At 54.2% G+C, this 121,896-nt stretch overlaps 1 protein-coding gene across 13 annotated transcripts; it reads right to left on the reverse strand.

Annotated features, from left to right (window-relative positions):
• Nucleotides 1-57,247: 57,247 nt before the first annotated feature.
• On the reverse strand, nt 57,248-119,380 carry AGPAT5 (1-acylglycerol-3-phosphate O-acyltransferase 5). 13 transcript variants are annotated; one of them, XM_081082580.1, is made up of 14 exons: nt 119,118-119,380; nt 111,526-111,595; nt 104,670-104,785; nt 101,927-102,016; nt 95,657-95,747; nt 89,425-89,586; nt 85,865-85,988; nt 83,999-84,206; nt 63,468-63,665; nt 62,106-62,240; nt 61,429-61,622; nt 59,872-60,165; nt 58,492-58,559; nt 57,306-57,671 (listed from the first exon to the last, which is right to left on the reverse strand). In XM_081082580.1, the coding sequence occupies exons 1-9, from the start codon at nt 119,334-119,336 to the stop codon at nt 63,522-63,524; spliced, it is 1,224 nt and encodes a 407-aa protein (XP_080938706.1). In that variant the 5' UTR covers nt 119,337-119,380; the 3' UTR covers nt 57,306-57,671; nt 58,492-58,559; nt 59,872-60,165; nt 61,429-61,622; nt 62,106-62,240; nt 63,468-63,521. The 13 variants fall into 13 exon arrangements, with proteins under 13 accessions (XP_080938710.1, XP_080938703.1, XP_080938706.1 ...); XM_081082584.1 differs by lacking the exons at nt 58,492-58,559; nt 62,106-62,240 and adding an exon at nt 60,542-60,761 and having other exon boundaries at nt 57,248-57,671; nt 63,591-63,665; XM_081082581.1 differs by lacking the exon at nt 58,492-58,559 and having other exon boundaries at nt 59,998-60,165.
• Nucleotides 119,381-121,896: the final 2,516 nt, after the last annotated feature.

Genomic DNA, 121,896 nt, shown 5'->3' on the forward strand with positions numbered 1-121,896 from the left:
ATTTTCTCTTTAGTTTCCAATGCCCTAGGAGCAGTATCAGTGAAGAAATTGCTTCAGCATATGTCTGAGATTTTGTTGCCTTTCGATTCCTCTAGTATTTTTATGGTTTCCTATTTATATTTAACTCCTTTATCCATTTAGAGTTTATTTTTGTGTATGGTGTAAGTTGGTGGTCTAGTTTCATTTTTTGCATGTATCTGTCCAATTTTCCCAACACCATTTATTGAAGAGACTGTTGTGACTCCATTGTATAGTCTTGCCTCCTTTGTCAAATATTAATTGAGCATATCGGTTCGGGTCGATTTCTGGGTTCTCTTTTCTATTCTATTGATCTATATGTCTTTTCTTGTGCCAGTACCAGGCAGTTTTGAGAACAGTGGCTTTGTAATACAGCTTGATATCTGGTATTGAGATCGCACCTACTTTGTTCTTCTTTCTAAGGATCGCTGCAGCTATTCGGGGTCCTTTTTTATTCCAGATGAATTTTTGGAACGTTCGTTCTAGATCTGTGAAATATGCCGTTGGTATTTTAATTGGAAGTGTGTCGAATTTATAGATTGCTTTGGGTAGTATGGACATTTTGATGATGTTGATTCTACCAATCCATGAACATGGTATGTTCTTCCATACGTTTATGTCTTCCTCTAACTCTTTTTTCAATGTTCTGTAGTTTATGTCTTCCTCTATCTCTTTTTTCAACATCCTGTAGTTCTCTGAGTAGAGGTCTTTTACCTCTTTAGCTATGTTTATTCCTAAGTATCTTCATTTTTTTTTGGTGTGATGGTAAATTGGATTGTTTTTTTAGTCTCTCTTACTGTGAGTTCACTATTGGTGTATAGAAATGCCAGAGATTTCTTGGCATTAATTTTGTATCTTGCTACATTGCCAAATTCATTTATCAAGTCCAATACTTTTTTGATGGATTCCTTAGGATTTTTTATGTACAATATCCTGTGATCTCGGAATAAGGACAGTTTTACTTCTTCTTTTCCAATTTGGATGCCTTTTATTTCTTCTTCTTGTCTAATTGCAGTGTCTAGTAATTCCAGTACTATAACGAACAGGAGTGGTGAGAGTGGGCATCCCTGTCTTGTTCCTGTTCTTAAGGGAAATGATTTCAGTTTTTGCCCATTGAGTATGATGTTGGCTGTGGGTTTGTCATAAATGGCTTTTATTATGTTGAGGGATGTCCTTCTATTCCCACCTTGCTGAGAGTTTTTATCAGAAATGGGTGTTGGATTTTGTCAAATGCTTTTTCTGCATCAATTGATATGACCATGTGATTTTTCTCTCTCAATTTGTTTATGTGATGTATCATGTTTATTGATTTGCAGATATTGTACCATCCTTGCATCCCTGGGATGAATCCTACTTCATCATGGTGTATGATCTTTCTGATGTACTGCTGGATCCAATTTGTGATGATTTTGTTGAGAATTTTGGCATCTATGTTCATGAGAGATATTGGCCTGTAATTCTCTTTCATTGTGTTGTCTTTATCTGGTTTTAGTATGAGGGTGATGCTGGCTTCATAGAATGAGCTTGGAAGTGTTCCTTCCTCTTGGATTTTTTGGAATGGTCTGAGGAGGATAGGTTTTAGTTCTTCCTTGAATGTTTGGTAAAACTCCCCTGTGAAGCTGTCTGGCCCTGGGCTTTTGTTTGCTGGAAGCTTTTTGATGACTGCTTCAATTTCGTCCATAGTTATTGTCCTATTAAGATTTTTAGATTCTTCCTTATTGAGTGTTGGAAGGTTGTATTTTTCTAGGAATATGTCCATTTCCTCCAGGTTGTCGTTTGTTGGAGTAGAGTTGTCCATAGTATTTTTTTAATCATCATTTGTATTTCTGTGAGGTCTGTTGTTATTTCACCTCTGTCATTTCTGATTTTTTATTTGGGTCCTCTCTCTTTGCTTCTTGGTGAGCCTGGCTAGAGGTGTATCAATCTTGTTTATCCTTTCAAAGAACCAGCTCTTGGTTTCATTGATCTTATGTATTGTTTTTTTGGTCTCTGTGTCATTTATTTCTGCTCTGATCTTTATTATCTCCTTCCTTCTGCTCACTCTGGCATTTTCTTGTTGCTCTCTTTCTAATTCTTTGAGTTGTAGAGTTAGATGATTTACTACCATTTTTTCTTGTTTGTTGAGGTAGGCCTATAGAGCTATAAACTTCCCTCTCAGGACTGCTTTCATTGTGTCCCATAGGTTTTGGATTGTTGTGTTTTCATTGTCATTAGTTTCCAGGATGTTTTTAATTTCTTCTTTGATCTCATTGGTAACCCAACCAATATTTAATAACATGCTATTCAGCTTTCAAGTGTTTGAGTGTTTTGGATTGTTTTTATTGTAGTTTATTTCTAATATTATGCCACTGTGGCCTGAGAAGATGCTTGGTATGATTTCAATCTTCGTGAATTTTGGGAGACTTTGTTTGTGACCCAATATGTGGTCTATTTTTGAAAATGTCCCATGTGCACTTGAGAAGAACGTATATTCTGCGGCTTTGGTGTGAAATGTTGTGCAGACGTCAATTAAGTCCATCTGATCTAGTGAGTCATGTAGGATTGCTGTTTCTTTGCTGACTTTTTGTCTAGAGGATTTATCCAGTGATGTCAGTGCTGTATTAAAATCTCCTACTATGATTGCATTGTTATTGATCTCTCCCTTGCTATTTTCCAGGAGTTTATGTATTTGGGTGCTCCTACATTGAGTGCATATATGTTTATCAGGGTTATATCCTCTTGTTGTATTGATCCCTTTAGTATTATGAAGAGGACTCCTTTACCTCTTGTTATGGCCTTTACTTTGAGGTCTATTTTGTCCAATATAAGTATTGCTACCCCAGCTTTTTTTCTGTTTCCATTTGCCTGAAAGATATTTTTCCATCCCTTCACTTTCTGTCTGTGTGAGTCCCTTCTTCTGAGATGGGTGTCTTGTAGACAGAAAATGTATGGGTCATGTTTTTTTATCCATTCAGCCACTCGATGTCTTTTGATTGGAGCATTTAGTCCATTTACGTTTAAAGTTATTATTGAAAGGTACTTGTTTGTAGCCATTTTTATTTTTGTGCCTGTTTTCTTTCTTAGCTTTTTACACCAGTACCTTTAGCATTTCTTGCATTGCTGGCTTGGTGGTAATAAACTCCCTTAGCCCTTTTTTTGTCTGTGAAGCTTCTTATTTCCCCTTCAATTTTGTAGGGTAGCCTTGTTGGATAGAGTATTCTTGGATTCAATCCCTTGCTTTGCATCACTTTGTAAATTTCCGTCCATTCTTTTCTGGCCTGATGTGTTTCTGTTGAGAAATCATTTGATAAACTAATGGGAGATCCCTTGTATGTAGCTTTCTGTCTCTCTCTTGCAGCCTTTAAGATTCTCTTTGTCCTGAACATTTCCCATGGTAATTATGATGTATCTTGGTGTGGGTCTTTTCAGGTTCATCTTGCTTGGGACTCTCTGTGCTTGTGTGACATTTTTCTTCCCCACCCCAGGGAAGCTTTCTGACATTATTTCTTCAAATAGGTTTTCTAATCCCTGTTCCTCTTCCTGTTGTTCTGGCACCCCTATTACTCGTATGTTGCTCCGTTTCCTGTTGTCCCATAGCTCCCTTAGGCTCTTCTCCTGTCTTTTATTTTTTTTCTCCAATTGCAGTTCAGTTTGGGTGTGTTTTGCTTCTCTGTCTTCTAATTTGCTAATTCGGTCCTCCACTTCTCCTAGCCTACTTTTGAAACTTTCCATGATGTTTTTTATTGCAGCTATATCACTCTTAATTTCTTGTAGATTCTTACATAAGTTATTGAATTTTCTATCCATTTCTTCTTGAATCTTACATACGTTGTTGATTTTTTTTCCTCCAATCGGTTTATGCACTCTAGGACCCTTAGTCTGAATTCTTTTTCTGACATATTGCATGCCTCTGTTTCACTTAGCCAGTTTTCTGGCGAGTCCTCATTTTCTTCCTTTGGGGGTTTCTTTGTCTACCCGTTTTTGGTCTCACCCACTGATCCAGATGTCAACTTGTTCAGGGGCTGCTCCTTGGGTGGCAGTGGCTCCTCATTCTGAAGTTCCTCATGTGGTCGCAGTAGTGGCTGCTTCTCAGTTGGCAGCGGCTGCTCTGCTGGGTGCTGTTCTCAGCAGTGGTGTCTCCTCTGGTTGGAAAGTGAGGCTGCTCGCACAGCTGCTGTTCCTTGGACAGGGGTGGGCTGATCACAAGGCTGTTGCTCTTCAGGTTGAGTGGGCTGAGCACGGCTGCTGCTCCTTGGACAGGAGCGGGCTGTTCACATGGCTTCTGCTCCTCGGATGGGCTCAGACTGCTCACGTGGCTGCTGCTCCTTGGATTGGGGATGGCTGCACACTGCTGCTGTTCCTCTCATGGCGTGGGCTGATCATTTGGCTGCCACTCTTTGTACAGTGGCAGGGTGCTCACAGGGCTACTGCTCCTTGTATGGTTCCAGGCTGCTCACACAGCTGTTGCTCCTCAGATGGGTGGGTGGCAGGCTGCTTGCATGGCTGCTGCTCCTTGGGTGGGGGTGAGCTGCACGTGTGGCTGCTGCTCCTCAGATGGGGGAGGGATGCTCACCCAGCTGCTGCTCGTTGGACAGATGCAGACTGCACTTGGCTGCTGCTCCTAGGATTAGTGTGGGCTGTGCAAGGCTGCTGCTCCTCAGATGTGGTCGGTCTGTCTGTTCGTGTGGCTGCTACTCATCTGACGGGGATGAGTTGCTTGGGCAGCTGCTGCTCCTTGGACCAGATTCAGCTGCACGTGTAGCTACTGCACTCATATGGGGGCTGTATGCTCATGTGGCTGCTGCTTCTTGGACAAGAGATGGGCTGCTTGCATGGATGCTTCTCTTCAGGCGGGAGCGAGCTTTACATGTGTTTGCTGCTCGTGGGATGGGGACAGGCCACTTACCCAGCTGCTGCTCGTCAGACAGGTGCAGGCTGCGTGTGTCTGCTGCTCCTCGGACCAGCTGTGCACCCAGGGATGGGAGACCAAGGTAGCCCCACTGGAGCTGAGGCAGGTCCTAGCAGCACTAGGGGACATCCTTGGCCAGGGCTGGCTCCCGGCTCCACCTGCTTCACAGCAAACCAGCCACAAGGGAGTCCTGAGGAGTTGGCAGATGTTGTCCTCAGCACCTGACTATTAACCGATGGGGTGGACGTGAGCCTGGGGGACAAGCCTCTTCTGCCACCAAGAAGCACCTCAGGGACCTTGAGTCACCGCTAGTGTTTGGTTTCTGGGAAGCCCTGGTCTCCCAGAATGTGTCCCTCTTCCCAAGAAGGGACTGCCTGCAGGAGGATTTGATATGTGAGTGCCATGCTGAGCACCAAGCACAAGTTGGTCCTGGCCTCCGTTTTGTTTTTTCGTTTTATTTTTGGTGCCCGGCTCAGCACTGATAGAAAGTCTTCCAAGTATATTGGCAGGAGCGGGGACATTGGCAGGAGAAGGGCCACTGGCAGGAGAGGAGAGGCCTGGACGCTGACCTCAGCTGTGAGGACTGACCGTGTGTCCGGGACCGGCTGTGGCAGCCCACCTGCAGAGGCCTCACCTGTAAGATGGCTCTTCTCCAGCAAGATCGTTCTGGGATGCAGGTGTGTCCGCATTGCAACGATGTCCCTGCCAGAGAAGGTTGTTGTGATCCCTTGGACAACAAGAAGCATCTCCAAGCCCTGAACCCACAGCGCCATAATCACATTCATTCACAAAACCGCTCTGCACTCTGGGTCCTGCTCCCCGCATTTAATCGAGGATGGGGCCTCGATGGCCTGGTGGTGACGTGCTCACGTGGGAGAGAGCCTGCACCCGGGAGCCTGGAGCTGTGTTTGGACAAGGAATCGTGAATTGATTTTATTTTTTAAATTTTATTATTTTTAAAAATTATTTTTATTGATTTAAGAGATGTAGAGAGAAAGAGAGAGTGAGAGAACATCAACGATGAGAGAGAATCATTGATTAGCTGCTTCCTGCATGTCCCCCACTGGCGATTGAGCTCGGCACCCTGGGCAGCTGCCCTGACAGGAATAGAACAGTGACCTCCTGATTCATAGGTCAAAGCTCAACCACTGAGCCACACGAACCAGGCTTACCAGACTTTTCTTCTCACTCTGTTTTCCCTTTTCTCTGCCTCAAATGAGATTTGCTCATCTTTTTATTACCTTCTTACTAGAACAGTTAGTCCTTGAGATTAGATGAACCCTTGAGCATAGTCGGGACATCATGGAAACCAGTGGCTGCTTCTTTATTTGAAATGCGTCCTCCTCCCCTGATACCGGTTTACTCATGGAGCTGTAGGGTCGGTCTGTGCCAGGGCTCCTGCTGGGTTTAGGGTTACTAAAATGAATAATTTGTTCCGACTCTGGCTGGAAGGAAGACATCCCATTATGTCTCCGCCCATTACTTCTGGACGCCCCCTAACATTCCTCAGCCATTCCTTCTCTCATTGACCATCCCCTGAGCCTGTGGAGTGAGGCTGGTAGCTCCATCATCCCCAGGACCACACTTTTCAGATGAGGACGCTGAGGTGCAACAATGGGAGGCTGCCTGTGTGTGGGCAGGGCTGGATGGGGCTGAGGCCTCTGTGTCCTGTTCCAGCGACTGTCCCCTGATGCTGGAGGCAGATGGAGGACAGGTGGGGATGAAACAGAGCAGGTCTGGGCACAACAAGTGGGGAGGAGGTGCAGGGACAACAGGGAGGGAAGGAAGAATGGAAGGGTTAGGGGGTGACCTTTGTGTGGGACACGTGGGTTCTGGAGGTCCCACCAGGTTGACAGTGAAGGAGGAGTTCACCCTCAAGTCACAGGTGGCTTCTGGGTAGTGAGTCCCTCAGTGCTGGGCACCAGGACCAGGTGGGGTCAGGTCGCCCTCTTCTGCCCCCATTGACCCTCTCCCACTCCTCCCCTTCCCAGCGCTATTGTGTGTCCATGGCTATGCACATCTGTATATATAAAACCCTTACATGCAAATAGACCAAGAGGTGGAATAACCGAACAACCAGTTGCTATTTCATGTTCTGATCAACAGAGCATGCAAGAAGAACCTGGTGGGTGTTGGCTATGACAGGATGGTGGAGCAGGTGACTGGGGCCCCAACCAAGGTGGGGCACCAGTCGCTGTCATCAGGTTGAGCCTCTGGTGGATACAGAAAATTATCTGCTCCCGCTTGCCATGGTCCTGCCCTGCACTCACACCTGCTGTGAGCACCTTCCCTGCTCTCACCTGCTGATAGCTGGAGCTGCCACTCGCACCTGCTGCCAGCACCCAGTGTTGGCCCTGATCTCATCGGCCATCAATGGGTGCAAGAGGTGGCAACCGGCCCCTATTGCCCATCAGGGCTTCTCCACCTCCCCCTGCTCCTGAGGGTCTATCTGTTCAGCAGCCACGAGTGGCACCCACTGACGGCACCAGCCCCGCTCCCACCGAATGCCGGCGCCAGGACCTATCGTTCCCACCATCAGCAGGTATGAGTGGGGTCCAGTCATCAGCTTGGGGGAGTCTGTGGTGGCGAAGTTGAATCAACTTGTCTGACTCCCATTTGAATGGCTTTGGGGAACAGGGTATATTCAGTTCTCAGTGACCCTGGGCCCAAGGAAGGGAGAAGACTGGAGCACTGGTTTGGAGACTCACAGCCAGATTGAGAGAATTGGGGGAATGAGAGGATGTCAGGGTGCAGTCCAGTCAAAGCAGAAACCAACCCTCAATTGGCACCTCACAGTCTGCGGGGCCCTGGTTGTGCTATGGGCTTGCCCTTATCAGAGAGACTCCCCGGGAGCCTAATGCTCTCAGATTTGCTCCTCTGACTCACTCAGCAACGTCCCAGAGCCCAGTGTGGGCAGGGCTGCACTGTGCTGGGTGGTCTGCTCTGAGAGCCAAAACCTGCAGGTGGCTGGGAGGTAACAAGGCCTGGCCCCCAGGGGAGATGGGGCCAGGAGGTGCTGCACAGGGTTCCCTCTGCTGCTGAGTGAGGTCAACAACCAGGTGTCACCAACCAACCCACCAGGTCACACAGAGTGAGACAGCGGAGCTGCCGGACACGGGCCAGAGGGCGTTCACGGGGAGCTTCTCTGTCCTAACGAACATGCCTCACGTTGCTCTTAAACAGCCAGACACACCTTTGAAAGCGTATTTTTAAGGTGCCAGTGCCTTGGGATCCTCTGAGTATCGCCGGCTCCTCCTTCATTGGCCACTTCATCCCAAGATGCCCATTGATTTTGTAGAGACCCTTCCTCTGGGGAACAGGTGAGCAGGAGGGTAGGGATTGGCTGTCCGTCGCCCCCTCACCACATGTCTGTGCCTTCACGTGTGGGTCTGTGGGGAGCCCGTGTGCAGTTGGGGAGGTGGTAGTCATGTGGAGGCCATATCTCAGGGGAGATGAGAGGCCTCTCTGCCTCCATGTGAGCCTCCAGGTCTCCCCACCATCAGGGACCTGGCTGTCTTCTCGGCTGAGCCAGGTGGGGGACATGCCTCCCTGCCTCCCTATTGCCACCACCTGGGCCCCAGTGAATTCCACAAATGTTAGTGTCTGTGTCTTTCTGATTCACCTCAGACAAATTGGAGGGCCCCTTACCTCCTAGAATGTAAGTGCCATTGGCGAGATTGACCTCGTAGGAGAGACAGACAACAATCCCACCTACTCTACAGGTGTCTGTGTGACATGCAGGCAAGAAGGAGCATGTGGTCCAGCCGGTGTGGCTCAGTGGTTGAGCGTCGACCCAAGAACCAGGAGGTTGAGATTTAATTCCCAGGCAGTGCACATGCCTGGGTTGCAGGCTCAATACCCCATGTGGAGTGTCCAGGAGGCAGCTCATCAATGATTCTCTCTCATCATGGATGTTTCTATCTCTCTCCCCCTCTCCCTTCCTCTCTCCTAAATCAATAAAAAATATTTTGAAAACAAGAAAAAAAAGAAAGAAAGGCTGGTGTTGGCCATTGGAGAGAAAGTTCCTTGCAGAAGCAATGGTGGGAGAGCAGCCTTACTGGTGAAACTGTTTCCCCAGATTCCATGAAATAGCTGCTTGGCTGTTCCTGGGAGGAGGGGACTCAGAGTCCGGCTTTCTGGCACCTGGCTTGCTGGTCACTATTGCCCAAGGCCCCTTGTCACGACCCTCTGTTCCATTCCCACCCAGGGGCCTGGGCATGAGCCCCTTCTCCAGAACTTCTCCAGAACCCCATCAGAACTTCCAGCCTGGCAGGGATTGGGGGCATAGAGCAGCTCAGGTGCCACCTCAGGGTCTCAGACCAGAGCTCACCCCCCTCAGCTGAACCATGAGTATGTCCACCTGATGCACAGAGGCAGGTGATCCACGGGAGGGGCTGTTTGTGAGAATTTCCCTGATTTTGACACGCTCCGCAGATCAGTCCCTGAGGTTGTATAACCCTCTCCCCTATAAATAGGGAGGCGCTGTGGCCTCTGGAATCTGTGGCTGGGCCTGCAAGCCTCCTCCTCCTCCTGCCCTCGCCGAGCCTGGCAACCAGCATGAGGCTCCTCCACATCCTGCTGCTGCCTCTCTGCCTGCTCTTCGCCCAGGTGGGCCCAGGTGAGCTGGGGACCCTCGGGCACTGTGCCCAGGGCCGGGGACCAGGTGAAGGGAGCTGTGAGGACAGCTGCAGACACTGTGCCCTGTCCAGGCCCTCATTTTCTCAGACAGATATGACGGCTTTACTCCATTTATGCCTCAGGGTGCCCATCTGGAAAGTGGGTAGGAAAGTTTCCTCATCCGGAGGTTTTAATATTTGTGGATGGAACCTGCTCAGTTTGGATTATTTCTTAAACAGACAAGAGTATTCGTGGAACAGAGCACATGTGTTCTGGTGACTGTGTGAAGCAGAGGAACCTCATTTGGGGACAAACTGGGTGCTCTGCACAGCTCTCTGGGCAGAAGGAAACCCCACTTAGAGCCCTGCTGCTCATTGTCACCTTTGGTTGGCCTCTGTAGGCACCAACTTCAGATGAAGGGCACAGTCCTCAGATGGAGGGCACAGACCTTTGCATGAGCAGCCCCAGAGGCCAATGGGGGTGAAATTCCTGGGAGGGCACCGTCTCTGCAGTGCCCTGGGAAGGGCTGTGTGTCCTGCAGTTACATTAGCTGTGAGCCAGGAGCCTGACATGTTTTCATTGCATCCTCACAGGTGCTGGCCTCCTCGCGAATCTGATCCCTAGGAGTCCCAAGTGCTCCCACGAGGGGGGAATCTGCTATCTCTACGCTTGCCCAGATGACACTGAGGAGATTGCAATGTGCTACAGAGCAAATGCCAGGTGCTGCATTTGAGCTGTAGCCTCGGCGGAGACAACGCCACAGGAAGCTCTTGTAACACTTGTTTTCCTAGAAGAAAACCTTTTTTTAAAGCACGGCTCCTGTGGACCCACATGAACCCTGTGTCTCCTTTCTGAGGAGGTTAGGAAAGTCAGGTTAGAAGCCAGACAGGCCAGGCTGCTCAGCCTGCAAGCTCGGGACAAGGGTGGTGAGCAGGGCTTGGGACACATCACCCACTTTCGTGTCATTACCAAAAGAACATGCTCATAAGTAGTTCCTGTGGCTTCAACCCATGAACCAGGAAGTCACTGTTTGATTCCTGGTCAGGGCACATGCCCGGTTTGTGGGCTAGATCCCCAGCAGAAGTCCTGCAGGAGGCAGCCGATCAATGATTCTCTCTCATCATTGATGTTTCTATCTCTCCCTCTCCCTTCCTCTCTTATATAAACAAAAACATATTTTAAAAAAAGAATGACCTGCAAATTCACATGTAGCCGCAGATAAACAGCCTGCTGGCTTCAAGCAATGATTTTCAACTGGTGTGGCTGCAGGAATTCCTAACACATGCAATGCTGACTCTGTAGCCAGGGGCACTGAACTCATTTCCCTTCGATTGTCCAGTAAAACAATCACAACAACCAACACAGAAATAGCTGCCTGCTGTGCATGAATCAAAACTGCCGGGAGCCGGTCCATGCTTGCTGTTTCAAGGGACCTGGCATATATGGCATACTGTTCTTAATATGTTTGCTCACCTTCTTGGCACTATGTGTTTTAACCAAGGTCTCTGAGAAAGGTTGTTTCCCCAGGTAGGGATTTTCCCCTGAAGTTAGGGAGGGAATAAAACCTCTTAACTAAGTGCCAGGCGGGTAATTAATCACTTTAACTACGAACAATCATGCTTAAGCTACATAATCTTTACTCCCTGGGATGGAGATAAGAAACGCCCTAACCTTTGTAATAGAGATTGATAGGATTGAATCAACTGGTATAAATACAGATGTAACAAGACAGCAGGAGACAGAACTAGAGAGACAGAACCTAGGCACAGAACCTACACAGAACGTTCTCTAGAGACAGAAGAACTTCGCTGGAGAGAACATGGCAAAAGATCCTGGACTGAACCTGACTACAGAAATTGGCAAGAGAACCTGACTAGAACCTGGTGACTGAACCTGGCTGGAGAACCTGGACAGAACCTGGCTGGAGAACCTGGAGAACCTAGCAAGAGAACATGGACACAGAACCTGGCTGGAGATCCTAAGCAGAACCTCTCTGGAGATCGAGACCAGAACTTGGCTGGAGATCCTGGCTAGGCTGCTGATCAACTGAACGCTGTCTCCGTGTCATTCCTTCTTCGCCGACTCCGTCCACGCCTTTGGGAACCCCTGGACCCGCTGGGGCTGGACCCCGGCAAAAACGATGCGTACTTTTTGTCAGATTGGGCAAATATATATGTCTTGGTGTGCTGCAGAGGTTGAGTGGTGAGTGTGTGTGCCGTGAGATGGAAAAGGTTGAAAATCACTGGCCTAAAGGACTGCAGGAGCCAACCTCAAAAGAAGCCCACTCCAGCCTGCAGGCGTTTTGGCTCCAGGGGATTTGATCACCTTGGAGGAAAGCCAGAGCCTCCTGGACCAGGTCCCAGGTGGTTACCAGAGCAGACAGTGCTGACTGGAACCCAGCCCCCTCTGCTTCCCCTGGTCTGCCTTCCTCTTCCCGCTATTACACCCCTGCTGTCCTCATATGTTAGGATGGTCCTTGGTCCCTGGCTAGTGGCTCAGCTGCTTGGAGCCTGGTCCTGTTGACCTAAGATTGTGGTTGATTCCCAGGCAGGGCACATACCTGGGTGGCAGTTCCCATCCCTGGTTGGGTGCATATGGAAGGTGGCTGATTGAAGTTTCTTTCTTTTTCCCCCCTAGAATCAATGCAAACATGTCCTGGGGTGAGGATTGAAAAACAAAGAAGTAAAGATGATCTCTGGGGTGAGAGTCCCCCATCTTCTCAAGCTGCTGGCTCTTGAATAAAACTGCTTTCCTCCATCACACCCTGTCCCTTGAGTACTGGCTTTCGAGCGGCAGGCAGCTGAACCTGGGTTGGTGTCCCCAGGACATTGTTCTGTCGAATGTTAAGTATCTGTGCCTGGAGGTGTGTTCACAAAGGGATATATTCTTCACATTGGGATGTCTTTCCATGTCTTTGGCTCAATGTCAGTTGCCATCAGATAGAGGTAATGGAATCTACTGGTTTAACCACCTTTAAATGTGCAGCACAGTGGCATTGAGGGCATTCACATTATTGCAGCCTTCATCACTGTCCCTCTGCAGAACACTACATCTTCCAAAGAGCAGCTCTGTTCTTATTAAACACTCACTCCCCCATCAACCCTGGGCCCTGGCCACCATCGTTCCACTTTCTGTCTCTGACTTTGATGACTCCAGGAACGTCACCTATGTGGAATCCTACGGCATTTGTGCTTCTGTGCCTGGTTTATTTCACTCTTCATGACTTCTCTTTGTTGATCCGTGTTGCAGCATGGGTCAGAACTTCCCTCTTTCCAAGGCAGAATAGTATTTCTAGGTGGATAGGGGAGGCATGGACACACGGGACCCTGGAGCTCAGTCACAGATCACTTACCTGACACGACAGCAGGTCCTTTCACATGTCAACACTCCAATGCACAGCTTCCACAATGGGGTCACTTCTCCTCCAGCACCTGTCCCATCGAGTCACCCTGACAGAATCCCTCCTGCGCCCTGGCTGCTACCCAGGGCACATTAACCCCTTCTGACTGGCTCAGAAACTGCTGTTGGCAAGGGGACTTTTCAGCACAGGGTCCATGCACCAGGCCCGCGGGTTTGCATGGTCTCTCTCTTTCTTCTGTGACTAGCTCTTTTTGTTCCATGGTGCTGTGAGATGGCCGGGAGACCAGGTCACCTATCCCAAAGAATGCCTACTGTTCTGGTGATGACTGATTGCATCCCTGAGCTATAGTTTTACTGTTTTTCTAACTTCTGTATTTCCTGTAAGGTGTTAGACCTAGAGACTCGATGAGTTTCAGGTTCATCCAGACTTTTGGCCAGACTCTTTCCTGGGTGGTCCTCGTTGCATCGCACTGCATCCCACAGGGATTCACCCCGAGTGGGGACAAGCCTGGTCTCAGAGCTGGACTGGGACCAGCAACTACCCTCTATTTTCCATTCCCCCTCACCCCTCCTGGGGCTCTTCACCTAAGGGAGTTTTGTTTTGTTTTTGTTAATCCTCACCAGAGGCTATTAACATCTAATATTAGTCTGTATTTTTGTTAGGTGTACAGGATAGTGATTAGACAACCCTTCCTTTACACTGTGTCCCCGATATTTGCAGCCCCTGCCTGGCACTGTCCATAGGACTCCGGAGCTTTCCCAGGGCAGGGAGAGGCCATGGAGACCTCATGGGGTAGCTCAGTCACTGAGACTGCCTATTGATTTTCTTTAGAAAGAGTGGAAAGGAGGGAGAGAGAGAGAGAGAGAGAGAGAGAGAGAGAGAGAGAGAGAGAGAGAAGGAGGAGTGACCGATGTGAGAGAGACACATCAATTGGTTGCCTCCCCCACCCACCCAGACCTGGGCCAGCTAACCCAGGAACATACTTGTGCTTGGCTGGTAATCAAACCCATGAGCCTTTGATGTGAGGGCTGATGCTCACCAAGGGCTTTAAAGCACCCACTGAGCACTGTTTGGGGTTCGTGATGTCACTCAGGGGTGTTCTCATCCCACCTCCCTTGCTTCCTCCATCAGATGGGAGGTTCAATAAGGAAGGTGTGTCCTTCATGCAGCTATTGTTTACTGGGGTGAGGGCATCTAGAGGTTGATAGCATGCCTGCCGTTTCCTCACAAGACAGAGTGGCCCCAGGATTGCTTAGCTTTTTAAAATTTTTCCCAATTAAAAATTATTTTATTAAAATTGTTTTCAATTACAGTTTACATCCAATATTATTCTGTATTTGTGTCAGGTGTACAGCATAGGGGTTAGACAACCCTTCCTTTACACCGTGTCCCCGATATCTGCAGCCCCCGCCTGGCACTGTCCATAGGACTCGGGGCTTTCTCAGGGCAGGGAGACGCCGTGGAGACCTCATGGGGTAGCTCAGTCACTGTGGCTGCCCGAGGGCAGGTGAGCTGCCAACACCTGAACTGGGATTGCCTCTCTGTCTCCTGCCCCAACAGGGGGTGCTGTGTCTAAACTGACCAGGAGGGCTGGGTTAGGGCAAACATCTGTATGACATGGAAGTTCATTCATGCTTATGACCTAGTGACGCAGAGGGGGTGATGGGGACTGTGATGGGCCGTCAGCAGTACCCCCTCTATTTGATGCACATCTATTCTGGGCTCCTGGGGACCTGAACCAAGAGGAGGCCAGCACCTGTGAGGAGGCAAAGAAGAAACATGAGGCTTCTGGCTGGCAGCCAACGTGACTGCAAGACACTTGATGACACAGCCCTTCTCAGAGCATTGCATAGACGGTGCCTCCCAGGACCTTCGCCCCACTGACCTCTGGGCTGCTCATGCAAAGGCCTGTCCCCTCAATATGAGCTCTGTGACTTCTGCCTCAGGTCTGTGCCCTCTATCTGAGGTCTGTGCCCTCCATCTGAGATCTGTACCCTCCATCTGAGGTCTGTGCCCTCCATCTGAGGTCTGTGCCCTCCATCTGAGGTCTGTGCCCACTTCCTGAGGTCTGTCTCCTCCGTATGAGGTCTGTGCTCTCTGCCTAAGGTTGATGCCCACTGAGGCCATACCAGAGCTGAGGATGAGCAGCAGGGCTGTGAGTGAGGTTTCCTTGTGCCCAGAGAGCTGTGCAGAGCACCCAGTTTGTCCCCAAATAAGGTTCCTCTGCTTCACACTGTCACCAGAACACACGTGCTCTGTTTCACAAATACTCACGTCTGTTTAAGAAACAATCTGCACCCATCAGGTTTCAACCATAAACATTAAAACCTCTGCATTGGAAACTTTCTTACCCACTTTCCAGATGGGCACCTTGAGGTGTAACTGGAAGTCGTCATATCTGTCTGACAGAATGAGGGTGTGGACAGGGCACAGTGTCTCTGGCTGCCATCCGCCCCTCACCCAGTCTGGCCAGGCAAGCCAGGGGGAACCCCAACCCTGAAGGGGGTGTGGCCAGCCTAAAAATGGCCCTCAGTTCCTCACCCAGGCTGCCCAGGCACCCCATCGGGACCACCATCCTGATCCGGGACACCTTTCAGGGCAAACCAGCTGGGCCCCACCCATGCACCAGGCCTCCATCCTATATAATAAAAGGGTAACATGCAAATTGACCCTAACAGCAGAACGATTGGGAATGACTGGTCACTCTCATACACACTGACCACCAGGGTGCAGACCCTCAATGCAGAAGTTTCCCGCTGGTGGTCAGTGAGGTTCCACAGGGGGAGCTCTGCTCAGCCACAAGCCAGGCTGATGGCCGCCAGCACAGCGGTGGTGGTGGGAGCCTCTCCTGCCTCCTCAGCAGCGCTAAGGATGTCTGACTGCAGCTTAGGCCTGCTCCCAACTGGCAAGTGGACATCCCCCAAGGGCTTCTTGGCTGCCAGAGGAATTTCTGAATGCCAGCTTAGGCCCGATCCAAACGGGGATCAAGCCTAAGCCAGCAGGTGGACATTTCCTAAGGGGTCCCATACTGCGAGAGGGCACCAGCCGGGCTGAGATACCCCCCACCCCCCGAGTGCACAAATTTTTGTTTCCTGGGCCTCTAGTCTATCTATATAAAATCCCATTGACCAGGCCTCTAGTCTATATATATAAAAGCCAGCAGAAAGACCTGAATGACTGGTCAACCAATAACTATGACATGAACTGACCACCAGGGGGCAGACACTCAACACAGGAAATGCCCCCTAGTGGTCAGTGCACTCCCACAGCAGGAGCAGCCACTCAGAGGGTGGGTCCACAGCTGCTCAGATGACCGGGATCAGCAGTGCTCCCACAGTAGTCTGATCCCTGTAGGCCACACCCACTCAGCACTGCAGGAATCTGTGCACTGGGCCTCTAGTTATACAACAGTGATGGTGATAATTAGAGTGGTCACCCCACCCCCTTTCCCCCAAAAGTGGATAAAGAATGGTGACTCTTGCATTGGGTGGTATCTTAATTTTTTAATTTACTTTTTATTCCCAATCTACTAGATGCTTTATTATTATTTTTTTATTGTTTAAAGTATTACATATGTCTCCTTTTCCCCCAATCCCCTCTTCCCTGGCCACTCCCACCCCGGTGGGTCAGCCCCCACCACCCCAGTATCTGTATCCATTGGTTGTGCTAATATGCATGCATACAAGTTTTTTGATTGTCTCTAACCTTCCTGCCCAAACCCCCTCCCACCCCTTTGTTCTCCTGCCATTTGTCTCTGGATCTATTTTTGTTCATCATTTTATGGTGATCATTATATCCAACATATGAGTGAGATCATGTGATATTTATCTTTCTCCGACTGACTTATTTCGCTTAGCATAATGTTCTCCAGCTCCATCCATGCTATTGAAAATGGCAAAAGTCCTTTTTTTATATATGTATATAGCACCATTGTATTCCATTGTGTAGATATAACACAGTTTTCTAATCCACTCATCTGCTGATGGGCACTTAGGCTGTTTCCAAATCTCTGCTATTGATAATTGTGCTGCTATGAACATAGGGGTGCATATATCCTTTCTGATTGGTGTTTCTGGTTTCTTGGGATATAGTCCTAGAAGTGGGATCACTAGGTCAAATGAGTGTTTATTTTCAGTTTTTAGAGGAAACTCCATACTGTTCTCCACAGTGGCTGCACCAGTCTGCATTCCCACCAGCAGTGCATGAGGGTTCCTTTTTCTCCACATCCTCAAAAGCACTTGTCATTTGTGGATTTGTTGATGATAGCCATCTCACAGGTGTGAGATGGTATCTCATTGTTGTTTTGATTTGCATCTCTCTGGTGATTAGTGACTTTCATATGTCTCTCAGCTTTCTGTATGTTCTCTTTCAAAAAGTGTCGACTTAGGTCCTTTGCCCATTTTTTTGATGGATTGTTTATCTTCCTTTTGTTAAGTTCTATGAGTTCCTTGTAAATTTTGGAGATTAAACCCTTATCTGAAATAGCATTGGCAAATGTGTTCTCCCATGCAGTGGGTTTTCTTGTTGCGCTGTTGATGGATTTTTTTTTTTTTTTTTGCTGTGAAGAAGCTTTTTATTCATTTGTTTATTTTCTCTTTAGTTTCCATTTCCCTAGGAGCTGGTAAAGATATTGTTATGACATATGTCTGATATTTTGCTACCTATGGAGTCTTCTAAGATTTTTATGGTTTTCCATCTTACATTAAAGACCTTTAGCCATTTTGAGTTTATATTTGTGTATGGTATAAGTTGGTGATCTAGTTTCATTTGTTTTCCATGTATCTGACCAAATATCCCAGCACCATTTATTGAAGAGACTGTCTTGACTCCTTGTATGTTCTTGTCTCCTTTCTCAAATATGAATAGAGCATAATGGCTTGTGTTAATTTCTGAGTTCTCTGTTCTGTTCCATTGGTGTATATGTCTGTTCTTGTGCCAGTTCCAGGCAGTTTTGAGAATCGTGGCTTTGTAATATAGCTTGATATCTGGTATTGTGATCCCTCCAACTTTCTTCTTCTTTCTCAGGATTGCTGTGGCTATTCAGCATCTTTTTTTGTTCCAGATAAACTTTTGGAGAGTTTATTCTAGGTCTTTGAAATATGCCATTGTTATTTTAATGGGGATTTCATTGAATCTGTAGATTGCTTTTGGTAGTATGAACATTTTAATGATGTTGATGCCACCAATCCATGAACATGGTATGTTCTTCCATTTGTTTATGTCTTCCTCTATCTCTTTTTTCAATGCCCTGTAGATTTCTGAGTACAGGTCTTTGACCTCCTTAGTTAAGTTTATTCCTAGGTATTTTAATTATTTTGGTGCGATGGTAAATGGGATTGTTTTTTTAGTTTATCTTTCTGTGAGTTCATTATTGTTGTGTAAAAAGGCCATAGCTTTCTGCGTGTTAATTTGTATCCTCCTACATTGCCAAATTCATTTAAGTCTAGTAGTTTTTTTATGGCGTCTTGGGGTTTTCTATGTACAGTATCATGGCATCTGTGAATAAGGACAGTTTTACTTCTTCTTTTCCAATTTGGATGCCTTTTATTTTTTCTTGTCTGATCGCTATGGCTAGAACTTTCACTACTATGTTGAACAGAGTGGTGAAAGTGGGCACCCTTGTCTTGTTCCTGTTCTTAGGGGAAATGGATGTCATTTTTTCCCATTGAGTAGGATATTGGCTGTAGGTTTGTCATATAAGTCTTTTATTATGTTGAGGTATGATCCTTCTATCCCACTTTGCTGAGAGTTTTTATTAAGAAAGGGTGTTGAATTTTGTCAATTGCTTTTTCTGCATTGATTGATTATGTGATTTTTGTCTCTCTGTTTGTTTATGTGTTGTATCACATTTATTGATCTACGGATACTGTAGCATCCTTGCATTTCAGGGATAAATCCTCTTCGGTCATGGTGTATGATCATTCTAATATAATGCTGGATCTTACTTGCTAGAATTTTGTTGCGGATTTTAGCATCTATGTTCATTGAGGACATTGGGCTGTAGTTCTCTTTTTTTGTGGTGTCTTTACCTGGGTTTGGAATTAGGGTGATGGTGGCTTCATAGAAAGAGCTTGGAAGTGTGTCTTCCTCTTGAATGTTTTTGGAATAGTCTGAGGAGGGTAGGTTTTAGTTCTTCTTTGAATGTTTGGTAGAACTCCCCTCTAAAACCATCCAGACCAGAGCTTTTGTTTGCTGCAAGATTTTTGATTACTGCTTTAATTTCTTCTGTAGTTATTGGCATATGCAGGTTTTTTTATTCTTCCTGATTGAGTTTGGAAAGCTTGTATTTTTCTAAGAACATGTCCATGTCATCATAATTATCCAGTTTGCTGGAATAGAGTTGTTTGAAGTATTTTTTCATAATCACTTGTATTCCTGTGGGATCAGGTGATTCTTCACCACTATCATTTCTGATTTTGTTTATTTGGGGACTCTCTCTTTGATTCTTGGTGAGTCTGTCTAGAGGTTCATCAATCTTTTTTAACCTTTCAAAGAACCAGCTCTTGGTTTTGTTGACCTTTTGTATACTTATTATTTTTTGGTCTCTATTTCATTTATAGGGTTGGAACAATTATTACCATTTTTTTCTTTTTTTTGAGGTACGCCTGTAGAGCTATTTGGGTGTTCCTATATTGGGTGCATATATGCTTACCAGAGTTATATCTTCTTGTTGAATTGCTCCCTTTAGTATTATGAAGTGGCCTTCCTTATCTCTTGTTATGGCCTTCACTTTGAGGTCTAATTATTCAAATATAAGTATTGATACCCTAGCTCTCTTTTCATTTCCATTTGCCTAAAAAAAATTTTTCTATCCCTTCACTATCAGTCTGAGTGAGTCCTTTGTTCTGAGGTGTGTCTCCTCTAGACAGCAGATATGTGGGTCATGTTTTCTTATACATTCAGCTACCCTATGTCTTTTGATTGGGGCATTTAATCCATGTACCTTTAAAGTTATTATTTATAGGTACTTGTTTGTCGCCATTTTATTCTTCATGCCTGTTTTCCTTCTTCCCATCCTATTTCTTCTTTTTATAGCAGTTCTTTAGCATTTCTTGCAGTGCTGGTTTGGTAGTAATAAACTCCCTTAGTCCTTTTTTGTGCATGAAGCTCCTGATTTCACCTTCAATTTGGAATGATAGCCTTGCTGGGTAAAGTATTCTTGGTTTCAGACCCTTCCTTTGCAGGACTTTGTATATTTCATTCCATTCCCTTCTGGCCTGATGTGTTTCTGTTGAGAAATCCGTCGATCAGTTGATAATCTGATGGGAGATCCTATGTAGGTAACTTTCTGTCTCTCTCTGGCAGCCTTTAAGATTCCTGCTTTGTCATTGGTGTTTGACAATTTAATTATAATGTGCCTTGGCGTCGGTCTTTTGGGATTCATCTTATTTGGGACTCTGTGAGCTTCTTGGACTTGTGTGAGTTTTTTCCTCCCAATATCAGAGAAGTTTTCTGTCATTATTTCTTCAAACAGGTTTTCTATTCCTTGCTCAGTTTCCTCTCCTTCTGGGACCCCTATTATGCGTATGTTTTTTCGTTTCGTGTTGTCCCAAAGTTCCTTTAGCCTCTCCTCTTGCATTTTAAGTTTTTTTTTTTCTAGATGCTGCTCTGCTTGGGTATTTTTTTTCTACCTTATCTTCTAGCTCACTGATGAGGACCTCAGCTTCTTCTAGTCTACAGTTGATGCTTTCTATTGTGTTCTTTATTGCAGCAATGCCATTTGTCATTTTTCTTGGATCTTCTTCATTTCCTCTTGGCTCTTACACATGTTGTTGAATTTGTCTATCATCCTTTTCAGCGTCCTTATGACCATTGCTCTGAATTCTTTCTCAGACAAATTGCTTGCCTCCATGTCTTTTAATTTCTTTTCCAGTGATTCCTCCTTTTCTTTCATATGGGGGCTGTTCTTTTGTCTCTCCATTTTCACTGCTCTCAAAGTGTCTGGTTATGTGGCTCACTCTCTACCATGTTGACTTAAAAGCACAAAATGCAATACAACAAGACTCAACACAGAGGGTACCAAACACAAATGTATTCACAATCCTAATAACCCCAAATAAAGGTGACCACCAGAGAAAAGAGAACTAGGGGAGAGAAACCGCAAAATTATATTGAGATAAGAAAAAAGGTAAGAGAGAAAAGAAAAAAAAGAAGAAAGAAAGGGAAAATACACGCATATGGGGAGAAAATTCCCCCAAAAAATCAGCTACTGATACCAAAAATGCAAACAACAAACAGCAAAAAAAAAAAAAAAAAAAAAAAAAAAAAAAAGGAGGGAAGCTGAAGAGGCCGAGCTTATTTCCAGAAGGTAAGGTCAAGAAATTGAATGAATGGGGGAATGGCCCTGATTCAGTATAGAGGAGGTAGAAAGAGAAGGAGTGTATAAAAACACAAGTAAAAAACAAAATACTCAAAAAATAGTAGAAAATAATAATTGAGAAAATAGTAATTGAAAAAAATAATGAAACAATATATATTAAAAATATATATGTAAAAGAAAATTTCTATATATATAAATTTTCTCTTTCTTTAATCTATCTATGTATTCATCTACTTTTGGACATGGTGACTGGAGAGCAGTTAGGCATGACTTGGTGATTGAAACTAATTAAGCTATTAGTGGAAGAAGAGAACAAGTGAGGAGAGGAAAAACAAATGTATAAAATAAAAAACAAAAAGCAAATTAACAAGCACTCAAACAAACAACACAAGAAGAAAGAAAAAAATAATTTGGCTAGCAAGAAAGAGAAAAGAGAAGTGTGCATGGACTTGGAGTAGGGGAGCAGAAATTAGATATAAGATTATGTCAACAGAGACTACTTTAATAGTAATGCATCAAGAAGGCAGATGAAGAAGATCAACTTTTAACAAAGAGTAAAAAGAAAGGATAGAGAAAACCCACAGCAGGAACAGGAGAAGAGAAACAAGATGAGAAAGGGAAAAGTGAGGAAGTAAGTGTTGGCATAAAGGAACAAAATTGAGATTGAGTAAAATAATGATAAAAAATAAAAATAGAATGTAGGACACTAATCCAACAAAATTAAAAATTTAAAAAAAGAAAGGTAAAAATAATAAGTAAAAATAAAAAAATGAAATAAAGCGAAAAAAATTTAGTTTCTTAAAAAATATATATATAAAAGTGAAGCAGTGAAGTTTGTTCATTTCAGCAGAGCTTCAGTGACCCATGGGGGCTGGTTTAAGACCCCTCTACTGTTCTGCCTGCCGCGTCTCAGTTTCCTGTCAGGTAGTCAGCAAAGTGTTGAAGTTTCCAGGGACCCACCTCTCCTCTGTGTCAGAGGCCACAACCTTGGTTTCAAGCAGGCGGGATGGATCTGCAGGCTGTGTTTTCCTGCCTGCCTTCAGTGGTATTTACACAAGCGTCTATTTCTGACAACGCCCCTGAGTGGTGGTGCTTCTTTTAGTTTCCCTGAACAAATGAACCCTCAACCCAGTCCCCCAGGGCTCCTGGGGGTATTTAGAATCTTCCTTTCCCTGCCATGCTCAAGGCTGGGTGCAGCTGCACTACTAAGAGGGGTCTCATCTTCCGGAGGAAAATTTAGGATCAGGATTGGTGAGATGGACTGTCCCAGAGCTGGATTCCTGCTCATCTCTCCCTATTCTCCTCGCCAGTTTCCACAATAAACAGCTTCCCCTGCAGTCTTGTCGAGTGTTTTTATTGAAAGGTCCTATGCACTGGGTTTAGCAAGTAAAAGCATGGAAATTATAAAGACAGTAACTGCGCTGCCTTGCGTCTTTCTCCCCCTGGCACTGCGTGGCCGCTGTAGACCTTCAGGCGGGCTGTCTGGGCACAGCCTCCCACAGCTGTGGGCTTAGACCTAGAGTCCCCTCTGCTAGCAGCCCCGTGGACCCCCTTCCATATTCAAGGGCTACACTGACCCCAAGGGCCCCAGATTTGGTGCAGCACATTCTCCCTCTCAGACTCTAGTCCCTGCTGCGCGCATTTCTCCCTCCAGCCCAGAGCCCAGATCTCACATTTCTCTAGGCTATTAATCTCTGACCTTTCCATCCACAGATTGCCTTATCAGCTGTGTTTAATTCGCCATTTTCTGGTGGATGTTATTTGATTTAGTTGTTCCTTCTATCTGCTCTGAGAGAAAATGCAGGACCTAAGCACGTATTCAGCCGCCACCTTGTTACCCCCTGGACAAATATTTTTGGTGCCTGCAGTCAGGTAGGCTGGGGTCTTGGTGTCCATGGGTTCCCAACTGAGGCAGCTGGTCCCTAGGCGTTGTTGTTGTAGGTTCCCAGGAGGTATCTGAGGTTTCCCGGTTGAAGGTAGGGCTGGGTTGCCGATCACAGCCGCTCTCCCATTCAAGATGGCGTGGTCTCTGAGGCAGAGCTGCCTACCCCAGGAGAGAGTTCAGGGATAGTAGAGGCTGCCTAGCCAGGGGAGCCTGGAGCACCATTGCCTAGAATTCTGTGGAATATAACTGTCCCTCACTCACACATTCAGACACTCCCTGCTCATCCAGGCACTCCCCTTTCACTCAATCGCCCTCTTTTCCTCACTGCCGGTCCGTTGGTTGCCATCTTGGAACTCTCAATGTACTTTTTTAACCCTTACATGAGGATATTTTTTCCATTGACCTTCAGAAAGAGAGTGTGGAAGGAAGAGAAAGAGAGAGAAAGAGATCTCACTGGAGGGATGGGACCAATCCAGTGTTCCATTTACAGGATGGACAGAGTGCATTATAGCTCAGGCTGTGGGATGGGGGGTGCTGGAGACAGATGGGCATCACAGGTAAGAAGAGCTCTGTCTCTATGCTCCGGGACCCTGTGTAGAATTTGGAACCTTATTCCAGGGACAATGGGAAAGCATTGAAAGTCCTTTAAAAAACACACACATATTGTACGAAAGTATAGATAACACAGATTCACCATGTTGACCAATGATGCATAGCAGATCATCCCAGCTATGCACCCAGGGGCGGGAGGCGGAGGTAGCTCCACTGGAACTGAGGCAGGTCCCAGCAGCACCAGGGGATGTCCTTGGCCTGGGCTGGCTCCCAGCTACCCCTGCTCCACAGTAAGCCAGCCACAAAGGAGTGCTGAGGAGTTGGCATATGTTGGCCTCAGCACCAGGGTGTTAAGCAATGGGATGGACGTGAGTCTGGGGGACCAGCATCTTCAGCCATCAAGAAGTACCCCAGGGTCCTTGAGTCACCTCTCGTGTTTAGTTTCTGGGAAGCCCTTGTCTCCCAGAGTGTGTCCCTCTTCCCGACAAGGGACCGCCTGCAGGAGGATTTGATATGTGCCTGCCATGCTGAGCACCAAGCACAAGTCGGTTCTGGGTTCCGTCTTGTTTGTTCGTTTTATTTTTGGTGCCAGGCTCAGCACTGATAGGAAGCCGTCCAAGTACATTGGCAGGAGAGGGGACATTGGCAGGAGAGGAGAGGCCTGGAAGCTGACCTCAGCTGTGAGGACTGACAGTGTGCCCGGGGCTGGCTGTGGCTGCCCACCTGCGGAGGCCTCACCTGTGGGATGGCTCTTCTCCAGCAAGATCCTTCTGGGATGCAGGTGTGTCCGCATTGCAAGGACGTCCCTGCCAGAGAAGGTTGTTGTGATCCCTTGGACAAGAAGATGCATCTCCAAGCCCTGAACCCACAGTGCCATCATCACATTCATTCAAAAACAGCTCTGCACTCTGGGTCCTGCTCCCCCCCCCCCATTTAATAGAGGATGGGGCCTCAGTGGCAGGGTGGTGACGTGCTCCAGTGGGAGAGAGCCAGCACCAGGGAATCGGGAGCTGTGTTTGGGCAAAGAATCTTTAATCGATTTTATTTTTCAAAATTTATTATTTAAAAAATACTTTTATTGATTTAAGAGAAAAAGGTAGAGAGAGAGAGTGAGAGAACATCAAGGATGAGAGAGAATCATTGATCAGCTGCCTCCTGAATGTCCACTTATGGGGATTGAGCCTGGCACCCTGGGCAGCTGGCCTGACAGGGAATAAAACCGCGAATTCCTGGTTCATAGGTCACAGCACAATCACTGGTCCACAAAGACCAGGCTTACCGGCCTTTTCTTCTCTCTCCTTTTTCCTGTTTCTCTGCCTCAAATGAGAGTTGCTCATCTTTTTATCTCCTTCATAATAGAAGGGTTAGTCCTTGAGATTAGACAAGCCCTTCATCATAGTTGGGACATCATGGAAACCAGTTGCTACTTGTTTATGTGAAATGTGTCCTCTTCCCCTGGCACCGGTTTACTCATGGATCTGAAGGGTCAGTCTGTGCCAGTGCTCCACTGGGTGTAGTGTTACAACAATGAATAAGTAGTTCGGACTCTGGCTGAAAGGAAGACATCTCATTAAGTTGCCGCCCATTACTTCTGGACGCTCCCTAAGAGCCCTCAGCCATCCCACATCTCATTGACCATCCCCTGAGCTTGTGGAGTGAGGCTGGTAGCCCCATGATCCCCAAGACCACACGTTCCACATGAGGACACAAAGATGCAACAATGGGAGGCTGCCTGTGTGTGGGTTGGGCAGGATGGGGCTGAGGACTCTGTGTCCTGGTCCAGGGAGCGTTCCCTGAGTTCAGGGGGCAGATGGAGGACAGGTGGGGATGAAACAGAGCAGGTCTGGGCACAACAAGTGGGGGGGGGAGGTGCAGGGACAACATGGAGGGAAGGAAGAATGGAAGGGTTAGAGGGGTGACCTTTGTATGGGACAGGTGGGTTCTGGAGGTCCCGCCAGGTTGACAGTGAAGGACGAGTTCACCCTCAAGAAACAGGTGGCTTCTGGGTAGTGAGGTCCTCAGTGCTGGGCACCAGGAGCAGGTCAGGGCAGGTCGACCTCTTCTGCCCCCATTGACCATCTCCCACTCCTCCCCTTTCCAGCACTATTGTGTGTCATGGCTATGCACATCTGTATATATAAAACCCTTACATGCAAATAGACCAAAGGGTGGAACAACTGAACAACCAGTTGCTATGACATGTGCTGATCAACAGTGCAAGAAGAACCTAGCGGGTGTAGGCTGCGATGGGATGGTGGAGCAGGTGAGTGCAGCCCCAATGAAGGTGGGGCACTGGTCACTGTCATCAGGTGAGCCTCTGGTGGATACTGAAAATTCTCTGTACCTGCTCGCCGTGGTTCTGCCCTGCACTCACACCTGCTGCCGGCACAGGCCCTGCTCCAACCTATTGATAGCTGAAGCTGCCACGCCCACCTGCTGCCAGTGCCCAGCACTGGCCCTGATCACATCAGCCGTCAATGGGTGCAAGAGGCGGCAGCTGGCACCTATTGCCCATCAGGGCTTCTCCACCTCCCCCTGCTCCTGAGGGGCTATCTGGGCAGCAGCCACCACTGGCACTCGCTGACTGCACCAGCCTCGCTCCCACCGACTGCATGGGGCTGGGCCCTATCAGTCCCGCCATCAGCAGGTGTGAGTGGGGTCTAGTCATCAGCTTGTGGGAGTGGGAGTGGTGGAAGCTGGGCTGCCAGCCGAAAGGGGCCAGAAGCTCCTGTGGGAGGTGTGGGGTAAGGACATAGAGGATCGTCCAAGACGGCCCCTGTGCCCACCACAGCCTTGAGGCTCACAGTTCCCTTCAAGGTTTACAAATTTCATGCACTGGGTCCCTAGTATGCATATAAGTTCTTTGGTTAAACTCTTACTACAGACAATTTTCAGTCTAAATGAAGAAAAAGATCAGCAGGGCTTGGAGACTCCCACCATAGTAGGAGGCAACCTAGGCCATTTTTTCCTGATTAAGGGGAGCTTACTTGGCAGTGCCTTCCTCCAGGCAGCCCTCCAGCTTCATTTTAGCTCTCAGAGTCTCTGCTTCCAGAAAAAAATAGACAGACTGGTTGCACCCCCTTCCTGTGTCACCCCCTCCTACACCTGGTCTCGCCACTCCAGCCAAGACAAGCCCACCTTCCTGGCCAGCACACACCTTTGTAGGTTCATCAGCTGAGGGGATTGATGTGTCCAGATGCGGGTTTTAGGACTGATGGGGAGACTTAGCACCGTTTTCTCTGAAGCAGGGATTCCGTCCTCAGCACTTTTCACATCTGGGACTGTGAAGCGACCCTGAGAGGAGTTCAAGTGAGGGGGGCAGGGCTGGAACCTGGGTGCCAGGAGGTCTGGTCGTGCTCGATGGCCTGCATAATGAGTGGCAGGCGGTCTGGAAAGGGGAGTCCTTCGGGGGTAATCAGGGGGCCATCTGGAGATAAGGTGAAGCTTCGGGAACTGATGAGAATCAGGCACTGACTCAGGGCTGGAAAGTTCAAGCCTCCACGCTCCCAGGCTGGTTACAAGAAGCGCAAAACCATGGCCTCCTGCCAGGACCTTCATCGAGTCCATAAGTTTAGTAGCTTGTTCCTATGTCGTATTGTACATTCTCTATCTTCACTCCTTCCTCATCGCCCCCTTTGACCAGGAAGTTTTTTTCAGAAACTTTACAGAATAAATCAAACATTTTAAAGTCCCGGTTGGCAGAGTGGCAATGCCTTACCTGGGCCCATGATGTTCCTCCGAGGGGAGACATGGGCTAGAGACATTCTTGCTCTCCATGAGTCCTGTAACCAGCTGAATATTTTAGGAGCCTTTAGGACAGGGCCAGCTGAGGCGTGATCGTTCTGTGTCCATGTCAGGAGCAGCCTCACTCCTGTCCAGTTAGATGTCAGCTCTCAGTTCGGGAGTTGGTGACGCAGGTGCTGCCAGGTGAGGCCTGGGAGCAAGCAGGCGGGCATTCAATGAGAGGCGTTGCTATGGAAACAAAAGAGAATGATGAGTGGACATTGGATGATCCTGTAACCCCAGGGTCTAGTGGAGGAGGTTTCTGGATGTTGGCGGGGGCGCCTCAAGAGCGGGTGGAGTTAGTCAGTGACCCCATGCTCTCTCCTGGTCTGCAGAGGGCATCTCTGGTTACTCTGCCTCCTGAAGAAGGTCCATGAATGGGCTGTGGTGACATCTCTGAGGTTGAATCAAATTGTCTGACTTCCCTTTGCCTGGCTTTGGGCAACAAGGCAGATTCAGTTCTCTGTGACCCCAGGCCCAAGGAAGGCAGAAAGACTGGAGCACTGGTTTGGAGACTCACAGCCAGATATTGGGGGAATGAGAGGAAGTCAGGGTGCAGTCCAGTCCAGGCAGAAACCAACCCTCAATAGGCACCTCTCTATTGGCGGGTCCCGGGGTGTGGTGTGGACTTGCCCTTATCAGAGAGACTCCCCGGGAGCCTAATGCTCTCGGATTTGTTCCTCTGTCTCACTCAGCACACGTCCCAGAGCCCAGTGTGGGCCGGGAAGCGCTGTGAGGGGCGGTCAGCCCTGAGAGCCAAAACCTGCAGGTGGCTGGGAGGTAACAAGGCCTGGCCCCCAGGGGAGATGGGGCCAGGAGGTGCTGCACAGGGTTCCTCTGCTGCTGAGTGAGGTCAAAAACCAGGTGTCACCAACCAACCCGCCAGGTCACACAGAGTGAGACAGCGGAGCTGCCGGACACGGGGCAGAGGGCGTTCACGGGGAGCTTCTCTGTTGTAACGAACATGCCTCACGTTGCTCTTAAACAGCCAGACACAGTTTGAGTTGCTGGACAGCGTATTCTTTAAGGTGCCAGTGCCTTGGGATCCTCTGAATATCACTAGCTCCTCCTTCATTGGCCACTTCATCCCAAGATGCCCATTGGATGTATAGAGACCCTCCTTGTGGGGATCTGGTGAGCAGGAGGGGAGGGGTGGCTGTCCGTGGCCCCCTCACCACAGGCCTGTGCCTTCTCGTGTGGGTCTGTGGGGAGCCCATGTGTGGTTGGGGAGGTGGTAGTCATGTGGAGGTCATATCTCAGGGGAGATGAGAAGCCTCTCTGCCTCCATGTGGCCTCCAGGTCTCCCATCATCAGGGACCTGGCTGTCGTCTGGGCTGAGCCAGGAAGGGGACATGCCTCCCTGCCGCAATATTGCCACCACCTGGGCCCCAGTGAATTCCACATATACTAGTGGTTGTGTCTTTCTGATTCACCTCGGACAAATCAAAGGGTCCCTTACCTCCTAGAACATAAGTGCCATTGGATGAGATTGACCTCACAGGGACAGAGAGACCAGAATCCCACCTAGTCTACACGTGTCTGTGTGACATGCAGGCAACAAGCAGCAGGTGTCCCCAGCCGGTGTGGTTCAGTGGTTGAGCATTGACCTATAAACCAGGAGGTTGAGGTTAAATTCCCGGTCAGTGCACGTGCCTCTGTGGCAGGCTCAATACCCCATGGGGAGGTTGCAGGAGGCAGCTCATCAATGATTCTCATCATGGATGTTTCTATCTCTGTCCCCCTCTCCCTTCCTCTCTGAAATCAGTATCAACATATTTTTAAAACAAAAAAAAAAAAAAAGAAAGAAAGAAAGGCTGGTGTTGGCCAATGAAGGAGCAAGTTCCCTGCAGAAGCGAGGGTGAGAGAGCAGCCTTCCTGGTGAAACTGCTTCCACGGGTTCCATGAAACAGCCGCTCGGCTGTTCCCGGGAGGAGGGGACTCCAAGGCTGGCTTGCTGGAACCTGGCTTGCTGGTCGCTGCTGCCCAAGGCCCCTCGTCATGACCCTCTAAGCCATTCCCACCCAGGGGCCTGGGCATGAGCCCCTTCTCCAGAACTTCTCCAGGACCTCATCAGAACTCCCAGCCTGGCACGGATTGGGGGCATAGAGAAGCGGAGGAGCCACCTCAGGGTCCCATGTCCGAGCCCACCCCCCTCAGCTGGACGATGAGTGTGTCCACCTGATGCACAGAGGCAGGTGAACCACGGGAGGGGCTGTTTGTGAGAATTTCCCTGATTGAGACACGCCCCGCAGATCAGTCCCTGAGGTTGTGCAACTCTCTCCCCTATAAAGAGGGAGGCGCTGTGGCCTCTGGAATCTGTGGCTGGGCCTGCAAGCCGCCGCCTCCTCCTGCCCTCGCCCAGCCTGGCAACCAGCATGAGGCTCCTCCACATCCTGCTGCTGCCTCTCTGCCTGCTCTTCGCCCAGGTGGGCCCAGGTGAGCTGGGGACCCTCGGGCACTGTGCCCAGGGCCGGAGACCAGGTGAAGGGAGCTGTGTGGACAGCTGCAGACACTGTGCCCTGTCCAGGCCCTCATTTTGTCAGACAGATATGACGGCTTTACTCCAGTTATGCCTCAGGGTGCCCATCTGGAAAGTGGGTAGGAAAGTTTCCTCATTCAGAGGTTTGAATGTTTGAGGTTGGAACCTACTTGCTGCGGATTATTTCTTAAACAGACACGAGTATTTGCGTAACAGAGCACGTGTGTTCTGGTGACTGTGTGAAGCAGAGGAACCTTATTTGGGGACAAACTGGGTGCTCTGCACAGTTCTCTGGGCAGAAGGAAACCCCACTTAGAGCCCTGCTGCTCATCGTCACCTTTGGTTTGGCGTCTGTGGGCACCAACCTCAGATGGAGGGCACAGGCCTCAGATGGAGGACACACGCCTTTGCATGAGCAGCCCCAGAGATCAGTGGGGGTGAGGTTCCTGGGAGGGCACCCTATCTGCAATGCCCTGGGAAGGGCTGTGTTTCCTGCATTCATGTTAGCTGTGAGCCAGGAGCTTGACGTGTCTTCGTTGCATCCTCACAGGTGCTGGCCTCCTTGCGGGTATGACTGCTAGGGGTCCCAAGTGCCTCCGAGAGGGGGGGAGCTGCTATATCTCTTGCCCAGAACACACTAAGGAGATTGCAACGTGCTACAGAGGAGAGGCCAAGTGCTGCGGTTGAGCTGGAGCCTCGGGGGAGACAAAGCCACAGGAACCTCTTGTAAGCGCTGTTTTTGTAGAAGAAAACCTTTTTTTAAAGCACAGCTCCTTCGGACCCACATGAGCCCTGTGTCTCCTTTCTGAGGAGGTTAGGAAAGCGAGGTTAGCAGGGACATAGGCCAGGCTGCTCAGCCTGCAAGCTCAGGACGAGGGTGGTGAGCATGGCTGGGGACACATCACCACCTCCTCACTTTATTACCAAACAAACATGCTTACAACTAGTTCCTGTGGCTTCAACCCATGAACCAGGAAGTCACTGTTTGATTCCTGGTCAGGGCACATGCCCGGTTTGTGGGCTAGATCCCTAGTAGGGCCCTGCAGGAGGCAGCCAATGATTCTCTCTCATCATTGATGTTTCTATATATCCTTCTCTGATATAAACAAAAATATACTTTAAAAAAGTATGACTTGCTAAGTAACATGTAGCTGTGGATAAACAGCCTGTTGGCTTCAAGCAATGATTTCAACCTGTGTGGCTGCACGAATTCCTAACACATGCAATACTGACTCTTTAGACAGGGGCACTGACCTCATTTCCCTTCGATTGTCCAGTAAAACAATCACAACAACCAACACAGCAATAGCTGCCTGCTGTGCATGACTCAAAACTATGCCTACTTTTTGTCAGATTGGGCAAATATATATGTCTTGGTGTGCTGCAAAGGTTGAGTGGTGAGTGTGTGTGCCGTGAGATGGAAAAGGTTGCAAATCACTGGCCTAAAGGGCTGCAGGAGCCACCCTCAAAGGAAGCCGACTCCAGCCTGCAGGCGTTTTGGGTCCAGGGGATTTGATCACCTTGGAGGAAAGCCAGAGCCTCCTGGACCCGGTCCCAGGTGGCTACCAGAGCAGACGGTGCTGACTGGCACCCCGCACCCTCTGCATCCCCTGGTCTGCCTTCCTCTTCCTGCTCATACACCCCTGCTGTCCTCATATGTTAGGATGGTCCCTTTGCCCTGGCCGGTGGCTCAGCTGCTTGGAGCCTGGTCCTGTACACCTAAGGTTGTGGTCTGATTTCCAGGCAGGGCACATGCCTGGGTGGCAGTTCCCATTCCTGGTTGGATGCATATGGAAGGTGGCTGATTGAAGTTTCTCTCTTTTTTTCTCTAGAATCAATGGAAACATGTCCTGGGGTGAGGATTGAAAAACAAAAATGTAAAGATGACCTCTGGGGTGAGAGTCCCCCATCTTCTCAAGCTGCTGGGTCTTGAATAAAACTGCTTGCTCCATCACACCCTGTCCCTTGAGTACTGGCTTTCGAGCGGCAGGCAGCTGAACCTGGGTTGGTGTCCCCAGGACATTGTTCTGTCGAATGTGAAGCCTCTGTGCCTGGAGGTGTTCACAAGGGACGTCTCCTTCCCATTGGGATGTCATTGGCTCAGTGTCAGTTGTGGTCAGATAGACATAATATAATCCGCTGATTTAACCGTCTTTAAATGTGCAGCACAGTGGCATTGAGGGCATTCATATTATTACAGCCTTCATCACTGTCCATCTCCAGAACTTTCCATCTTTCATAGAGCAACTCTGTGCTTATTTAAACCCTCACGCCCCCTCGTCCGGTCCCTGGCAACCACCGTTCCACTTTCTGTCTCTGACTTTGATGACTCCAGGAACATCATCTGTGTGGAATCCTACATCATTTGTGCTTCCGTGCCTGGCTTATTTAACTCTTCATGATTTCTCTTCATTGGTCCGTGCTGTAGCATGGGTCAGAACTTCCCTCTTTCTAAGGCTGAATAGTATTTCTAGGCGGATAGGGGAGGCATGGTCCCACGGGAGCCTGGAGCTCAGTCACAGATCACTTAGCTGACAAGACAGCAGGTCCTTTCAAGTGTCAACACTCCAATGCACAGCTTCCATGATGGGGTCACTTTTCCTCCAGCACCTGCCCCATCGAGTCACCCTGCACCCTGGCTGCTGCCCTGGCCACATTAACCGTTTTTGACTGGCTCAGAAACTGCTCTTTGTAAGGGGCCTTTTCAGCACAGTGTCTGCACGAGGCCTGCGAGGTTGCTTGGTGTCTGAGTAAAGTATATGGGGTGTTATCCAAGGTGTCCCTTCATATAAACTTAACCGTGCAGGTGATTGGACATTAAGTAGTTGCTAGTGAATAGACTACTGTAGACAAGCTAGGCAACATCATCTGACCTTATATTAATATAACTACTTGCCCAGGGCACGAAATTTGTGCACATTAAAAGGGAACTAATTAGAGGAAATATTTTAATATTGCTATTTGCCCTTTCTGTATAATAGAAATGTCAGAGATAAAAGAGAATTAGTGAAGTGTGTATGAAAATTTTCCTCCTGTCAGAGTCTGGGGTGCACCCTGGGACCCAGAGTCAAGTCCCCACCCACCGTCGTGGGCTTTGAAATTGTGCGAGGCCCTAGCTGGTTTAGCTCAGTGGAAAGAGCATCAGCCTGCAGACTGAAGGGTCCCAGGTTCAGTTCTGGTCAAGGGAATATGCCTGTGTTGCGGGCTTGATCTCCAGTAGGAGACATGCAAAAGCAGCCAATCAATGATTCTGTCTTATCATTGATGTTTGTATCTCTTTTCCCCTCTCCCTTCCTCTCTGAAATCAATAAAGATATATATTTTTATTTTTTATTTTTTTAAATAAATCTTTATTGTTCAGATTTTTGCAGTTGTTCCCCTTTTTCCCCCCATAGGTCCCCTCCACCCAGTTTCCACCCCACCCTCTGCCCTTACCCCCGCCCCCCACTGTCCTCATCCATAGGTATACGCTTTTTGTTGCCTGGTCAAAGGTCATACACATGGAAAATGTAGGTATTTCCATCTGCAACGTGTCTCTGTGTTCAGAAAGGTCTCTCACGACTTGTTCACACTCTACTCAGAAAGGGTATGGAGCCACGAAATGGCTTTTTAAAATAGTGTATCCTCTTATTTTTAAAATGGGGATTTCACTACCTGTTGAGTGTGTTTCCTTCCGCGTCCTGCGTGGTTCAGGGTTCGGGGTCTGGAAGAGGAGCCAACCACAAATGAAAGAGAAAAGACACGAGATAATTTGGAAATATTGGGGGACCAGGCGGGCAAGTCCAACTCAAGAAGAGGGACTTCCACTGGTGCTCAGGCTGCACTAACCTTTTATTGATCTGGGATACACCCATAGCATAGCCCTTAGGCAGGCAAGTTCCAGTAACACACAGACTAGCTCATCAGCAGACAATTTCCAGTAATAGGCAGAATATCTAATCAACAATAATCAACAAGGATTTACATGAGTATCTAAGGAATTAAGTAAATTAAGGTGGGGAGGATGCTTCAGCTACCATTATCTAGATTAACTGGGTGGTTCACAGCTCCGACCTTTGGTAGGGCTTCAAAGGTCACCAGCTTTTGGGGTCTCTACTCTTCTCTGCTAGTGAAGATGATAGGTGGTCTCTGACAGCTACTAAAAGTGAGGAGAAAGCAACACTACACCTGCTCTCGCCCCTCTCGCCCTTCTGGTGATAGTTGTACATGGGGCTGTGAGCTGGTTCACGGGCTGTCGATGAAGCCATCTGGGAGGCTCGCGCAGTTCCGCCAGCTTCCCAAGGGCCATTGCAGCCATGCAGGGGATGTCGGAGCCTCACAGAGTCCATCGCACCCTCGCAGGGGCTGTCGCAGCTTCACAGTGGATGTCGCAGCCTCAGGCAGCCTCACAAGGGCCGTCACAGCCTCACAGGGGCCATCGCAGCCTCGCAGGGGCCGTCACAGCTTTGCAGGGGCTGTTGCAACCTCACACAGCCTCACAAGGGCCGTCGCAGCCTTGCAGGGGACGTCGGAGCCTCACAGGGTCTTTTGCAGCTTCGCAGGAGTTGTCGCAGCCTCACAGGGGACATTGCAGCCTCGCAGGGGTTGTTGCAGCCTCACACAGCCTCCCAAGGGCCATCGCAGCCTCCCAGGGGCCATCACTGCCTTGCAGGGGACGTCGGAGCCTTGCAGGGTCCATCGTACCCTCACAGGGGCTGTCGCAGCTTCACAGTGGATGTCGCAGCCTCACGCAGCCTCACAGGGGCCATCACAGCCTTGCAGGGGCCGTTGCAGCCTCACAGGGGCCGTTGCAGCCTCACAGGGGCCATCACGGCCTTGCAGGGGCCATCACAGCCTCACAGGGGTCGTTGCAGCCTCTCAGGGGCTGTTTCAGCCTCACAGGGGCCAGCGCAGCCTCACAGGGGCCGTCACAGCCCAGCAGGGGCCGTCACAGCCCAGCAGGGGCCGTCACAGCCTTACAGGGGCCGTCGGAGCCTCGCAGGGTCCATCTCAGCCTCACGCAGCCTCGCAGGGGGTGCCGCATCCCACGTTGGGGGTGAAGGTGTGAGACAGAAGCTCCTCCCACTGTCTCTCCTGCTGCTCCCTTGCATATTGCCGATGCTCTAAGTTTCTGAGAGCAGTCTGCAGGTGCTGGACATCATACTTTAACTGGTCAACATGAAGTTTGGCATTCTGTCTTTTGTTGGGAGGCTTCTTGCTGGACAAAATCTCCAGGTGTTTTAGCTGTCTAAATATCTGGTATGCTTGCTTCGATTTTGTTTTCCACCAAGTGCACAGGCTGCTTGTCTGCCGTCTCCCGGCATCCCATGTGAGACTGGATCTGCTTGTGCATTTGCTGGTACAGTGGTTCCATGTCGCCAGCCCAGCTGGGTCCAGCTCCGGCTTCCTCTGATCCTGATTCTGCTTCTTGAGTGTGTCCTTTATGGATGTGAGGAGTTAAAATCTGCAGTTTGTTAAGTTAAACTGCAAAAGCGCAGGTGGTTCCTTTTGTGCCACTGGCACAGGTTGGGTGGGGATGTAAAGTGAGTAGGGCAGGGTCTCAGAGAATCACCAGGTCGGAGCAAACAGCAATGGTTGTCATCAGGGTCTCTGCGACTCCACGCCTGTCCATGACTCCGCGTCTCAGCATCACTGAGTGCCGGTGAGCAGCTCCGCGAGAAAGACACCCTTGCTCTCCGACCCGCTGCAAGGCCATCCTGTCTCTCTCCGTAAGGGTCTGGGACCTCAGAATCCCACCCCAAACACACAAAGTGGATTTGAGAACTTGTATCCCCTTCCGATTGAAAGAAACTACACATCCAGTTGCAGCCCGCCTGGTGCGCGAGTCCGTACCTCTGTTCTTGGCCCATCTGCACCTCCTACTCAGTATCAATGCGCTTCTTTCTTTCCTTCCAGTTGTAGAACTTCCACTGGGCCAGCTTTCTCATGGTTCTGGATGATAGCTGTTTTGTCTTATAGTTGGTAGTTTCAATGTTGTTGTGGGATGCAGCACACACAGGTCTATACCTTATGCCGCCATCATGGTTCTCCAAGGTATATACATATTTGTGTGTGTGTGTGTGTGTGTGTGTGTGTGTGTGTGTTTTGAATATATTTTATTGATTTTTTTTTTTTTTTTTACAGAGAGGAAGGGAGAGGGACAGAGAGCTAGAAACATTGATCAGCTGCCTCCTGCACACTCCCCACTGGGGATATGCCGGCAACCAAGGTACATGCCCATGACCGGAATCGAACCTGGGACCCTTGAGTTCGCAGGCCGATGCTCTATCTGCTGAGCCAACCGGTTAGGGCTAAGATATATATTTTTAAAAAAAGAAAGAAAGAAATTGCACGAGACCCAGACCAGGCCAGCCCCACGCCCATTGGGAAAGGTCCAGACCCAGCTGGCCCCACACCTGTCAAGCCCTCCTGGGCAAGGGGCACAGCCTCAGGTCCCCTGTCATGCCCTACTGGGCAGGGAGGGCAGCCTCAGGGCCCCCATCAAGCCCTGCCAGGTGGGAAACACAGCCTGAGGTCCCCCGGCACACCCTCAGGTGACCTGGTCTCCTGGCCATCCCACAGCACCAGGGAACAGAAGGAGCAAGTCACAGAGAAGGAGAGAGACCAAGTGTCATAATAGAAAAATATTTGTGTGAAACTTAGTATGATGAACACCTGTGTGATGTTTTGAACATTTTTAGAAAAACAAGTTTGTAAAGTAACTCAGAAGCGTGTACCCCATAGATAAGGACTTGTCTTGAACTTACTTTGGTGGAAAACATGTTTTTTAGTGCATACCTGTGGCATGTTGATCAAAACTTGTTTTGCGCCCTAATTGGTAAGCACCTGGACTGCCGTGGGTAAACAACCTGGCTATATAATGGGACCCAAACCGGGACAATGAATCTCCTCCAGAAGAAGCCCAGATTAATTGGCAATCTGCCTGCTCCACACCAAACACGAAAAGGCAGAAGACAGCTAATACCCCGGATCAAGCTGCAATTCAACTCCCTGACCTGTTGGAGATGGAGATGAGGTCGAGTCAGGAAAGAGTCTTCGCAAGATCTCAGGTGGCAGAAGCCATGGAAACCCGTTCCTGACCTGATTTTTCCAGCCACTAGATGGCACCGCAACTGGATCCAGAGGAAGCCACGTTTTGGGGATCCCATTAAGCCTATACCCATGGCACTAGGAATTTGTGTGAGCAATAAAGTGCCGTGTGATTTGTAACTGCTTGTATTTGTGGCGTAATTCATCAGGCAGTCTTAATCCTCCGTAATAAAGAGGGAATATGCAAATTGACCATCACACTGTCACAAAAGATGGCAGTGCCCACAGCAGAGGCGGGGTTTCTGTAACACAAGATGGCTACACCCACAGCAGAAGCCAAGTTCCCTTAACAACCTTAATGAGCAATCAGCAGGGACCTGTGGCTGTGCTGCCCACCCCGTGGGGCTTGACAGGGGACCTCAGCCTGTGCCCCCCACCATGGCACCAGGCCGGGGACCTGAGGGTGTGCCAGGGGACCTGAGGCTGCAAACCCCACCCAGGAGGGCTTGAAAGGGGTGGAGCCAGCCAAGTCTGGATCTTGCCCAATGGGGATGGGGCTGTCCTGGTTAGGGTCTTGTGCAATTTGCTTCTTTCTTTTTAAAAAAATATATATCTTTATTGATTTCAGAGAGGAAGGGAGAGGGGAAAAGAGATACAAACATCAATGATAAGACAGAATCATTGATTGGCTGCCTTTTGCATGTCTCCTACTGGAGATCAAGCCCACAACACAGGCATATTCCCTTGACCAGAATTGAACCTGGGACCCTTCAGTCTGCAGGCTGATGCTCTTGCCACTGAGCTAAACCAGCTAGGGTCTCGCACAATTTCAAGACCCATGAGGGTGGGCGGGGACTTGACTCTGGGTCCCAGGGTGCACCCCAGACTCTGACAGGAGGAAGATTTTCATATACACTTTACTAACTTTCTTGTTATCTCTGACATTTCTATTATAGAGAAATGGCAAATAGCAATATTAAAATATTTCCTCTAGCCCTGACTGGTTTGGCTCAGTGGAAAGAGCATCAGCCTTCAGACTGAAGGGTCCTGGGTTCGATTCCGGTCAAGGGCATGTACCTTGGTTGGGGGTACATCCCCAAGAGGGGGGTGTGCAGGAGGCAGCTGATTGATGTTTCTTCTCATTGATGTTTCTAACTCTCTATCCCTCTCCCTTCCTCTCTGTAAAAAAATCAATATAATATATTTTTTAAAAACATTTCCTCTAATTAATTCCCTTTTAATGTGCACAAATTTCGGGCCCTGGGTTACTAGTTATATTAATATAAGGTCAGATGATGTTGCCTAGCTTGCCTACAGTAGTCTCTTCACTAACAACTACTTAATGGCTGAACACCTGCAAGGTTAAGTTTATATGAAGGGACACCTTGGATAACACCCCATATACTTTACTCAGACACCAAGCAACTGCGCAGGCCTCTTGCAGGCACTGTGCTGAAAAGACCCCTTACCTACAGAAGTTTCTGAGCCAGTCAGAAGGGGTTAATGTGGCCAGGGCAGCAGCCAGGGAGCAGGAGGGATTCTGTCAGGGTGACTCGATGGGGGCAGGTGCTGGAGGAGAAGTGACCCCATCATGGAAGCTGTGCATTGGAGTGTTGACACTTGAAAGGACCTGCTGTCTTGTCAGCTAAGTGATCTGTGACTGAGTTCCAGGCTCCCGTGGGACCATGCCTCCCCTATCTGCCTAGAAATACTATTCAGCCTTGGAAAGAGGGGAGTTCTGAGCCATGCTACAATATGGATCAACCAAGAGGAATCATGCAGAGTTAAATAAGCCAGGCACAGAAGCAAAAATGCCGTAGGATTCCACATAGATGACATTCCTGGAGTAATCAAAGTCAGAGGCAGAAAGTGGAACGATGGTGGCTAGGGCCCTGGCGAGGGGGAGTGAGTGTTTAAATAAGCACAGAGTTGCTCTATGAAAGATGGAAAGTTCTGGAGATGGACAGTGATGAAGGCTGCAACAATGTGAATGCCCTCAATGCCACTGTGCTGCACAATTAAAGACAGTTAAATCATCGGATTCCATTATGAATATCTGACCGCAACTCCCACTGAGCCAATGACATGGAAAGACATCCCAATGCGAAGGAGATGTCCCTTGTGAACACACCTCCAGGCACAGAGGCCTCACATTTGACAGAACAATGTCCTGGGGACACCAACCCAGGTTCAGCTGCCTGCTGCTCGAAAGCCAGTACTCAAGGGACAGGGTGTGATGGAGGAAAGCAGGTTTATTCAAGAGCCAGCAGCTTGAGGAGATGGGGGACTCTCACCACAAAGATCATCTTTACTTTTTTGTTTTTCAATCTTCAACCCAGGACATGTTTGCATTGATTCTAGAGGGGAAAAAAGAGAAACATCAATCAGCCACCGCCCATGTGTGCCCCAGCCAGGGATGGGAACTGCCACCCAGGTATGTGCCCTGCCCTGGAATCAGAACACAACCTTAGATACACATGATCAGGCTCCAAGAAGCTGAGCCACCAAGAATGTACATTGGCACAATCTGACAAAAAGTAGGCATAGTTTTGAGTCATGCACAGTGGCAGCTATTGCTGTGTTTGTTGTGATTGTTTTACGGGGCAATCGAAGGGAAATAAGGTCAGTGCCCCTGGCTAAAGAGTCAGCATTGCATGTTTTAGGAATTTTTGCAGTCACACCAGTTGAAAATCATTGCTTGAAGCCAGCAGGCTGCTTATCCACAGCTACATGTGAATTTGCAGGTAATACTTTTTTTAAAATATGTTTTTATTTATATTAGAGAGGAAGGGAGAGGGAGATAGAAACATCAATGATGAGAGAGAATCATTGATCGGCTGCCTCCTGCGTGGCCCATACTGGGGATCTAGCTCACAAACCAGCATGTGTCCTGACTGAAATCAAACAATGACTTCCTGGTTCATGGGACGAAGCCATAGGAACTACTTGTTAGCATGCTAGTTTAGAAATGAAAGGGGGTGGGGGGCTGACATGGCCTCATCCCTACTCACCTCTCTCATCCTGAGCTTGAAGGCTGAAGCTTGAAGACTGCTCTCATCTTGAGCAGTCTGGCCTATCTGGATTCAAACCTGACTTTCCTAACCGCCTCAGAAAGAGACAGAGGATTCATGTGGGTTCAAAGGAGCTGTGCTTTACAAAAGGTGTTCTTTTAGGAAAACAACGCTTACAAGTAGTTCCTATCTTTTATGTCAGCCCTCAGGTCATTGGTGGCGGCAGCAGTAGGCCTTCTTTCGGTAGCAGTAGCCAACGTGCTTACTGGGATACCAGCACTGGCCGTGGTCGCAGTAGCCCCCCTGTCTGACGCATTCGTCATTGCTCTCCCAGGTGATAAAAGACGAGAAAATGCCAGCACCTGTGAGAAAACAAAAAAGACAGGTCTAGTTTGCAGCCGATGTGACTGCAGGAGACTTGGTGACACAGGACAAAAGGCCCTTAGCAAAGCACTGCAGAGCCGGTGCCTCCCAGGAACGTCACCCCCACTGACCTCTGGGGCTGCTCATGCAACGGCCTGTGCCCTCCGTCTTAGGTCTATGCCAGCTGCCAGAGGTGTGTGTCCTCTATCTGAGGTCTATGCCTTCTGTATGAGGTCTGCGCCCTCTATCTGGGGTCTGTCTCCTCCGTATGAGGTCTGTGCCCTCTGCCTGAGGTTGTTGCCCACTGAGGAAAAACCAGAGCTGAGGATGAGCAGCAGGGCTGTGAGTGGGGTTTCCTTGTGCCCAGAGAGCTGTGCAGAGCATCCATTTTTCCCCAAATAAGGTTCCTCCGCTTCACACTGTCACCAGAACACACGTGCTCTGTTCCACAAATACTCACGTCTGTTTAAGAAATAATCCACACTGAGCTCTGCCCTGGAGCCCTGAGCTGGCGCCTCCACTGCTCTATCCCCGCAACCCCCACCCCTGAGGTTGGAAGATGGTAAGTTCTGGAGATGGACAGTGATGAAGGCTGCAACAATGTGAATGCCCTCAATGCCACTGTGCTGCACATTTAAAGACGGTTAAATCAGCGGATTCCATTACGTCTATCTGACCGCTACTGACTCTGAGTCAATGACATGGAAAGACATCCCAATGCGAAGAAGACATCCCTTGTGAACACACCTCTAGACACAGATGCTTCAACATTCGATAGAACAATGTCCTGGGGACACCAACCCAGGTTCAGCAGCCTGCTGCTCCAAAGCCAGTACTCAAGGGACAGGGTGTGATGGAGCAAAGCAGGGTTATTCAAGAGCCATCAGCTTGAGAAGATGGGGGACTCTCACCCCAAAGATCATCTTTACTTCTTTGTTTTTCAATCCTCACCCCAGGACATGTTTCCATTAGAGAGAGAGAGAAAGTGAGAGAGAGAGAGAGAGAAACATGCATCAGCCATCTCCCATATGCACCCCAACCAGGGATGGGAACTGCACCCAGGTATGTGCCCTGCCTGGGAATCAGAGCACAACCTTAGGTACACAGGGCCAGGACACAAGGACCATCATAACAGGTGAGGGCAGCAGGGGTGTGCGAGCGGGAAGAGGAAGGCAGACCAGGAGAAGCAGAGGGTGCTGGGTGGCAGTCAGCACGCTCTGCTTTGGTAACCACCTAGAACCCAGTCCAGGAGGCTCTGGCTTTCCTCTCCCTGCCCTTGGAAAACTACGGACTCCTATGGACAGTGCCATATATATTTGCCCAATTTGACAAAAAATAGGCATCGTTTTGATTCATGCGCAGCAGGCAGCTATTGCTGTGTTGGTTGTTGTGATTGTTTTACTGGACAATCAAAGGGAAATGAGGTCAGTGCTCCTGGCTAAAGAGTCAGCATTGCATATTTTAGGAATTCGTGCAGCCACACCAGTTGAAAATCATTGCTTGAAGCCAGCAGGCTATTTATCCACAGCTACATGTGAATTTGCAGGTCATTCTTTTTTAAAAAATATATTTTTATTTATATCAGAGAGGAAGGGAGAGGGAGAGATAGAAACATCAATGATGAGAAAGAATCATTGATCGGCTGCCTCCTGCAGGGCTGCTCCTGGGGATCGAGCCCACCAACCGGGCATGTGCCCTGACCCGGAATCAAACAGTGACTTCCTGTTTTATGGGTTGAAGCCACAGGAGCTACTTATAAGCATGATTCTTTGGTAATGAAATGAGGAGGTGGTGATGTGTCCCAAGCCCTGCTCACCACCCTCGTCCTGAGCTTGCAGGCTGAGTAGCCTGGCCTGTGTCCCTTCTAACCTGGCTTTCCTGACCTCCTCAGAATGGGGACACAGGGTTCATGTGAGTCCGAAGGAGCCTCCTTTAAAAAAGGGTTTTCTTCTAGGAAAAACACGCTTACAAGAGCTTCCAATGGCATTGTCTCCCCTGAGGCTCCAGGTCAAATGCAGCACCTGACATTCTCCCTATAGCATCTTGCAATCTCCTGAGTGTGTTATGGCACCAGGAGAGGTAGCTACCCACCGCCCACACACACCCGGCTAACTGTTGGCGCACCAGCAGGGCTCTAAGTGGGGTTTCCTTCTGCCCAGAGAGCTGTACAGAGCACCCAGTTTGTCCCCAAATAAGGTTCCTCTGCTTCACACAGTCACCAGAACACACGTGCTCTGTTCCACAAATACTCGTGTCTGTTTAAGAAATAATCCACACTGAGCAGGTTCCAACCTCAAACATTAAAACCTCTGAATGAGGAAACTGTCCTACCCACTTTCCAGATGGGCACCCTGAGGCATAACTGGAGTAAAGCCGTCATATCTGTCTGACAAAATGAGGGCCTGGACAGGGCACAGTGTCTGCAGCTGTCCTCACAGCTCCCTTCACCTGGTCCCCGGCCCTGGGCACAGTGCCCGAGGGTCCCCAGCTCACCTGGGCCCACCTGGGCGAAGAGCAGGCAGAGAGGCAGCAGCAGGATGTGGAGGAGCCTCATGCTGGCTGCCAGGCTGGGCGAGGGCAGGAGGAGGAGGCGGCTTGCAGGCCCAGCCACAGGCTGCCAGAGGCCACAGCGCCTCCCTCTTTATAGGGGAGAGAGTTGCACAACCTCAGGGACTGATCTGCGGGGCGTGTCTCAATCAGGGAAATTCTCACAAACAGCCCCTCCCGTGGTTCACCTGCCTCTGTGCATCAGGTGGACACACTCATCGTCCAGCTGAGGGGGGTGGGCTCGGACATGGGACCCTGAGGTGGCTCCTCCGCTTCTCTATGCCCCCAATCCGTGCCAGGCTGGGAGTTCTGATGAGGTCCTGGAGAAGTTCTGGAGAAGGGGCTCATGCCCAGGCCCCTGGGTGGGAATGGCTCAGAGGGTCGTGACAAGGGGCCTTGGGCAGCAGCGACCAGCAAGCCAGGTGCCAGCAAGCCGGCCTCGGATCCCCTCCTCCCGGGAACAGGCGCCCGGCTGTTTCATGGAACCCGTGGAAGCAGTTTCACCAGGAAAGCTGCTCTCTCACCCTCGCTTCTGCCAGGAACTTTCTTCTCCATTGACCAACACCAGCCTTTCTTTCTTTCTTCCTTTCTTTTTAAACAATATGTTCTTGTTGATTTCAGAGAGGAAGGAAGAGGAAAGAGATAGAAACATCCATGATGAAAGTGAATCCTTGATGAGCTGCCTCCTGCACACTCCACACGGGGTACTGAGCCTGAAATTCAGGCATGTGCACTGCCCGGGAATTAAACCTCAACGTCCTGGTTCATGGGTCATCGCTCAACCACTGAGCCACACCGGCTGGCCCACATGCAGCTTGTTGCCTGCATGTCACACAGACACCTGTAGAGTAGGTGGAATTGTTGTGTGTCTGTCCCCATGAGGTCAATCTCACCAATGGCACTTACATTCTAGGAGGCAAGGGGCCCTCCGATTTGTCTGAGGTGAATCAGGAAGACACAGACACTAACATCTGTGGAATTCACTGGGGCCCAGGTGGTGGCAATATTGCGGCAGGGAGGCATGTCCCCTTCCTGGCTCAGCCCAGACGACAGCCAGGTCCCTGATGGTGGGAGACCTGGAGGCCACATGGAGGCAGAGAGGCTTCTCATTTCCTCAGAGATATGGCCTCCACATGACTACCACCTCCCCAACCCCACATGGGCTCCCCACAAATGCACACGTGAAGGCACAGGCCTGTGGTGAGGGGGCCACGGACAGCCACCCCCTCCCCTCCTGCTCACCAGATCCCCACAGGGAGGGTCTCTACACACTCAATGGGCATCTTGGGATGAAGGGGCCAATGAAGGAGGAGCCAGCAATTCTCAGAGGATCCCAAGGCACTGGCACCTTAAAGAATATGCTTTCCAGCAACTCAAACTGTGTCTGGCTGTTTAAGAGCAACGTGGGCATGTTGGTTACAACAGAGAAGCTCCCCGTGAACGCCCTCTGCCCCGTGTCCGGCAGCTCCGCTGTCTCACTCTGTGTGACCTGGCGGGTTGATTGGTGACACCTGGTTGTTGACCTCACTCAACAGTAGAGGGAACCCTGTGCCGCACCTCCTGGCCCCATCTCCCCTGGGGACCAGGCCTTGTTACCTCCCAGCCACCTGCAGGTTTTGGCTCTCAGGGCTGACCGCCCCGCCCAGCGCAGCCCAGCCCACACTGGGCTCTGGGACGTGTGCTGAGTGAGTCAGAGGAGCAAATCTAAGAGCATTAGGCTCTCGGGGAGTCTCTCTGATAAGGGCAAGTCCACACCACACGCAGGGACCCACCAATAGAGAGGTGCCTATTGAGGGTTGGTTTCTGCCTGGACTGGACTGCACCCTGACTTCCCCACATTCCCCCAATGTCTGGCTGTGAGTCTCCAAACCAGTGCTCCAGTCTTTCTCCCTTCCTTGGGCCCGGGGTCACTGAGAAGTGAATCTGCCCTGGTCCCCAAAGCCATGCAAATGGAAGTCAGACAAGTTGATTCCACTTCAGAGATGTCACCCACAGCCCATTCATGGACCTTCTTCAGGGGGCAGAGTAACCGGAGACGCCCTCTGCAGACCAGGAGAGAGCATGGGGTCACTGCCTAACTCCACCCGCTCTGGGGGCGCCCCCGCCAGCATCCAGAAACCTCCTCCACTAGACCCTGGGGTTACAGGGTCCTCCAATCACCACTCATCATTCTCTTTTGTTTCCATAGCAACGCGTCTCACTGAATGCCCGCCTGCTTTCTCCCAGGCCTCACCTGGCAGCACCTGTGTCACCAACTCCCGAACTGTGAGCTGACATCTAACTGGACAGGAGTGAGGCTGCTTCTGACATGGAAACAGAGCAATCACGCCTCAGCTGGCCCTGTCCTAAGACGACTGCCCAAAGGCTCCCAAAATGTTGAGCTGCTTACAGGACCCATGGAGAGATAGCATATCTCTACCAGTGATGGCAAACCTTTTGAGCTTGGCATGTCAGCATTTTGAAAAACCCTAACTAGGTGCCGTGTCACATATAGAAATTTTTTGATATTTGCAACCATAGTAAAATAAAGATTTATATTTTGGATATTAATTTTATATATTTAAATGTCATTTAACAAAGAAAAATCAACCCAAAAAATGAGTTCTCGTGTCACCTCTGACACGCATGTCAAAGGTTCCCCATCACTGTTCTAGCCCATGTCTCCCCTCAGAGGAACACGATGGGCCCAGATAAGGTGTTGCCACTCCGCCAGCCAGGGACTTTAAAATGTTTGATTTGTTCTGTGAAGTTTTTGAAAGAAACTTCCTGGTCAAAGGGGGCGATGAGGAAGGAGTGAAGATAGAGAATGTACAATAGGACATAGGAACAAGCTACTAAACTTATGGACGCGATGAAGGTCCTGGCAGGAGGCCATGGTTCTGCGCTTCCTGTAACCTTCCTGGGAGCATGGAGGCTTGAACTTTCCATCCCTGAGTCAGTGCCTGATTCTCATCAGTTCCAGCAGCTGCACCTTATCTCCAGATGGCCCCCTGATTGCCCCCGAAGGACTCCCCTCTCCAGACCGCCTGCCACTAATTATGCAGGTTATCAAGCACGACCAGACCTCCTGGCATCCAGCTTCCAGCCCTGCCCCCCTCACCTGGACTCCTCTCAGGGTCGCTTCACAGTCCCCGATGTGAAAAGTGCTGAGGGTGGAATCTCAATCCCCTCAACTGATGAACCTACACAGGTGTGGGCTGTCCGGGAAGGTGGGCTTGGCTTGGCTGGAGGTAGCCAGACCAGGTGTAGGAGGGCTGACACAGGAAGGGGGTGCAACCAGTCTGTCTAGCTTTTTCTGGAAGCAGAGACTCTGAGAGCTAAAATAAAGCTGGAGGGCTGCCTGGAGGAAGGTGCGGCCAACTCAGCTCCCCTTAATCAGGGACAATGGCCTAGACTGGCTCCTCGTGTGGGTGGGAGTCCCTCCAGGCCCTGATGATCATTTTCTTCATTTAGACTAGAGGTTGTCTGCAGTAAGAGATTAACCAAAGAACTTATATGAATACTAGGGCCCATGTACAAAATTCGTCACTGGAAGGTGGGTGCCAGTAGGTCCGGTTTTGCTCGATGACCTTGAAAGGAACTGTGAGGGACAAGGCTGTATTGGTTCAGGGGCGGGTCTCGGCCCATTCTTCATGCCTCAGCTCTGCACCTCCCACAGGGTCCTCTGGTCCCCTCTCTGCTGGAACCCCAGCTCCTGCCGCCAGCACTCCCACAAGCTGATGACCGGACCCCACTCCCAACCACTGATGGCGGGGGAGCGATAGGGGCTGGCGCCATCAGCATGCGATGTTGGCTGCTGCCCAGATAGCCCCTCAGGAGCTGGGGGAGGTGGAGAAGCCCTGGTGGGCAATAGGGGCCGGATGCCGCCTCTTGCACCCATTGATGGCCGATGTGATCACGGCCAAGGCTGGGCACTGGCAGCAGGTGGGCATGGCAGCTCCAGCTATCAATAGGTGGGAGCAGGGCCTGTGCTGGCAGCAGGTGTGAGTGCAGGACGGGACCACGGCGAGCAGGTGCAGAGAATTTTCAGTATCCACCAGAAGCTCACCCCGATGACAGCGACTGGTGCCCCACCTGGGTAGGGGCCCCACTCACCTGCTCCACCATCCTGTCACAGCCAACACCCACCAGGTTCTTCTCACACGCTCTGTTGATCAGCACATGTCATAGCAACTGGTTGTTCGGTTGTTCCACTACTTGGTCTATTTGCATGTAACGGTTTTATGTATAGAGATGTGCATATCCCATGGACACACAATAGTGCAGGGAAAGTTGGGAAGGGGAGGAGTGGGAGTGAGTCAATGGGGACAGAAGTGTCGACCTGACCCCACCTTGTCTTGGTGCCCAGCACTGAGGACCTCGCTACCCAGAAGCCACCTGTGACTTGAGGGTGAACTCCTCCTTCACTGTTAACCTGGCGGGACCTCCAGAACCCACGTGTCCCACACAAAGGTCACCCCTTTAACCCTTCTATTCTTCCTTTCCTCCCTGTTGTTCCTGGCACCTCCCCACCCCCCACTTGTTGTGCCCAGACCTGCTCTGCTTGGTCCCCACCTGTCCTCCATCTGCCTCCTGCATCAGGGGACAGTCCCTGGACCAGGACACAGAGGCCTCAGCCCCATCCAGCCCGGCCCACACACAGGCAGCCTCCCATTGTTGCACCTCAGCGTCCTCATCTGGAAAGTGTGGTCCTGGAGATGATGGGGCTACCAGCCTCACTCCATAGGCTCAGGGTACGGTCAATGAGACATAGGATGGCTGAGGGCTGTTAGGGGGCATCCAAAAGTAATGGGCGGAGACATAACTGGATGTCTTCCTTCCCTCCAGAGTCCTAACAACTTATTCATTGTTGTAACCTTACACCCAGCAAAAGCCCTGGGACAGACCAACCATTCAGCTCCATGAGAAAACCGGTACCAGGGGAGGAGGACGCATTTCAAATAAAGGAGACACTGGTTTCCATGATGTCACGACTATGATCACGGACTCGTCTGAACTCAAGGACTAACCGTTCTAATAAGAAGGTAATAAAAAGATGAGCAAATCTCATTTGAGGCAGAGAAATGGGAGGATCACTAGAGAAGAAAAGTCCAGTAAAGCCTGGTTTGTGTGGCCCAGTGGTTGTGCTGTGACCTATGAACAAGGAGGTCATGGTTCTATCCCCGGTCAGGGCACATGCCCAGGGTTCAAGCTCAATCCCCAGTGGGGGACATTAGGGAAGCTGCTGATCAAAGATTCGCTCTCATCATTAATGTTTCTCTCTGTACCTTCTTCTCTTAAATCAATAAAGTATTTTTTTAATAATAATAAAATTTAAAAAATAGATTAAAAATGGCGGCAGAGTAGGAGGATGCTGCATGGCCATGATTCCAGGAACAAGCTGTAATTACAACTGAAATACGAGAAGGCTTCCTGAATAATCAACGGAAAACTCACATGAGAGAACCCTGATACCCAAGGACCGAAGGTGGAGCCGGCATAGAGACTGGTAGGAGGGCCAGAGATGTGACCCACAGAGGGCAACTGAAGTCCCAGAGAGATATCTCAGCCGGTGGTGGAGAGGGGGGAGGGCCACTGAGAATTCTGGGATCTAATCCCGGAGCTCCCCAGGAGAGCGGCCAAGCTGAGGAGGGTATCCACATAGCATCAAGCTGTGGAAAGCAGTGGGGTGCTGTCTGCCAGGGAGTGGCAGCTGGGAGTTCAGGCACCCTCGTGAAGGGCCAAGGCACAAACATTCCCTGTGGAGCCACCCACCTTGTACTCTGGCAGAGGGAGGGCGAAGAGGTCTGGAGCTGTGAGAACAGAGGCCAGCACAAGGGACTCGAGGGACAGAGCTCATAAGGCAGACACCCCAAGTTTCCTCAGCTCAGTCATTCCCTCATACAGCCACGTAGACATCTGCCTTGCCTGGGGGGATAGACATCTGCCTTGCCTGGCGGGGATAGACATCTGCCTTGCCTGGGGAGATAGACATCTGCCTTGCCTGTGGGGATAGACATCTGCCTTGCCTGGAGGGATAGACATCTGCCTTGCCTGGGGGGATAGACATCTGCCTTGCCTGGAGGGATAGACATCTGCCTTGCCTGGGGGGATAGACATCTGCCTTGCCTGGGGGGATAGACATCTGCCTTGCCTGGAGGGATAGACATCTGCCTTGCCTGTGGGGATAGACATCTGCCTTGCCTGGAGGGATAGACATCTGCCTTGCCTGGGGAGATAGACATCTGCCTTGCCTGGGAGGATAGACATCTGCCTTGCCTGGAGGGATAGACATCTGCCTTGCCTGTGGGGATAGACATCTGCCTTGCCTGGAGGGATAGACATCTGCCTTGCCTGGGGAGATAGACATCTGCCTTGCCTGGGAGGATAGACATCTGCCTTGCCTGTGGGGATAGACATCTGCCTTGCCTGGAGGGATAGACATCTGCCTTGCCTGGGGAGATAGACATCTGCCTTGCCTGTGGGGATAGACATCTGCCTTGCCTGGGGAGATAGACATCTGCCTTGCCTGTGGGGATAGACATCTGCCTTGCCTGGGGGGACAGACATCTGCCTTGCCTGGGGGGAAAATAGTTGATGCACCCTATTGGAAAACACCTTGCCCTGAGGCCGCTTAAGAGATTAAAAGTAACAATTCCAAGGAGTAACAGCTGCTTCTGTAGCCGGCCCCCATCCAAGGAACAGCAGCCTCCTGATCACCACACCCTCTGTCTGAGGAACAGCAGCTGTGTGTGAAGCCTCCTGCCACCAGCCAGAGGAGCCACCACAGCTGTGAACAGCGCCCACCACAGGAGCTGCTGCCAACTGAGGAGCAGCTGCTACCACAACTGCCCGAGGAGCAACCAATTGGCCGACCAGTCATTCTGATCTTTCTGCTGGCTTTTATATATATACACTAGAGGCCCGGTCCATTGGCTTTTATATAGATAGACTAGAGGCCCAGTGACAAAAATTTGTGCACTCGTGGGGGGGGGTCCCCTCAGCCCAGCCTGTGCCCTCTCGCAGTCTGGGACCCCTCAGAGGATGTCCACCTGCTGGCTTAGGCCTCCTCCCCGTTTGGATCGGGCCTAAGCTGGCAATCAGACATCCCTCTGGCAGCCTAGGAGCCCTCGGGGGAGGTCCACTTGCCAGTGGGGAGCAGGCTTAAGATGCAGTCGGACATCCTTAGCACTGCTGAGCAGGTGAAAGAGGCGCCCACCACCACTGCTGTGCTGGCAGCCATCAGCCTGGCTTGTGGCTGAGCAGAGCTCCCCCTGTGGGAGTGCACGGACCACCAGGAGGCAGCTCCTGCATTGAACGTCTGCCCCCTAGTGGTCAGTGTGTGTCATAGTGACCGGTCATTCCCAGTCGTTCTGCTGTTAGGGTCAGTTTGCATATTACCCTTTTATTATATAGGATGGAGGCCTGGTGCACGGGTGGGGGCCGACTGGTTTGCCTTGAAGGGTGTCCCGGATCAGGGTGCGGGTCCTGCTGGGCTGCCTGGAGAGCCTGGGTGAGAGACTGAGGGCCGTTTTTAGGCTGGCCACACCCCCTTCAGGGTTGGGGTTGCCCTAGGTGTGCGTGGCCAGCCTAGGTGAGGGGCTGTGCCCTGTCCACACCCTCATTCTGTCAGACAGATATGACGACTTCCAGTTACATCTCAAGGTGCCCATCAGGAAAGTGGGTAAGAAAGTTTCTAATGCAGAGGTTTTAATGTTTATGGTTGAAACCTGATGGGTGCAGATTATTTCTTAAACAGACATGAGTATTTGTGAAACAGAGCATGTGTGTTCTGGTGACAGTGTGAAGCAGAGGAACCTTATTTGGGGACAAACTGGGTGCTCTGCACAGCTCTCTGGGCACAAGGAAACCTCACTCACAGCCCTGCTGCTCATCCTCAGCTCTGGTATGGCCTCAGTGGGCACCAACTTTAGGCAGAGGGCACAGACCTCATACGGAGGAGACAGACTTCAGATAGAGAACACAGACCTCAGATGGAGGGCACAGACCTCAGATGGAGGGCACAGACCTCAGATGGAGGGCACAGAGCTCAGATGGAGGGGACAGGCCTTTGCATGAGCAGCCCAGAGGATAGTGGGGCAAAGGTCCTGGGAGGCACCGTCTATGCAATCCTCTTAGAAGGGCTGTGTGTCCTGTGTCATCAAGTCTTGTGCAGTCACGTTGGCTGCCAGCCAGGAGCCTGACGTGTCTTCTTTGCCTCTTCACAGGTGCTGGCTTCCTCTTGGTTCAGGTCCCCAGGAGCCCAGAATACATGTGCATCAAATAGAGGGGGTACTGCTGATGGCCCATCACGGATCCCCATCACCCCCTCTGCGTCGCTAGGTCATAAGCACGAATGAACTTCCATGTTGTACAGATGTTTGCCCTCACCCCACCTTCCTGGTCAGTTTAGACACAGCACCCCCTGTTGGGGCAGGAGACAGAGAGGAAATCCCAGTTCAGGTGTTGGCAACTCACCTGCCCTCGGGCAGCCACAGTGACTGAGCTACCCCATGAGGTCTCCACGGCCTCTCCCTGCCCTGGGAAAGCTCCGGAGTCCTATGGACAGTGCCAGGCAGGGGCTGAAAATATTGGGCACATGGGGAAAAGGAAGGGTTGTCTAACCACTATGCTGTACACCTGACACAAATACAGAATAATATTGGATGTAAACTGCCATTGAAAAGAATTTTAATAAAATAATTTCTAATTGGGAAAAAAGTTAAAAAGCTAAGCAATCCTGGGACCACTCTGTCTTGTGAGGAAACGGCAGGCATGCTATCAACCTCTAGATGCCCTCACCCCAGTAAACAATAGCTGCATGAAGGACACACCTTCCTTATAGAACCTCCCAGCTGATGGGGGAAGCAGGGGAGGTGGGATGAGAACACCCCTGAGTGACATCACGAACCCCAAACAGTGCTCTGGTTGCTTTAAAACCCTGGTGAGCACCGGCCCTCACACCAAAGGTTACGGGTTTGATTACCAGCCAAGGACAAGTACGTTCCAGGGTTAGCTGGCCCAGGTCTGGGTGGGTGGGGGAGGCAACCAATTGATGTGTCTCTCTCACATCTGTTTCTTCTCTTTCTCTTTCTCTCTCTCTCTCTCTCTCTCTCTCTCTCTCTCTCTCTCTCTCTCTCTCCCTCCCTCCCTCTTTTCCACTCTTTCTAAAGAAAATCAATGGCAAAATAGCCTCTGGTGAGGATTAACAAAAACAAAGCAAAACTCCCTTAGGTGAGGAGCCCCAGGAGGGATGAGGAGGATTGGAAAATAGAGGGTAGTTGCTGGTCCCAGTCCAGCTCTGAGACCAGGCTTGTCCCCACTCGGGGTGCATCCCTGTGGGAAGTAGTGGGATGCACCCAGGACCACCCAGGAAAGTCTGGCCCAAAGTCTGGCTGAACTTGAAACTCATCAAGTCTCTAGGTCTAACACCTTACAGGAAATACAGACGTTAGAGGAACAAGTAAAACTACAGCTCAGAGACGAAATGGGTCAACCCTAGAACGGGAGGCATTCTCCGGGACAGGTGACCTGGTCTCCCGGCCATCCCACAGCCCCAGGGAAGAGAAAGAGCAAGTCACAGAGAAGGAGAGAGGCCAAGCAACTCCGCAGGCCTGTTGCTCGGACCCTGTGCTGAAAAGGCCCCTTACCAACAGCAGTTTCTGAGCCAGTCAAACAGGGTAACCAGGAGTGTGGAGCCCAAGGGAGAGCCTGAGGGGCAAGGAGGAGCCCTGCCCAGCAGGGAGGATGGTTAGGGTGTGTTGGCCTCCCTGTGATCTGGCCCTTTTGATTCTGTGCCCTGACCGGTGTAGGCATGGGGACCGGCACCTGTGTGTGGGCACAGCACTGCGGCCGCTGGGAGAGGAGACCCTGGGCCGCTGTGGCTCTATCTGCCAGGCCCCCTGCAGCTGAACTCTATGGGGTGGCAGGGGCCCCTGAGGCAGGGCTGAGGCTGAAAAAGCCCCAGAATAATTATCGTATTTTTCTGTGTATAAGACGCTATTTTTTTCTAAAATCATTAGTCTGAAGATTGAGGAGCATCATATACACAGAAGTCAGCTGAGGAGGGAGCCCTGCGGGTGCGTAGCTGCCCATACCTTGTCAAGCAGGCTTCCTCCAATCACGAGCCTGATTGTTACTGACGGCAGCTGATGCCGTAATTGGAGGTGGAGGTGGAGAGTGCGCAGCAGCAACAGGGACCGGAGCGTTCTGAGCCCATAAAGGTCAAACAATAAAAAGATAAACACCGGTAAGCGAAGGTCTTACTCGGCAAAATTCAAACTGAATGCCATCCGCTGTGCAGAGAGCATGGACACAGCTGCAGAGAGACAATCTGACCTCCTCCCACCGAGGGTGTGAGCAGACAGGGAGAGAACAGGAAGAACAGCTCCTGAAGATGCCAACAAAGAAGCAGCCTTCGGAGGAGAACGGCAGAATGGGCAAACGTGGAGCAGAGGCTTGAGGCTTGGACTGTGGAGCAGCGCCAAGTGGCTTGTGTGTGTCAGCCACGCTTATTCAGTGTCAGGCCAGGATGTTGGCCAGAGAAATGGACGTGGCTGACTTTACAGGAAAGGCAAATGGTGCATCCATTTCATGAGGGGAGAAGGGTTGGCCATGAGAACATGGAGTTAGCTCAGCACACGCCACCAGTGGGTGAGGAGGATCTCACGTATACAGACAGTGACTCAGAACACAGCAGGGACACACAGTGTTGGAGAGAGTGATGCGTCTGGAACTAACAGTGATGAAGCAGAGAGCAGGATGCAGCAGAGGCTGGCTAAGGACATGCCGCATAATATCATAGCCCTGGACCTACACATGACCTGCGGTGATCACGAAATAAAATGTGTTCTGTTTTATGTTTAAAATACTGAATTCTTAATTTGGGGGTTGGAAAAGTGGGGGACATCTTATATGTTGGGGGCATCTTATACACGGAAAAGTATGGCATCTGCTTTGGGAGTTACAGACCCCAAGTTCACAGGCATCGCCTCGCCACGCTGATGCAAAATCTCTTACCTTACACTACACACGCACATAGAGCCACACACCTAACACACACGTATGTGTGCACGTGAACCCGCGGGAGAGGCTGCTGCCTGTGCAGGTATCCTCGCCTGTGGGACCCTGGGGAACCTCCAGCCCATCTAGAGATGGGGCTGGGTTTGAGGTGCCAGCAGAGGGGGGCCGGTGAGCTCCTGGAGGACTTCGGAGAGGCCCGCTCAGGGCTCCTCATCCCTCACGGCTCTCCGGCCGCTCCGCCACCTGTCGCCCTGCCGCGGCCCCAGGTCACCAGGCGCTTCTCCCAGGTGGGAGACGTTGGCAGCGCTCCTGCCCTCCCGCCGGAGGGCGCGGACCCCTCCCTGCAGGAGCCAGAGGCAGCGCGGCCGCCCGGCCCCCCGCAGGCAACTCGGGAGAACCCGGGCCCCGCGAGGCTCCGAAAGGCTCGGCCACGGCGCCGCGCTCAGCCGAATGCCAGGCGCGCGGGGAGGGAACGGCATTTTGCTGCATCCCCTTGAATTATGTCCAGTTAAATTATTTTAAGAAATGTGAGCTTATATTTGAAAATTGGAAAGCGAAGCCAACAAGCTGCTGGGAGGGAGGGACAAAGCCTTTGTACCCGCTGCCACCCGCGGTCACCCGGAGGCTCTGGGTTCTGCTGCGAGCGCCAACGCCCCTGCTGCCCCCTGGTGGCCGCAGGCCATATTGACCTTCAAGGAGGCAACTGCTTCGAAAGGAAGTTCTGAAGTTCGCTCTGAAAGCTGGCGACTCTGGCCCATTGGAACGGACCGGGCAGAGCTAACACATGCACACAGCTGACACGAGCGCGCGCAACACACACCGCGGGCGACAAAGGCCGCCGCGGCCCCGCCCGCCCCCCTGCAGGAGCCACGCCGGCCCGTGGGCCGGTCCGCCCGCTTCCGGGGGTCGGGGTGCTGCAGAGATTGCCACGAGCTGCACTGAAGACAGGGACACGCCCCGCTGCAGGGGAGCCCTCGGGCCCTGGCCCCGTTGTTTCCGGGGGGGGGGGGGGGGTGGGGGCTGGGTCCACCGGAGCCCCACCGGCACCAAGCCTCCCACGCGGAAGGAAGCCTGCAGGACGGCGAGGCCACTGCTCCTGACGCCGCGGTGTCCGGCCTCCGCGAGGTCCTGGTCCTGGTCCTGGTCCTGGTCCTGGAGAACAGCGTCCGCTGCTGCTGGCCACCGCTCCCTGCAGGGGCACCGAGGGCCCGCCTGCGGACCTGGCAATGGCTCACAGTGAGAGAGAGAGAGAGAGGGCCCTAGCCGGTTCGCTCAGTGGACAGACTGAAGGGTCCCAGGTTCGATTCCGGTCAGGGGCACATGCCAGGTTAGGGGCTTGATCCCCAATCCCCAGCAGGGGGCGTGCAGGAGGCAGCCAATCAATGATTCTCTCTCATCATTGATGTTTCTATCTCTCTCCCTCTCCCTTCCTCTCTGAAATCAATAAAAACACATTTCAAAAAAAAAGAGAGAGAGAGAGGCGGGGGATGGGGAAGGGGGAGGGAGAAAAGGATATGAAGAGATTGTCCAGGTGCCCAGGTGCCCAGCTGTGCGCCTTCCTGTGGCTCATGGGTGGAGTGCACCTGGGGGTTGGGTGCTCCTGGGGGGTTGGGAGCACCTGGGGGTTGGGTGCACCTGGGGGGTTGGGTGCTCCTGGGGGTTGGGTGCACCTGGGGGTTGGGTGCTCCTGGGGGTTGGGTGCACCTGGGGGTTGGGTGCACCTGGGGGTTGGGTGCACGTGGAGCAGTCCTTCCCGGGGGGCGGGGCCTGGAAGCCTGGGCACTCGGTGGACTGCCTGGGTCTCGGGAGGCCTCGCTGAGTCTATGAGCACGGCCGGGGGGGGGGGGGGAGGGGAGGGAAACGTCCTCCCCTTTGTTCCCCATCTTTGCTCGCTCCGATTCAGAAACATATGCCCAACACCCTCTGAAAGGTGGCCTCCGCCCAGCTTCCCGCCCGTTTCCATCCAGTGAGATTGTCTCCTGGGCATGTTGGCCAAGGGGTGGGGAGCAGGAGCCGGCCGAGGCTCAGCACCAGCCTAGACGGCTGGAGGGGCTCAAAGCCCCCTGACGCCCTTCCCTCGCCCTGGAGCTGCTGCACCCCGGCCCCCACAGGCCAGGGCTTGTCCTCGGGGAGATGGGCGTGGACTATGGTCACAGGCACATCCGCAGCCTGCCTCTCGTCGCGAGCTCCCTGACAAACGTTTATTGAGTGCCTACTGCATGCCAGCTGGGGCCGCCACCGAGACCCCATGGAGGGCGCGGCCTGGGGGACTGGGCCCCCGAATCTGCATTAGGCTGAGTGATCAGGGCCTTCGTCCTTCCTTGGCCCTGGGTGCTCATTGTCAAAGGGTGACAGCGTCTCCCTCTGCGGCTGAGGTCGGGTTTCAGAACAAGGTGTAGGGCGGTGAGATCGTGCCCGCTGCACAGCCAGCCCTGTCATGTAGGATCGGCTTCCCACCCTCATCCCGGCCCAGTTCTGGGAGAGAAGCCTTAGGGGTCTGGCTGTCCCTCCTCCCCCCCTCCTGGCCCCTTCTGGCCCCTCCCCAACCCTCCTGGCCCCTCCTGGCTCCCCGAGCATTTCAGGTTTCATGCTGTTTACAACGAGTGCCCTGAACCCCGCACTCGGCCAGTCCGGCAGGAAACTGGAAACAGCGTGGGTGGCTGCTGGACCGGCTGGGAGAGGAGTTACTGCACCGTCAACACTCTGATCAAAACACTTTACCCGACAACAACGTGATTAAGATGTTTGTGCACAAAGGAAGTGCTGCCCACGGGAACTCCTGGGCCGGGGGTTCGATGGCTGTCTGACCTCTGCTTGTTGACATTATCCTTCCCTCCCCACCCAGCCTGGGACCCGTCCACCCTGCCGACAGCTGGGCTCTGAGGATTTGGTCCAGATATGTAAAGGTAAAGTTAGCATTCCTACCAAACATTCCCACACATTCCCCCACACAACATGCACACACACGCGTGCACACATGCATGCACACACATACGTGCACACAAGTGCACACACACATCTAGAGTACTCAGTTGAGCCACCATCCAAAAGTTAGGACCTAAACAATCAAGCTGGTCCCTGGGTGTCAGGAGAGGAGAGATCCCCTTCTGACACCTGCATCTTGGGAGCACGGTCCCCCTCGGCCCCGCTGAAAAACGAGGGAGCCGGGCAGCGTGTTTCAAGTCCGCTGCGGGCGCCGCGAGACACTAAGGCAGCGCGGGGGGAGGAGGCTCCCTCCAGGCGGCCTGCTCCCTGCTGTGAACTGCAGGTCCCTGCGTCTTCTAGGAAGCCCCAGGTGACACAGAGTCCTGGGTTCTTCTGGGTTCTTGTGACAGTTCGCTGCCCCTGGCAGAGCGATTATGCTTTGCTCCTTATAAGAAAGTATCCTTTCGTTTTAAATATGTTTTTATTGATTTTTAGAGAGAGAGGGAGGGGGAGGGATAAAGGGAGAGGAACATCAGTTGGCTGCCTCCCGCACACCCCGTACTGGGCATTGAGTCCTGACCGGGAATCAACCCGTGACCTCCTGGTTCATAGGTTGACACTCAACCCTGAGCCACGCCGGCCGGGCTGAAAAAGTGTCCAAACTGCATTCCTTTATGAGGATCGAGGTGAGATCATCCCCTTCCTGGAAGAGGATGAGAAAGGTACGCTGATCATCAACCACCTGAAGAGGCAGCTGTCACTCGGAGACTCCCCCGAGGCCACTCTTCAGCTCCACGCACAGCCGCCTCCCGTGGCCAGACAGCAGGTCCCGGCCAGGCTGCTCCTGCGGCCTCTGCACCTTCCCTTCATCTCCCCGCGTGGCTTTTGCTCCCTGTGACGGGAGATACCGTGATGTAAGCTCATTCAACAAGGAGTTAAGGCCCCCCTCCCCTCCTGCTCCCTGTCTTCCTAGCTCTTCCCTGGAGTGTGGGTCAGTCTTTTCCTCGTTTCTGCAAGTCCTTCCTTGAGGACGTCCCATCAGGACCCGCCAAGTGGAAGACAGTCCACACACACACACACACACACACACACACACAGACACACACACAGAGACACACACACAAACACACACACAAACACACACACACAGACACACACACAAACACACACACAAACACACACACACAAACACACACACACAAACACACACACACAAACACACACAAACACACACACAAACACACACACAAACGCACACACACACACAAACACACACACAGAGAGACACACACACACACAAACACACACACAAACACACACACAAACACACACACAAACACACACACAGAGACACACACACAAACACACACACAAACACACACACAAACACACACACACAAACACACACACACAAACACACACACACACACACAAACACACACACACACACAAACACACACAAACACACACACACACACGGGGGAGGGGCTGGGGACCCTTTTGACCTTTTCCAAACCCCTCTGTGTTAGGGACGATACCCAGGCCCCCACGGGATTGTGCAGAGTAACGTGCCCAGCTCACACCGGCTACGAGCAGGTGCAAATGCATATCACCAGCTAATTGTGTTATGTGTTGTGCCGGGAGCCGGTCCATGCTTGCTGTTTCAAGGGACCTGGCATATATGGCATACTGTTCTTAATATGTTTGCTCACCTTCTTGGCACTGTGTGTTTTAACCAAGGTCTCCGAGAAAGGTTGAATCCCCAGGTAGGGATTTTCTCCTGAAGTTAGGGAGGGAATAAAACTCCTTAACTAAGTGCCAGGCGGGTAATTAATCACTTTAACTACCAACAATCATGCTTAAGCTACATAATCTTTACTCCCTGGAATGGAGATAAGAAACGCCCTAACCTTTGGAATAGAGATTGATAGGATTGGAATCAACTGGTATAAATACAGATGTAACAACAGGACACAGAACCTAGACACAGAACCTACACAGAAACTAGAGAGAGAACATGGCAAAAGATCCTGGACAAAAACTGGCCACAGAACCTAGAGACAGAACCTAGCAAGAGAACCTGGCTGAAGAACCTAGAGACAGAACCTGGCTACAGAACCTGGATAGAACATGGCAAGAGAACCTCACTAGAACCTGGTGACTGAACCTGGCTGGAGAACCTGGAGAACCTGGCTGGAGAACCTAGCGAGAGAACATGGACACAGAACCTGGCTGGAGATCCTGACCAGAACTTGGCTAGAGATCCTGGCTAGGCTGCTGATCAACTGAACGCTGTCTCTGTGTCATTCCTTCTTCACCGACTCCGTCCACACCTTTGGGGACCCCTGGACCTGCTGGGGCAGGACCCCAGCAGTGTTGCATTGTGTTGCGTTGTGTGTTGTGTTGTATTGTGTTGTGTTGTGTTGCGTTGCGTTGCGTTGCCAACCACATAGCCAGTTGACAGCGTTGGCTAGGAGCCTTTGCACAACAGGCCGATGGGAAGGAAGGAGGGTTTGCCGACAGAACAAAATCCATCCTGAGCGAGTTGCACTGAGCTGTGTGGGACAGCGGTTCCTCCCACCCTCCTCCCCAGGCAGGAAGCTGGCCCTCTCTCGGACTCGGATTCCCACAGACCCTACGCCCCCTTTCGTCCTCCAAAGCTCAACTCCACCACCACCTGTGGGGGCCTTCCTCGACTCCCCCCCCACCCCATGCCCCCAGCCCAGGCTGGTACCCCACAGCTCTTTGCCCTCTTCCTAAACAAAGGCGAGTGAAGGGCTGCAAATCTTTTTTTCTATCTTTATTGTTGAAAGTATTACAGATGCCCCCTTTTTCCCCTATTGACCCCTCCCAGCCCGCCCCACCCCAGGCCTTCACTGCCCTATTTATTGTCTGTGACCATGGCTGAACGGTCACCCTCCCCGCCTTCCCTCTGAGATCCCGCACTCTGTTCCCTGCTTCCAAGTCTCTGGATCTAGTTTGTTCATCCGTTTTAATTTGTCACTTAGATTCCCCCCATGAGTGAGATCCTGTGGCACTTGTCTTCGCTGACTGGCTCATCCCACTCAGCACCATGTAAAAAGCTGTGGTACCTTTACACCAGGTTTGAACATCTAGCTGAGCCCCGTACAGGGCCTGGCGCAAAGCTTTCATCATGAATGTGGGTGTTGTCACCAAAGACCACAGATGGGGGTGAAACAGCGGCGCTTGTTTCTCACGGCTCTGAGGCTGGAGGCCAGGATCGAGGTCCCAGAGGTTCGGCTCCTGGGGGCTCCTTTCTGGCCCGCAGAGGCCCCCTTCTCCTGTGTCCTCATGGGGTGGAGACAGGAACGGAGCTCTCTGATGTCTCTCTTGTTTTCCTCGGTTCTCACCCGAGGATATGCTCACTGATTTGAGAGAGAGGAAGGGAGAGAGAGAAACGTCGATTGGCTGCCAACTGGGGACCGAACCTGCAACCCAGATATGTGCCCTGACTGGGAATCAGACCCATAACCCTTTGCTGTACAGGATGAAGCTCCTACCAACTGAGCCACAGCGGCCAGGCCTGGGGTCTCACCTTATAAGGGCACTAATCCCCCCCCCCCCGAGAGCCACACTCGTGACCTCAGCTAAATCGAACCACTTCCCAGAGCCCCCTCCAAACACCATCACATCAGGGGCGAGGGCTGCACCATGGAGTCCAGGGACAATCCATCCCTGGCAGGGCCGCCCCGATGCAAGGGGGTGGAGAGGGGCGATGGGGGCTGCTGGCTCTTGTCGCACCTGCCAGCCCTGGAACAGGCCAGGGCCAGCAGCCATGCCCTCATTTCAGAAGCAGGTGCAGCGTCCTCAGCAGGCGCTAAACGGAGAGAGACCGAGGCAGGGCCTTGCTGTGAAGGGGCCCGTAGACCAGCCTGGGCTTCTAAACGGCTCCTCGGGCCCTGGCCGGGCGGCTCAGTGGGTTAGAGCGTCGTCCCCACACCACAAGCCTGCAGGTCCACCCCTGCTCCGGGCACACAAGAGGCACAGTGACGCATAGACCAGGAGAGAGCAGATCGCGGCTTCTCCCCCGCGCTGTCTCCAAAATCAACAAAGGCAAAGAAGTAAATGGCCTCTTCTGCCTCCCGCCCTGTCAGCAGCTGTCACTGGACTTCACCACGCGTGTCGCTCCCGGTAGCTGTTCCCGGGCATTTGCCTGTGTCTGCGTCAAGCCCGCCCGGCTGCGTTTCTGGGTTTGATTGAGGTTCCTCCCTCCCAGCTCCTCCCTCCGGCTACACAGGACGCAGGGAAGGGGCTCTGAGGGCCCTGACCACCCGGGGCCCTCCCCCTGCGGGGGATCTGCAGTTCCAACCGCAGGGGCTGGGCTTGGGCCCCGCCCGTGTCCCCACAGCCAGGGCACCTCCCTGGCGAGGCCTGGCCTCAGGGTGGCGCCTCCCAGCAGCACTGGCCTGAGGGGAGGTCCAGACAGGGAGCCCCTCAAGCAGGGCGCCACGTGGGGGCCGGAGGGGGACCCCAACTCCCCGAGTCAGCCTCCTGGTCCCTTCTCGCCTGCACCCTCTCCTCTGCTGGCAGAGCAGAGAGGGGCGTCGACAGAGCCGCCCGGGGCCTGGGGAACAGGCTTGGAGGGGACCCTGGGCAGCAGCCTCTGGAGGCACCAAGGCCACACATGCCTGTCTGCTCAGGCTGCCCAAGCCCAGGGGCCGCGGAGCCTGCCGCGCGGGGCGTGGTCTTGGTTCCGCGCGGGGCCAGGCGGGAGGATGTCGCATTCCTCCCGCGTCCCGGGTCCCGTCTCCACTGAATGTGAGGACACGAGGTCTTTCGGCGCCAAGCGAGGATTCTCCTTTGAGCCTTAGCCGGTTCCTGTCTTTAAAATAGAGAGACAAATATCGCACGATCTCACTCAGGTGTGGAATCTAATGAACCAAATACACTGCCGAACAAGAGGACCCGAGGTATGGATGCAGGGAAGACTGACATGGGGGGGGGGGGTTACCAGAGAACATATATGCACATATGCATGGCCCACGGACACAGACAGCGATGTGGTGAAGGCGGAGGGGGGCGGGGCTGGGGAGAGGGAGGGCAGGAGGGAAAGGGGGGACATCTGTAACAGTCTCCACAAAAAATCACAAAATCTACTGGATTCAACTTCCCACAGCATCTCGAGCGGCGACGGCCCTGTGTCCCCAGCGCCGGGAGGGATGCTGGACGTGAGGAGTCAGGGCCCCAACCAGGGCCCCAGGCCCCACAGGGTGGCTGTCCCCCGAGACCTGTGAGCGGCACTCACTCCCTCCCTCACGCAGCCGCCCAGCCAGCGAGCAGAGGGGATGCTGTCGTGGTTACAAACCTGGGAGACAGCGGGGGCTCCGGAGCCAGCCCCACCCCACCCACCGGGCTGTCAGAAGTCAGTCTGACGGACGTCCCCGCGGGTCCTGGCCGCCAACGTCACAGACCCTCAGCTCGAAGGCCCCAGCAGGCAACGCTGCAACGCAGGCTTAAATGACCTCTGGGGAGGAGGCCCCCTGGAAAACGACGACGGAAAAACCCATGACCGGCCACAGAGAATCATGCCTGTGGCAGGAGGGCGATCACCGCCTGGCCTGTCAGGGTTTCCATTATAAATGGGTCTGAACTCGTGGAACACGATCCTTCCGGCTGGAGTTCGCTGTGGGCAGGTTTCCAGCCCACGGGGGGCGGACGGGGGGAGGGGGAAGGGGGAGCAGACGAGGGGGGGGGACGTGGGGGGGCGGGGGAAGGGGGAGCAGACGGGGGGGGGGGGAGCGGACGGGAGAGCAGGAGCAGAATGAGCAACACGGCTTTTGTTCTTCGGGTGCCCACGCAGCTGCAGCTAGGAGAACACAGCGCCAACACCCCAACACCGCGGCCAGGATAAGGGAGGTTGTCACGGCGACCGCACGTGCTGGCGATGGTTTGTCTCTAACTTATGTTAAAAGAGGGAGCGTTTCAGCCCCGCTGGCGTGACTCAGGGGTTGAGCCTCGACCTATGAGCCAGCAGGTCCCGGGTTCGATTCCCGGTCAGGGCACATGGCCGGGTTGTGGGCTTGATTCCCAGTGAGGGGTGCAGGAGGCAGCCGAACAATGATTCTCTCTCATCACTGTTTCTCTCTCTCCCTCCCTCCCTCTTCCTCTTTCTCTCTAAAAATCAATGAAAACATATTCAAAATAAAAGGAATTTAGGGGTCGATACTTTTGCCAGGAAGCGGGGGACTGAACTGAACCACGGAGCCCGGAGGACGAAGTCCAGGCTGAACTGGGGGGGGGGGGGGGGGGGGGCGGCACAGCAGCCTCGGGATTCCGGCCTTTATTTCCAACAACCGCGCCCAGAGCTTCACCGGCTTCCCTTCGACTTGGGTTTGAAGTGCATGGCCTGTTCCTTCTCCCACTTCATCCACGACTCCCAGCTGCGAACAGCGGGTTCGGGGAAGAGACCCACGTCGCCCTGACAGCAACGCACCGGGGGCCACGGCCATGCTGCTCTCAGGGTGGCCGCCCTCGCTCTGGCGGGGCTCTGCGCTGACGGGGTGCCTGGAGGCAGGCCTTGCGCTTTCAGACAGAGGCCAACACAGTCTCCCCGAGCCCCTCCGCATCCGTATCAAAGCCGGGGCTCCCTGCCCGGGCGCCCGCAGGTGGCGCTCTCGCCCCGCGTCAGCCAGACGGCCCAGCCTCCCATTGGAGGCTCCGTCCTCACCCTCTTCAGCATCAGCCTGGGGGGCAGGCAGGGTGCTCAGGTGGCGGCTCTGGGTCACCCACATGCGCACCCACGTGGGCCGGACCGCGGGACGCACCAAAGGCCTGGCAGGGCGTATGGCACCTCCTGCATTTTCCCGGCAAATAGCCGACTGCCCTGGCTGACGTCTGTCGGGAGCAGCTGGCATAGAACTTTCTCCTAAAAAAAAGCAAGAAGAGGTGACAGTTACTTTTCTGGCTCAGGCTTCTGGCGTGCCTCTCCGTGTTTTCCTTCGTTCTCGGGAGGCCTGCCCACAGTCAGTGGACCGTGATGCATTTACTGAGAAAATTTTAATAAATAAACCACAGCGTGACCCCGTGTGCCCTGGCGAGCCCGCCGGTTCCCACGGGGAGCGCGGGGCTGTGTGGAGAACACTGCGTTCTCGTGAGAATTGTGCTGGAGCCGGAGATCCGGGCGCACCCGGCAGATTTACGGGGGACACGGGAGCCATCCTTGCGCCTGTCCCTCGGGCGAATTCACTTCTTCAGCGTCTGCGGCCTCCCTTAGCCGGCAGCCGGCACATCCTGCTGAACGTCTCAGCAGAGTTGAGCAGCTGACTCCTTGAATGTTTCACTTTCCGTTTTTATCCTCAAAAAAAGATGGGCAATGACCGCTCGCCTCCCGAAGAAAGCCCCGGGTCCCTGGGAAACATTCAGGACTGGTCGGAAACGGTGCCAGGGCTCCCCGGTGCCAGGGCTCCCCCGTGCCAAGCGTAAACAGCGGCAGAGAGCGTTTCCACGGCCCCTGCGCGTCTCTCGCTCCACTTAATCGTTTCTCCAAACCATCTTCTTTAAAGTGTTTTGCGAAGGGCCCGGTTAAAACTTCACTCACCCAAAACAACTTGTTTACCGTCATGTAACCCAACTTGGAGAGCAGCCCAAACTCAGAATAGCTGTTTGTGCCGGTGAAGTGGGCAGGAAGCGCGCTAAACAAGGTCTCGCTGGGCCCGGTCCAGGCCGGTCATTGTCTGCGTGAGGGGTGAGGAAGGAGGCCGGGCCGGGCCGGGACCGCGGCTTCCACTCTGACCCCGCGCCGCGGACCAGCGTGACTCCTGGGTGAGGGCCCCACGTGCGGTCGCTTCTCTGCGGTGACTGTGTTTCCAGCCAGACGCTCGCGGTGGGAGGTGGAGTGTATCGGCGGCCACCGTGGTGGGGTCCGTTTCTTTTCACTTTCCTTTTCGTTTCGCTCCCAAACTCCCAGGCACCCATTTCAGAAAAAAACACTCCTCCCAAAGCAAGCAGGGAGGCGCCCTGGTGCGTGGGCAGCCCCTCTCAGGGGCCCTGTCCGGCCCAGCTCTTCTCTGGGACACGGGGTCGGGCCTTCCCCACGCCGCACATGGAGTCACCCATCAATAATCATCGCCACAGCTCATCTCCTCCGCGCGTGCCCCACGTGCCGGACTGTGCGGCATATGCCAGCACATGGTGCAGACAGGGTGTGCTGGCACATGTGCTGCTCGGGAACCCTCTCGAAAGGAGGCCCTATCCTTTCTCCCACTTCACAGACGAGGAGCTCAGGGCTCGTCCCCTGCTGTGCCAGGCTCCTCAGGCCAACCTCCCACCCAGGCGGGAGCAGACAGGAGCCCGGGCTGGGCCCTCAGGAAGCTGAGGGCTGGGGCTGGGGGTGAGGCCAGGTCTGGGTGCTGCAGGGACGCTGTCCTCGCAGGGGAAGGAGATGCCTTCGAGGCAAAGACTTGTGAGAAGACACTGTGCATCCTGTGCCCTCGGGGAAACGCAAACCAAGCAGCCGCGGTAGCACCGCGCACCTGTCAGGACCCCCGAACCGGGAACATGGCAGCACCCAGCGCTGGCGAGGACGGGGGACAGCGGGAGTCCCACTCACCACCGGGGGGGCGCAGCCACCTTGGGAGACAGCAGGGCCGACTCTGACAAGTTAAACCTACCCTTACCCTGCAACCCAGGAACCCAGCATCAGTATTTATCCAAGGAGTGGAAAAGCCGTGTCCACACAAAAACCTGCACATGGCCCCGCCGGCGTGGCCCCGTGGCTGAGCGATGACCTATGAACCAGGAGGTCAGGGCACGTGCCCCGGTTGTGGGCTCCATCCCCAGTGGGGGGCACGCAGGAGGCAGCTGATGAGTGGTTCTCTCTCATCATTGATGTTTCTCTCCCTCTCCCTTCCTCTCCCTTCCTCTCTGAAGTCAATAAAAATATATTTAAAAAAAAAAACTAAACCCCTGCCCCTGGATGTTTGTAGCAGCTTCCCCGTCCCCCCCCCCCCCCCCCCCCCCCCCGTCCCCGATGACAGAACTTGCAACAACCAGACCCCCTTCAGCAGGGCGCCGCCACCCGGCCCTGGGACGCCACTCTGCTCGGGAAGGTAGTTCTTGCCGCGAGGAACCCGAATGCCTGTGACCAAGGGACAGAGGCCAATCCGAAAAGGCCAGACCCCGCGTGACGTCCTGGGACAGACAGACCTTGGGGACGGGACAGGGACAGGCAGGGGTGGCCATGGGGGGAGGGGCGAGCTCGCGGAGCCCCGAGGGTGTGGGGAGGGAAACCGCTCCCTGTGGCCTGTGATGGCGGCTGTGGACGTGGGAAGCCTCTGCTCCTTCCTCTCCGTGTTGCTGTGAACCTAAAACTCAGAAAATAAAGTCAATTAGAGAAACGAGCAGAGAGGCCCTGGATCACCCCAGCGGCTCAGATGGGCCCTTTGAAATAAGCAGATAAACAAACCTAACCGACCAATCGGCTGGTGGCTGGGGCCCCACAGGGGGCTGGGGAGGAGGCCTGGGGAGGAAGCCTGGGGGACAGGGAGGAGGCCTGGGGGGCAGGGGTCCAGGGAGGAGGCCTGGGGGCCGGGGAGGAGGCCTGGGGGGCCGGGGAGGAGGCCTGGGGGCCGGGGAGGAGGCCTGGGGGACAGGGAGGAGGCCTGGGGGGCCGGGGAGGAGCCCTGGGGGGCCGGGGAGGAGGCCTGGGGGGCAGGGGTCCAGGGAGGAGGCCTGGGGGCCGGGGAGGAGGCCTGGGGGGCCGGGGAGGAGGCCTGGGGCCGGGGAGGAGGCCTGGGGGACAGGGAGGAGGCCTGGGGGGCCGGGGAGGAGGCCTGGGGGGCCGGGGAGGAGGCCTGGGGGACAGGGAGGAGGCCTGGGGGCCGGGGAGGAGGCCTGGGGGACAGGGAGGAGGCCTGGGGGACGGGGAGGAGGCCTGGGGGCCAGGGAGGAGGCCTGGGGGCCAGGGAGGAGGCCTGGGGGACAGGTAGGAGGCCTGGGGGGCCAGGGAGGAGGCCTGGGGGGCCGGGGAGGAGCCCTGGGGGGCCGGGGAGGAGGCCTGGGGGGCAGGGGTCCAGGGAGGAGGCCTGGGGGCCGGGGAGGAGGCCTGGGGGGCCGGGGAGGAGGCCTGGGGGCCGGGGAGGAGGCCTGGGGGACAGGGAGGAGGCCTGGGGGGCCGGGGAGGAGCCCTGGGGGGCCGGGGAGGAGGCCTGGGGGGCAGGGGTCCAGGGAGGAGGCCTGGGGGCCGGGGAGGAGGCCTGGGGGGCCGGGGAGGAGGCCTGGGGGCCGGGGAGGAGGCCTGGGGGACAGGGAGGAGGCCTGGGGGGCCGGGGAGGAGGCCTGGGGGGCCGGGGAGGAGGCCTGGGGGACAGGGAGGAGGCCTGGGGGCCGGGGAGGAGGCCTGGGGGACAGGGAGGAGGCCTGGGGGCCAGGGAGGAGGCCTGGGGGCCAGGGAGGAGGCCTGGGGGACAGGTAGGAGGCCTGGGGGGCCAGGGAGGAGGCCTGGGGGGCAGGGGTGCAGGGAGGAGGCCTGGGGGGCCGGGGAGGAGGCCTGGGGGGCAGGGGAGGAGGCCTGGGGGCCGGGGGGACGGGGAGGAGGCCTGGGGGGCCGGGGTCCAGGGAGGAGGCCTGGGGGCCGGGGAGGAGGCCTGGGGGCCAGGGAGGAGGCCTGGGGGCCGGGGGGACGGGGAGGAGGCCTGGGGGGCCGGGGAGGAGGCCTGGGGGCCGGGGAGGAGGCCTGGGGGGCCGGGGAGGAGGCCTGGGGGCCGGGGAGGAGGCCTGGGGGACCGGGGAGGAGGCCTGGGGGGCCGGGGAGGAGGCCTGGGGGCCGGGGAGGAGGCCTGGGGGGCAAGGGTCCAGGGAGGAGGCCTGGGGTCAGGGGGTGGGGAGGAGGCCTGGGGGGCAGGGGGACAAGCATGGGGACCAGGAGGCGTGGGGGGCCTGGACCAGGCCTACCTCTCAGAGGCCTTGCCCTGGGGTTTTGCTTGAGGCCCCCTCCCCTTTTCTCTGAGAATTGCTAACAGCTTCACTCCCTCCCCCTCCAGGGGAGCTGAGCGTGTGTTGGTGCCCGGCCAAGGAAAATACCCAAGGTCGTGCCCAGGAAAGTGCTGGGGAAACGTTGTCTTTAGCGAGAATCCGCAGGCGGCCTCTCCCGTCCTCCCGGAGGCTGAGGGCTCGAAGGACGATGTCCCTCCAGGACCACACTGCCCATCTCTGCGGCCGGCGGGGCGGGGGCGGGAGGGAAGGACAGACGGCCTGCAGGCCTCCTTTCGCTCAGCTGGGCGGTGCCAGCTGCCACCCACGGAGCAGAGCCTCCAAGCCTGGGAGAGAGCTCAGCCTGCCCTGGGGACGCCCTGCGGCCAGCCCGCCCTCCGAGGGCCACCCAGGGCGGGGACGCGGGTCAGAGGGAAACCTGGCTGCCCTCCTGTCTCTGACCGGCTCCCGCCTCCTCCACATCCAGCTGCAGCCGGGCCAGCGACCAAGGGGACACAGGCCGTCGGAGGTCCGAGCTCGGGGACCCCTGCCGGACAGACGGACGTGAGCTTCGCCCACCCCCAGAGGACAGCGCCCTTGCTTCACCCTCCTCCACGTCCTCTACACCCACTGCCTCACCCGCTCAAACGCCCAGCCTAGGCCTCCGCCCTCCCCGGGTCAGGGAAGGCCCCGTCTGGTGGGGTTCAGCCCCCCCCCTCGTCGCCGGCTGATGTCCCCCACGACCTGTGTGCCGGGCTCTGACCCACCGGGCTCACTCCCACAGGTGGGGTGGCTGTCAGGGCCGACTGCCTCACCGTGTCCGGGTTTAAAGGCCCCCGGGGCCTGCGACCACAGGTCCACAGTCCACAGTCCGCAGCCACGGCCCGAGGACCCCTCCCACAGCCCAGCCCCCGAGGCCGGCGTCTGCGGGAGCTGCCCTGGCTGGGCGGGCACGCTGGCAGTTAGGAAGATGGGCATCTGGGGAACTGGGAACGGGGCTGGCGTGCGCCCGTGCTGAGCAGTGAAGGGGGCACGGGCGGGGCAGCGGGCACAGCGCTGGGGCAGGTGAGGCTCAGAGACCTCCCGGCCCCTCCGTGTGCCCCCGTGTCCCCAGCAAAGCCGGTGGGGGCTGCTGACTTCGCAAAGCGTTTGGAGCTCAGTCAGGTCGTGGTGCCTGGAAAACGGACAGGAGTGGAGACCATCGCATGGGGCCGGGCAGGGGCGGGGGTGGGGGGGGAGGGCGGGCACGGGGTGGGGGGTGGGCATGGAGGGGGGGGCCGGGCACAGAGGGGGGGGCCGGGCACGGAGTGGGGGGGGCCTGGGGTGAACGCAGTGAAGAGCAGAGGGCAGCCAGCACCTCTGGTGGCGGGGCTTCCTCGGGACACGTGCGTGCCCGTCGCGCCCTCACCGCCACTCACACTGGTTGGGTGGACGCCGCGCTGCGTGTGCTTTATCGCGATAAAACACTTTTAAAGAAATCTCCGCCGTCAGAGAAGGCCTGTGATGCTCTTCGACTGCTGTTCTTTCCAAGGAAGAAGAGGTGCCTATCGCCAGGCACTTCTGTGTCACTGTTACTATCACATATTTGTCTTTTAAAATATATTTGTTCTGATTAGAGAGAGAGAGAGACATCAATGATGAGAGAGAACCACTGATCGGCTGCCTCCTGCACGCCCCCTACAGGGGACGGAGCCCACAACCCGGGCCTGTGCCCTGACCGGGAATCGAACCCTGACCTCCTGGTTCATAGGTCGATGCTCAGCCACTGGGCCGGACCAGCCTTGGTGTTTTGGGGGGAATTCTATTGCAGGTGTTGCCCCATCCACCTCGGTCCTCCGGCCGGACCTGCCTGGTTACCCTCCCCGCCCTGTCCTTGCCCAGGGCCTGTGATGAGGGGACTGTGTCCCCGTGCCCGCGCCTCCACGGGGACTGGGGGACCTGGCGGGAGGGGACCCAGAGGCAGGCGCGTGGTCTCGGCAGCCTTGCCCCCTCCACTCTCCCCTTGCCACCCCCCTTCCTCTCTGAAATCAATAAAAATATATTTTAAAAACACACACCACACAGTCTGTGCTGAACAGTGTGTCCCGGCTGCTGGTGCGTGTGCCCCGCTCACCCAGGTGAGGACGCCCCTCCCTCTGCATCGGCCTCCCGCTCCGGTCCAGGGGGACGCGTCCCCCCGATGTCCCTGCGGATGTCACCAAGCGGGACCAGCTCACAAACACTGGAGGAGTAAACAGCAGGAGGGGGTGCTGCAGCCTGGCACGCGGACACCGAGTGGGGGCGACGGGAGGCCATTAAGGAAGAGGAAGCGTGGGCGCCTCGCGGAGCAAGCTTCCTGCCGGCCGGGCCCTGGGACACGCAGGGCTCGCTCCCCCCCACCCCCCACCCCCCCACCCCCACCCCACCAGGCCTGGGGCCCAGGCTGCCACCTGGCTGAGTGGACACGGGCTGCCCCCCACCCCCTCCCAGGCCCTGAACACGCAGGGCTCGCTCGCCCGACCCCACCAGGCTCTGGCTGCCTCCCCCTCTCCACCCCAAAGTGGCCCAGCAGCCAGGAGCCCGGGGGCGGGGGGGGGGGGGCAAGTCCAAGATCACAGGAGGAGAGGAAGGGGCTGAGGGTCCAGGGCCAGCCGGCGTGCAGCGTGGAGTTGACCTGTGCATCCAGAGCCCAGACAGGAGTGGGGGGTGACCCCCAGACCCGGCCTGCGGGGTCCTGGGGGCTCAGCCAGGGCAGGACAGGAAGAGGAGGGAGAGTCCGCACAGCCCCTCCTCCCCCTGCCTGCCTGCGGGGAGCCTGGGCGGAGGGGGGGGGGGCTTTTACCTCCTGAGGAAGAAAGCAGGCCACTTCCTGACGCACAGCAGGTGAACCTCAGCCAGGCCAGCGCGAGGCGCCATCTGCCCTCACCAGGCCACGCTGGCACTACTGGCTGAGGTGCCCGTCATAGAGCAGGGACAGACCCAGGGACCCCTCCGCCGGCCACCCTCACCCTGGGCGGCGTGCCCTCCCCCGACCCTCCGCCCGAGAGAAATCCGCTCACGGATGCTGTGTTTATCGCCCCTCGCTTTGTCCTGGCTTTAGGTCCATGAGCTAACGTAGTTTTTAGGAAAGAAAGCATTGTTTCTCAATTGCACCTTCAGTCACGAGCTCGCCATGACGGCGATGAAAAGGACGCATGCCCGGGAGAGGCCTGGCGGTGAGCAGGCAGCGAGGCTCCGTGATCGAATGTCGACCTAGGAACCAGGAGGTCACGGTTCCATTCCCGTCAGGGCACAGGCCCGGGTTGCGGGCTCGATCCCCAGTGGGGGGCGTGCAGGAGGCAGCCGACCCATGATTCTCCCTCATCATTGATGTTTCTATCTCTCGCCCTCTCCCTTCCTCTCTGGAATCAACAAAAATATATTTAAAGAAGAAAGACACACAACAGCCCAGGTGTGGGAGCCACACAGGGGCCACCCACGGAGGAGGGGCGAGCAGGGGTGGGCCGGCCACGCGCGGACCCAGCGGGAGCCTGAGACAGGAAGGGACTTCACAACACACGGCGCCCTGCGGACACTGCGGAGTGAGGTCAGCAGTCACAGGAGGACACACTGGGCGATTCCTCTTCTGGGGACTGACAGCCGCCGGACAGGAAGTAGGATGGTGGGTGCAGGGCTGGGGGGCGGGAGGGAGGGTTTCATGGGACAGAGTTTCCGTCTGGGAAGATGAGAAAGTTCCAGAGCAGGTGGTGGGGACGACAACACCGTGAACGAAATTAAGGCCCCTGAAGTTTCACATAAAAAGTTATTACGACCCTGGCCGGTGTGGCTCAGTAGATAGAGCATCCGCCTGCGGACTGAAGGGTCCCAGGTTCGATTCCCAGGCAGGGCACATGCCCGGGTTGCCAGCTCGCTCCCCGTAGGGGGCATGCCGGGGTCAGCTGATCCAAGATTCTCTCTCATCATTAATGTTCCTATCTCTCTCCCTCTCCCTCTCCCTTCCTCTCTCTGAAATCAATAAACATGTATTTAAATGAATAAATAATAAAACGGTGGTTAAGCGGGTGACGCACACTTAGGCTTGTATTTTACGTGTCGTTTCATGCAGTTAGAACCCCCTCAGCAGCCTTCAGTCACCACCCCTGGGGGCCCAGCTCACCCCCAGGCAGTGTTCCCTCCATCGCACAGAAACAGCTTTCAACGTGCAAGAGCTAGATCAGCCGTGGGCAAACTACGGCCCGCGGGCCGCATCCAGCCCGTTCGGCTGTTCTATCCGGCCCGCGGAGCCGAAAAAGCGGAGGGTTCTCTTGCTCTCCCCTCCGCTCCTTCACCAGCAGCAGTGTTAACATGTATTAGTTCACACAAACACTCCTTCCACGCTTTTGTTCCGGCCCTCCGGTCCAGTTTAAGAACCCACTGTGGCCCTCGAGTCAAACAGTTTGCCCACCCCTGGGCTAGATCGACTTTTCTGCAGGTTTTGCACCTGAAGCCTCTAGAGCAGCGGTTCTCAACCTGGGGGCCGAACGACCCTTTCACAGGGGTCGCCTAAGACCATTGGAAAACACATATATAATTACATATTGTTTCTGTGATTAATCGCTATGCTTTAATTATGTTCAATGTGTAACAATGAAAATACATCCTGCACATCAGATATTTACATGACGATTCGTAACAGCAGCAACATTACGGTTATGAAGTAGCCACGAAACTAACTTTATGGTTGGGGGTCACCACCGCATGAGGAGCTGTATGAAAGGGCCGGGCATTAGGAAGGTGGAGAACCACTGCTCTAGAAGCTTCCGTCCTACAGCCTCTGACCCCACAGCTTCGGGCCCCTAGTCCCGCCCACAGGGGCTCCCTGCTTTGCAACTTCCCAGCCAGGAGGTGGAGCTAGAGACAAAGGCGGGGGGGGGGGGGGTTGGGGGGGGTGGGGAGGGGGGTGACTTGGCCAGCACGCGGCCCCATCCTACACGGAAACACTGGCCTTCCGGCCACTTGCTCTCAGCCCTCGCCGCCCCTCCCCCGCTGCACACGGTGCTCCTGTCCACGGTCCCTCCCACTCTGCTGGGCACTGACCACCATGTACAGGACCTGGAACAAGAATGTTTGACCTGAGTCGTTTTTAAAAATGTGTGTTTACTGATGTCAGAGAGGAAGGGAGAGGGAGAGAAACATCCATGATAAGAGAGAATCATGAGCCGAAACCGGTGTGGCTCAGTGGATAGAGCGTCGGCCTGCGGACTGAAAGGTCCCAGGTTTGATTCCGGTCAAGGGCATGGACCTGGGTTGCGGGCACATCCCCAGTAGGAGATGTGCAGGAGGCAGCTGATCGATGTTTCTCTCTCATCAATGTTTCTAACTCTCTATCCCTCTCCCTTCCTCTCTGTAAAAAACCAATGAAATATATTTTTTAAAAAAGAGAGAGAGAGAATCATGGACCGGCTGCCTCCTGCACGCCCCACACTGGGGATGGCACCCGCGGCCCAGGCCTGTGCCCTGACCTGGAATCGAGCCTGACCTCCTGGTTCCTGGTCGATGCTCAGTCCCTGAGCCTTGCGGCCGGGCTCCCCACTTCACGAGTGAGCTCACACTCGGCTGAGACAGAGGGTCCCGCCCGGTGGCGCCGCGTGTGCGGAGCCCAGGATGCAGGACACACTCTGACCGGGGCCCGTCCATCCCGAGCCCCAGCCCCGGCCGCGTGAGCAGCCCCCGTGATACCAGAGCCCCCCCACGCCCGGAGCCCTGGCTGCCAGGAAACCCTCGTTCTGTTCGTTGCACTTTCCCGGGTCGGCGGGGTCACACCTGCTGGAGGCCGCCCCCCGGGGCACGACTAGGAAATGCCCATCACGGGGCACGAGGCTTCCACGCTGTGGTTTTCCATGTCGGTGGGAACCCCGCTCGGGGCTGTGGCCGCCATGGAGAGACCGGAACACGCCTGTGACCTGGCCGGGTGGGGGGCGTCCTCGATGGGCTGAGGGCGTGGGCTCCCGACCGCCCCTGTCCCCGGGGAGGCCGAGGGGGACACCACGCCCCACAGCTGTAAATTTCCTTTCGTCCATTTGCTTGTTTACATTTGGGGAAACATTTTTTGTGGTGTTTTTTTTTTAATGACAAAAATCAAGCCAAAAAGAAAATGGCTCCTTTTTTTAGCCTGAAGATGAGAGTTTCCCATTCACAGAAAAGTTTACATCGATGTCCCCAGACGTCTGAACGAGGGACACTGACTTCAGGTGATCGCAAGCTTTATCCAGCTGGGGTCAGGGGCCAGGGGTCAGGGGCCAGGGGTCGGGGCCGTTTTCTCCAGGTCTCAGGGTCTGGCAGCCCGAAGGCGGGTGCTGGGAGGCCCCAAAACGGCCCCTCGCCCCTCGACGCTCACCACTGAGCCACCCGGCCGGGCCGCTCTGCTGGCCGTCATGTGTAAACCAGGCCTGACACTTGGCCGCTGCAGGTTTACTGTCCCAGGCGCCGTGCGGCCCCGGCGGCCTCAGCGAACCGCCCGTCTGCTGCCTGTTGGACGGTGCACCGGCCTGCGACCCCCAACCCTGGAGAGGAGCCGTGTGCCCGCGGGCTGGGGAGGCTCAGAAGAGACAGGACGAGAGAGGCTGGGTCGGGTGGAGACGCTCAGGAGGAGGCAAAGAGCCACACACAGGCCTGCCGGGGCGGGCGGGGAGTGTGGAGCCAGAGTTTGTGTCCCAGGAGCCGGGCGCCTGCCCGAGAACCGTCGCCAGGCCCCCCGAGGGTGAAAGTGGGCGACATGAGGCACCCCAACCAGAGCCGCTAAAACTTGGGAAGAGCTCAGGCCACTGACGCCCGAAGGCCAGGTGCGCCCGGCTCCCCACGCCCTTCCCTCCACGCGGGCGCTCTCTCCCCGGGGGGCAGGGAGGGGGTCTGCACCTGCTGGAAGCCGGGCTTCCACCCCCGCCCCCCGGGACACCTGCTGCCCCCCAGGAGGGGCCTCCCACCGGACATGCTGGGCCAGTGCGGACGAGGCCAGTCGTAAATCTGTTGGTGCCACGGCGGCTCATCTGCTGGCAGACAGCTGGCCCCTCTGTCCCGGCCCCTCGCCCCGTGGACACTCTTTCCGGGCTCGCTGCCCTGGCTCCCGGTGCGTCGGGCTGAGCCCGAGCTGGCCAGGCTGTGACTCCCACATCCTCTGCCGTCACCCTGGGAGCCGCAGGAAGCGAGTCCCAGGAAAACAGGAAGCCTGGAGGCCTGGCAGACTGGACGCCTGGGATGGTCTCGCCCAGCAGGAGGCGCTGCCTCCGCCCTCAGAGACCTCACCTGCTCTCCTCGGTTCTGCGCAAAAGACACTAAATTTCAACGGCAAACCCTTCGCATGGCCTGGTGTCTTGGCAGCTCGTGAGGTCACCTGCTCCAGAGCCTTCTGGCCCAGCCCTGCCGGGGCGGCCCACCCTGGGGACACACCGCTTCCTTCGCAGGCACAGCTCGCGCGGCTCTGGCAACTCCATGGCCGGCCTGAGGACCATTGTGGGACCTGAGGCTGGAAGTCGGAGATGAGGCATCGGCAGGCCCTGGGCTGTGGGCCCTCCTGGTTCACAGACGCCCTCCCCCCGGCCTCACTGGGAACAGAGGTAGCACCGGTCCCTTCTCTCTTTTATTTTTTAGAAATATTTGTATTGATTTCAGAGAGGAAGGGAGAGGGAGAGAGACATCCATGATGAGAGAGCATGCCCCCCACTGGGGATCGAGCCCACAACCCGGGCACATGCCCGACCCGGAACTGAACCGTGACCTCCTGTGCATAGGAGTTTCTGGGTCCCTCTCAGACCCACTGACTCAGTCTCTGCAAGGGGGGCTGGGAGATTTAACACCCAGAGGTGGGGGCCCACAAACCCCCTTCTCTCCCTTGCCAGCTGGGCCTTCCCCTTCTCGGCGGGAGCGAACCCCCATCCCACAGCCCTGTACTCACAGCCTCCCCCGACTCCCCTCCCCCCCAACACCATCTCAGTGGGGTTAGGGTTGCACCACATGGACCTGGGGGCGCAGGGTTCACACCACAACCCCAGGATTCCGGGGCCAGGCTCAGGCACTGGATGCTGGGGGGGGGGGGGGGAGGGGCCCATGTCCATTCTCTCGACCAAAGACCTCTGCTGCCCCTGGACCATGGGGCGCGGGGCAGAGGGCCTCAGTCAGCAGTGGGTGTGCATGACCCGGGGCCAGCAGACCCTCCGAGAACAGAGGCTGAGGTGAGGCTGGGCTGGCTGGGCACCAGGCGGGTTCGGGGTCACGGAGGAGACCCTCAGGGCTCCCCTGGCCTTCACTGCCTCAAGCCCCAGCTGTGCCCCAGCTCCTCCTCACGACCTACAGACAGGCCTGGGCCGGAGAGAGCGGGGCGCTCGCCCACGCGAGACAGCGCTTCGCCGGGGTGTCACCTGCGGCAAACGGAGCCAGCTGCTCGCTCACTCTGTTCCTCACACACGCAAACCCACCCCGGCAGGAGCTGGCCCGGGAGGGCACCCCGCGCCAGGGAGGCCGCAGTCAAGGCGCACTGAGGAACGCGATGCTGCGGCCTGGCCCCTCAGGGCGCCGGGCTGGGCTGGACGAGGAGCCCGGCTGTCCCAGCCACCGTCCCCGTAAGGACACTGGGTGACCAGGAGCGACAGGAGGAAGCAGGGTCTGCACCAGGAGCCTGCAGAGGGGGCGTGGCCCTGCTCTTGCACCTGCCACAGGTGGTCACGCCCAGCCACCTGCCCTGCAAGCAGAGTCCACAGATTCCCAGCTCAGTGGGGGCTGCTTTTCTGTTTGTTCGTTTTTAAGTAATTTATACTCTCTTTAAAAAATATGTTTTTAATATATTTTTATTGATTTCAGAAAGAGGCAGGGAGAGGAGAAACATCCATGATGAGAGAGAATCGTTGACAGGCTGCCTCCTGCACACCCCACCCTGGGGATGGAGCCTGCAACCTGGGCACGTGCCCCGGCAGGAATCGAACCGTGACCTCCTAGTTCCTAGGTCCAGGCAATGCGTGGCAGCATCTCCTTCTGGGACAGCTCTGCGGCCCTGGCGCACCTTCTCCAGGTCAGAGACTCAGTGGTCCCAGCTGTAGAGTGGGAGCAGCGACCCTACTTTACAAAGTTGTGTGGATGAAATGAACCTGAGATGTCTGCTGCTGCTATCACTAAAGTGCAGCTCAAGGAAAGCCCAGTTTCTCCCTGAAATTAGGAGCCGTGGCCTGTCCCCACCTGGGGTGTGGGCTGCAGGTGTCACCTGGGCAGACGTGGCCCCATGGGTGGCAGAGCTCTGGGAATGTGAGGAAGTGGCCGCTGGGGTCACAGCCAGTCCGAGGGCTGCTCCACAGCCAGGGCAGAAGCCCCAGCCACGGGCTGGACACCACTGAGCAGCCAGGCGGGCGCGTGGTTCCCACGGGCTGCCAGAGGCAGGGCAGGGCTCGGACCGCGAGGAGCGCAGGCAGTGGCGGGTGGTGTGTGTCCCCAGGAGGCCGTCCTGCGGGGTGGGAGCAGGGACTCGGGTGCGGCAGATGGCCCTCTGTCCGGCGTCTCTGGGAGCGTCAAGGCGTGGACTCGAGTTGTCCTTCTGGTGACCTCACCACATCCTGTCCTCTGCTGAGGCGTGTCTCTGGAGGAGGTGGCCACCAGCAGGTGGCAGAGGCCGGGTTTGCTGCTCACTCTCCTTTCCACAGGCCGGACTTGAAGTCCCTGCTCTTCACCCCAAAGTTGAATGACACTCCACGGCCCACGGGGGATACGGGGAGAAGGTAACATTTAACTCTGAAGCCAAAGGTGTTGCTCCAGCCGCCTACTTCTTTTTAGTTGGATTTATCGGGGTGACACTGGTTAATGAAGTCACATAGGCTCCAGGCATGCGGTTCTATAACACGTTGTGTGTTCACCACCCCAGGTCAGCCTCCTCCATCTCCGCTTATGCCCTTTTGCCCGCTCCCTCCTGTCTGTTATTAGACGGCTCTTCTCTTACAGGGGTGGTTTCTCGAGAAAAGGGCTTTCATCCTTTAAACCTGGAATTTTTCTTTTTAAAAAAATATATTTTAGTTTATTTCAGAAAGAAAGGGAGAGGGAGAGAGAGAAACATCAATGATGAGAGAGAACCATGGATTGGTTGCCTCCCGCACGCCTCACACTGGGGATCATCGAGTCCGCAACCAGGCATGTGTCCTGACTGGGAGTCGAACCATGACCTCCTGGTTCACAGGTCAACGCTCAACCACTGAGCCACACTGGCCAGGCTCCCCTTAGAATTGAAGGGCCAGCTTTCCCCTGGGCGTGGCCTGGAGAAGTGGGGTGATGGAGGTGGAGCAGGGCTGTGGAGTCGGAACAGCAGTTCCAGGGTGCCTGCCACCTTCCGGGGGGAGCTCCAAGGTCCTCCCTCCCCAAGCCCAACAAGGACCTGGACAACAGGGGCAGCAGGGGCGGGGTTGGGTCCTGTGGGTGGGGTCCCCTGCAGAGTGGGGCGGGGTCTTGGTCAGGCTCCCACACTTGTTTCCTCCCTCTCTGGGCCTGAAGGGCAAAGGTCAGGCTTCTCGGAAGGCCCAGTGGGGTCGGACAATGAGATGATGAGATTTTGACCTTCGTGGTGGGACACTTGGGGACTCCCATCCGCCTCCCGGCCTCCTGGCCTGGGTGTGAGGCCTGAGTGACAGGAAATGAGAAAGGCCTGCTATTCTTCAGGGGCTTTCCCGCGAACAAGGACATGGCTGATGCTTGGAGAGCGGTGCCCCTGTGTACGCAGAGCACTTTAATTAAAGGCGCGGTGCCGCCCCGGCCGAGCTGATGGGGAGCACGCGTGACCGTGCACACGGGTGGCTTCTGTACGGTGTGAGGAGCGGGACGGGGCACGTACGGGAGTTAAGGAGCACGGGAGAGTCACTTGCATCAAGGCTTCAGGGAGGTCGCCCAGATCCTGGGCTCAACATTGAAGATGCAGAGAGAGGAATTCAGCATCGTCCGAGAAATCCTTACCATAGATGGTAAATGAGTCAATGAACAGTTTGATACTTTAGAGCAGGGGTCCTCAAACTATGGCCCGCGGGCCACATGCAAATACAAATATTTTATTTGTTCCCCTTTGGTTTTTTTACTTCAAAGTAAGATATGTGCAGTGTGCATAGGAATTTGTTCATAGTTTTTTTTTAAACTACAGTCCAGCCCTCCAACGGTCTGAGGGACAGTGAACTGGCCCCCTGTTTAAAAAGTCTGAGGACCCCTGCTTTAGAGAGAGGAAGGGAAAGGGAGAGAAATATCCATTGGTGCCTCCCACGCACCTCTCTCCGGGGATGGAGCCCGAAACCCAGGCATGTGCCCTGGAACAGGAATCGACTGGCAACCTTTCGTGCTTGGGGTGACGCCCAGCTGAGCCACACCCGCCAGGACGTAGGCCTGCATTTTTACATAGATCTGCATGTACACACACGTTTCAGCTACATGGAATCAGCTTCATCTGCCATATGGTTTTATGCTGTGCTTCCAACAACCACATCAGGATCTGGTCATTGGAGTTCAAACTGGCCGAGGTCCCAGAGACCAGGTTCTCACCTGGTCTCCACCTGTGGGCACAGCGACCAGGGCTGTGACTGATACGGAGCCGCCTTCAGAGAAGACGACTACACAAAACACCAGCGCCCGGGCTCCCGTTTGTGAACTCGGGAACCCTAAGAAAAACAGCAACAAGCCGAGCACAGCGTGAGGCAGCGCACGGCGCCGGCCGGAGCCAGCAGGTCTCGGGTTGAGTCAGCGTCAGGTGCTGTTTCCTGGCCGTGCGGCCTTGCCTCCACCAGCAGTTGCGGGTGACCCTATCCACTCATAACTTTCCTACCACATGTTAAATGTTGAATAAATACTATTAAAAGCTGTTCATGTTTTCAAATAATCTGACTTCAGACTGCACAGTTAAAACAACTGACTTAGGCCTCCCATGGATGTTTAACCCGGCGTGGCGATGACAGGACAGGTACAGCCTTAGGCAGGCACCTCCTGGGTGAGGCTAGCCATGCTGTGCGCCCACCCTGTCACCCGGGAGACCAGGTCTGTGCAGTACAAATACGCAGGGTTGGGCAAAAGTAGGCTTACAGCTGCATGGACGGTGACCCCAAGGCCATAAAGCGACTGTAGTAACATAACCTGCACGTCTTTCCCAACAACTGTAAGCCGACTGCCCACCCAGTACTGCCAGACACGACGAATTACCTTTGCCAGCAGCCACACTATGACGCGCACACAGGTGGAATCATGTCAGTAACTCATTGAGCAGAAGAGATCCCTATTGTCACAGATGTCCTCAATGTCCAGATGATAAACTGCTGCACGTTCTGTTTTGGACTAATCCTTACAAACCTTGTGCAGCGGACACCAAGAGCACATTTCACAATTCGAGGGCCCTGGAGCCCTGGGACTGAGCCACCCCCAGGGCAGTGCGGTGAGAAGGCGGGGCCACTCACACATCTAAAAGGCAAACTGGGGCCGGGCAGTGCCCGCGCTGGGGCCAGGGCTGTCGGAAGCCGATGATGGCAGCGGAGAGGACCAGGGAGTGGGCTTGCCTGGAGAGGGGGAGCGTATCTGACCGGTCCCGGTGCATCAGGCCCGGGGCTGGGAGGTGCGGGAAACGCAGTGCGGGAAAGCCTGCGGTCCGGGCTCCGGGCGGAAGCGACCCACAGCCCCTAACGGGTGCCCCACCCTCGGCCTGGCCTTTTGCGCATGCACGGCCTCAAGGCCAAGCCCGGTTGAGGACCCATCGCTGATTTTATGTCTGACTGGAGCCACCGTCAGTAATAAACCGGACCAGGAAATGAGTGGCACCTCGGGGGGAGCGCCGAGGAGGAGGGGCCTCGCCATGGGCTAGTCCTGACCGGAACCCTTTACTGGAGAAGAGAGGAACCAAAGGACTTCCAGACCTACATGGGCCGCCCACGGCAGGCGATAGGGAGAGGGGGACGGCTGGGAGGAGCGGGGAGGGGGGAACGGGAGGTGCCTCCAATGCTGTCAACCATAAAAATACATTTAAAATGAAATAAAGCTCTTTACTCATCTCAACTTCTAGAAACAGAGGGCGGAGATGCAGGGACCGACAGCACCGACCACGCACAGGTGAGGCACACGGGCAGAGCTCGCACGGATTCCACAGACTTTACTCCCTGTCACAGCGTCACGTGCCAAGTGAAACCGACAGCCCAGACACCTAAGCACATGACAGCGCCGGTGCCGGCGGAGCCAGCTGGCGGCCACATGGGCGAGGATTTGCGCTGATTTACAATGAAAGACATGGGTGGGATGAAGTCCTAGCGCAGCCATGCAGCCACCCAGCGTGAGACTGGGATTCCCTGGGGGGGGGGGGGGGCGGGGGTGAGCGGAGGGGTCCTGCCATCGTCTCACGCAGAATGGTGGGGACGCTTCTGAGAACCTCAGACACCCAGCCTCTGGAACGGGGCAGCTCCACTCAGGTGCACACCTTGCTCCATCCTCACCACAGTCCTATGGGGTAGGTGCCACTCTTGTCATTGCCTTTACAATTAGGGAAACTGAGGCACAGAGCTTGGGAACCGACTCCAGGTCACTGCATTGGCCAAGGGCAGAGGAGTCACACTCCAGCGGCCTAGCCCCGGGACCCCCGGCCACCCCTCCCCCGACAGGTGAGACTCGGGAGCGGAAGGGACTGTGAAGGTGACGCCGTCTGAGCCACAAGAAGCTCGGTTTTGAGAGGCGGTGCTGTCAGTGACGTGGCCCGACGTGCCCGCAGCCTCCAGCTCACCTCACGGCGCTCCGTGCACGCTGGCCGCTCCCCAGCCCAGCACCCCAAGCCTAGCAGCCCCTGCCAAGGCCGACCTGTACCTGGACCACACACCTGTCCCCCCAAGGACAGACCCTCGCCTTCTCAGGTGTGATCTGGGTGTGTCTGGCAGGTACTGTGCGTTGTCCGTACGTGATGGGCAAGTTTTTCATACGTTTCGCTCGTATTTTTTGAATGGTCCATCTAATCAGACCACCTTATTGACAGACTATTCAGCGAATGTGATTTGAAGCCACGTAACACTGCAGAGGAAAGAGTAAAACTCACGCCCTCGAGACTGGGTGCCACGCCCAGTGGAAGGGAACCCGGGAAAGGAGACAAGCAGCGAATCCTTGCTGTGGACTCACCGGGATGGGTCGGGGACTGGCCACCGCCGCGTTGGGCACGCTCAGTGAGGTTGTCAAGCAAGGAGTTATATCACTACCAATACACTGCTTCACAGCTGAGTGATTCATGTCTTTTTCCTTAAACTTGCTCGACACTTTAAAAATATATAGTTTTATGCATTCAGGAGGCAGGGCCAGCGGGAAGCCTGTTCATGGAACGGAAGACAGCGGGGAATTTCTGGGTCTCGGAAGGTCAAACAGCACACACGTGAGACAGCGAAAGGTTTATTTTCTTTTACTTTCACCCGAACACACCCATCTCTGAAGAACGTAAAGGCATGACATCGAACCGAGGGGTAAATTAACAACAGGACCCAAAGCGAGTGATATTATGTGAAGAGGTTTCCAAGTCGAGGCAGGCTCTTCACTTTAGAAAATAATAATTCAGGTCATTTCAACACACATTAAAAAGAAACTTCTAATTTTCCAAACATTTTGATACAAATTTTTTAACAAGTATTTTACAGGCCCTTTGTGAGAAGAATATAAGGATAGTCATAAAAACAGAATGTCTAAGTGATCTTACGCAGTTCGCTTTGCCTTCTTAAAGTCCATTACAATCAATGCAATTCTTAAATTGTAAACTGCTTCTTAGAATTTAGATTCAGAGCATAACCAGCACATTGCCGGCAGTTACACAACCTACAGCAGTTTGCTCTGGTCAGAAGCAGGTCTAATGTTAAGACTTTAAAAAGCACGTAACAAAGGCAGAGCCGAGTTCCACTTTACAGGTCAGAAAGGTTGCAATTTGGTCTGAGAACACTTTCAGAGGTTTCCCCGACCCCGTCACGCCCAGGCCGGCGCTCCCAGGCGAGGCCCAGGGCCCGAGGGGGCTCACCCCCTTCTGGAGAGCCAGGCAGGACTCCCCGCGACCACTGTGGTCAGCAGTCCCTCGAGATGGGCTGGTGGGCGCAGCAACAGCCACGGGCCAACCCCCCAGCAGGAGCAGAGCCCCCGCCTTAGGGACCAACAGGCATCACGCTTGACGATGACCCAGAAACAGAGCAGGTCGCACGTCAAGAGTCCGTGACAGGAACCCTGAGACCAGGCACCTGACACGCAGCTCGTGGTCGAGGGGACAGAGGGCTGCGACCTGTCACGCTGAGGCTGACGTGCCCAGCAGGCCCGTGGGTGACGCCAGGCCTCACTGGCTCGAGGGCGGACGTCCTGGCGGGACTGCGATGCCCCAGCAGGGCTGGAGTGGGGGACGACCCGCCACACACGCTCCCTGGCAGCTCCGTGGGAGCCACGAGCACCTGGCTGGCCACACAGAGGATCGCCACGGGATGGCAACGCGATGTGGGGTAAATGCTCTAAACCCAGAGTGACCGGAGAAGGCACAGGCAGGTCAGCCAGCAGACGAGGCTCCAGCACCTTGAGCGCTGGGACGCGGGTCCCCCAGGAGCGCCACGGTCGTCTTAAATAGGAAGGAAGGAGCCTTAAGGCTTGCGGGTGCATATGGCACAGGTGCTACCAGTGCGGAGAGCTCGGCTGGAGTCTGCAGAGCGCCAGGCAGTGCAAGTCCTGCCACCACGTAACGGCGCCGACTCTCGTACTGTCCACTACCCTTGTATGGCGTGCAGTGTGCACATGAGGCTGTTTCAACAAACGTCAGAAATGAGTTACTTTGCAACTATAAAGTGAAACCAGCCGGGAAGCAGGTACTCACGAGAGGGCGTGGCTTGCCCGTCTGCCTCTCCCTCGGTCCTTCAGTCCACTTCCCTTCACTGACTTGGAGGAAGTTACGCAGGAAGAAAAACGTTACGGAGCTGCAAGGTTCTCAATACTTTAGTGACCAGACTTTGGACCAGTCAAGTTGTAAAAACTGGAAATAACACAATCAGTGAAACATACTGCGAATGCTCGCGAGTGCCGCCACCGAGTGACGCACAGTGACGAGCCCCACAGCCCCGCTGAGCTGGCCTGGCTCCCGACAGCGCCCAGGGCAGCAGCGAGCCCGCGCCCCCCCAGAGCCCAGCACCGATGCCCGAGCCCCTGCATCTGCCAGATCACCTGCCCCCCAGCTCTGGTGAGAGATTCTATTGTGCCCAACACTCAGTCAACAAGCTTTATTTACACTCTGACTACACTCACGAACAGCCATGACCACGCAGCGCCCCGGCCTGGGGTCTACGCTTTGATACTGACCCATAGGCAGCCGAGCAGGGTCCCGTAGAGCCACGTCTTCACGTACAGCTTCCTCCCGGCCTCGGTGGCCAGCATGCCCGCGGTCAAGCCGCTCAGGACCAGCAGTGACGGCAGCGTCTTCCTGAGGCTCAGCTTAGAGCTGACACTTTCCCCGGGAAACCGGTTCCTTCTGTCCGGATCCGGCGAGTCATAGAACTCGATCAGTAACCTGCGGCCGGGGCAGGAGAGGTTCACGTTCAGTTCCAGCCATTGCCGCCTCCCGTCCACAAGTCCCGCTCGGCCCGGGTGTGGGCTGGAGTCACAGGTGCTCGTAGATGAAGGGGGCCCAGCAACAGGGTTTCCCTGCAGCCCCCGACTTTGGAAAGAGCCCAGTGTGTACTCCATTCCTCCATCATGGTGGGGACGCTTTTGTTTTATAGCCTTGAGGTCTTCCTTCCGTGTTGCCAGGCCCTGGCTCAGGCCTGGGGGGATACGCCCTGTTTTCTCCATCTCCCCCAACTTCCCTCCCTCCCCCAGGCCCCCCACCAAAAGCCACACGCAGAGTCTCATTCCATGGAATCAGAAAAGCCGCCCAAAGGGAAAATCGTATCGTTAATTCGTTCTCCATCTTATTTTAGAAATGCGAGTGTTAATGGAGGGACATACTCAACATAAAAAATGTCCAACACAATAGTACAAAAAGGGGAAGTCTGCCCTGGCTGGTTTGGCCCAGTGGATAGAGTCGGCCTGTGCACTGAAGGGGCCCGGGTTCAATTCCCAGTCAGGCCACAGCCCCGGTTATGGGCTCGATTCCCAGCAGGGGGCGTGCAGGAGGCAGCCGATCCATGATTCTCTCTCATCACTGATGTTTCTCTCTCTCTTCCCCTTCCTCTCTGAAATCAATATCTATCTATCTATCTATCTACCTACCTATAGATAGATAGATAGATAGATAGATAATTTTTTTTCTCAAGAAGAGCTCTGTGGTCCTCGCTTTAGAAACGTGTGGCATCCGACACCACGTCCTCCCCGGCGCCTGGCGGCCAGGCCCGCTCCTGAGGCGGCGGCACGACCTCTCTACGCAGGCCTCACCCAGAAGGGCCCAAACACACCTGTGCCTTCCAGGTAACCCTCGCCACGCTCAACGCTCTTGTCTGTCCCGTGTCATTCGGATGGACAAACACAGGGTCAATCCCAGAAACTGTTTAGGCCCCAAAAGACATTTTGGTCGGGAAATGCCCTGCCCCCCCTTCCAGGGAAGGCCGGCATCGCTCCAGCGGCTCACACAGCCTCCCCCTCGGCCTGGGCGGCAGACCAGGAGGCTCACCGCCGGCCGTGCCTTTTCCGAGGAAACTGACACCTGACCACGGAGTCGTCTGCAAACACAGGAGGGGCCCTCTCACAGGGACGTCCCGTCCAGTAGGAACGCAGACGTGCTGGACCGGCCCTGGGCTGACCCCAGGAGCTCGCAGGGGACACACCACGTCTGGTCCAGCTGTTTAGGGAGCTGACATCAGGTTGTGAGAAATACACCTCTGATTTATCTTTGTAGAAAAGAAACAGCATGTGGCCAGGGGCTGTTGAAGTGGCCGATAGCAGTGTCCCAGGAAGATTCCTCCAGACAAAGGGAGGTGGAGGCCACTAGAGAAGGCCCAGCCCAAATTTTTAAATAACCAATGGGAGGCAGCAAGACCTGGGCGACCTATAGGAAATAGGTGACAAATAGCACTCAGCCAATGAGGAACCGGGGGAGGGACTACATGAACCAGCTGTGACCGCAGGTCTCATTTGGGACCTTCTGCTTCCTGGTCCGCCCCCTGGGATTCGGACTGAGGGCCTGGCTCACAGGGAGGCACAGCCTCTGAAGGCTGAGCCACTGCCACTCACTTGTCCTTTATTTCGAACCGTTCGTGCAGCCACCTCCTCATGAAGTCGCGTTCCCCCGGGACGTCCTTCTTGTCGATGCGAGCAACGTGGATATGGATTTTCGGACAATCTTTGCAGAGAAATTCTAACAAAAACCAAAAGTATTTCATTTTTTTAGTCTAGAATTCATGGTTATACAAAGTAATGAAAATGAAGCAAAAAAAAAAAGTTTAAAAATAAAGAGTACAGATTCCTTAACAAAGGGTTAAAGGCTAAGCCCCACCGCTGACCCCCGGGACCTGCCGCCAGCCTAGGGGCAGGAAGGAGCTGGACCTGCTGCAGGTGCACCTGCCCGAGCGGCCCCTGCTGCCGGCACCATCACACCCAGAGGTCACCCTCCCAAGGCCAGTCCGCGCCCACCCACTGGGAGACCACCCGGGGGAGGGGTGTGCCTGGTTCGCTCGCCAAAGCACGGGGCCCATCGGGCACTTCTTCCCGGGGTGGATCCCTGGTCCCTGCCCCGCACCTGAGCCTCCCTCCTGTCCGGAGGCCCTGTTCCGGCCCCACGCCTTGCTCTGGCTTCTGCTTGGCTGGCCTGCTCTCCCGGCCCCGCCTGGCACCAGCCCTTACACAACTCCCGCTCCTGGGAACATGTCAGTTCCTCGAGAACAAGCAACCCTCCTGGGAGACTTCAGGGACAACTAGGCTCCCTGGGGGAAGCCAGTGCGAGGCTGAGACCTTTCACTTCCAGCTGAGATGTGGTCCTGCTGGTTCTGATCAGCGGGCTCCCACCCCATAGCCCACAGCCCACAGCCCCCACAGCCCACAGCCCCCACCGCCCCCAGCCCCCAGACCCCACAGCCCCCAGACCCCACAGCCCACAGCCCCCAACCCCCACAGCCCACAGCCACCCACCGCCCACAGCCCCCACCGCCACCCACAGCCCACAGCCCACAGCCACCCACCGCCCATAGCCCCCACCGCCCACAGCCACCCCACAGCCACCCATAGCCCACAGCCCACAGCCCCACCACCCACAGCCCCCAGCCACCCACAGCCCCCAGCCCACAGCCCCCACCGCCCACAGCCACCCACAGCCCACAGTCCCCAGCCCCCACCACCCAGCCACCCCACAGCCCCCACCGCCCCCACCGCCCCCAGTCCCCACCGCCCCCACAGCCCCCACCGCCCCCACAGCCACCAGCCCACAGCCCCCACCGCCCACAGCCCACAGCCACCAGCCCACAGCCCCCACCGCCCCCCAGCCCCCAGCCGGAGGCTCCAGCCCTCCGCACAGAGGTACAGCCTCTACCCTCTTGGAACCCACCCACCCCTTCCTTGCCAAGTCAATCCTCTCCCCTCTGTCCTTTATTTCTGGCGTCCACCTCAGTAGCATGCAGCTTTTCAGGCATCAAAAGTCACCTTATTTCTTACAGACTTCCAAGAGTGAACTGGCTTGGATGGCAAACATGAGAAAGTTCTACAACAGGGAAGATTCATCTTTCAATACTTTGGTCTTAACCTTCCTCAGGTTCTACCTTTCAATTGCACCCACGTGGACCCTGGGCAGGTCAGCCGCGTGGGCCGCTGTGAGGAGCCCGGGAGCCCGGGTGCAGCCTCGCCCCATGTGCACCGTGTGAACGAGCACACGCCCCTCCCCCTCGCCTCGCCTCTGGTTTGCACGGCTCCTCCGTGAGGAGGCAGACAGTGCACCGTCCCCGTCACCCCGACTGCAGCGCGGGGGCGGCTGCGGGGGCCCTGCCCTCGTGGGAGGTGAGGCTGGGCCAGGTGATGCGGGCGAGGGGGGAGGCCCAGCACTGGAAAGGATGCTGACGCTCCCGGGGCTGAGGCGTCCCTAAGGGACAGTGCACCCTGGGTCCCTCCACCTGCTCCTCACCAGCCAGTGTGGGCAGTCTGCGCCCGGAGGGAGGGTGTGCGGGGGCCGAGGCCCGAGGCACCAGCCAGGCCCGTGGTGAGGCCTTGTCGGCGGGACCTCGAGCACCAGGTGAGGGACAGGCCGTGACACCCACACTGTGACCCTGGACACACCGCCGGCCTGTGCCTGGGATGGCGGCCGAGCAGACGGTGAAAGAACAGCGTCTCCCTGTCACCGTGAACTTGCACTTTTCTCATTATGAATGTGGCTGGCACTTTTCCTGCGAACACTCTGTCCTCAGCCTGTGCCCTCTTCCTGGGCACGGCTCCCGCTGCAGCCGGCAGGCCCACTCCACACACCAAGGAGCAGGCCTTCCTCCCGAGCTGAGCAGGGGTGTCTTCCCATCTGTGTCCGTCCTGTCTGCCAGGTCAGGCTGGTGTCATTCCTGCAGAGCCGTCCGTCACAGACAGAAAGCAGGGGTTCTGCTCTCCCCACGGCTACGGGTGAGTCCGCGAGCCACCTTCTCAAACACAGGACAGTCTGTGACGAAGCCAGCGGCTCGGCCAGCTGCCCGTAGGAGTAGCAGTGGTGGGAGGGCGGGTATGCATCCTGTGGACACTGCCCAGCCACTGAGTTCTCACCCCCAGGGTCACAGGCCCCGAGGGACCAATGAAAGCAGCACTTTACAATGGTTATTGTGACTGTGGGGATTCCACTTGGTTTCCATAAAAGTAAAAACAGGTTTAATCCTATTTTTAAACACTGTCTGATACACTAATGACAACACTGTCGAACTAAATGTCTGTATGTTTTCAATGTAACAACAGGTCAACGGCTCCTTTAGTGGTTGAAAAGGTCTCTGGGACGGGCGCGGGGACCTGCTGGATGGGGCAGGTGGACATGGGGCAGGTGGACAGCTTTCATGTTCAACTGCTTCATGTGTAACATGTTCCCCATGTCCCAATGAAAATGAAAACCCCCAGCCTCCTATGTTCCCGTCCCCTGGCTGAAGGCAAAGGTGAGGGCCATCACGTGATTCGGGGTGACGGCTCAGGTTTCCTGACGACCGCGACCAGCTCTCCCACTCCGCCCCCGCCTCTCCCCACGCCTCCCCCCAGGCCTCCCTGCTCCTCTCGGTGCCTTCTGCACATACAGCGAGCACGGGCTTTCTTTTCATTTACAAGAGACCCTGTGAGAGGCACTCGGACGAGCATATGGGTGCCACGCCAGACGGTGGCCACGGCGAGGCGCAGGCCCGCCCCAGCTCCCGGCTCCTGTCAGCGCAGTGGATGCTGACAAGGTGACCCGGCCACGCATTCCTCGCCTGCTCCATGCAGACTTCCCCAGCAGTCAGAGGGTCTCAGTTGTTTCACTAAAGATCTGCTCACGGAACATTCTACTTTCTCTGTCACACCCAACAGTCACAGCTCAGCGACCTGAGAACTTAGTGTGTTGAAAGAAAGGTCACACTTAGCTTTCTTGTTAGTGACCCTACTTCAGAAACACTGTATGCAAATGCATGCAGATGACAGCCCCGCCCCCTGTGGGGACTTTGGGTGGAAAGAGGCTGAGTTCCTGACAAGGGGCTTGTCTACAGGACCAACTGAGAAACACCAGGCCTCGCGGGACTCCTGGCATCCACGCCGTCACAGACGAATGTGGAATCCTGGAGAAACACAGGACACGGGACTGACTACAGACTCACCGACCATGGACGGCGCCTCTTTCCGCTGCCCCTTGTCATCCACGGTCCCTTCGAAGGCCACAGTGACGTCGTAGACGGCATCTAAGTAGTTCTTCATGGAGTCGAAGGCGATGTGCGTGGCCTTCACGCGCGGCGTCAGCACATGCTTCAACACGGGCAGGCCTGGGAAAGAGCACTCGTGTGGCTGCGGCTCAGGCACACCCCTCGCAGACCTGCCCGCCATCAAAGGTCGAGAGACAGACGAAGCCACGCAGGCCACGCCCTCACATGTGCTGCACTTGGGGATGGGAACGTGCCCGCACGTGACGATGTTTAAGTCACAGCAGCACCTGTGCGAGCGAGACCCATGGCCTTGGGGGCTCAGGGCCCGAGAGGGGCCCTCCACCTGGTGACCTCCTCACTGGGAGGCAGGCGGGGCGGGGGGGCCTCCACCTGGTGACCTCCTCACTGGGCGGCAGATGGGGGGGCGCCCTGGCCGGCCTCACGGCTCCAGGCCCGATCCCCACCAGCACCTGACTGGCCGCTTGGGAGGCACCCGCCTGGGACTCGGGTTTCTGGTGCCCTTTTCCAGGAAGCTGAGATCTAGCACACAATCCAGAACTCACCTTTAAAGCCACAGTTCAGTGATTTTCCTATTCAAAGGGCTGCACAACCATCAGCACCAGCAAACCCCAGGCCATTTCCTCACCCAGACCCATCCCAGGGCCAGGCCCCTGCTTTGGGCCTCGACAGCTCTGCCTGCAGAGCATGTCAGAGCTGGAATCCTATGGTGTGGACATCTGTGACTGGCATCCTTCACGCACTCAGACCCGGGGCCGCCCGCGGTGGCCGCCTCAGGGCCCCGCTCCTCTGCAGCTGAACGACAGCGCACGTGTGGACAGCACGTTTCCATCTCCGCCGACACTATAGGCCCTGGTGGCTTCCGCCCTTGGCTACTGTGCAGAATGGTGCTACACACATGTATGTCCACTACATCCACTACATACGAACGCCGCACGTACGTGCACCAGTAACATTTTGTATGAACATAGGATTTTAATTCTCTCGGGTATATTTCATCATTTTTTAAAAGCTTCTTTGTAAAAAACCTTCTTTATCTGAGAAACATTGCAATTTAATAATAATCAGGTAGCTATCAGTGCTCCCACAAGCGCTAAGAACCCTGCTCCCTCCTGTGCCTACAGCTGCCCTCTCCCGGTGAGATGTTCCCGGACAGTGTCATCAGGAGCAGCTCTCCGCTCCCCACCCGGGGAGCCCATCAGGGGGGCCGCCCAGCCCAGAGGAGCGGAGGAGGGGGGCCGCCCAGCACTGAGGAGCAGGGAAGAGGAGGGGGGCCGCCCAGCACAGAGGAGTGGAGGAGAGGAAGGGGGGCCGCCCAGCACAGAGGAGCGGAGGAGAGGAGGGGGGCCGCCCAGCACAGAGGAGCGGAGGAGAGGAGGGGGGCCGCCCAGCACAGAGGAGCAGGGAAGAGGAGGGGGGCCGCCCAGCACAGAGGAGTGGAGGAGAGGAAGGGGGGCCGCCCAGCACAGAGGAGTGGAGGAGAGGAAGGGGGGCCGCCCAGCACAGAGGAGTGGAGGAGAGGAAGGGGGGCCGCCCAGCATAGAGGAGTGGAGGAGAGGAAGGGGGGCCGCCCAGCATAGAGGAGCAGGGAAGAGGAGGGGGGGCCGCCCAGCACAGAGGAGCGGAGGAGGAGCAGCTGCCCAGCCGGGCCTGGAGGAATGCTGGCAATGCAAAGGCTGTGGGAACAGCAGAGGTTCCCACACCACGTGGCCCCAGGGCAGAGCCGCTCCCTCTATTCAAACTTAAAGCGCAAGTCTGACTGTGGCCAGCTAGGGAGCGTTCCTTCGCCAGCGACATCGGTCACTACCTCCTTCCTTGCGCTGGCACCCACTTCTCACCGGCTGCTCTGCCTTGGCCGCAGGTGTGCAGGCCAGAGCACGCTCAACCGGCTGCACAGCCAGGTCCCACCGAGCCCCCATGTTGCTCAGCAAGAACAAGTGATTAGGAGTCCAAGTGAGTAGGCAGCTAAGGACAAAGAAGTAATATTTCCAAAAAATGCATTGTAATAAAGCTTTGTGATGAATGATTAAGAAACACCCACCACTTCCCGGCAGGTGTGGCTCAGTGGTTGAGCGTTGTATGAACCAGGAGGTCACGGTTCAATTCCGGTCGTGGCACATGCCAGGGTGCAGGCTCCATCCCCAGTGGGGGGTGTGCAGGGGGCAGCCGATCCATGATTCTCTCTCATCACGGATGTTTCTATATCTCCCTCTCCCTCTCTCCCCCTTCCTCTCTGAAATCAATAAAAAACATTAAAAAAAAGAAAAAAGAAATACCTACCACTAATATGCACACCACACTAACAATAACACCCCCCCGGCCCCCCCCCGCCCCCCCCCCCCCCAGGAAGGCACTGTGAGCAGCGCTAATGACTCCACAGCTTTCTGGTCCAAGCCGCCTCCTGCTCCAGCTCTGCCTTCCAGCTCCAAAGGCCCAGCCAGGCCAGCGAGGGAGGAAGAGAGCAGGAGACGGGGGCAGCTGGCAGGGAAGGCCCAGAAGGAACGGCCACCACGCCCACCACTGAGAAGTGGCCGCTGGGCAATGTCACCCGAACCAGCACCTCCAGCGCATGAAGCTCGAGTGGGCGAGGGCTGGAGTCCCTGTGTGAGGCGAGAAAGCAGACACTGTCTCCTCGTGACTTACGAACACACGTCCGGTCTGGTCACTGCCCAGGGCTTCGAGTGACATGAGAGAGCCGTCCCTGGCTCAAGCCTGAGAATCCGCGGTCTGTGCCGCGTCGCAGCACCAGGGTCAGCAAGTGGGGGTGGCCTCGCCAGGGGCTGTGAGAACCCCCGTATTATTTTATTTTTGTCTAATACCGTTTTACTAGCTAGCGCCTCCTTTCGATATATTTATACAACTTCTTCATATACTATCATACAATGCCTTCACCTATGATGCTGAACTATCCTTACCATTGTGTTCCTAAATGACAAGTTCCTGTTAGCTTTTCTGAAAATAAAGTTCTACTTTTGCTAATCTACTAGTATAACTGTGAGCAGCCTTCAATATACAACTTGCTTGCCTGGCAGAAACAGTGTCCTGAAGACTCTACCTATACTTCAATCTCTCAAAATCTGGTTTTGTCCTGGAGAGATTGCAGTTAAACAAAATCTTGGACAATTTATTTGGTAATGTGAATAGTCTTTTTTAAAAGAATGACTAACATTTAGTTTCAAGTAAGAAGGGAATTTAGAGACCATTAATATAACAATTTTCGAAGTAAACAATGTTAATTCAAGACACTATAACACAAACATATGTTAAATAACAACCCTAATACTGAATCAACATATTTTGTGCCTGATCTTTCTTCAGCAATACTTCCAGGAACGAGCAATAACCAGGCCTGGACATGCTTCGGGCTAAGACACATCAGACGCACCCACCTGCTCAGCCAGCGGCACCGCTGTCCAGAGGAGGAAGCGTGGTGCCTGGCATAATGACTTAGATGTGTGAACAAGTGCCAGTTTTTAAAAAATCTCAATTGTTTTTCTACTTGCTAAGTCAGGATCAAATGAAGGTATTTTAGGAGCAAAATTAACGATGCTTAGTAGCAAAACATATCAGACTAAGGCATTACTAGTTTCAACTTTCTTGAGGAAAAATTAACAGGCGGAGAAACAAGTCTTCTGTTTTTAATTAATCTCATTAAGTTGTGCCTGACGCGCAGGGAAACAGGAAACACTGTTTCTAGACCTGCTGCTCACGATCCATCGATCCATCTCCTCGGTGTGGTGTGGTGCGGATAATTACCTTCCGAGTCGCAAGAGAACAGACTTGAACAGACGGCAACAGTGTCCCAGTTTCAGAAGTTAAAGAAGGAAAGTGAGCAGTTAAACATTACATCAGGAATACAAACTTTTCTTCCCCTTTTGGTAGCTTTGAGAAAGATCTACAACTCAGAAAAATGGAAGGCCAATAACTGATCAATTATAGGTGGCTGGGTTCTTGTTAGACTAAGAAGCTCAAATGTATATCACGATTACACAATTTAAAAAATTACTTAAAAGTACTTGTTTTAAAACACATCACAAAATTGCTGTGGATTTTAAAAAATTAATTCTTAATAGGCATATAAACAGCCATCTCAGTTGAGATTAAATAATAAAGGTGAACTGATTTTAAAGTGACGGATTAAGAAATATGTGTTAAATCTCATTACACAGAGAAACAGCATAGGCCTGCATGAGCTGAGGTACCCTCCCCTGCCCAGTTGGTTCTGGGCCCTGGCCCTGTGGCCTGGCCTGGAGATGGGCCTCTGGGAGGCAATTAAGATTCAGTGAGGTCAGAGCTGCAGGCCTCCATCCGCCAGGGCTGTGTGCTCATCAAGAGAGGGAGGCACAGAGGAGCCTGTGTGCGCACTGGGAAGGCCGCGTGAGGACACAGCAGGCGGGCGGCAGCCTCCCACGCCAGGAGGATGCTTCTCACCAGAAACCGCGGCCACAGGACACCTGAGCCCCAGGCCCCAGGCCCCAGGCCCCAGGCCCCATCCAGGCTGGGAGAAACGCAGGAAGCCTGCTGGTGCAAGCCGCGGAGGCGGCCGATGCCGGGCCTGGAGCTTGGATTGAAATGATGACTCTGAGTAAATATAACACAGGGAACAAATCTCTTTGCATACAAACGTTTGTTTTACCTAAACAGATACACACTCACATATCACATGCCCCGTACATGCAGTTAACCCTTGAACAACATGGTCAAGGTGCCAACCCCACCTCAACATTCCCGGTCGTGTTTGACTCCCGGAAAGCTCCACCTCCCGTGGCCTTGCGGGGCGTTGGCTCCAGGACACCCGAGGGTGCCCGACCGCAATGCCGATGCCGTCTGTGAACAGCACAGCACAGCACAGCAGACAGCGCCCTCCACACCTGCTGTCTGCAAACAGGAAGTCACCGCCTCCCCAAAGCCCCTTAAAGAGATGGTGTAACTCCTGTCTAACAAACAGGGACCCACAGCAAAAGGGATCAAGTAGCTGTCTGGGTTCCAGAAATCAGACACGTGAGGGAACGCAGCCCCAGCTCACGGTCACGTACATCTCAGACTGTATCCTGGCAAGACGATACTGACGAACGCCGTGAGGAGGATGGAAAGGGAGAGAGTTGAGCTGCACCCAGCTGATGCAGCCCGCCCAGGCGAGGTGCCCAAGTCACCTGGACCCTCCAGCCCGCCCACCCCCACCTCAGGCAGTGGAAGGAGAGGTGCTGCTCAGCCCGCGGAGCAGCCAGCCGGCCTCGCCTCTGGAGCCCTGCCCTGAGGCTGACCTGGGTGCAGACACACAGCTGCTACTGTCTGCAGTTACTCCATCCTACGGAGCATTCACGTCAGATCACAATGAATTAACTAAAAATAAATCAAATTAAAAACGATTTCCTCGCTGCACCGGCCACGTGCTGATGTTCCCCAGTGCGTGGGGGAGCCACCACCTGGCCACGAGCGTCTCCACAGCCCGCTCTCCGGGATGGCGGTGCATGAGCCTGCTCAGGGTCCTCAGGACATCCCCACAGACCGGTGTGTGGGGACCCATGTGTGGGGACCTGTATGTGGGTGTCTCGCTTGTTCACCAGAGAAAACAGCAGGGCCACTGCTTTATGTTCACCCCCCATTTGCTCCCGGGTAGACGAGTCACCCACTTTTCTACAACATGGATGTCAAGAACACTCTCATTACTGGGGACATAAAGCAGCTTCCAAGTCCGTGACCCACTGTGTCGTGTTCTCCAGCAGACACGCCCCACCTTCAGCTGGTTCTCACAGACTGACCTGGGTCCGTCCCATCAGGTGTGTATTTCTTAAGCGATGAGGAAGCAGGCCGTAACACCAGGCAGCCGGCACCCAGACAGCCAGGAGGTGTCACCATTGGGGTTCCAATTCAGGCCTGTCAACTGCGTCACACAGAGCCCTCACGGGGCATCGTGCACCCACACGGTGTCACCTGAACCCCGGCACCGACACGGTGCTTGGCCAGCCTCTGAACTGCACCTCTCGGGTGTGAGACCTCGGCATGTGAACGAGAAGAACCCTCATTCCCTAAGGGTTACACGGACATAAACTCAGGGAAAACACGCTCATGCATTTCAATTGCTGGGAGACATAAACATCTTCTCTGGGAACAAAGACTTAAAGGTCATCGTCTTTAAAACGTTTTTCAAAAGCAGCGAAGGCTCGCTTACCTTCCTGAGCAGCGAACATCTGACTGGCGGAAATGACCTTCGTCAGCTCGGGGTTGTACCGCGTCCCCTCCGGAAAAATCACCAGGTACATCTGCGGGGCAGAAAGGGCGAGATTTGGGGTGTGAGCTTTGCTGTTACCTTACCCAGGCCAGCCTCACGGAGGCTAAGAGAGCGTCTCCCACGGCTGGAAACAGCACGTTCGTTTACATCTGGCCTTCATTTCAAGCAGAGCAACCAAACGCAAAATTCAAATGGCCTTACCTAACGCAGACGATATACAAAACGCAGCCTGCACTCACTGGTAAGTCAGTCACCAAGAGCCGACCATTTCTGATTGCCTGTTAATGGTCATTAAATGAAAACGCAGCCACAAAGCGCTGACTCATGCAAAGCCTCCATTAAGTAATGATTAATGAGTCTCTCTCCCTCCCAATTCTGCAAAATGACTTTAAAAAGGCATAAATTTTAGATATCTGTGTCCCTAAGGACATCTTATTTGAGGAAAGTCAAATATAAATACGTAAATTCCCATAATATAAAAGGTAACGAGTGTTCACATTTCACAAAGTACACAGTGTTACTGCACAGAGCCTCCTTGCTGCGTGCTTTAGGCGCTGGGGGGAAGGCACCACATCATGTGAGCTGAGTGACCCTCGGTCTGGGTGGCACTTACCTGCTTGGGAAGTCAGAACAGAAACAGTGAAACTGCAGGGTCAACCCCTAGACTCAGAGCTGAGCTACAAAAACAACACCAGCATGTCTGGTAGCCAAAGGACAAAATAAGGCTTCCACCCCACCTTTCCAAATGCACCACACACAGAAGTTAACTCAAACTAGATGGCAGCCTCAATGCACAGCTAAACCTATGAAACTTCCGGAAGAAAACAGGAGAAAGTCTCATAATCTTGAGTTTGGCAAAGAATTCTGAAATAGGACACAAAAAGCAGAAATCTTAAGAGAAGAATCAATGAATTGGAGGAACTAAAAACTGTTTTTCTTTTTTAAAAAATATACATATATTTTTATTGATTTCAGAGAAGAACGGAGAGGGAGAGAGAGATAGGGAGAAGGAGAGAGTCAATCATTGATTGGCTGCCTCCTGCACACCCCACACTGGGGATCGAGCCCGCAACCCGGGCATGTGCCCTGACCAGGAATCCAACTGTGTCCTCCTGGTTCATAGGTCAACACTCAGCCACCAAGTCAGGCAAACTGTTGCTCTTCAAGTCACTGTCAGGAATATGAATAAGGCAGCCCACAGACATGAGAGAAGTTAGATATTTTGTTGTCCCAAACTGAGACAAGCGGTGGCACCTCCACACAATGACATCCTACTCAGCAGTGAGAACAAAAACATTGACCCATACTTCACATGATCATGCGATGAATCTCAAAGAAGCCATGCTCAGCGGGAAACGCCAGACACCCACCCCGCCAAACAGCCCAGCCTGTGTGACTCCCTTCATCGCCCCTGCAGTGACGGAGCACAGCAGCGACCGACTGCCCGGGGACAGAACGGCACAGCCCCACGGGTGATCGGATGTGATGGACACACCTGACTGCTCAGTCTCCTGGGCGTGTGCATACAGCAACCCACCCAGTCCCACCTGCACCACCTGGGCATGTGCATACAGCACACCCACCCAGTCCCACCTGCACCACCTGGGCATGTGCATACAGCAACCTCACCTAGTCCTACCTGCACCACCTGGACATGTGCATACAGCACACCCACCCAGTCCCACCTGCACCACCTGGGCATGTGCATACAGCACACCCACCCAGTCCCACCTGCACCACCTGGGCGTGTGCATACAGCAACGCACCCAGTCCCACCTGCACCACCTGGGCATGTGCATACAGCAACCCACCCAGTCCCACCTGCACCACCTGGGCATGTGCATACAGCAACCTCACCTAGTCCTACCTGCACCACCTGGACATGTGCATACAGCAACCCACCCAGGCCCACCTGCACCACCTGGGCATGTGCATACAGCACACCCACCCAGTCCCACCTGCACCACCTGGGCATGTGCATACAGCACACCCACCCAGTCCCACCTGCACCACCTGGGCGTGTGCATACAGCAACGCACCCAGTCCCACCTGCACCACCTGGGCATGTGCATACAGCAACCCACCCAGTCCCACCTGCACCACCTGGGCATGTGCATACAGCAACCCACCCAGTCCCACCTGCACCACCTGGGCGTGTGCATACAGCACACCCACCCAGTCCCACCTGCACCACCTGGGCATGTGCATACAGCACACCCACCCAGTCCCACCTGCACCACCTGGGCATGTGCATACAGCACACCCACCCAGTCCTACTTGCACCACCTGGGCGTGTGCATACAGCACACCCACCCAGTCCCACCTGCACCACCTGGGCGTGTGCATACAGCACACCCACCCAGTCCCACCTGCACCACCTGGGCATGTGCATACAGCACACCCACCCAGTCCCACCTGCACCACCTGGGCATGTGCATACAGCACACCCACCTAGTCCCACCTGCACCACCTGGGCATGTGCATACAGCACACCCACCCAGTCCCACCTGCACCACCTGGGCGTGTGCATACAGCACACCCACCCAGGCCTATTTGCACCCAGTCCTACCTGCACCACCTGGACGTGTGCATACAGCACACCCACCGAGTCCCACCTGCACCACCTGGGCGTGTGCATACAGCACACCCACCCAGTCCTACCTGCACCACCTGGACATGTGCATACAGCACACCCACCCAGTCCTACTTGCACCACCTGGGCGTGTGCATACAGCACACCCACCCAGTCCTACTTGCACCACCTGGACATGTGCATACAGCACACCCACCCAGTCCTACTTGCACCACCTGGGCATGTGCATACAGCACACCCACCCAGTCCCACCTGCACCACCTGGGCGTGTGCATACAGCACACCCACCCAGTCCCACCTGCACCACCTGGGCATGTGCATACAGCACACCCACCCAGTCCCACCTGCACCACCTGGGCATGTGCATACAGCACACCCACCTAGTCCCACCTGCACCACCTGGGCATGTGCATACAGCACACCCACCCAGTCCCACCTGCACCACCTGGGCGTGTGCATACAGCACACCCACCCAGGCCTACTTGCACCCAGTCCTACCTGCACCACCTGGACGTGTGCATACAGCACACCCACCGAGTCCCACCTGCACCACCTGGGCGTGTGCATACAGCACACCCTCCCAGTCCTACCTGCACCACCTGGACATGAGCATACAGCACACCCACCCAGTCCTACTTGCACCACCTGGACATGTGCATACAGCACACCCACCCAGTCCTACTTGCACCACCTGGACATGTGCATACAGCACACCCACCCAGTCCTACCTGCACCACCTGGGCGTGTGCATACAGCACACCCACCCAGTCCTACCTGCACCACCTGGACGTGTGCATACAGCACACCCACCCAGTCCTACTTGCACCACCTGGGCATGTGCATACAGCACACCCACCCAGTCCCACCTGCACCACCTGGGCATGTGCATACAGTACACCCACCCAGTCCCACCTGCACCATCTGGGCATGTGCATACAGTACACCCACCCAGTCCCACCTGCACCACCTGGGCATGTGCATACAGTACACCCACCCAGTCCCACCTGCACCACCTGGGCATGTGCATACAGTACACCCACCCAGTCCCACCTGCACCACCTGGGCATGTGCATACAGTACACCCACCCAGTCCCACCTGCACCACCTGGGCATGTGCATACAGTACACCCACCCAGTCCCACCTGCACCACCTGGGCATGTGCATACAGCAACCCACCCAGTCCCACCTGCACCACCTGGGCATGTGCATACAGTACACCCACCCAGTCCCACCTGCACAGGGCATGTGCATACAGCACACCCACCTAGTCCCACCTGCAACACCTGGGCATGTGCATACAGTACACCCACCCAGTCCCACCTGCACCACCTGTGCATGTGCATACAGTACACCCACCCAGTCCCACCTGCACCACCTGGGCATGTGCATACAGCAAGATGCACCCAATCCCACCTGCAACCTGGGTGTGTGCATAAAGCACACCCACCCAGTCCCACCTGCAACCTGGGTGTGTGCATAAAGCACACCCACCCAGTCCCACCTGCACCACCTGGGCGTGTGCATACAGCACACCCACCCAGTCCCACCTGCACCACCTGGGCGTGTGCATACAGCACACCCACCCAGTCCTACTTGCACCACCTGGGCGTGTGCATACAGTACACCCACCCAGGCCCACCTGCACCACCTGGGCATGTGCATACAGCACACCCACCCAGTCCCACCTGCACCACCTGGGCATGTGCATACAGCACACCCACCCAGTCCTACTTGCACCACCTGGGCGTGTGCATACAGCACACCCACCCAGTCCCACCTGCACCACCTGGGCATGTGCATACAGCAAGATGCACCCAATCCCACCTGCAACCTGGGTGTGTGCATAAAGCACACCCACCCAGTCCCACCTGCACCACCTGGGCGTGTGCATACAGCACACCCACCCAGTCCCACCTGCACCACCTGGGCGTGTGCATACAGCACACCCACCCAGTCCCACCTGCACCACCTGGGCATGTGCATACAGCAAGATGCACCCAATCCCACCTGCAACCTGGGTGTGTGCATAAAGCACACCCACCCAGTCCCACCTGCTACACCTGCAGCTGGATGTACATCAGGCACCCTCACCAACAGCTCTTCCATAGATAAAAACCTTGCCCCTGCTGTGCTGTCGTAAATGACAGGTTTCCTTCTCTCTTGATCCGTATTTTCTATAGCCACTCCCTGACTGATGGACTCCTAGGTTGCATCCTTACCTTGGTTGCTGTGAGTGTTACTGCAATGAGCACGGACGCAGGTGTCGCTTCGAGACAGTGGTCAGATACATATTTTTCGATCTACGCCCAGAAGTTGAACTGCCGGATCCGATGGCAGCTCTAGTTTTAACCCTGGCGGGCTCTCTGCTCTGTTTGCCGTAAGGACCCCACCAATTTAGGTTCCCGCCAACAGCATCTCAGGGCTCCCTTCTCTCCACACCTCCTGACGTCCTGATAGCAGCCACTCTACCAGGCTGAGGTGACACCTGCCTGTGGCCCTGACGGGCGATCAGGGGCGTGGACACCTTGTCACGTTGCCCCCCCCCCCCCCGCCCCAGGGCTTCTTTGGAGAGTGTGCAGTCAAGCCCTTTGCCCATTTCCAGGTGATGTGTTTTCTTGCTACTGAGCTGCTTGAGTCCCACGTATTTTCAAAATTAACCTCTTACAGGATACATGGTTTGCAATATTTTCTTCCTTTCCAGAGGCGCCTTTTTTCACTTGGGTTTGGTAAATCCAAAATTATCCCAAGCTTTTAAATTTATTAACAAAAAAATAAGAGGCTTTCATTTAGGATGCTGAATGCTCAAAGAATCTCTCTCCCACCCGAGAACACCAGCCCCACGCCGAACATCTGCAGGTGAGCCGTCCAGAGCGGAGTCCCACGGCCCCTCCGTGCGAAACAAGGAGCGCTCGGCTGTGAACAAGCACCTGCCGCGGGCGCTTACCAGCTGCGGTGGAGGGAGAACTCCTCCTCACCACGCGCTGCAGGGAGGGCACGGGGAGGACAGGAAGGAGCCTGACCCTGGAGGAGAGGTTCTGAGCCACAGGGCCCCCGGGCACTGGAGGAAGCGCAGGCACTGATTCCTGGGTTCTGGGGGAGCAGGGTGAGGGCGCCGGGCGGCCGTCAGCATCTTTCTAAGCGAATACCGAGATTCTTTGGGCGGGGGGTGGGGGGGGGGAATTTTATAAAGTAATACTTACACTGAATGGTTCTTTGTTTGCAGATACTGACACTAATTTTGACTTTTAAAATAACTGAATCTACACAAGAAGTCACACGGCCCTCAGAGCCAGAAAGCAGCCGCCTGGACGCGCTGACATGGAGACCAGGCAGAGCAGGTGGAGGCCTAAGTGACAGGCAGCCGCCTGCTATTTATAGACCAGACACCGCGTCCTCCCTGCCTGCTCTCTCAGGTCAAACCGAGCCCCAGCAAAGGCCCGCCATCCGTCCGCAGCCACCGTCTCATGTCCCCATGTGCTTGCTCTATGGGGAGGGCTTCTGTGGCCTTAACAAAGCCCTGAATTACTCCTTACACACGGACAACAGCCTGGCAGACAATCCTTACATCTCACCAAGTCCTAAACCGCGCACCGAGCGGAGGGCGGCCGTCACTTACCGGGGTCCCAGCGCTCACGTAGCTCAGCAGCTTCTGGCGCATCTCCTTCTCCCTGAACCTCGCGCTCCTCTTGACGTAGATGCCCCCGTGCTGCAACAGGCCAGAGAGCGAGCGTTACTGTCACAGCACCAGCGGCCGGCACCACACAGGCCGGCAGGAAACTCCTGAATACGCTCAAACATTCCCATCTAAAGGACATTAGTTGAAATTCTCCTATGATGCAACAGAATTCAAATAAAGCTGCATATTGCAAAGTACATTATTGCTTAGTTTTGTTGGCAGTTAAAATAAAAATGCTTTATTTTTTAAAAATGCATTTTTAAGATAAAAAACGTGATCTCAGATGCATCTTAGTTCTCAATTTTTCCACTAATTGTGAAATCACTACCAAGTGTGCTTAAAATGTCCACATTTATGGTCTTTCGGGTGTCAGAAACTAGCCCGACTAAGATATGTCCGCAGCACTGCCGCCGACGAAACCGTGTCCCCCACATTCCTGTGTCGAAGTCCTGCCCTGCGAGGTGACGGTGTCTGGGAGGGGCCTCCAGGGAGAGATGCAGGTCCTGAGTCCCCGGGTGACCCTAATCCCACAGGACAGGACGGTGCCTTCCAAGGAGTGGAGAGAGGCCACAGCGGGAGGAGTCAACGGCAGGGAGGAGAGGCTGGAGGGAGAGGCCTGCCAGCACTGCCCCCCGCCCGTCCCCGCTCAGGGCCTGGGAGCAAACAGGCCTGCTGTGTGCGCCCGCCCAGCTGCAGGAGCCTGGCCCACGCAGAACCACGCAGGAACCTTAATGAAACTCCCATCAGGGCAGCATCTGCCTCTACTTTAGTTCTGCTTCCCTCTGTGCTAAGTCGAGCTCGTCTGCAGTAAGTGGACTGGCTGCACCGTGCCGTCCGCATCCAGTCTGAGTGACAGGAATGACGAGAGAGGCAAGCAGGGGTCTTCCACCGGGTGGCGGCTCCTTCCACGTGTGCACCGGCCATCGGAGCGCAGAGAGGACACTCCAAGGGCCACTGCTTATTCACCCGGACAGACAGGACTGCCGGGGGCCCGCTCTGTCGGAGATCAAAGCCACGGGCTGCACACACCACAGGTGAGACTCCTGAGCCTCCAGGGACGTGCGTCTATTCTCCACGCAGCGTTTCTTCCTGTCACTTGACCTGCTTACTAAAGTCTATTTTAATTCAAAACATCCCAAGAGACTGAAGCAAGAAGCTTACTGAGCAGGGGAAGTGACATGCGCCACAAGAAGGGTATAGAGAACGTGGTATTTTCAGAAAGAGCCCAAAGGAAAGGCAGGACAGGAGAGAGTGGAAGTGGCGGGGGCGGGGTGGGGGGGTGGTGGTCCTGGTGACACCTATCCTGGGCCCCGGCACTGACAGGCACTGACGTCAGGCTGAGGAACAGCCTGAGGGAGGGCAAGGAGGGAGGAACACCTGCCTGGGAAGACAGCTGCTAGGGAGGCCTGGGTGGGCAGGACAGCAGGAGCGGGCCTGGTGCCTCCAGAACAGGGCTGGGCGGGGAAGCGCCCGACACGTGTGGCTGGGGCAGACCCTCGCACAGCAGGGCACCGCCACGCCGGCACGGAGAGCACACGCACACCCCAGGCCTCTCCAGGGAGCAGAGCAGGGCAGGTTGTTCTGCAGCTCGTCAGGCTCACGCAGGCTACAGAGCAACCCTGGCTGAAGGCCCATCAGCTTAGGCACCTTGAGAACAAACCTACCATGCCCAGGTTACCTGAATAGTAGAGTGGATGGGCTAAAGGACTTCTCAAGTTATTGTGGGATCTTCGTGTTCTCAGAAAAAGACCCAAGACCCCCAGTCACTCTGCCAACATTCCCAGGTCACTACTAAATGGTAGACTCCTACCACACCCTCAGCTAAGCATCTTCCAGGGCTCTGGATGTTTAAGGCTGGTCTTCAACTACTTCATAAAACTGTGATTTTGATTTTTTGAGAATACAGCCTGTCTTGGGTTGGGAAGGTCAAGGAAGAGAAGAGAAAGGATCCTAGTAAAATGGAAATGAAGGAAAACTGAGATGGGAACAGTGGGTGTAAGTTGTCTTTTTACTTTGAAAGATGTCTTGACTTCTGATTCTTTTAGAATTCCAAAACAGTACAGAATCTGTTCATGAATATTCTTTGCTCCACAGAAACTTACCCTCCTGGGACTGCTGCTCATGGAGCTAAAGCACCCTTTTCAAACAAGACTATCATTTATGATTCTTTTTTTTTTTTTTTTAAGAGAGAGTAGAAGGGAGGGAAGAGAGAAGGAGAGAAGCATCAATGTGAGAGAGACACATCAATCGGTTGCCTCCTGCAAGCGCACCTGGAATTGAGCCTGCAACGCAGGCCCGTGCCCCTGACCAGGAATCAAACCATGACCCCCTGGTTCATGGTTACCACTCAACCACTGACCCACACAGGCTAGGCCATAATCACTTTTATTATTGCTTTCTTAAGGTAACTGTCTATCAAATTCTATGCTGTTAAATTTCCCTCTTTGTCTGATTTCTGTACATTTGCATTTTTGCTATTTAATAAAACTGTCTAGATAGTCAGACATGTATACAAATACACACCGTTAAAAATCTGAAATAAAATTACTTCAATTTAGTAAAAGCTATTAAACTCAGAAAAACAACCCCCAACCTATACATTTATGCCAAGCGTATATTTAACGTTTAAGTCTAGAACGTTTAGAAGCTGGACACACGTTTAAAAAGCGCGGGAGGGCGTTACCTGAGAGAAGTAACAGCCGTACAAGGGGAGCCACTTGAGGCCGTCCTTCAGCACGTAGCGCACGTGGCCCAGGGCGCCCTGCCGGATGGCCAGGATGTCCGCCACGATCCAGTCCACTGTGGAGACAGGCCATCAGGGCGCCAGCCACAGGCGCCGGCGCCCTCCCACAGCCGGGCGTCCCCACCACGCTCTCGAAGGAATTTGCTTGGAAAATGTTAAGATTCAAATTCTAATATTACTTTAAACCAACAGGAGACATTAAAAAAAATATATAAATTCTGTATTTTCTAATTTTTAAAAAATATATATTTTATTGATTTTTTTACAGAGGAAGGGAGAGAGTTAGAAACATCGATGAGAGAAAAACATTGATCAGCTGCCTTCTGCACAACCCCTACTGGGGATGTGCCTGCAACCAAGGTACATGCCCTTGACCGGAATCGAACCTGGGACCCTTCAGTCCGCAGGCCGACGCTCTATCCACTGAACCAAACCGGTTACGGCATGTATTTTCTAATTTTTGTTGTTTAGGGTTGTTTGCTCTTTGTATTTTTGTTAACCCTCACCCAAGGATATTTTTCCATTGATTTTTAGAGAGTGGAAAGGAGGGGGAGAGACACACGACCTATTGCCTCCCGCACATGCCCTGACTGGGGCTGGAGATCAAGCCCACTGAGGTACATGCACGTGACTGGGATCGAACTCGGGACCCTTCAGTCTGTGGGCCAATGCTCTATCCACTGAGCCACACCACTAGCGTTAAGAGTTTTTGTTTTGTATTTCTTGAAAGGCATTTATTTCATGAACAAAATGTAAAGGTTACAAACCACCAAAGCAACCCAAAAGCAGAGATAAAGTAAGCTTCTCTAATTCTAAGTCTAGGAATTTGACAAAATGATAAGCAAAAACACAGTTCAGTGAAACTGCCCAGTGCCCCTGAGAATTCCGTATATGCTAAGACGGCCAACAAAGGCCGGGACACTGCGCCGGGGAGCTGCAGGCCAACACTGGGTTACAGGCGCATCCAAACCAAGGACCTCAGCGCCTACAACTGTGCCGGCAGCTGCACAAAACCCAGCACACACGCCCAGGCTGCTGACAGCTCTCACTAAGGGTGCGAAAGCAAAAGTAAGAGGCGGGAGTGAGTTTATGCCAACAAAAACTTGTAGGAAGAAAGAAACCGCTAACTGATCTTTCACAGGAATCCTGAGCACGGACTCGCCTGTGGCAGGGAGGAGGGAGGAGGGAGGAGGGAGGAGGGATGAGGGATGAGGGAGGAGCAGTGGGCAGTGGGCAGAGGTGGGAAAAGGACTGAGGAAAGAAAATGACAGAAAGAGGCCAAGTGTGAAGGTCAAGACCCCCAGGTCTGGACTTGAAAACGATAACCGCACGCGAGGCAGACTTCTCACGTGTACGAATGAACTTGAAAAGAACTGGCGAGCTCTGCGAAAGGAATCTGGTCCTGGGAGAGTGCACAAAGAAGTGAATTAGAGGGGGACGTTTTAAAACACACAAAGCAAAAGGCTGTAGGAAAGAAAAGCCAGTCAGTCAGGGAGTTACCAGAAAGTTCTAGCCAAAGGGCCGTCCCCATCGTTACCGGGGACTCTCCACCGTGCAGGCCCCAGGCAACGCCCGTCCCGACAGAGCAGCCCAGATAGCACTTCGCTGGCTGGAACACTAAAGTTGTCTTTTTGGAAAAATATTCTATCAATTATTATAAATCTCTTTTTTAAACATCAATGTTGAGAGAGAATCATCAATTGGCTGCCTCCTGCACGCCTCCTACTGGGGATCTAGCCCGAAACCTGGGCATGTGCCCTTGACCGGAATCCAACCAGGGACCCTTCAGTCCACAGGCCGACGCTCTATCCACTGAGCCTGGCTAAGGCTATAAATCTCTTTAAATATTCCTTTAACATTTGCAAGTAACTCTTCCACAGTGAGTGAAGAATTACAATGATATGTGTAAGTCTGATTATAGTTCCCTTAAGTGTGACCGGGCTCTGTGTCGGTGGGACACCTACGCTGCAGAACTACCCAGTGTCACCTCTCTACAGAACGTACCTCCTGTCCCTCCCTCGCACTCACACCAAGGAAACAGTCCCCGATAAGCACCCCGCTTGTTCTGACTGCCGGATGTGCGCCCGCTGAGCGAGTCCTGAGCACTGAGCGAGGGTTTGCAGGCTGACGTGCAACCTGGAACCTCGCAGGGTACAGGCCAAAAACAAGGCTCGGCATCTTTTCTTACAACAACTCCTTCCAAAGTCGGGGGAGTGGCTACCGTGCGTTTTTATACTGAACCCTGCGTGTCTACATTATGGTCCAGGACGCCTCTTCCAAGCACTGGAGAGACGGTGTGCGATTTTAAACACACGTCGTGTTTGTAGAGAGCTCTTCTGGGTTATGTGCTTCATCTTTGAAAATGTTAGTGGAAACATTCAAGAACGAATTTAAGTAGTCACAAGACACAAGCTTCATGCCGTCAATTTTTTGTTTTTTAATTCTCATCGGAGTATATGTTTTCATTGATTTTTAGAGAGCGAGGAAGGGAGAGCGAAGCGCAGATTTCGGTGCATGGGACGCTCCAATTAACTGAGCCACACCGACCAGGGCTGTGCCATCAATTCTTGTTCCTCAAATATCTTTTTCACCTTTTCTGTTTATTCTCAATGAGGTTTCAGGAAGGAGGCACTAGACAAGGCTGAGTTATGACAGCTGAGAAGGTAACACATTCCCTTTACAGTCAGTCATGTGCACTTGAGCTCTGACATCATGTAATCAAAACATCAGAAATATGGCCACACGAGAATTCTTCCATGTGACCCAGTCACAGCTGCACCACTGTTTCCCTGAACCTGAGGCCAGCGAGGAGAGGCCGCAGGAAAAGCAAGGGTTCCTGGCGTAGCCACTGTGGCTCAGACGGTCGGTGTTGTCCTGCACTCCAAAAGGAGGCTGGGCTGATATCTGGTCTGGGCACCAGTGTTTCTCTCTCCCTTCCTCTCTAAAAATCAACAAAAACATATACATGTCTGTTTAAAAAGCAAGGTTTCCTCATGTACATTCTGATGTAACGACAGTTCCTAATTCACACGGACGCTGCAGAGTCCAACGCGGCTACACAGGGTGTACTTGCCTGGCTCGGACCCAGCACTGCGCTCATGGTCAATCACCACCACCACCACCACCACCATCACCATCACCATCACCATCATCACCATCACCACCACCATCATCATCACCACCATCACCATCACCATCACCACCACCACCACCACCACCACCATCATCACCACCATCACCATCACCATTATCATCACCATCACCATCACCACCACCATCATCACCATCACCATCATCGTTATCATCACCATCAGCAGCAACAGCATCACCACCATCATCATCACCATCACCATCCTCACCATCATCACCATCAGCAGCAACAGCATCACCATCATCATCTTTAGCATCATCACCACCATCACCATCATCACCACCACCACCACCATCATCACCACCATCACCATCACCATCACCATTATCATTATCATCACCATCACCATCACCACCACCATCGCTATCATCACCATCAGCAGCAACAGCATCACCATCATCATCTTTAGCATCATCACCACCATCACCATCATCACCACCACCACCACCATCATCATCGCTATCATCACCATCAACAGCAACAGCATCACCATCATCACAATCACCATCATCATCTTTAGCATCACCACCATCACCATCATCATCATCATCACCATCGCTCCTGCTGGATCACCACCACCACCACCACCACCATCATCATCATCGCTCCTGCTGGGAAGTGCCCCCACGAGCAGGCACGCTGTGAGATTAGGAGCCAGCCACGTCGGTATTGCCTGGACCTGACCAATACAGGTCAGAGAGGCAGGGAGCTGCCCACCATCACACACCCGACTGCAGAATGGCACAGGGGCCAGGGTCTCTCTGACCCCAAAGCCCACGCCTTCTTATGACCATCTACTCACCATACATGCTGTCAGTCAAGAAAAATGTCACTTAAACCAAGAAAGGGGAGCATATCATGAGATCAACAAGGCCCGTCAGTCACAGACAGTGAAAGAAGGCGGAGAGGAAGGCTTGCAGCCACTCTGCCCTGCTGACCCTGGAGAGGAATAAGGGAGCAGAGACACGAGGGAGGAGTGAGCTCACGGACATTTAACCCTCTGAAAGGCCTGCCAGGAAGACCCGTGTACCCACTGGCCCTGCAGGTGAGCCAGAGAGTCTAGGCTAAACAGCAGCCCAGGGACTTACCTTTCTGCTACTTCAGTTTTAGATACTCAGCTGTGACTCTGAATATCTCAAGAGGGTTTTAAAAAGACACCTTTTTAGACCCACCGGCCAATGGCCCGTCCACAGAAAAGCAGGAGGGGCCTCGGGCACCTAAGACCATATGCAAAGGTTTATGTGCCCTTTTGTTTCTGGGAAAAGGTTTTTGAATCTTCTATCACACAGGGTGAGGCAAAAGTAGGTTTACAGTTGTTAACATGGAAAAGAACACAATCTATAATAATAAAAGCGAAACATGCTAATTAGACCGTACGTCCTTCTGGACAAAGCCAGGGCTGCGAGGGAAGCCCAGGTCCCGGGTGCCAGAAGGAAGCTGGTGCCAGCAGCCGGGGGAAGGAAGGCCCGACTTGAATGAATTCACTTGCACAAATTTCATGCATCGGGCCTCTAGTAAGTAAAAATACAACAACCAACCGGGTCTGGTGTACTCACAACTGCAAGCCTATTTTGCCCCACCTTGTATTCTGACTGAGGCCTGTAATTCTAAAGTAATTTAAAATCACTACTTAGTTTTGTCCCTAAGTTACGTTTTTTTTAAAAGGCATTTAAAAAAGATCCTTCTCAACTCTGATGGCGGGTGGTGCAGGCCTGGCCCCAAAAGGCAGCCTTGGAGGAAGGTGAGGGGTGGGGCGGGTGTGCTGTGAGGTGACTGCACTCAGACTGCCTACCACACCTTCCAGTTCCAAACACAGGAAGTAGTTTAAAAATCTGCTTTCTTCCAAATGCCTCCCAGAAGCCCCCGCTCTAAAGTGAAGTATCCGCAGGGCACGTAGTCAGCGCACAGACACGGCACAGACATGGCAGCGGCTATCATGTGACCATCGTCATCATCACTGCCACCGTCCGGTGCTCAGCGACCACTCCACGCTGGCACCACAGCCACGGCCCCTTACACAGCAGTGTCCCCTCCCCACGTGGAACAAGGAAAGGGGCAGGCAACTTGAACAAGGCACTTTGAGAGAGAACCCTGTTGCACAGAGAAGCACCTCCATAAATGACATGGCCACTAGCTCCACCGGAGGAACGCTGGGCTGTCACGGCTGCCCTGACCCCACAACCCGTCCTATTCAGTTTACGGAACTCCGGTAGAAACAGGCACCGCAACAGGCCCGGGAGGGAAGAGCCCAGTTCTGTCTGGAGAAAGAGTCAAATACAGGACAAAGCAAGGTTCCTTTCTAGGCCAGAGTGAGCAGCAGACCCTGACGCAGGGCGGGGTGCTTAAGTCAAACGTAATGACATCAAATAATCCGAGCCAGTCACACTGACAGCGTTCACTGAATACACAGAGACACTGAAACTCCTGTTGCCAGGCGGGCATGGCTCCGTGGTTGAGCGTCAACCTATGAACCTGGAGGTCACGGTTCGATTCCCGGTCAGGGCACATGCTCATCCCCAGTGTGGGGCGTGCAGGAGGCAGCTGATCCATGATTCTCTCTCATCACTGATGCTTCTGTCTCTCTTTCCCTCTCCCTTCCTCTCTGAAATCAATAAAAATATATATTTAAAAAAATACAAAATCTCCTGTCAACACTTGGTAGTGTCAACACCTGTCCTATAAAACTGAGTGTAATCACTAAGCTAAATTGAGGACAATACATTTCAGCTTCTCTCCCTCTCTTTGCCGTAGCTCTGGCAGAGAGAGGAATACAAGCACTAAGTCGTGAAGAGGCCAGTGGGCAGGGGCACGGCGCGGCGGCCGGCACACAGGCCTTGCGGTTCAGGCCTTATCAGCGGTCAGCTTGCTTTTCGCTTTCGCTCCCGAGCACTAGGTTCTGCAGAGTAAAGATGAAATGTAGGAGCGCCTCGAAGGCAGGCACAGGTCTGAAGGCAACGGGAAGCGGGTGCTCCTGAGCGGAGCTATTTGGAGAGCTGAGGACTGTAGCCAAGGTGCATGTGTTGTCTGGGCGCTGTACCAGCTGATGGGATGCCATCGCTGGGGGAGGAGGTCATGCGTCCTTGCCACTATTTTTTATCATTCTTGTAACTCCGTAACTACTGCAGAATAAAAGCTTAAAGGGTCTAACTGAAAGTCTACGCTGTGCTTCACTGAAGACCCAGTCTTCGGAGGCCTCTGTCGGAGTAAACAGCTGTGGTTAAACCTACACTGGAGTCAGAAGGAACCGCGCCCGTTAGACACGAACATCGTGCTGAGGGCATGTGGCCTCACATACTGAACCCCTTTCTGCAGCTCAACCATCAAAACATAAAACGCACACACCCCGCCACCCACCAGCCCCCTTCCAGACACATCACCTCCAGAAGGAAGACGCACAGACATTAGGGTACTGTTCAAAGAAGTGGGGGAAAGAGAAAACAGCTTATGTACACTCATCAGAGGGAGAGGCAAGACGAGGGAAATTCATAGTAAAACCACAAATACAAGGTCACATATACATCTGCATTAAAAAGTCATGTTTTAACAATAACAAAAAATTTTCATTTAAGTATATAAGAACATTACTCTGAATGTCCATATATTTTCTGTAGAAAAACCTAAGATTCATGCAAATGAAGTACAAACCTGTGCATTGATGATTTGCTAAATATATTATATTTTCCTTGTTTTTTGGCAAATCTCCATATAGCAATATCTACAAGATAAAACAAAAAGAAGCATTACTTTGATATGTTAAAGCATGTACTTATGTAACATACCAAATGGGACCATGCCAACAACTGGCAAACACACGATGTCATGACTATTTCCAATCACGATGAACAAGAATCAGATTTCTCCTGGAGTCTCAGGGGGCAGAGATGGCACGTGTTTAAAGCAGTCAGGAGTGGAACAGGTTAATGGTCATCAAGTGAAAGAAACACATGATTCCTTGTGAGCAAAATACAGCAACATGTGCCGACTGGACGTGTGCGGACATGGCTCACGAGGCACCGCCCTTCCCAGCGCCTCCCTCGCGGAGGAGGGGTGTGCAGTGCGTGGAAGGAGACTGCACGTGCTACCGAAGCGCCGTGTGCGTTAAGACCGGTGCACTCAGAACAGCGGTGTCCGGGACGGCGATTTGCAGATGAGAGGAAGGTGAGTGTTCAGGAAAAGATGAGGCTTTTGACCCTCTGCGTGTCAGGCCTTTGGGTTTCCACCTTTCCTGTGAGGCCCAGGGCACATGAAAGCGTTCACAGCAGTGAAACAGGCAGGACTGCCCTGGCTCCCCTGGCTCCCCTCGCCTGGTGTGCAGGCCCCAGGGCAAACCCGAGGGTGGAGGGAAGGGCTTCCTCCCTGCCCTGCCCCAGTCAGGGCACAGCTCCCAACACTCTCTGGAACTTTCCTATTTCCTTTCCACAGGCACTGCCTCAGGGTGGGCAGAGTGAGGAGGAAGGAGCATGAGGCCAGGGCTGTGGTGTGGCCATCTGGGCGCCTGCCCCTCGTGCCCTGGCTGGCAGGGGCAGCTGGGAGCTGCCTGGTGCAGAAGGTCGGCACCAGTCAGGCCTGCTGGGGCGTCCTGGGCAGCACTGCCTGCACTAGGGTCAGGGGAAGCGTCTGTCGGGGGCTGGTGGGGGGCTGCTGTGCCTGGCTGTGGGGAGACCACCACTTTTATTAACACAAACTGCTTATTGAAAACCAATCGTGGAACAACTCAGAGTGCAGAGCAAGGGCGAGCACCACCCACTGGCCCGCAGCCGGCTTGGTGCTCTCGCCTGTGGAGTCACTTTTCCCAGAAGGGAAGCCGGGCCTTCAGAGGCTGCCACACAGGAAGGTCAGGTCGCAGGGCCTGGACTCCATGTGGTCAGTGCTGGTGCCAGCCCACGGGTGGGCCTGGAGCCTTGTCTGCCAGCGGCTCCCCCTTGAAACTTCGTCCATCTCTCACGAGGAGCTTGAGCAAGGGCCCGCCCTCCACCGCGCTCCCGCCTGGAAATGCACGCACTGCCAGGACCACCTCCCAGGCGTGCTGAGGCAGACAAGACCCTCTGTCTGGAACAGGCCTGGAACATCGAAATCATCGCAGACAATGCGACTGCCCTATTACCCAATAAAGTGAATTTTTAAATTCAAAACTGGGGTAAGTGATTCGCAAATAAGAAAAATAACTCTCCAGTCTACCTTCCTAAAAAAAGGTCTCTGATTAGGTAGACATGCAGCCACAAAGAATTTCAGTTGGAATAAGACTGCATATATAATGTATACTCCATGTTTAAGTATAATCATTTGAAATGCATTTTTCAATGTGCTTCATGCCAATGAAATATGTCACCAGTACCAGCCTCCGGCCGTAATGCATACCCAACCTGCGGTCTTTCCCTGCCCTGTCTGTCCACTGATGAGGGACGTGACGATCCCTCTGCAACAAATGCAAACGCCGCCACTGGCCCAATACCCGTGTGCAAAAGCAGCCACCACGCAGCACCCAGGGGACCTCCCGCTCGGAGGTCTGACCGCGCGCCACCTCTGTCCTGGCACTGCCCTCTGCACGGCGTTGTCCTGGGCATCCACGTGGGCCACCAGGGAGCTGGCAGGCTCCGCGCACCCTCTCAGCGAGTCTCCGGACCATGAGACGTGGTCCCTCAGCTCAGGAGGAGCGCCGGGCAGAGCTGAGCTGACCTGCTCAAGCCGACAGGCAGTGGGGCAGGGAATAGGGGCCACACAGGTTTCTCACGGGGGATCCCAAACTCCTTCAAACGTTACAAACTATCCTCTGCAAAAACTCTGTGTGGGTGTTCACGGCTAGTTCCCACGGGGACACAGAGAAACCGGCCGAGAGCACGGCACAGGTTCAGAACCGCAGCCAGGGCAGTGTCTCCTGGCAAGCAAACAAGGGCTCCCTGTCCTCAGGCTCCCAGAGCCCTCCCTCCACCAGGCCTCTGACCTGCTTCTGAGGGCGGAGTCCTCTCCCTCCTGACCCAGTAAAGAATGTGCCCAGGCTCACTGCACCTGCAGGCCCTGCTGGACCCGCCTCTCCACTAGCCCAGGCCAGTGAGACCCACCCTGTGGGCAGTCCCCCCCCCCCTCCACTAGCCCAGGCCAGCGTCCCTGCAGACTGTGCGGCCCTTTGGCTACAAAGAACAACATCAAGTCCTTCTCCCCTCACTGCCACCTCCAAGGGCTTCCCGTCCTGTGGAAGGAAAACAGGCACGAAATATGTGAATGCTCGCAGTGCTCACGTTAGCTACGTAAAGTGACCCTGACACTGAGATGGGGTGAGGCCAGGACAGGCCGGGTGTCGAGTGGAAGGAAGTAGACAGACAGCAGCACCAAGGCCTCCAGTGGCAGCTGAAACCACGAGTGGAAAGCCTGGCCGGGCCGACCATGTTCACAGGTGCCAGCGAGAGCCTCCCCAGGACACACCCTGCGCGTCCGCCTGCTGGGAGGGTCCACGCAGCCCCCAACACGGTGCAGCCGCTCCCATGACCCAAGCAGGGTCTTGGTCTGTGTCACAGAGCGACACGCACGCTCCCGTTTCAGTGCTGCCTCCTATTCTGACTGCCCACCTTCCTCCAAGTGTAAGTACAACCAATAGCCCCTCACCACTAGCACCGCGGCTGCAGAAAACTGGGCCCCCGCTAGACTGCCTTGGCCCGTGACCACGTGAACTATTGGTGCCTCGGTTCTCGCCGCGGTGAAGAGGGAAGAGGGGTGCTGCCCTGCACAGCGCAGGCCCACTCAGAAGCTGGCTGCCTCCCTGTCCAACCACAGCGCCGCCCGCGGCCTCGCACAGCCTGGCACGCTCCGCGCACCCACCTTCCCTGACTCCGACCACAGACCTTCCCCACTGGCTTCTTCTCAGGCTCCAGGCTCACAACACCGGCTTTCGGAAGCTGCCCAGGCCCCGCCTCCACCTCGAGCTCACAGAGCACACACACAGCCCTTTCCCTGCCATGTCCTGGTCCCCTAGACTGAGCTCCGGAAGGGCAGGGCCTTCCACGTTGGTCGCCCCTGCACCCTGCAGTGTCCAGCGCAGGCCCTGGAACGAGGTGCCCACTCCAGCACTGAAGGAAGGCATGAACGGAGAATGGCTCTCGGGTTCCTCAGTGAGCAGTTGTTACTTAGCTTTGAATGTCTATTAATATCAACCTCTGTTTAAGAAACCATAGTAATAATAAGGAAATATTAAAGGGAAAATTAACTTCTAATTCCATTTAAGAAGAGTCAACTCGCCCAGCCATCGTGGCTCAGTGGTTGAGCATCAACCTATGAACCAGGAGGTCACGGTTCGATTCCCGGTCGGGGACATGCCCGGTTGCAGACTCCATCCCAGTGTGGGGTGTGCAGGAGGCTGCCGATCAATGATTCTCTCTCATCATTGATGTTTCCATCTCTCTCTCCCTCTCCCTTCCTCTCTGAAAGCAATAAAAATATATTTTTTAAAGAAGACTCAACTCTCATTGTATTCAGCTCCACAAAAGTAGACAAATTTACGAGAGAAACAAAGTAAATTATGTATACAGAATCCCTACCACTATTTTACACTCAAAGTAGGTCAGTAGAAAAACTGATTTATTTATATCAAATTTGAAATTTTACTGTGAGTTAGCATTTGGGGAAGAGAGACTTAGCAAACAGAGCCATTAGAACAAAACACATTTTAAAGTAAATTCCAACCGGTTTCAGCAGGGCAGTGGGCGAGAGCATCTGGATTATCCGGGAGGGCCCCACACCTCATGCCAAGGGTCCTTCCACAAGAGGCGGAGGAGAGCTGAGACAGAGAGGAGGAGCCCTGTGACCCCGAGGCAGAGCCTGGAGGATGTGGCCACAAGCCAGGGGATGCCAGCAGCACAAGGAGCTGGAGGAGAGACAGGCTCCTCCCTGGAGCCTCCGGAGGGAGTGAGGCCAACACACACCTCGATCTCCAACATCTGGCCTCCAGAACTGTGAGAAGATAAATTTCTACAGGTTTAAGCCACTAAATTTGAGGTGCTTTCTTATGGCAATCACAGGAACGTAATACAATTACTCACTTAAATCAGGGCTCCCTCAAATAGTAAAAAGGTGTGTTCTAATTGTCAGTGGATCTCAAATCAAGAGATAGATACATAAAGCTTTTAAAATCCCCAAGCAATAAATGGCGAAGGAGGTACCCAGCTGAGTTTCAGTATTAATGAGTTTCTCAAAGAACCTAAAAAGATAAATGAGAAACAGCAATTTTAGCAATAGTGGTTGAAATGTTTCTGTCTCAAAGATGCATGTGAGAGTAAAGGAGTGAAATCAGGAAGGAACAGAATGTTTATCTAAAATCCAGTGGGACCAGGTGCACTGTTGGAAGAAGGGTTACCTGACAAACAGATCATGAGCTTCATGAACCCAATTGTTCTCAGCTTTAAGAATTCCCCAGGCTGCCTGGCCGGTGTGGCTCAGTGGTTGAGTATCAGTCCATGAACCAAGAGGTCACCGGTTTAATTCCCAGTCACGGCACATGCCCGACTGCAGGCTCCATCCCCAGTAGGGGGTGTGCAGGAGGCAGCAGATAGATGTTCCTCTCTCATGTATGTTTCTATCTCTCCATCCTTCTCATTTCCTTTCTCTAAAATAATCAATAAAAACATATTTTAAAAAACAAGCAAAGAGCAAATTTCATGCATAAAAAATACTGTCACAACTATTACAAAGCATTTATTTTTTTATACTCATAATTTAAAAGCATTAAAATGCTATTTTTTAAGAATCTAATTTGAAAATACTTCTGCAATGTATATAATTTAATGGTGAACTTCCTTTCATTAAAAAACTTAAATGAAAGAGTTCACATTCTTTTATACAGAACAAACAAGAGGATCATCACTGGTCTTGCAATGAAAGCTGATGAACAATTCAAGTAAAAAAAAAGTCCCTTAGCAAAACAAGAAAAACAAGCTAAATTTTTTAAAAGATTTTTTATTGATTTCTAGAGACAGAGGAAGAGAGAAAAACATCAATGTGAGAGGAAAACATTGATCAGCTGCCCCCTGCCCCCACTGGGCACTGAGCCCGCAATCTGGGCACGTGCCCTGATCAGGAATCGAACTGGCAACCTTTCAGTGCATGGGACAATATACAGACAACTGAGCCACACAGGCCAGAGCGCAAGCTGAAATTTTAATAGAAACTTTGCAATGACAAAGTCACTGAGGAAAACTATTAGGTAAAAAATAAGGCGACAGACTGTGCATTCTCACATATCCTTTTCCTTTGGGTTTATATTTAAAAAACAGCTATTTTTCCTCTATTGACTTAATCTTGAAGACCCCCAAAAATATCATGTTCTCTGTTACTAACCAACAAGTAACTCCCTGCCAAAAAATAATGCATGGACAAGAAAACCCTCGGGCCTACGTTTTCATTAAATGTCCATAACCTGCATTTCATGGCCAGTGGGCACTGAGTTCTAGGATTCCTACAAAACTTCATCAAGGGACCCACATTTATAAAAGGATGTCTGATGGCCATGAAGTATAATTCAAAATTTAAATTTTTTACAAAGCCATGTGCTAAGAACTCCAAAATAAATTGGAGGTCTATACTTAACAGGGCATGGGGTAAAATACTCAATTTCAGAATCACTCTGAAATTTTACAATTGCTTTTTTATTTTTACTTTTTTTTCAAGGCCACCAAAAACTTTGGTTGCCCGCCCCCCCCGCCCCCCAAAATGGGAGAGATTACAATTGCTTTTTAAAAATAAGAAACTTGCTAAAGACAAAGTACTTCAATGGTATGTTGTACATTATATTGCATGGAACATATTCCATTCTTTTTTTTTAAATATATTTTTTAATTAATTTCAGAGAGGATGGAAGAGGGAGAGAGAGAGAGAAACATCCACGATGAGAGAGAATCACTGATTGGCTGCCTCCTGCACGCTCCCCACTGGGGACCCAGCCTGCAAGCCCGGCATGCGCCCCTGACCGGAATCGAACCTGGGACCCTTTGGTCCGCAGAGCAACGCTCTACCACTGAGCCAAACCAGCCAGGGCATATTCCATTCTTTGAACAAAAATAAAATAACCAGGTACAGACTAATTTTTCTAAAAGGTAACTGACTCTGTCCTATGCTCTGAGTCCAGGCCAGCTGTCGTCTGATGTGAAATCTAACGCTGACTCAGGATAAAACCACGCATCCAGGTAAATGTGAAGAGCGCGGGGGAAGCGACGGACCTGCACCAGCGCGTTCCCTGAGGCCCACTGTACAACCAAGTATCGGGAACTCCTTCTCTGGAAGAGCGATCCTCCTCCCGGCAGACGGAGATGCTGGTTTGAACGGAGACCCCCCAAAACCACCGCCCACAATCGGGGCAAACGCAAGTCCTCAGGGAGCCGACAGCAGTTCACAAAGTCTAGACCAGCGGTGCTCAGCCTGGGCTGCACATTAGAATCACCTGGGAATCTTGTTAAAATCCCGACTCCTGGGCCTCGTTCCGCTCGAGAACCACTGGTCACAGTAGCTGCCGACGGACAACAGGATGGACCCTGTGGCCCTCAATGGCGAGAAGACAGGACAATGCCCTCCGCTGCCCTCCATGCCAAACCGAGAGGTGGGGGCAAAGGGAGTAACTGCATAAAGTAATAACCAAGAACCAAACTGTTCGCGAACTGGGAGATAAAATGAAAATGCACAATTGTTACTCTGTCTGAGACTTCGGAGAACTAGAGAAAGGGGCCCTTCTGCTTCTGTTTGTTGCACACATTTATCTACAAGTCCAACCTCAGCAGAGAAAGAAACAAACAGAAAGAAAGTAACCAGACAAAAAAAAAAGAAAGAAAAAGAGCAGCCACGCAAGAAGCCCGGACAGGCGGCAGCACCTCCCGGGGCGCCCGCAGCAGCCACTGCGCCCAGCTCCCCGCTCCCCGCGCGGGGCCCAGGCGAGCAGAGCGGCGCTTCTGGTGCCAACGGGACACCCTGTCCCGGGAGGGTCCCCGCTCCCCAAGCGGACCAGTGGGTTTACACAGCGCCCCCTTCTCACCGACCCCTGCACCCTTCTCGCCAACCTCTGCACCCCCTTCTCGCGCCAAACGCCCCGAACCCGACCTCTCGCCCTACTTCCACGTTCATGTGCACCCGCCGCGCGAGGCACCACGAGGGCGGGGGACCGGAAGGGGGCAGGCGGGCGGCGGGTCCCAGCGGCGGCTCGGAGGGCCCCGGGTCTCCCAGGCCGGTGCCCGCGCCGCGCCCCGCCCCGCCCGCCCGCTCACCTGCACGCCCGTGTAGTTCTCGAAGAAGAAGAGCACCATGCTCTGGTAGACGCAGTACAGCCGGTCGTCCACCGCCTGGTAGACGCGCGCGGGCAGGCAGGCGGACAGCAGGCGCCAGGCGCCCCAGGCCAGCAGGTAGGTGGGCGCCGAGCCCAGCATCACGGCGGCCGGCAGCACGGAGCGCAGCGAGTACAGGTGCAGCACCAGCGACAGCAGCATCGCGGCGGCTGGGGCCCGACTGCGCCGCCGCGCCGCCCGCCCGGCCGCCCGGCCGCCCGGCCCCCGCCCGCGGCCAATCGCCGGGCCGGCCCCGGCCCCGCCGCCGCCCCCGCCCCGCCCCGGGCCTCCCGCCGCCCCGGAGACGCCCCGCCGCGTCCGCTCGGGCCTCCGCCCCCAGCCGCATGGGCCGCGCCGCCGCCGGAGGGCGGGCGGGAGGGCGGTGCGGGGCCGCGGACGCGGGCCCTGCGGGCTGGCAGCTCCGGCGCGCTCACCCCCCGTGACCCTGCCCGTCACCCGGCGCCCTGTCGGGGCGGGGCTCCGCGTCTACAACAAGACTTCTGATTGGCTGCCCGTTCCACGGTCCCGGCGGAGGGCGGGATCCTGGGCAACAACACGACTCCCGATTGGCTAAGGGCGGTGACGGTTGCCGTGCACCTGCTTGCGGTCTCCGGCCTCCGCGCATGCTCCGGGGCTCCGCCGGGTCGGGGGCGGCTTTGATGTCTGTGAGGGGCCTCGCGGCGGTGCGGCCGGGACTCAAGGGCTTTGCAGGTGGAGGGCGACGGGCTGACCCCTGACCCTCGGACTGGCGGGCAGGGCTGCGGCTGCGGGGTGAGCGTAGGTCCCGGCGGCCGCGCCTCTGCCGGGAGGGGGGGGGGGGCGCCTTACGCGGGAGGCACTTTCCGGTGAGAGTCCGTCGGGCCGGGGCGGCTGCGTGGAGCGTCCGCACGGATCGTGACGGTGACGGTGACCGGAGCACGGGGATCGCTCGGAGCCGGTGTTGGCAGGTACGGCGACCGCGGGAGCGTCACACAGACTAAGGGCCTTGGGTTCGATTCCCAGGCAAAGGCATTGCAGGAGCCGCCGGCTCTGTGTGTCTCAGCGTGTTTCCCTTCCCCCCTCCCCCTCCCCCTCCCCCTCCCCCCTCCCCCTCCCCCCTCCCCCTCCCCCCTCCCCCCTCCCCCCAAGCAATCGGAGGAGGTGGGGGAGGGGGAGGGGAGGGGGAGAAGGGGGAGGGGGAAGAGGAGGAAGGGGGAGGGGGACGGGGAGGAGGGGGTCGGGGAGGACAGCGGCAGCCTGTACCCAAGGCAGTGTGTCCCCCGAGGCCGGCGTGTCCGCGAGGGAGGCGTGTGCCTGAAGGCAGTGTGCACCCGAGGGAGGGGCGTACTTGGACCGGCCCAGGGGGCGCTGAGTGGGCCGCACAGCTGTTTTTCACCCAGACGCCCCCTAAAAGAATGCCGTGTGCTTCCCACACACATTTTTAAGTTAACATCTAAAATTAAAAGGAATAAATTCTGATAAGTTGTACATGACATTTTCAAATAAAGTGGTGACAGATCTTTTAAATGGACCCCTTGGGTTCTAAATACCATGATGATTTAATACCCACAATCATCCATTAAAAATACTCAAGATTTTTACCAGTTAGAATTTAAATTAGTTCTTTTTCTTTTTGGAAACATTTTCATTCCATAGAATGTACCTCAATGGAGTATCCTTTTTCCTTGAGTCTTTTATTGAACAGACTCTTTCATCAAGGTTCTCAGAGTTGGAATTTCTTCTGGATTGAGCTCTTTCTGTTGTTAGCAATATGATTGAATCCGTATATATCACAAAATCTGATATGTGATGACTGTAAATAAAGGATAAATTTTCCTTGAAACGTCTGTGTTAATAGTGCCTTAATTAAAGAAATTGTCTAGTTGTCTCTTGGTGTCCTCAGAATTATCACCCCTGTCCTCCTGGGATCACACCACACCTCCTGGGATCACCCCTGTCCTCCTGGGATCACACCTGACCTCCTGGGATCACACCTGACCTGGGATCACCCCTGTCCTCCTGGGATCACCCCTGACCTCCTGGGATCACACCTGACCTCCTGGGATCACACCTGTCCCCCTGGGATCACCCCTGTCCTCCTGGGATCACCCCTGACCTCCTGGGATCACCCCTGACCTCCTGGGATCACCCCTGTCCTCCTGGGATCACCCCTGTCCTCCGGGTGTCACATTTGTCCTCCATGCAGTGAGATGTAGTATGACATGGGGGGGCCCAGTGAGAGGGGCCATTGACAAATGCAATGTGGGTCCAGACCCAGGAGTCTCCCGGGCAGATCAGTTCTAGAAAAATCTGAAAATTGGGTCCCTTAAAACTCCTTGTGGCCACCCCATTACTTATTTCCAAGGATCCCTGTGGCCCAGTTTGAAGATTCTGGCAGACAAAGGAAGGGGATGGAGATGATGGGAGCTGAGTTGGGAAGGAAGTGGGCGGGAACCAGAGGACAGCAGGGTCTCATGGGACATGCAAGTGGCTTTGGACTTGATCCCAAGGTCCTGGGAAGCTACTAAAAGGCTGCAAGGAGGGGAGTGACATGATTAAAGGCGATTTTTTATAAAAGGAGAGCAGATGGGAGCCGTGTGGGGGCTGGTACTCGAGCACCAGCTGGGGTGCTGGTGCCTGGATGACGGGCCAGTGCATTCCTCATGCCCAGCCCCCGGCAGCAGGTGGCCTGGCCTGATGCAGGCAGGTGGCCTGGTCCCTGAGCCTCCCTGCATGAGCCCGA

The sequence above is a fragment of the Myotis nattereri genome (assembly GCF_964212035.1).
Source record: "Myotis nattereri genome assembly, chromosome: 2".
In the NCBI taxonomy this organism is placed as follows: domain Eukaryota; kingdom Metazoa; phylum Chordata; class Mammalia; order Chiroptera; family Vespertilionidae; genus Myotis; species Myotis nattereri.

Excerpts from the sequence above, each read along its gene's own strand:
- AGPAT5 (XM_081082581.1), bottom strand. The coding sequence starts at position 119,336 with ATGCTGCTGTCGCTGGTGCTGCACCTGTACTCGCTGCGCTCCGTGCTG. Across the intron at positions 89,587-95,656 it reads GATGTTCGCTGCTCAGGAAG|GCCTGCCCGTGTTGAAGCAT; the intron begins GTAAGCGAGCCT and ends GCTCTTTCCCAG. Across the intron at positions 63,666-83,998 it reads CCCTGCTCGGCTGCCTATGG|GAGAAAGTTCTATGCCAGCT; the intron begins GTCAGTATCAAA and ends GCTTTTTTTTAG.